We start from the raw sequence: 144,179 nt of genomic DNA on the forward strand, positions 1-144,179 counted from the left end.
AATCCTGGTGTTCAAGGATGCTATGGAGGACAAGATGTTAATTAAACAAATAAAATAGACATATAATATGTTGGATATTTACATAGCAGATGATTCATGAAAGCAAAATACCTTTAAAGAATAGTAGACACTGACAAGCAAAGTGAGGTTTCTAAGGTTAAGAGGAAGAGAGGAGGGAAAAAGTATCATAGGGCTGTAAGGGAAAGTAGGTGGTAAGGAAAAAAATGCTAGCCTGGTATCCAAAAGGCAAAATAAAACAAAACACTGGGATGAGAAGTCTTTGGGAATACTTCTTAATGGGTATTGTAAACCAGAAAATCAATGAAATAACTCCATCTTCACATGGAAAGATGAAATGCTTAATAGAGTACTATCCGTTCATATTCTCTCAAGGTCAACGTATGCTTCTTTCCAGAGAAAGGAAGATTATCTATCTGAAGAGTATAAATACAATGTATTCGCATATACACACAGACTATGCATTCAATGGAACAGTCTTGAGAATTCATAGATAAACCCACCTATATAGGGTCAACTAAAATTTGACAAGGTCCCAAGAGTTCTCAATTGGGGAAGGATAGTTCCATCAATTAATGGTGCTGAGAAAATTGGGTGATCACATACACAAATAATGAAAACTGAATAATGCCTGTCTCATACCACTCACCAAATTTACTCAAAATGCATTAACAAATTACTACCTGAGACCATAAATAAAACTTTCCACTAACTTGAAATGTTAAAAAGATTCTCACGGAGAAGGCAACATATCTGTAAAATCTGGACATTGGACAGGTTTAAGAAGACATTTGAAAGAAGAACCCCCCAGAGCAGAGCAAGGAGAGAAAGGCCTAGAATTAGTGGAATCCTCACCTGTTCCACAAAGAGCAGAGGACAGCTGAGGGGAATGAGAAGAGCTTAGGAGGAGAGATGAGATAAGCATTAAGAACAGATTTGTATGTTCAAAAGCCATTGAAAGGACTTGCTTTTGCTCAAAATGAGTTAAACTTTGGAAAGTTTGCTTGTGAGAGATCAAAGAAACACAGTTTTCTTTACATCAAGGTATGGCACAGTGTTCTATGTGGGACCACCACATTAAATATTAAAATTGAAAACATCTGTTTTTAATTTCAGGCATAAGTTCAAATTTGGTAGTGGAGACATTTATATTAAAAATACAATTGTAAGATTGGTTTTGTGAAAGTATTTTTGGAAACAGTAAAGCTTTAGTGGAGCTTGGTTAAGTAAAAGTCAATATATAGAACACTTTGTAAACAGAGTCTTATTCCCACCTATTTCAAAATAAGAGACAGCTATTATTATTGTGACTATCAGAGTTCTACTCTCTTAATGAGGGATCTATCTTGAGGTCCCAGACATCATTTACACAAAAATAGAGTGTGATTAATAACTAATTGATAATAATGTCCCCTATGACTTTTTTTTGGTAAATTTTAAGTATTTGTATAATTATATTATCTCCCTTCTACCATAAATTGTTACTGAACTGGCACAAGGTATGTTGGAATGAATTGCATGATAACTATTAAAAGTAATGGGGGCCTCCCTGGTCGCCTTGGGGTTAAGTCTCAGTGTTATCACCTCTGTGGCCTCAGTTCAATCCCTGGCCTAGGAGCTAACCCACATGGCTCAGCAGACCTCTCCTGTTTTGCCCATCATTCTCCTTTGCAGTGTATTTCAGTAGATTCACCTGTTCTGCTCCCCACTCTATCTCTGGTTAATCCTCTTACTCCCTGTCCACACCTCTGGCCTATACCCCAGTTGGTCTATGCATAAATAAATAAATCTTTAAAAAAAAGTGGTGTTGGGGATAAACAGATATATTTTCTTATGTCAAGATTTGTGGTGAGGGGTAAAAGTTTATACTCTGAATTCAATATTAAATGTACACAAAGATAAACTAAGCCTAATCCACATAAGCAAGGGGTAGGGGCATTTTCTAAATTTTAATAATCTGGAGAGACTTAGTCTCTGTTTTGTTATTTGCTTGGAACTTGAATCAGACAGGTCTTCTCCCGGCACCCATTGTATAAGACAGGCAACAGAGACTTAACCCTGGGCAACTGAGCCAGACCAACAGTATAACAAAATAGCGACAGATAATGAGAATTCAATGAGCAGATACGAAGCAATATTCTTTAGAGGACACTAAGTCTATTCAAATTAAGTCACTGGGATATTGGGCTCTAGGCAGAGAGCAAAAACAGATAGAAGAATATCACATCACCAGTTTGTTCCAATTCTTTCAGAAGTCTATGCCAGAACTGGAGTCTGTTCCAAAGCAGTCTATTTCCTATAACACAGCTGTGTATTACTGACTCCAGTGATAGATGAGTATAGAAAGACATTGAGTTTGGAGTCTTAAATATCTAGGTTTGAATCCCAGTATAGTTGCTTGTTAAACAAGTGACTGTCAATCTCTACCTGCTCTAGTATATCAGCTGAAGAGAGTAATATATCATAGGATTATATATATATATATATATATATATATATATATATATATATATATATATATTATGGTGCACTGATCATTGTTTCACATATATATTCAATGCACAGATATATATATTCAATGCACTATATATATATTCAATGCACATTTTTGATATATATATATATTCGATGCACAGTTATTCAATGCAGTGCAAATACTAATTTTCATCAGTTTCAGTGAGTTGGGTCCAATGAATATTTGATATCCAGGGCATCTCAATGTTTACAAGCACCATAATTTCATATTCAAATAATTAAGATAAAGGTATAAATAACCCAGAAAATAAACACAATAAAATCACCTATTTAGTAATCAACTATTTATAGTGACAACCTTTCCTTTCATAAATTCTCTGTACTTTGGGGAAAAGGTAAAAGAAAAAACATATAAGTAACACTTACAAATATCATTACTTCCCTGCTCTTAAAATGATTTCTGTACTTATAAGTATACATCAAAAAGGAAACCAATTCTCTCTCTCTCTCTCTCTCTCTGTCTCTCTCTCTCAGCATACAAGGTCATTAATTGCTATTGGGACCTTCATAAACTCTAGTCTGCCGATGGGGTGAGAACTCTATTGTTAAATGTATTATGGCAGGACTGTCTTTAGAGATTGCCTGCTTGATTGCTTTGCAAAGGCCCAATGGCACACAGCAATTAAAATCCATAGACCTCTATAACCCTTCTGATGTTTTATGGGCCTTTTTGTGTCCTTTGGTAGAGTTTACCATTTGTGTATTTCCCACTGGGTCTCTCTTTCAAAACTCTAAGTGGGATTTTTTTCTTTATCCACTGTGATAAAGCTAGTTATACATCATGTGAAAGGTTAATGAATATTTTCAAAAGAAGCATATGTTTTAAGTCAGAAGGTGAAAGTTATAGTTAAGAATGGTTATATAAAAATAATTTTCCCAATGTCATCAGAACTAATTTCTATAAATCTCACCAACACCTAGGATGACTAAAGTAAAGCATAGCTTCTCAAAATGAAATGACCTCAACATTTAAGGAAGTGACTTGAGTTTACACATTAAATCCATTTTTGCAGGATTGTACCGAAACTGTTCTTTCAGTTGGCAGGCTGTATACTTGTGCTGAACAGATATATCCATTTTTTTTTCCTATTCCATTGGAATTAGAAGTTTCATTTTAATAGAAAGCTTTGTAAACAAAGATTCTTACTTTGTGTCCAGATGTAAGAAATTTTATATTGTAATAACTAGAAAAGTCAGAAAAATGACCAGTGGCATTAAGGAATTAAGGATTATAGATCATTTAAAATGCAAAGTGAGAGCATCAGAGAAGTCTATTTCTTTCTGTTACTCAGATCACTTGTAAACTGAATGCTACTCAAGAATAGGTGTTGTCTAATTCATCATTTTTTCACAATAGTTAGGGAAATACAACTCATGGCTGTGAAGTCTCACATTACTAGGGGTCCTTTCACTTTCTGCATCACTATTAGAAACTCCCTAAAAGTGAAGTCATTAGGCAATTCATGATGCTTTTAATCATTTGAAAGATTAATGGCTTTTTTCTTCTATATACCTCCTTTCTATTCCTCCACCCCATTTTCTCACTCATCTTTCTTTTGCTTCCACTGTCACACACTCAAAGGACATTTAGAAATCTTCATTGGAAAAGCGATTTGTACACTTTGCAAGCAAATTATTCAGTCCCTGGAGCTCTTTGGAGAAAAAGCACTATTGAACTTTAGAAACTGAACACTGAGCTTCAGGTTATAGTCTTCATGAAGCTCACATATTCTATAACCTCACAAACTATTACTTAGATATAAATGATTGATCTGAGAAAGGACAAATTCCTTATTGTGAATTTTCTAAGTCATATTTTAAAAGAAAAAACATTTGCGTATTGAGGCTGGGAGAAAAAAAATGATTATCCCATCATGTGTATGTGGAGTGGAAGAAAAGAAGGCTGAAGGTAATGTTAACGTGTTATTATTTAATGGACAGAGGACTAGTTCTTAATCCCCATTACCAGATGGTCACAGATCAACAGGAATAATTCAGTAACTCTTGATCTAGTTCCATGGATCCTTAACTGCTTAAGAACACACATTGTAATGTGCTTTTAAAATATTAACCTACGATTAATATTAAGGGTCAACTGCTTGAATTCTCAATAAACAATTCACTCTAGCTAGCAATGCTTTCTAGAGCTGTATCGGGAATAGTCACTCACAGCACTCTCCTCACATGGTCCTTAAGCACATGAAAGTGTGGAAAAACCTTGTTTGAATGTTAGAATCCCACTATATTTCATTCAATAAGGAATTGGTCTTGAAAATAAATGCTCATTCTAGGAACTATGTAGATGCTTCACAAATAAACAATCACTCATTTAATATTCTCAATATTCTTGCAAAGTTAGTCAAGTTTCCTGTAACTTATAGATAACCCTTAGTGTTCTTCATCCATTTATCATCAAAAAATTTGAATACATAGTGCTTAATAACCACTAGGAAAAAATGATGAATTAGACAACACCTATTCTTGAGTAGCATTCAGTTTACAAGTGATCAGAGTAACAGAAGGAAATAGACTTCTCTGATGCTCTCACTTTGCATTTTAAACAATCTGTAATCCCTAAATGAATATTTACATGAAAAGCATTATATAACTTTCTCTACTTGAATCTTTCATGCTATGAGAATTTATATTAATGAACTCTTAACGCACATGAACTTTTTACCTTTATAATAAATATAAGTAAAATATTTAATATTTCTTTGCACATTAGAATGTTAATAAAAAGCATAGGGACTTTCTAAAGACTGTAAAGATTTCATTATACTGGAAAGATAACTGTGGCAACATTTTGACTGTGTTCACATTATGTCTGCAAAATTGAATAGTTTTATGTTTTTAGGTGAATATTGTAACTCACTAAGGTTAAATTAAAGAATTTATATTTTTTGCACATTTGGCTAATTAGTAAATATTTAGGAGACTCAGTTTCTTCATATGTAAACTGGGCACAATATAATTTCTTTCGAAGTATAGTCCTAAAAATTAAATATGACAACTATGCAGTGTATAAGAGAGGTAAGGTAGTTAAGTGAAACTAAGTCAAATTTGTTATGGTAGCAGTAGCATTAATGACAGAGACAGAACTCTTTTCCCTACTAGAGACTATTCTTCAATTAGTGTGTTTTTTCGCCATGGAGATGTGACTAATTGAGTCTATCTTACCAAAGCATCTTTGCCTGTGGTGTACCTACAGATTCACCCTTGTTATACTGCACTCAATTAACAGACATCTATATTATAATTATCACTGTCAGAAGATAAGATTAGGTTGCATTAAAACTTTATCTCTGCAGTTAAAACTGAATACAATAAGGATGCAAACATATGACATTTTATACTGCCCAAACTTCTGTCCTGATTCACTGTGAAAGTGCTAATAAATCACGGCACTTACACAATGAGCTTGATTTGACCTCAAAATGCTCATCAACACAGGTAGCCATTACCAGTAAATCAGAATTGATAGCCTAATTGAAACTATATTTTTTTCAGCTCAAATAATAATGCCGATATGATCATCATTACTATAATCCAACTCCACATCAGTTTCATTTTTTAATCAGAAAACCATATTGTTCACTTACACTTGAGTATTCTTCTACCTTCTATGAAATACTTATATTTGTTAACCCAGGCAAATCTTCCCAAATGTCAGGTCCCAGGGAAATCAAATGCATAATCAGATTTGAGTTTATAAGTTTAGATCAGAAAACGTAAATAGGACAGTTCCGAAGTCGTCATCTATGATATAGTCCAAGGAATTTTCCATTTTTAGTATTTCATATTTTTTGAAGGATAAATATATTTAAAGGTACTAACTCAAATTTTCCCTTTGTATGTGCCAAATTAAGACTGTACTAGGCTGCAGTATTTTTAAAAACTTTATTAAGCAACGCCTATTCTATTCATATCTGTATTGCGCCATTCACAGGCAACAATTCTTCGTTTTAAAAATTGTTACATAGTCCAAATTTATGGACATTTTTTACTATACAAATATGAAGTTTGATATTTTAAAAATAGAAACATTCATTTAACAAATACAGTTTTCCAAAAGATACTGTCAATGACTTATTTCTGGAAATCTATGTAAGCTTCAGTCCTGACAGTGGTGCCTCTCAGATGCAGTTGTTTTATTCTGTTTTCCTAGATTATAGAAATTATGGAATTTATAGGAATTTCCTAAATTCACTTTAATATGGGTCATATTATCCACTATACTAGTCATATTTAAAACAAAATCTTTTATTTAAGGCCCATATATTGTTTTAAATGAGTTGTATTTTTTCTATTTTACTCAGAATTTCATGTTTTCCTTTAAAAAGAATTTATTGTAAATTAAATGTATTAATATGAGTCATAAAAGTTGATAAAAGTGGACTTAAAAAGTTACTACTAAGTTTAATTAAAGATAGACAGATGTATTTTGATTTGTTTTCTCTAATTTGACTTCCTGTTTTTATAGTAAAAGTTTTAAAAATTTATTTAACTGGCTTAGAAGAATTCTTAGACTTCAAATGACTCTTACAAAATAGCAGGTAATGACTTAAGTCTCAACGATCCCAAGCATGTGGACTAAATACCAAAGAATGAAATGTGACCCTTCAAATTAAAACTCAGAACAAAACATGTTTTAAATTGTAACTGTATTTTAAACAAATAAAATTGGATATTACACTAAGTTATAGGATAGATGAACATAATAAAGTAAAATAATGAAAAACAAATAGCAATTTTCCACTGGCCACAAAGAATTTTAAGAACATAAAATACAACCTCTTTGGTTTTATTTGTGAGTAGGGGAGTAAGGCTTATGCATAAATTACATGGGGGCTTAATGTATATTTCCTTCCAAGAAGAAAAGGCCAATTTGACAGTAATATCTAACAGTTCTTGATTCAAGAGGATCAGAGGCCAGGTTCACTACTGAATTCCAGATGTCTAGAAATGTACCATGAGAAAGAGGATAGATTCAGACAGAAACGATTAAACAAGTACATTGTAAATGGAATAATCGGATGCCTAAGTAATTTCTTGCTATTGTTAAAGTACTAGAGAAGAAAAACAGATGTAAATTTTAGTTTTAACAGTACCAACAAAATAACTATGTGAACTTCCTTATGAGACCTTTTTGAGTCTCAGGTAGTTACTCATGTCTCTAGATTATATATAGAAAGGAAGTGGTGAACCAGTCATTTCCTTTGTGTGTTTGAGTTCTGTATTTTATTTTCTATGATTAGAAGATTATTGAACTGAATGCTATCACTCAATAGTAGCATAAATAAAAAGAACCTTACATGAGTTAAGCTTATAATTAGGCCTGCATGATAATTCCTAATACAACGTTTATCAATTTCACATTACAGAAAATGAATAAACAGCAAACTTTATCAACAGAAAGAAGAGATGATTTATTTTGCCATCAGATATTTTGACCACAAGTCAATCAGTCTACTTATTGCCAAAACCTGGAAAGTATCATCACTGTGGCCTTATGTATACCTAAGAACTTGAAAAGAGAAAAGATTATAAAACCCGAAAGAAATTACAGGTCCTCTACTAACCGCTTTTGGCTCACATATAAAATATTTCAGGATAAGTAGAAATCAATACATAATTATAAATGCTCTATGTGTAATATATAAGGTTTATCTGCACATATATGCAGATATTCATGACACACAATGTATGTTTATATGCACACATGCAATGTTAATCTGTATTATATATGATATGATATAGACACACTTATATACTATATATAATATATATATCATATATATAATAAATACAATAGAATACAATATATAGTGTCACTGCAGTCAAGTTAAAAGTAATGACTTGGGGCACACATTTAATATACTGAATGGGCAAATGAGATATAAAAATCACATGATTACAACATTTTCAATGTCTAGAAAGTTATACATATTTTGTTAAGAAGCATCTATCATTGAGCAGTGGGATAAGAAATAATGTTCTTTTATGATTTTCTGAATTTTTCAGTTACTCTATAATAAATATGTCTTGATCGAGTAATATAAGTCTGTTATCATTAAGGAAATACAATAGCCATTGGTTTTTGCATGGGATAATTTTCAAAATTGCATAAATTGTTTCTTTCCTTGTCACTCTATCCACTATTACTTTCTTTCTCTTTTCAATCATATTGAAATGCATCCTTAATTACTATATACAAATAACGGGTAACAAAGCAAAATGCCAGTGAATATAATTAACACATGAAGAACACCAAATGTAGAGGAAATGGTAAAGAGAGGAAAATAACAATGAGATAACCTACTGAAGAAGGAAAAAATCTATGTCTAAGCACGTTGAGAGAGAGGGAGAGGGAGGGAATGAATGAATAAATGAAACAAAAATAATGAAATAAAAGTAGAAAAAATACACCACTGAACAGTACTCCTGAATATGTTGATTGAGAGAATTCACTCTTTATTAGAGGAAAATATGGAATAGAGATCCACAAATAGACACGTCCTGAAAGAATTTACTAAATTCAGGGAAAAATGAAAACATAGTGCAGGTATACTGGTCTTTAAAAAAAAGTACTAGTTGGGCCTCCCCGGTGGCGCAGCTGTTGAGCGCTGGGTTAGGAAGCTGCTCACGGCCTCTGCAGCGCCAGTTAGATCCCCGGCTGCTCCCCGCCCACCGGAGGAGGGTCCCACATGGTGCGCAGACCCCTCCAGCCCCCTCCTGCCGCCCGCTGCTCCCCTCAGCAGTGTACTTTGTTCCTTCTGCCTGCTCTGCTCCCCACTCTGGCTCTGGTGAATTCTCTCACCCTCCCGTGCTTCTGACTGTACCCAGTGCTTGTATAAATAAAAACAAGCAAACAAACAAATAAATAAATAAATACATGCCTCTTTAAAAAAAATAAAATAAAATAAAATAAATAAAAAAGTACCAGTTGCCAAAATACAATAATCTAATTCTTCTTAGATTTATTCCCATTATTCTTAGATTTATTCCCCATTATGCTACAAACTTTGTTTCACCTGAGACTCTGATATAAGTAAACATTTCACATTCTGTTTTAATGCTATTTAAAAATAAAAATTAGACATAGCTTTTGATTAAATGTAAACATAGCACATCTTTGGTATTTCTCAAAGTGCAGAATTATTAACTTACTCTACTAGATAAAATATAGAAAGACAATTTCTGAAAGAAGAAACACAATAAGCCATTTAACACAGAAAAAAAATAAAAACCTATCTGTCTAATACTAAAATAAGAACATATTCAAATAATATGATGTAAGTTGCCTCTAGTAAAGTTGGCAATAATATGTTCCCTCCATTAATTATAACATGAGATGTTAAAATTGTAGTTATATGAGCTCTAGAGGTTATGATTTGGCATAATCTGTTAGGAAATCATTTTGTATTGTGTAAAAATATCTTTTTTTAAAATTTATTTATTTATTTATACAAGCACTGGGTACAGTCAGAAGCGCGGGAGGTTGAAAGAATTCACCAGAGCCAGAGGCAGAGCGGAGAGCAGAACAGGCAGACTCATGAAGTACACTGCTGAGAGGAGCAGCGGGCGGCAGGAAAGGTCTGCATGCTGTGTGGGACCCTCGCCTGGTGGCCGGCGGCTGGGGATCGAACTGGTGCTGCAGAGGCTGCTGGCAGCTTTGCAACCCAGCGCTTAACCGCTGCGCTACCAGGGAGGCCCATGTGAAAATATCTTCAGAGAGTTTACATCCTTTGAGATAATTAATTATTTCTGTGGACTCTGTCCTAAAGAAATAATTAGAGATATCTGTACACATGCATATACATAAACATTCATCAGATGATTTGTTATCACAAATAAGAAACTCTTTAAATATCTAAAAATATGGGAGTGCTTAGTTGAATATCTTAAAACAATAGGATGAATAATTAGGAAATCATTAAAAACTATATTTATCCATCAATACTTATAAACACTGAAAAAAACTCGTGATCAAATAGTGGGAGCAAAATGATTACATAAGCTTAATAAACAACATAGTAGCAATTAAGTATATAAACACACAGGTAAAAGAAAACAATGATCCTATTAACATTGATTCTCTTTAGATTGTAGGGATGCAAGTATTTTTTTATAATTATTTTTTATTAGTGAAAACCAAAACAAAACATAGGAATATGTTCCAGATGAAATTCCAGAAACAGACAGTGGAATGATTTACTTGATAAAGAGTTTAAAATAACAGTCATGAAGATTCTCACCAAAGTCAGGAGAATATCACATGAATAAAGTGAGAATTAAAGATGCAGCATATATAAGATGCAGAATATATAAGAAAGTACTAAGCAGAAACCACAGAGCTAAAGAATGCAATCAATGAACTAAAATATTCAATACCTGGTCAAGTAACAGACCAGATCAACTAGAAGAAAGGATCGGTAAACTGCAAGACAGGGCAGTGGAATTCAATCATAGCAGCAAAAGGGAAAAAAAAATGAAAAAGAGTGAAGATAGCTTAAGGGATTTATGGGATACCACCAACCTGACTAATATATAGTATAGAGGTTTCAGAAGGAAAAAAAGGGGTACAAAGATTATTCAAAGAAATAATGACTGAATCTTATTTAACGTGATGAAAGAAATACATCCAGCTCCAGAAAGCCCACAACATTCCAAATAATGGAGTCTGAGATATCCATAATTAAATTATCAAAAGTTAAAAGAAATCAGAGCATTTAAGTAAAATAACTGCTTAGTTTAGTGCCTAAAACAAACTAGATGGCAAATTAGTGATAGGTAATTTGTTTTAATTGTGTTTTAAAACTGATTAGATATGTTACTTATTATTTCAAACAGAATTGAGCCAGAAAAATAACTGGCTTTATTATCTCTCATTCAGTTTATTACCTATGATACCATATTGAACTTCTTTTTTATAATTAATTTATAGTCTCAAGGGGAAAATGTGTTTTAAATTACTTAACCAGATAACATAAAACAATCTATTTTTTTAATATTTGCCATGTTATCATTTTTTCTTAAATCATTTTTTCTTACATCTATGCTAAACAACAAAAAGATCACAGAAAGACACTTATACCAACAGGCATTTTAGTTTGGATGGTATATTCCTTATTTAAGATTTGAGTTTTTAATTAATATAGAATGAATAAAATATTTGCAAAATATGATTTTTTATTTATAGAGAAAGAATTTTCTTATTTAGTATCTCCCATTTTTTTTTTCCTTTGTGGGACTCTCGCCGGCGGCCTGGGAACGAACTGGCACTGTAGAGGCTGTGGGCAGCCTCGCAGCCCAGCGCTCAACCACTGCACCATCAGGGGAGGCCCTAGTATCTTCCATTTAATTACACCATACTTAGAAAAACTTAACATTGAAAGAAAATTATTTTAACATGTATGCTAACTGAAAATTACTTATATTTATACACTTTCATTTCAAATGACATTCTCTAAGAATAATATAAAATTGGACTGAAAGTAGGTCATTGCAGTCTTCTTCTTTGATTATGAATCGCTTTGTTCTCTCAGATGACCTACTTGTTTGGATCAAGGATCAACAGATCATAGCCTACAAGTATATCTAGACTGCTGCCTGCTTTTTCCCTCTGTTTTGTTTTGTTTTTAATTTTCTAGTCCTTTTTATACAATAACCATCTCTATCTCAGTTTTTTTTTTTTTTGGTCAAAAGCTTTGGGTATAATTTTGTAGATATACAGCCATGCTTATGTGTTTATGTAGAGTCTTCAACTGCTTTCATAGTCACAGTGTGGCATAGCTGCAACAGAGATCATATGGCTATTGGAGCCCCAAATCTTTACTATCTGGCTCTTTATAGGAAAAAGTTTACTGATTTTTCCCAGGTACAAAAAATGTTCAACCCACTGTGGTAAGTTCAATTTATATGGATTCATTTTATTTTATTTTATATATACTCTGAAGCTTGTTTAATTGTAGAGCAACTTTATCACCCCTCTCTTCTCAGATTTTATTTTACTTATGTTCTCTTAAATTTATTTGTCATCTTTTCAATGTTCATCACTTTTCATTGCATCTTTCCTCATTCTACCCATAAACCTAATTCCATTTTAGGGATATAATGTAAAATAAGATTTTTAGCAAAGGAAAATATTAATCATTTAGAAAAAATACTACTAATACACAGTTTTAGCAAATTCATAAGAGAACACCTGTGAGCATGAGAGCTAATAAACAAAACTGATACAGGAAGAGGATAGATGCCTTTAGCAATTCTACGTAAAGTTTCCTCAACTCTGCCCTACCCTCATATTATGTGATAGAGCATCTCTTCACTGTTGGGAAGCTAAATGAAAAAATGAATATAGAATTTAGCAGAAGGACTTTGTCTTCTATATTAATCAGGTTGTTTTGTTAAATCATATTTTTTATTGATATAATTTTGGTTTGCAATACTGCATATGATTTAGGAGTATAGGTTCACACATCTTTACATGCTACCAAACCACTTTCATCAGCAAAATACTCAGTGTCTCACCATAGTACATTGAACACCCTCCCTTGTTTGCTCCCATTCCCACTATGCCCCGCTGGTAGGTTCAACCCTGCTTCTGGATTTCTAAGGCTTATTTTGGTTTAATTTTGTCTGTTCTTTTGTTTGATTTCTCTATATTTCACATATGAGTGAAATCATATGGTATTTGTCTTCCTCCTTCTGAATTATTTCACTTAGCATAAACCCCAGCCAGATCCACCCACATTGTCACAAATGGTAAGAGTTTATATGTTTTTTTATAGCTGAGAAGTATGCCCTTGCAAATATGGCACATCCTTTTTTTTTTGTTTGTTTGTTTTCTGTTTCAGTTAGGTTTTGGTTTTTGTTTTCAGTGTTTTTTTGTTTGTTTGTTTCCTCTTCCCCAAAGTGGAAATGCAAATGGCCAACAGGCATATGAAAAAATGTTCAACATCCCTTATAATTAGGGAAATGCAAATGAAAACCACAATGAGATACCACCTTACACCAGTAAGAATGTCACATATCAAAAAAAAAAAAAAAAACTAGCAACTACAAATGTTGGCAAGGATATGGTGAAAAAGGAACTCTCCTATGTTGGTGGTTGGAGGGTAAACTGGTCCAACCACTATGGAAAACTGTCTGGAGTTTCCTCAGTCTACTAAGGACACAAAAACATTGATTCAAAAGAGCACATGTACCCCTATGTTTATTGTAGCACTATTTATAATAGGTACAACCTGGAAACAACCCAAATACCCAAAAATAGATGACTGGAACAAGAAGATGTGTGTGTGTGTGTGTGTTTAATATTAAATATTAAATTATATTAATTAAATATTAGACTAATATTAAATATTAAGTATATATACACACAATGGAATACTGTTCAGCAATCAAAAAAGATAAACATGCCATTTGCAGCAGTGTGGATGGAGCTAGAAGGAATTATGCTCAGTGAAATAAGCCTGAAGGAAAAAGAAAAATATCTGATTGTTTCACTTATGGGAGAAATATAGGGGAACCAAATAAGACATCAGTGTAAAAAATAATAACAGTGCAAAACACAACACAACACAACATAACACAACAAAACAAAACAAAACAAAAAAACAATTACAAACCAGAGATATCCTGCAGGGGAAGAGGAGGGACAGGGATCAGAGGGAGGGAGGAAGGAGTATGGGGATTACACCCAAAGGGGAGGGAAACAAACATTGCTTAAAAATGAACAATGATGTAAAAAAATTATGCAAATTAAAAAAAAATTAAAAAATAAAAAGTAACTGAAAAAAAGGTGTGTGTGTATATATATATATATATATATCATTTTTAAGTTAAATTGACAACATTAATGAAACACCTCCTTTATACTAGATACTACACTTAGGTGTTTAACAGTAATGTATTATATATTATATTATATTTTTAATTATTATTTTTATTGAGGCAACATTGGTTTACCAGTGTGGTATATGATTTAGAGGTATAGGATCATGCCATTCAGCACCTCCCTGATGGCACAGGTGGTTGAGCACAGCACTGTGAAGTTGTCCGCAGCCTCTGCAGTGCTGGTTCGATCCCTGCCAGCCTCAGAGCAACCCACATGGCAAGCAGACCTCTCCTGTCTCACCCGTGCTCCCCTCAGCAGTGTATTTCATCAGTCTGCCTGTTCTGTTCCCCACTCTGTCTCTGGTGAATCCTCTCACCCTCCCGTGCATCTGGCCTGTACCCTGGATCTTGTATAAATAAAATAAATCTTTAAAAAAAAAAAAGGATCATGCCATTCAGATGTATGGTCCACACCACATCTATCACCAAGGCACCTTCAGCCTTCCACTATATTCCATTGTGCCCCCTTCCATCTTTCTTTTCCTACTCATTCCACTCTTTGTGGCCTCAATTCCACAGTCAGGTGTAGGGTTTGGTACTGATTTGGTTTTGCTATTTCTTTGTTTTATTTCCTCTGTATTTCACATAAAAGTGAAAATATCTGGTATTTGTCTTTCTCCTTTTGATTCATTTCAATTAGCATTATCCCCTCTAGTTCCACCCATGTTGTCAAAAATGAAAAGAGTTCATCTTTTTCATAGCTGAATAGTGTTCCATTTTGTACTTATACCACATCGTCATAATCCACGCATCTGTCTTTGGGAAATTAGGTTTTTCCATAACTTAATTATTGAATTATACTGCAGTGAACATAGGAGTACAAATCTTTCTTTGAATTAGTGTTTTTGCCTCTTCTGTGTTGATATTAAGGAATGGAATTGCTGGATCATATGGGAGGTTTTTTTTTTTTCTAATAATTTGAGAAACTTTCAAACTATTTTCCATAGGGACTGGACCCATCTACATTACCAAGAGTGAATGAGGTAACCTTCTCCAACTCTGCTATTTCTGGTTTTTTGATATAGGACATTCTCACAGGTATGAGATGGTATTTCATTGTTGTTTATAGTTTTCTTGACTATTTAAGAGATGTAAAAACAAGACACAAACCACTGCAAAATGCTGAGTAAGGAGATGAGCACATATTTAACAGTTAGACCTTGTTAACTATTTTTGAATAATCTAACAAAGATATAACCCTTATCGAATTTTCCTTGTCTAGAACTATCTGAAAATTTATTAGGGACTCAAGATAGCAACAACTGTTTCATTCCTTTAGACAATAATAAAACATGCCTTCATTTATAAAATTTGATGATGTAACTAATAACACATTTCAAGATTTCAGATATTCTGAGTGTCCTAAATGAGACAATGTATATCAGCTTTGGATCCACCATTTCACTTGCCTCTCAAACAATAGACCTATTAGTTATGGAAATCTAACTGTTGACTGCATATTTTTTTATTGGAAAAGCATTTGTAGAGACAGCATTTCATAGGGAAGCTTGAAAGTTACTTGAAATTGTAGAATTTCAGAGGAAATAAGTGAGTCAAAGGTGTAGAGGGCTGAGTGTGTCCTGTGGTTAGGCAGCAGAGATAAAAAGATTTCCTTTGACCCTAGGACAATGGTTATTGATTATCTTGAGATGAAAATGAACAACTGTAATTCCTAGATGCTTTAGATACATACTCTCAAGTCATATTTAGCTTTCACAGGTGTCTGTGTGCATCTGTATGGGCACACCAATTTTACTAATTCCATTAAATCAGGTAACTTAATATTCTATGATTTTTTCACGTTTTATTAAGAATTGATAATGAATACTTATCAAACATTAGTAGTATCAACAATAGTATTGTAAAAATTGGTTGGTGCAGATCTTTCTGCCTTCTTCTGTGAGTGCCAGCAAGCATTTTTTTCTCCTTTTGTTTTCTAATAATCCTGCCCTTTTGGATATTAAAAAATATGGTTAGTTTTTACTTCAGATATAGCCATTACATTCAAAATATTTCAATAAGACCCTAACACCTAAAGATCAACTGTGAAAAAGATTGCTCTTTGGCTATATTCATATTTTTAATCAAGTATACTAACAGTCTTCCAATGCTCCTTCATGCTGGCAGGATTATGAGACAATATCTAACATTCATGAAAATATACATTCTTCAAAATATAAAATGAAGGACAGGCTTAGATTTTGATAATGGAATATCTTCAGTGCACAACTAACTTCAAATCTAAAGACTCCACCATTTTATTTTAACAGAGGATCATTGCTGCTACAAGAGAATGGGTGAATATGTTAGAGGAATTCCTGTTTCCATACAATGGTTTTAAACAGATGATTGGACAGATGATTCCTCAGGCACTTAGATGAAATGTTTTTAGAAATCAATAAACCTTGACTTGCTGACCCTTAGTTTTCTACAGACAAAATGATATCTATAATCAACAGGGGAAAAAAAGTAGCAGTTTTCTCATAGTTCAAACTAGCAAATATTAAAAATATAACCCTGCATTTTACAAACCATTTTTCTATTTATGTGAGTGGATAACGAACTACATATCATTTATATATTAGTGAATATAGGGATTTGTTTTGTATAATTAAGTTGATTATTAAATGGATATATTATTACTCTTAATATACTCATTCAACATAAATGTATTAATCTTTTATATGTATGTACACATATAAGTATTCCATATATGGTTGCATACACACAGAATCTATATGCCAAAGGTGTCCTATGGAAGCATCAATTATACTGTATTCCAAATAATTAGGTAAAATGACATACCTGTGTGAGATGTTGTATATACACTGGTAAATCAAATCAATTTGGTGTAAGTACTCAATAATCTATATTTTACAGGGATAGGGAAGTTACAAATATAAAGATTAAATTATGTGTGATATACCTCAAAGATGATAATATATGAAGTAGTCAAAGGAAACTAAATTATAAAAGTAGCAAGGGAAAACTTCATTAAGGCAGTGAGACCTGAAATTTGAGTAAAAACCAGTCAAATGAAATACCTGGAAACTGAGTATGAAAGGCAGGAGGTAAAACATGTGTTCAGAGAACACTGAAGCAGGAAAGACTTTTTAACATTGAAAATATCAAAGACCAGCACAGCTGGAGAAGAGAATGAGGGAAAAAAAGATCTCAAAATCAGATTGGTGATGTCTCTAATGGCTGGATTGCACAGCTCCTTATAAGGTATATTTAACAGTTTGGATTTTATTCTTAATGGTACCACTGACAGTTTTTAAGTGTAAGAATGGTAGCCTAAATAATTGACTCAGATATTGTATAATGAGAGCCTGAAGCAGGTTGAATATAGAATAAAAGTGGAAATAATAGTTAAGAAACTATGGAATAAAAAAGAAAGAGAAACTATGAAATCAATTCAGGCAAGGGATGACAGGGACTTCATGATAGTGGCAACAGAAACAGAAACAGACATAGTCAAGTAATATTTGAAGACAAAATGCAAGGCACAGGTGATGTATTAGGTAGGTTGTGATAAATGTGTCTTCACAAAAAAAATTCAAGAAAGGAAATGAATTATGGTTCATATTTTTAAAAATCGATTTTATTAAGAGGAAAAATAAATAGCAGTTTATTTAACTCTAAAAGAGAGGTGCTTATCCTGGGATCATGATAGAGATGCAACCAATAATTTTTAACTTTATTTAATGATATTTTGCAAAATAAAAGCACAGGACCAGAAAACAAATGAGTTTCACTAGGGTCTCTGGTTTTGGAATTATTGACTACAAATGAATATGAAAGTATGGGATGATTCTAAGGAGGGTGGCAAGGTTTCATATCACTTATTAGTGGTGATGGTTAAACAATTCTATATATTTGTCTGTACGCACAGAGCTATGCGATAAAATGGGTCATTTAAGTCATATAATTTTTACCTCAAAACCCCAAATTAACAAAAATATCTCTCTGTAAAGAAGGAAAAGAAGGGCACATCAATATCATGACTAAGGACTTCTACAAAAATATTACAGCTATCATAATCATCCTTTAAGAGGTAAGGATATATGTTCTTATTACTTTTATTTTACATTGTTCTGGAGGTACTACTGCAGTTTCAGAGGGAAGAAAGATAAACATATTGCAAAAGAAGAAATAAAACTTGCATTATTTGCATACACTATGATTGTATTTGGATATGTAAGAAACTAACGTGTCCCATATAACATATAGCAGCATAATACATTGCTTACGGATAAATATGAAAAAAGTTTTCCAAGATATATATGCTTAAAAGTACAAAATATTACAGAGGGAAATTAAGGAAGACCTTAATAAATTGAGAGTCAAACCAAGGTCATTGTTTGGAAGACTCAGCAATTTTAAGATGACAAACTAATTTTACATACCCAATATACCCACAATCAAAATCTTACAGGTATTAAAAAAAAAAAAAAAAAACTGACAAGTCAATCTTAAAATTTACTTGGAGAGGCAAAGGATATAGAATTGATGAAACTATTTTGAGAGCCAAGTTGGAGGTTTAAAACATATTACCTAAATGGCCTCCCAGGTGGCGCAGTGGTTGAGCGCTGGGTTGAGAAGCTGCCCACAGTCTCTACAGCACCGGTTCGATCCCCGGCCACCGGGCGAGGGTCCCATATGGTGCAGAGACCTCTCCTGCTCCCCTCAGCAGTGTACTTCCTTGTTCTGTTCCCTGCTCTGGCTCAGTTGAATTCTCTCACCCTCCTGCTCTTCTGACTGTACCCAGTGCTTTTATAAATAAATAAATCTTTCAAAAAAAAAACCAAAACAACATTACCTCAAGACTTACTATAAAGATAAAAATCATTACTGTGCAATATTGGTGTAAGGATGGATATATTAATCAATGTACGGAATTCATATAGAACTATGTTTATAAGTCAATTGATATTCAGTAGATTTGCTAATGTAATGCAATGAGAAATAGCTAGGCTTTTCAACAACGGTGCTAGAACAATTGGATTTGGGTATTAAAAAAAAGTTTGATGTTTTCCTCCTAGATACACATTTTAACTCAAAATGAATCATAGACCTATATGCCTATATGTAAGAAATAAAATTATCAAATCTCTGTGATATTGATTTAGGTAAAATATTTTGTTTAAACAGCACAAAATTGTAAAATATAAAAGACAAATTTGATGAATTGAACTAATCAAGATTATAACCTTTTGATTTTCAAAAGATGCATCTTTTAAAAAAGGCAAGTTACCAGAAGGTGAATATTTTTTACAAAACGATCTTAGTGTCTCTATCTAGACTACATAAAGTATTCTTACAATTTAAACAAGAAAAAAATGGACAAATATTTAAATAAAATATAAAAAATAGATCTAAACATAGGCAATACATATAAAAAGATGCTTAACATCCTAATAATCAGAAAAATACAAATTTAAATCACTAAAACATACCACAGTATAACCAATAGAAGATTTAAGTTTAAAGGGTTAAATATTCCAAGCATTGATGAGGTAATTGTAGAGACTAAGAATCCCACATTATGCTAACAGGAATGCAAAATAGTGGAGTTATTTTTGGGAAGTATGCGTCAATTGAAAGTATCCTATCAATTTCATCATGTATTTACTGACATACCAAACAATTCCACTTTTAATTCCTGGCCGAGGAGAATGAAAACATACATTTATAGGGCCTCCCAGGTGGCGCAGCGGTTGAGCACTGGGTTGTGAAGCTGCCCGCAGCCTCTGCAGCGCCAGTTCGATCCCCGGCTGCTCCCCGGACACAGGGGGAGGGTCCCACATGGCGCGCAGACCTCTCCTGCGGCTCGCTGCTCCCCTCAGCAGTGTACTTTGGTCCTTCTCTCTGCTCTGCTCCCCCACTCTGGCTCTGGTGAATTCTCTCCCCCTCCCGCGCTTCTGACTGTACCCAGTGCTTGTATAAATAAATAAAAATAAATCTTTAAAAAAAAAAAAGTTCTCCTTACATAAAAAAAAAACATACATTTATAAGAAGCTGCAACATGTATGATTGTCCAAAGCAGCAATACTTATAATAATAATAAAACCATGAGCATTCCAAATGTACAACTACAAAACTCTAATACAATGAGGAAATAAGTTAAAAAAGAATTTCAACATTTTTTGGCGATAATTCTGTGGATAATGCTATATTAAGACTTTAGAAATTTGAAAAATGAACAAGGTGTGACTCTTTGCTTAATAGAATGATATATTAAAAATAATTTTAAATTTAAAATTGATCACTGGTGCAAGGACAGAGCAAATATTAGTCAAATAAATTAGCAAGGGTGCTAAGAACTGCCAATTTCATCTCTCAAGCAAGTAAGAATAAGAGCTCTTGAGGTCATGATTATATGATGGAATAATGAGAATGTATGTATATATTCTATCTATTCTACTCTACTTGCTTCTTACTTCAGAAAATCTTCTAATGATCTAGAGTTAGTTGTGGTATGTAATGAAAATAAATTTGAGCAAGTTAGTAATTCAGTAAAGATATATAAGTCATGAAGCCAACCATGAAAGTGTAGATCTAGTGCCAAGTCATTCATGTCATATTGTGATTTAATTTTATTTAAATATGTGTTGGGAAATAAACAATGATCAAGACAATCACTGTAGTTCAATACATTTTGGAGAAAGGGAACAGCACATACTTTCATTGTTATATCTGATTAAGGGGAATTATTAAAAGCTTTGGACTTAAAAAAAAACAAAGATCTTTAAATAAAAATCAAATTCTCACAGTACTTTCTAACAGCTGAATTATTAAGCCCTAAAATAAGAAAATATTAGTGGTACGCAATTAATCTGAACTATAAGGAATTTCTTAGGTGCTATTTAATGCACCATAATCGAAAACACTTTGAGTCATGCTCATATATAAATTCTAAACTGTACATTCTTTTGGATGGTACTCCAAGATTCAATTGGTAAACCAGGAGAATTTCTCAAAGAACCAGAGATCTATACTGTCTTTGTCCTGCAATCATCTCTAAGAACCCCTGAAAAGGAAGATCCACTTCAATTGCAGAAAGCGAATTCTCTGCTAAATAAACAAGTCATTCTTAATGTTTTTGAGGAATAAAAACAGCCACTTCTTGGCAAAGAGATACTTTAGAATGAAAGGAAAATGGAAAACACTTCTAATACAACTGATGGAAGTAGAAGCTCACTAACTGTGCCAAGAAGCTGACTGAATTTTCAGTGTCTTCTGGGATAATATTCCTCTTGAAGAGCATGTTTTAAAAAAGTTTACACTAGGATATCACAGAAAAAAAAGTTTACACTTAGGATATCACAGCTTAAATGAATAATCTTGTGAAAATTGAATTTTTTTTAACAATACAAACTAAATTACAGAGCATCTTTCAAATGTTTGTTATTTACTCTTACAGCATTTAATCCACTCAGATAGTCTAGGATGGAGAAGTATCTATCTTCACCCACTTCTTGATTAGGTTGTTTTGTTGTTGTAAAGTTATATGAATTATTTATATATATATATATTTCAGATATTAACCCCTGTCAGGGTATCATAAGCAAATACATTCCCCTAGTCAACACTTTGTCTTTTCATTTTTGCAGTGGTTTCTTTCATTGTAAAAAAAAAAAAAAAAAAAAAAAAACCTTTTATTTTGATGTAGTCCATTTTATTTATTTATTTATTTTTATTTTGCTTTTTTTTACTTTGCCATTGAAATTGAGTGGCCAAGTGCATCACTGTGGTTGATGTGCAAGAGTTTTCATCCATGTATTTTATGATTTCAGGTTTTATAGTCAAGTCTTTTTTTTATTATTTATACAAGAACCAGGGTACATGCTAGATGCGCAGGAGGGTGAGAGGATTCACCAGAGAAAGAGCGGGGAACAGAACAGGCAGACTGATGAAATACACTGCTGAGGTGAGCAGCACGCGAGACAGGAGAGGTCTGCCGTGCCATGTGGGTTCCCCCTGGCCAGCCGGCATCAAACCCGCGCTGCAGGTGCTGTGGACATCTTCACAGTGTGGCACTCAACCACCTGCGCCACCAGGGAGGCCCTTATAGTCAAGTGTTTAACCCATTTTGAATTTATCTTTGTGCATGGAGTTTAATATTGATCTACTTTTTCTCTTTTCTTTTGATTTTTTCTTTTCATTTTTTTGGCATGTGGCTGGACAAGCTTACCAACATCATTTGTGGAAAAGGCTTTCTTTTCTTCACTATATGATTGTGGCTTCTTTGTCATAAATTAACTGATCATGTATGTGTGGGATTATTTCTGGATTCTCAAATCTAATACAATGGCCTGCTGCCTGTTTCTGTTCCATTTTTAGGCTGTTTTGATTATGATTGCTCTATAGTATAACTTGAAGTCAGAGAGTGAGATATCTCCTTTTTCTTGATTTTTTTCAGGATTGGTTTGGTGGTTATTTGGGGTCTTTTGTGGTTTCATAAAAACTTCTGAATTGTTTATTCTTGCACAGGAATTGCATATTCTTTAAAAATGCCACCGGAACATTTATAGCTGACTATAAATTGCTTAAGGTAATGTCCATTTGAACAATATTCTTCCGATCTATGAATTCAGAATATCTTTTCATTCTTTGTGTTTTTCATTTTTCTCAACAAAAGCTTATGGTTAGAATTTTAAAAAAGCCCAAATTCTAAGTGAACCACTTCTGTGTTAACTAGTATATTTTCTGATCTATATATTGATCTTACAAGCCAGGTTTTCATAAGATGTAAGGGCTTATAGCAAACAATTGATGCTAGTGATCCTTCTACTGCTCTGTCATTATAGTAATTTAGACAAAAATAAATCTTTAAAAAAAAAAAAAAGGGCCTCCCCTGGTGGCACAGGCCATTGAGCACAGTGCTATGGAGCTGCACTGCCGGGCGGTGAGCGGCCCACATGGCGCGCAGACCTCTCCTGTCTTGCCTGCTGCTCCCCTCAGCAGTGTATTTCATCAGTCTGCCTGTTCTGTTCCCCTCTCTGTCTCTGGTGAATCCTCTCACCCTCCAGGGCATCTGGCCTGTACCCCGGTTCTTGTATAAATAAATAAATAAACCTTAAAAAATAAATAATTTAGACATTGTTCTATTTAAATCGATCCCTTTTGTGTTTGGTTAGCTGATTTGGTCCTCTAGAATTTTAATCTTATTTTGGAACTAAAATAGATAAATACATAAACAAGTAAATGAATAAGTAAAAACAGCTTTGAGAGTTACAAGCTGAGCTTGTGCCATAGTACCCTAATAGATTTATAGTGAACTGTTAATGCTCTACTAGGGGACAGATAATCTGGTCATCAAATATCTGATATTCACTCTGTTTTATTGTCTCTTATTCCATATCAAACACAGATGCAATAATAATAAATAATATGTATTGAGCAATTAAATGCCACTGCAGTATTAAATGCAATCCTTTGAAAGAGGCACTCTAAATAAACTCATTTTACACATGTAAAATCTGAGACAGAGTCTAAAACCCCTCACTATATTTACAGAACTTACCATTAAAGATATTAAAGTGATAGAAAAGTAAATTATGCCCTTGAGAAGAACTCTTCATATATGTAAATACCCAGCACACCAAAATATTCTCTTTTAATATCTATTAGATAATAGAAATGTAATTTACATAATTCCATTATAACAGTATAAATATTGGAGATATATATATGTATGTAATTAAACTATAGTATGAAAACACAGAGAATAATAACCAAGTTAATGATAAATACTATTTGAGATTAAATGAGAAGTCTCCCAATTTTCTTTTCTTTTATATCAAAACCAATTGTATTTAAGTTCAAATATTATTTTGTTTTCCATTTATCCCCAAATGAAAGGAACAGAACAACATTGTTCTCTCTTTCTATGTTTATAGAAAAAAAATGAACATGAGCACAACATATGAGTACAACATAGTTACGAGTTATGAACACTGGTGTGTCTTGTTATTACCACTACAAAATGTTCCATGTTGATATCCAAATAGTGGTCATTTATACTACAATTTTAGAACAAATTACAGAGAAGGAATTTGTGCTAAAGACTTGATTTCTGTAACAATGATGAAACAATAAAAACTTCTCACCCTTTTCTTCTATTCCTTTTAATGATACTCACTTAAGAGAATGAGAGCTCCTTACATTTAAACCAGTGGGTGAGGAGACCATAAGGGCTCTTTCAACATATTTTTCTTAAAGAAATGTTTATTTATTTATGCATACAAGAACAGGGGTACAGGCCAGAAGTGTGGTGGGGGAGAGTGAGAGAATTCACCAGAGACAGAGTGGGGAATTGAACAGGTAGACTGACTAAAATACGCTGCTGAGGGGAGCAGCAGGCAAGAAATGAGAGGTCTGCTGTGCCATGTGGGTAGCTCCCTGGCAGGCAGGGAATCAAACACATGCTGCAGATGCTGCAGAGAGCTTCACAGTGGTATGTTTAACCCCTTGTGTCACCAGGGAGGACCTCTTTCAACATCTTAATTATTTAAAGGCACGTCTTTAAAATGTGGAAAGTACTCACTGATTATAAAACACAGGAAGGCAGACCACAATATTCTGGAAACCATAAAATTAAAATAAGGGCATCAGAACTTCATACTTCTCTGCCATTTCAGACACTTGTGATTAAGTAAACTTAGCTTAGAGAGGCAAGCAGTCCATTGCTGTAGGTGTTCAAGTCCTAGCAATACAGAACCAGGAGGGATTACTGTATTATCTACTGACACACACCAAGCACTCATCCCAAAGGAAAACATTAATGCCTTACACCAAATACTTATCCATGTTGATTTACCTTGTGACCTTGAGAGTGGAAGCATAGTTATGAGTACAATACGGACTCTATGATATGGTATGTTCTTCAATCTACCATGACATTTGAGCTTTACTTTGTAATGGCTGTTTTTGGAGCATGCTTCAAGTTGTATAAATAATATGTACCTCATAAAAAGTTAAAGTAAAGCAGTATTACATGCAATGACAGCACTGTAGAACACTGACCTTTTCACATTTATCATGTGCTTGCGATGCCTCTCTAATGGATACCTTGACATTTTCATTTGAAACGATTGTTGTGTTCTCTGACATTTTTGTCTCTGTCATTGAAATCATAAGGGTTAGCAGCAATTGTTTGCAATTACCTAGCATACAAATCATTTGCAGGTCTAAGAAGCATGAAAATATCTTTTAACACAGAATGTTCCAGGATATATCTTAGATCATCAAGATTTTGAATGTCTTTGTCAGAGTTCTACTGATTCACCTGATTTAATATGTTTACAAATATACAAGTTAAGTTAAAAATGCACACAAGTGGCCTCCCTGGTGGTGCAAGGGGTTAAGACAGAACCTATGAAGCAATCCCCAGCCACTGCAGCACAAGCTCTATACCCCAGCCAGCCAGGGAGCAACCCACATGGCGCATCAGACCTCTCCTCACTCGCCTGCCTTTCCCCTCAGCAGTGTATTTCACTCCATCTGCCTGTTCCGTTCCCCACTCCGTCTCTGGTGAATCCTCTCACCATCCACACTTCTGGCCTGTACCCCAGTTCTTGTATGCATAAATAATTCTTTTTAAAAAATAAAATAAAAATGCATGCAAAAAATTCCACATTCTCTTAAGAATTTAAATATTTGTCAAGTTAAAACTGAGTGGAATGCTCATATTGCTAGTTTTGCAAAGATTTGTTTTTTTTTTTAATCTTTCATTTATTTTTTTTTTCAAAGATTTATTTATTTATTTATTTATACAAGCACTGGGTACCGTCAGAAGCGCAGGAGGGTGAGAGAATTCACCAGAGCCAGAGCAGGGAGCAGAGCAGGCAGAAGGACCAAAGTACACTGCTGAGGGGAGCAGCGGGCGGCAGGAGAGATCTACGCGCCATGTGGGACCCTCCCCTGGTGGCCGGGGAGCAGCCAGGGATTGAAACGGCGGCGCTGCAGAGGCTGCGGGGCAGCTTCGCAACCCAGCGCTCAACCGCTGCACCACTGGGGAGGTTCGCAAAGATTTGTTTTTCTAAGATAGTTCATAACACTTTCTATTTCCTATTTTTTAATATAGCATGAAGAATGCAGCTGTGAATTTAAATTACATGTTTGCATGTATATGTTTATTAGCTTGTTTTTTATCTAAGATTTGTCAATGAATGTACTTTTTAATTGAGTAATCATTATTTTCACATTCAACTGAAAAGTCAGATAAACAGTGAAACATCATTCCTGAAAAAAAATTTTCAATTTGTAAATCAAAAGTTTATCAAATAGTTTTTTGTTTTGTTTTGTTATTTTACCCCTCAGGGATACCTGATTTAAGTTTTGAGTTAAATTTATGAAGCAAGGTCTGTAGGGCCTTACTTGACTTTAGGTAACTTCTAGATGCAGTTTGAGAAAAGTCTATCAAAATGGAAACAGTATTTGGCAATAAATAATCTATTATGTTATTCAAATAACTTGTTAAAAATTAAGTTATGGAATATAACTAGAATATAACAATTTAGTTGATAATTATTTCCAATTATCAATTAGACATAATGAAAGAAATGCTATTGGAGAAAATATTGAAAAAATAATCAAGAATTTTTATGTCTAAATATGAGGAATGTCTTGAAGCATAATTATATTCCTGAGAATAACAAACATAAAACTTCTAAAATATTTTTGAAAATCAGGTTGATGAATTATAAAGGAACCAACATTCAAAGGATTTGAAAGACCTATATACTTGAGTCATTGGAAAAGCAATAACGTAATTCTGGTATTCTGCCATATTCTCCCTCAAGACATCTGCTAATTGTCACATTGGTTCAGATTCCAGAGGACAAAAAACTGAACACAGAAGACATACCAGCAGTAAGAAGCCAAGTAGAACATCCGGCAGTTTTACAGTGCTGAGGCGGCAATAAAATGTATTTCAGGAATTGTCAGAGAGAGGTTCGGATAAAACATCCTAGATTTTTCACTTAGAAACCCTGAAGGGCTACAGTGTAGGAGTTGGAAGAAATAAAAATAAAACCATTTCATACAAAGACTGAAATTTTGCCTTGAATTAGCTCAACCCTTTTTTGGTTAAAGGGAGTTTATGTATATTCCAAATGCCTGACTATAGAAAACAGAATTCTCAACTAAAACATATTTACTGATCATTCCAAAAGACAGGGTGAAGGCAGCATCAGACTGTCTTAAAAATGGAAGTGCAGGTGATTAGGATATGGAGAGGAGCAGTGAGGTGTGGGTTTTAAATATACTTTCTAGAAAAAAAAAAAAAAAAAAATATACTTTCTAGAGTTTCAGTTACTCTATAGCATGGCTGCTTAGAAATCCACTTTGTTTGGCTGCTTTGCCTGGAAGACATGGGGTGGAGAGTGAGGAGCCTAAAACTGACATAAGCCTCATCTAGTTTTTTTCTTGAAGTTCTTACTTTTCCTCCAAACTAGTCTGAAATCACAGGTGTTTTTTTCCTTTATAAAGAAGAAAGAATAAAATATTTTGTTTAAACTATAAATTTGACATGTGTGTGTTTTCAGGAAATTCTAAATATGACCATTTTCTCTTTCTCACAGGAAATAGGAGTAAAGAACACAAATACACAATTAGTGAGACTCCAGAGGAATAGGGGTGCATCTGTGATGATCTATATAAGATTTCTCTAAAGAATATCCAGGATTTAGGCCTCCCTGGTGGCGCAAGGAGTTAAGACTCAACCTAGGAAGCTTTCTGCAGCCACTGCAGCATGAGTTTGATCCCTGGCCAGCGAGCAACCTACATGGCACAGCAGACTGCTTCTGACTCACCCACTGCTCCTTTCAGTCAATCTGCCTGTTCTGTTCCCCACTCTCTCTGGTGAATTCTCTCACCCCGGCACCTCTGGCCTGTACCCCAGTTCTTGTATGCATAAATAAAATAAATCTTTAAAAAAAAGAATATCCAGGATTTGCACAGAAGATTGTTTTCTTTTTTTATTTTTAAAATGTAAATTTACCTTTCAAATCATTCCTTGGATTTAGTTATGGTAGATATGATGACTGAAAATAAAAGTATCATTCCTCAAATATCCACTTGAAATTATACGATAAAAACATTAGGGATCTTGTCCATTTGTTTCTTGTCTGTGTACTGCTGTGAAATGGTGACTCTTGGCAACTAAACATTCCCTACTAATTCTTTCCCTACCTGTTTCCCACATGATTGTTAACATGAGCTCAAATCATATTTTGATGTCCAAGACTAGATGGTGGGTGTGGTGGGGTAATATATAGCTGAAGAGGCTGAACTTATACCCCTAAATCTTATAACATACTCTAAGCCTCCCTGATGGTGCAAAGAAATACAAAAAGAAAGACAACAAAGAAATACAAAAAGAAAATAAAAACCATCTATGGCTATTTACATATAAATGATTTCAGATTAAATTAATCCCATGTTCCTGAGAACCACTTTGAATGAATCCTCTTGGAAGGTGAAATAGAAATGACTCAGCCAACACCCTACTATTTAGCAAACATTAACTTTCCTGAGTATTTTGCTTCATCTTTAGAGTGGGTTGACGTTCCTCCTACAATTGTCACAAGGTTGGAAATAATAACACAGCTGGCTCATTCAATGACAAGTGTTTCTACAAAATCAATATTTTAACTCACAAAACACATGATTTCATTTTGAGAAAAAGGTACTGCTTGCTAATGACTCTGTGCCAGGTTATCCTTAGTCTTCTAATAATGTTTAGTCTGATAATTAAATCCAAGCCAATAACTGGAAACTTGAACACTTAACACCCTTCTTTTCCATCCTTTCCTCAAAATAAACATAAATTACCACAAAAGTTATTGACCATTTCAAGTTTACTGTAGCAAATGTTAACACAACAAACAAGGGAAAGTAACTGGAAGAACCATCTATGTCTGTGTTTACGATAACTTACAGAAAACACTCTTAAGTCAACAACACTATCTGTTCTTAAAGGGATCGTCTAGGAATACATTTTAGAAACTTTCTTCAGAGGTGGGATTCAACAGTGCCACCAAGTCCTCACTTTTAGCCTTAGGATCCTTACCTTGTAGATGAAGGGGTCTTAGGGCAATGATGCCTGGATACCCCTCGGCCACAATGACAGAGATTAGCAAGATGGTCATTTCCACTATCAGTCCACATTTATTAGCATCACATATTCATCTTGTCCTCCAAACACTTGTTTCTTGACCATCACAAAATTACAGGGATTTTTTCTAGAATCAGGAAGTATCAAACACTCCCTCGTTTTTTAAATATCTCTCTAAATGAACCAAAAAGGACTGGCTCCCCTTGGGAAAGATGATGCAGCAACCTGAACTCAAATTTCACATCCATTCTGGCACTGAAGTGATAGATGGTATATAACAACTAGGGAACAGCTTCCAAGAATGTAGAACTAAACAAAAATACTGTGATAGTGGGTGTCCAGGGCAAGCTCCAGAGAGCACAATTGTTGCACATCTGTCCCCACATTCTGTCTATGCCAGGAGTAGCCAACAGGGACTATAACACTATACCCCTCTCAGAGTCTTGCAATAACTCTTCTAGAGAGACCTCAATAAATACTAAGGAATATAATACAACAGTCTCATGTATTGAGAACACATTGGGATGTTCAGGGAAAGTAAAGAGTGAGAGAGAAATTGGGAAGTTCTATATACTCTGACATATTTGCAACTTTTGTCATAGTAACTGTATATTGTTATTTTTTATTTTAAAAATAATTTTATCTATATAATATGAAACATGTACCATTCTATCATTTACAGTGTAAACATATAGAAATACAATTATAATTTAGGTCACATTTATACAATACTTAGTGTCAAACATTTTATAGTTATTATTTGATTTAACTGACACAACACTATAAGGAGAGGTGCCATTATTATACCCCAATATATGTGGAGAAGCTTAGAAAGATTAAATAAGGATTTAGTATGTGACTCTTACTAATGATAACATAGTGCTTTCTGCATATCAGCTCTACTGTTGCAGACCAGGAATAATGATGATGTCAAGTCTTTATGTGCCTGGATGCTAGGTTATTGAAAAGCTCCTCTTCACAGGTTATTAACAGTAAAATATAGTGAATATTTTTATCTAGGTGTTCTTATATGTACATTAGGGAATTTATATCATTTTATTCCAAAAAAACTCATAAACTTTCATTAAATGAAATACTATACAACAAGGAGACTGTCCGATCTACAATTTACTTAAAATTATGGATGAATCTTGTAAAATTAATATTGAATAAAACCAGAAATATATGCAGTATTATTTTCCTAAAGTACATAGGGAGAAATAATTTCAGCCAATAAAAGTGAAGGAAATGATTATCTTGGAAGAAGATAATGACTGAAAATGTCCAAAAGGATGTTTGTTAAGATGTTTGGTATCTTCTATGGGTGCTGTGCTCAGTTTGTAAAAAATTCATCAACCTGAAAAAGAATACTGGTTTGATTTTACTGCATATTTAATTTACTTCATTTAAAGTTTAAAACATGCAGGCACAACACATGTCTGCACACATATACACAAACATACACACCCAAAAGCCTTGCAAAAAATTTTATGAACTATACAGATAATTTGGTGCAGAAATGAGTTTAGGTTTGATGTGATTCTTTACTAATTAATAAAATGCAAGCCTATTTTTTTTTGTTTGTTTCTGATACCATCAGAGTGCGTAGACTTGGCTTTTCTCATCTAAAATTATCAGAAATACATATTTTATTATGTGGATGTATATAAAGTTAAAAGGGATTTTCTTATTGAAAAAATCTGGGAATTACTGTCTTAGAACATAAACATGAAAAATCAATTAAATCAATTTTTTATGAACAGTCTTTCAGAACTCTGCTTCTGAAGTCTCCTTACAGCCTGTTCATTACACTGAGGACCAGTGTTATGTCTGAGGATGACTGAAGTTCTGCTCATGTTACTAATTAATACCTCATTCTGTGAGTGGAGCTCTAGTTAAATCACTCTGAAACTAATTTTATAAAAATGTTTGTCCCACCTCAACAGATACTACACCATGTTTATTCTAAACATGTTAGAAGTAGTCAATTTTCAGCTGTCACTACCACAGATGATTTAATTCACTATATACCTTTGTAGCAAATAGATGGAGCTTGTAATTATGCTTTTACTCAGGTGAATTTTTTATACCTAATGTTTATATAGTTGCTAACTTCATGAGGGAAGGAGCTCTATATATTCCCTAATACTAGTGTGTACAAATATCTGGAGAGATAACTAGACCATCATAGATAATGAGTCAGAACTAAAATGTAGGTATCACATTTTTTGTTTTATTTCTATTGAGGTAATGTTGACTGACAATAATGTGTATGATACAGGGGTATGGGTTCATACCTTTTCAGATGAATGCTATCACACCACACCTACCATCAAAGCACCCATAATCCTCTACATAGTCCATTATGTCCCTTCCCCTACTTGCCCCATAATCCCCTCTCCCCCCTCTGCAGGTCTCAATGCTATGGTCCAGTTTCCTGAGTCTGGTTTAGTTGTCTTTTCCTTCATTTAGTTTCTCTATATTCCACATATGAATGAAATCATACACGTCTCTTTCCTTCTGACTTATTTTGCTTAATTTAATAATTTAAGCTCCTCCAGTTCATCTAAGTTGCTGTAAATGGTAGAGCTTAGCTTTTTCTTTACAGCTGAGTAGTATTCTATTGTGTATATACACAACCTCTTCTTAATCCTCTTATTTGTTGATTATTTAGGTTGTTTCCATATGTTGGCTATGATAAATAGTGCTATGATAGAGAAATGAATATAGGAATGTATATATCCCTTTGAACTATTGTTTTTGCATTCTTCAGGTACATAGCAAGGAATAAGATTGATGGATTCTATGATAAAACTATTTTCAATGTTTCGAGAAATCTCCAGCTGTATTCCATAGGGGCTGGACATTCCCACCAACAGTGTATGAGGGCATCTTTCTCTCCATACCTTTGCCAACATGGCTATTTCTGTTCTTTTTGATTTGGGTCATTCTTAAGAGTGTTAGGTGGTAATTTCATTGTGGTTTTGATTTCCATTTCCCTGCTGGTAAGTGATGATGAACATTTTTCACGTGCCTGTTGATCATCTGTATGTCTTTTTTTTAAAGACTTATTTATTTATACATAGGATGGTAATTTCAGTGTTTACAAAGTCAATAGTTACGAGTAGAAACTAGAATAAGGGTGACAATTTAATCCCAAGAGTATGATAAAATCAGAATAATTTACTTGATGTGGAAAAATTTTAACTTTACATTGCCAAATTTCTTCTTTTTATAAGTTGCTTTATAAATGACCAGAAAATAAAACATAATAAATAATCTTGAGCTTAATCCTTCTTAGACAGCTTTAGAGTAATGAGAAAATATCAGACATGGTTCCTACTATAAAGAAGATAATAATTCAATTAAAAAGAAATAGTTCTGGTAAAGATATTTTAAAATAGAAATCATCTACAGAGCACTGATCTGTCAAATTGATAGATTAAATTTTAATCCAACAAGGAATCTAGTAATAAATATATACTTATCACTTAAGATACTTAAGTGATACTTATGTGATCACTTAAGATACTAATGAAATCGTTAAGCAGATAAATCTATATTGGGATTACCTAAAACACAAAAGTTATTGTGAATAATTAGGAGTAATACATATGACACTTTGCTTTTGTTCAAAATTGAAAATGAGATTCTTAATCTTTGCCTAGCAAATATTCACAACACTGATTTTGGAGAATTCCCAAATCTTCATTCAGAGTAATAGGCTTTGCATAGTGTGGGAAATAGAAGTTATAATGCTGATGATGAAGATGAACAAGATGGTAATAAAAATAATTTGCACATGTTCAGAAATGTCACTTTAACAAGTTCAGACAAGAAGAAAGAAATATAGCTAATTTTTTCTCTCACACCAGAATTTTTCTGCTCAGTTCTATAAAATTATTAAAAATTTATTCTGTATTTAATATAAACCAATGTAAATATACTACTTATTTTGTTACCGTCAAAATTTGATAACACCTAACATTTATATCAGATAAAAGTCTACCTAAAACTGTCAAGAGTTTATCTCCTCTATTAGATGAAGTAGTTACGATTCAGTTATGTTTCTCTAAATGTCCCTTTTTATCTACACACACATAGCCAAATTTGAAACTAGTAATAACATTTGTTAATATTATCAATATTGTTCTATTACCCTTTTCCTTCTTGCATTTATGTCACTTTACTAAAGTTGCTTGAAATTCCCTTTCGGGATACTTAAGTTTAGGTTAAATTAAAGTTCTATGCGATAGTTATCAAGTAACTTTTACTGGTAAATATAGATGAAGCTTCAACAAATATGAGCCAGATACAAATCTATTTTTTATTATTCTGTGTGAACAGAATGCTTTTTGGTTTCTCTTAGTAGTGAAGACAGAAAAAAAAAAAGTTACTTGGTTTAAAATCCAAAGAACAATAAAGAGGTATTTCTAAAGATGAAATATATCCTTCCATATCTAAGCAGTCTTCATTTAAAGTATTCCAGACAGATGGGAATCAAACTTCCTATCAAATATCTCCATGGAAAAATAGACTTTGCCATCATTTGCTTTCAACTCTTATGTTTTCCTCAGTGGTTTTCCCACTGAGACACTCTATATGAAGCTGTCTGATTTCTTCTTTCTTGCCAATTTCTCTCCTAGACTTCTGTCTAAGCAGACTGTGTTTTCCAAGATCAGTACTGATTCAGCCTGTTATTTCTGCTTTATGCTTCTGAGCACCAAGGGCTATGATTTTAGCACATGGTGCATTAGTGTTCTAAACACCATTGAGAAGAAAACAAGGCCCCAAAGGGTGAAGGCATTAATGAAAACAATGAGCATTTTAGTAAGAAGCCCAGGACATTTAAATTCAGTGTCTCAGAATGATATATACCTTTGTCTATGCAGCAAGCATTTCAAGGATTTATTATCTCTTATAAGTTGTAAGTACAGGTATCATTGCTATTCATACAAAAATTTTAGAAAGCAAATATATGGAAATGTTTTCTACTAATTTAAATGGTAAAAGAAGAGGAAGGCGAAAGACTGGAATCATTGCCATATTCAGCCCTAAAACAGAAGATCTTCTGTTTGGGCAACAGTGCTGTGGATATAGCCAAGAGACTGTTTTGGCACAAAAAAGAATATATCAGCATTACCAGTGCCAGTTACATTCCAGTGCCTTTAGTTTCCTGGCTGAGTAGATCTGTGTGCCTGGGGGAGGGGAAAAGGCAAAAAGGAGGCAGAATCTGTCAGCCATTTCTTTTCATCTGTACAATGTCCTTTTTAGTATCAAAGTAAGGATATACTGATATTTAATCATCTTTTTGCAGTTCTAATTATTGGAAATACCAATACTGTGGTAGTTACCACATTATTACTGAACATAGCTATCACTCTGCTTATTTAAAGTCAAGGAAATAAAAAAAGTTGATTTAATGAAACTTTAATCACTCTGATGTCAGATTGTTAGTTGAAGTTCTAACTTTCTGTTACTGTTTTATTAAAAAAAACAAAACAGTGAATAAAACTATAGTTTGTTCTCTCAAATAATCCCGTGAGTAGACTCAGCTCACCCAGGCAGTTGTTACCTGTGGTCTCTCTAACAGTGGAAGGAAGATATAAACTGGCCTTGTAGTTATTTTAAGGTCTCACTGAATTGAAAGTCCAGAAAGTCTCCTTTACATATCAGGCAGTTGATATTGGCTTTAGCGAGGCCCTTATTTGGAACTGATAACTGTAGCACCAATACATGGTCTTTCTCCAGCAGACAGCTGTGTTTTGACAGGGAGTGTCCCAAATGTGAGCATACTAAGAGAGTATAAGCTGCAGAGGTCTGGTCTTGAGAACTGGGATAGCACAATTTCTGCTGACTCCATTTGTTCAGAGCTGTCACATGGCTACCAGAATCAAGACAAAATAGAAGGGCAAAGACCACACTTCTGGATGGATAGATAATCAAAGTCTCTGTAGCCATCTTAATCTGCCACACTTCAATTACAACCTTATTTGAGGAGTCTCATTTTAATTAAATGGCCAAAACTGTGTAGATCATTAAGATATTAAGTAAAAAAATCACTGTTTATAATTTGTAGAGTGGTAACTAAGTTCAATGAATTTGCATCTCGCCAGTAGGGAAAGAACATTAACAAAACTAATATATTTTGATTTGTACTCTTATCATCTTTATTTCCAGAGCTAATTTTTGGAACATTGACAGATATTTCAGCAGAAGGCATTCTCTTATTTTTTTTAAGATTTATTTATTCATTTATTTTATTTATTTATACAAGAGCCAAGGTACAGGCCAGAAGCACGGGAGGGTGAGAGGATTCACCAGAAACAGAGCGGGGAGCAGAACAGGCAGACTGATGAAATACACTGCTGAGGGGAGCAGTGGGCGAGACAACAGAGTTCTGCTCGCCAGGTGGGTTGCTCTGAGGCCGGCGGGGATGGAAACCGGCACTGCAGAGGCTGCGGACAGCTTCACAGCACTGGGCTCAACCACCTGTGCCACTGGGGAGGCCCATGCATTCCCTTATTTTTCCCAGAATAAACAAAGACATTTAGTGGTATGTGTAGAGGAGGTGGGAATCCATTAAAGATGTAAGGTTATTAAGTATTTAAATACCATCCTCTTCAGGACATTGTATTTCATATTAACCATTGTTTATAATGGGCACATGGTTCTGTCAGGGTAGATTCCCAATGGTTTATAAATTGAATTTTGTATGTTACTATTACCATTATTTACCTCTATGCCTACAGTGACTAAAATGAATCACAGCCCATGGGAACCCAATTTCTAACTATCTCCTATAAAATGCAGACGAATTCTAGTCTCTTTCCTAGTCTTTTCTTTTCTAAGCAAAATTTCCTTGAACTTTCCCTCATTTTCACAGGCTAGGAAAGTCCAAAACATTTATACAAAGCTCAAACTCTCAAAGTCGAACATTTTCATGGTCAATTGTTCTATAAGCAGTGCTCTAAATCACCCTGTTTTACTTAGGTGACACCTGACACCTTAAGGATGAATACAGCTCACAAGTTTCTATAAGAGAAACAAAGAAACACAAAACAAAACAAAAACAAAGAGACAATTATAAACCAGAGACATCCTGAAGGGGAGGAAGAGGGGGAGGGATCAGAGGGAGGGAGGGAGGAGTACAGGGGACTGTGGTGATGTTGCACGGGTGCATTGGTGAAGGAAACTCTATGGGGACTACACCTGAGGGGGGGGAAGCAAACATTGTTTAAAAATGAACAGTGGGGCCTCCCTGGTGGCGCAGTGGGTTGAGCGCAGTGCTGTGAAGCTGTCTGCAGCCTCTGCAGCATGCTTTCGACGCCTAGCCAGCCAGGGAGATATCCTCATGGTGCAGCAGACCTCTCCTGTTGCACCCACAGCTCCCCTCAGCAGTGTATTTCGTCAGGCTGCCTGTTCTGCTCCCCTCTCTGTCTCTGGTGGATCCTCTCACCCTTCCACCCCTCTGGCCTGTACCACAGTTCTTATATAAAAATAAATAAATCTTAAAAAGAATAAAATTGAACAATGATGTAATATATATATATATTTAAAATAAAAGATTTCTTGAATTATAATCATTTATTAATGAATAAGTTTTATGGACAAGACCACACAGGGCTGGAGATTTACTAGATTAGGTAAGGAACACTGCTTTCAAAAGTATCTGTAATATGGAAGCCTCCTAACCTCACCTCTCCTCTACAAGTCTAATAATCCCTGGGCTACAATAGTGAGATTTAACTTTCTAAACAATAACCTACAAGGGCCTCCCTGGTGGTGCAGGAGGTTGAGCACCACACTGTGAAGCTGTCCACAGCCTCTACAGTGCAGGTTTGATCCTGGCCAGCCAGCGAGAATCTCATATAGCATGGCAGACCTCTCTTGTCCACTCGCTGCTCCCCTCAGCAGTGTGTTTCGTCAGTATGCCTGTTCTGTTCCCCACTCTGGCTCTGGTGAATCTTACCCTCCTGTGCTTCTGACTGTACCAATTGCTTGTATAAATAAATAAATAAATCTTAAAAAAAAAAATATGCTGAGGGGCCTCTCTGGTGGTGCAGTGGGTTGAGTGCAGCACTTCTAAGCTTTCTGCAGCCTTTGCAGCACCGGTTTGATTCTCGGCCAGCCAGGGAGATTCCCACATGGCATGGAAGACCTCTCCTGCCTTGCCCGCCACTCCCTCAGCAGTGCTTTCAGACTGTCTGCCTGTTCTGCTCCCCACTCTGTCTCTGGTGAATCCTCTCACCCTCCTGTGCCTCTGAACTGTACCCCAGTTCTTGTATAAAAATAAATTAATCTTAAAAAAATAAAAATATGCTGATATTCAATGTACATCAAAGGTCAACTATGGGAGCACTAGAGCAAAATAAAGAGATTTCCTCCACCCCATTGGTGGAAGGACAGATAGAAAATCCTTTTTCCTGTTAGTCATGAATACATGCTTTGGATGATGAGTGTTCATGAGACCATATACCTTGCATGTAAGATGTGTTTTCTTAAACCTCTCTATTTTCAGGAAACAGCACTGACCTTGTTTGTCCAGCTTTTGTAAACTTTTAATATTGACTGTTGACTGAATAGTTTTTCCTTAAAGATTTCAATGTATTTTTAAAGTCTACTGAAAGCTAAGTCAATAATTTCTGCAATGTGAACAAAAACAATAACAAAAGAAAAAAACAAACAACAATACCAAAAGCAAACAATAACAACAGAATCATTTTAAAAAAATAATAAACACTACCGACCTGAGTTAAACATGAGATGTAACTATAACTAAAATAGTTAAGTATTTCACACAGTTTTAATAAGATTATTGGAAACCTATGATTTCCTGAAAGGTAAAAATCATAAAACTTACATGACAATGTGTGTACTATATTTCTTTCACTATCATACAAGTTTAATATTGCTTTTGTGATGAGCTATTGGTACATTCAGCCCATTTAATTTTTCCAACAGGATAATTCCATTCATCTGCCTAATAATGACACAGATTTCATTTCATGTGACAACTCTAATCAATTGAGAGTGGCTGCTTGGGGCATTATTTTGTGAACATTTCTGAGGCTATGTCTGGATTTATCAGAACAAAAAGTTCTTTACAATCAAGGGCATAGTACAGGAAGTTGAATTACTAAGTGAAAGGTATCAGTCATCTCTGCATCGCCTGCTAATTACCAAGCACATGGTAATTTAAAATCCCATTTGTAGGTCAGCTAAATGAGAATTCAACAAAAGCACAAATACATGAATTAATAAAAATACCGGATTTTGGTTATTAGAAAAGATGTATGTAACAAATATACATTGGCCTATAAATTCAATGAACAGATGAGGAAAGTTATATTACATATACAAATGTGTCTTTCTTATACTTCAGTAAACAAACACTTAGAATGTGGCAAAAAGATTTAATATTTGCTCTGTGTTGCATAAATCTGGCAGCCCCATATCAAAATATCTATGTTCTTAAGTATCAAAGAGTTCCAATTAAACAATTTCTCCTAAGAAAATAGTGGAATTAGAATTTTAGAAGTGGATGTGAGTCTGAAATTTAAACTTAAACTAGACTGAGTTGTCAGTATTTCAGTGCATGTCTGTCCCCTTGAACCCAAACCTTCATGCTACACTAAACTGTGACTCCAGGGCTGAAAATGAGTTTTATTCAACGTCCTTCCTCACACATAGAAGCCTAGTCACTGAGCTGTAAGGGTATATTCACTTCTTCATCACTTTAATACTCTATAAACTCTTCGAAGTCAGTATAACAATCTTTATTTCCAAATTCTCAGTGCTTCACTTTGATCTCTGCATTCTCAGATTGTTCAACACACAAGAAGGACAGGAGAAAAACTTAGAAGAGATAAGTTGGCCTACTAGCTAAATATAGGAAGCCAGATTTAAGTTTAGAAGTAGTCTTTAGTAATATTTGGGGGGTAAAGAAGAGAGGAAATTTAGCTAATTGAAGTTTAAAATGTGATGAAGAATTAACTCATCCAGGATTTACTGAGTAACTATTACAGCTGCACACTGTTAGCTGACCCAGGGAAAACAATGGGATATAAAGTATCTCTGGGTTATTTTTTTCCATAGTCATTTCTCAACCATTCTGAACAGTTACTTATATGAACTTTAGCCTTAATATGAATTTTAGATAAACATCATATCTCTATATTCATCATCAGCGTCCCACTTCTGTAAATTGAGTGTATTATTCCTATCTTCAGTTGTGGAATCTAGTGACTCAGAATCTCAGTACATTAAATTCTACATTTTTTTAAAGATTTATTTATGCATATAAGAGCTGGGGTACAGAGCAGAGGTTTGGGGGGTGAAAGAGACAAAGTGGGGAACAGAACAGGCAGATTGACCGAAGTACACTGCTGAGGCGAGTAGCCAGACAGGAGAGGTCTGCTGCATCCTGTGGGTTGCTCCTGGCCGGCTGGGGATCAAACTCATGCTGCAGAGGTCATGGATACCTTCATAGGTTTGCATCTTAACCCCTTGCGCCACCAGGGAGGTCCTCAAATTCTATATTTTCACTACACAACAGTTTACTCTCATGAATGTGTAAAGATGAGAGAAAAGAAATTTTAGACTTTTGTATTCTTGTGTGCATTTGTGTGTGTGTGTGTGTCTGTGTGTGTATATGCATTATAGTCCTTCAACTGTCTAATTTTCCACAGCATCAAGTAATAAATTTTACAGTGCAATTAACTGACTACATTAGAACCCATAAAATAATTACATGATGAAATAGCATGTGACCTCTATAGATTTTTTACTAAACATCCATTAGGTAATGTGTAATAAATATTTTAATAAATACAGCCAATTGCTCAGATATGGATAGAACCCTGTGCTTTAACATTAAGTAGATTTCTAGAGGAAAATATCCTATAGTATTGCAATTAGTTTCCTTTGACTTTCAAATGCTAAAGCCATTATTTTAAAGGGAGGTTACAAAAGCAACAAGTGTTGCACTTTTATTACCCACAACAGCAGTGGTGATAGCACAGCATTGTTTACATTCACTTCCCAATAGAATCTGCTTGGTGCTGTCAAGATCAAAGCTGAGCAAAACTCTCCTCTCTCACCACTTTGTCATCCTTACCCTTAAGGCATGAAAATGGAAATTCTTCCCTGTTATGGGAAGATAATGTTGCTATGGTTATAAAGGTAAAGTAGATTTATCAACATAATTGGAAGCATAATTCTCCATTATGGTTACTGAGTACAGGGACAGGTTGACATGCAAACACTAAACTTAATTTTTTTTCTCCTTCCCTCATTATTTCTTCAATTTCTACATAAAGAGATCCATGTTGTACATATTAACAAAAGTCTATCTTCAGAAAAATTAGGCATATCATAATTTAGAAATTTAGGAGTTATACACTGCATTGATTATGTACATACATGGGTCTGTTACTGAATATATGAAAATTTTCCTCTACAGGGTTTCAAATAGGGTAGTTAAAATAGCAAAGAACAGAAATTCATAATGAATCTATCTGCCATTCTCTTTCTTCAGTAACAAAGTATATTTAAATTTTTTTTTAGATTTTTTTTTTTTATTTATGCATGTAAGACTGGGACATAGGACAGAGGTGTGGGGGGTGTGGGGGGTGTGAAAGGATTCACCAGAGACAGAACAGGGAACAGAACAGGCAGATCAACTGAAATACACTGCTGAGGGGAGCAGCGGGCGAGTCAGGAGAGGTCTGCTGTGCCATATGGGTAGTTCCCTGGCTGGGGATAGAACTCATGCTGCAGTGGCTGCAGATTGCTTCATAGGTTGCATCTTAACCCCTTGTCCCACCAGGGAGGCCCATATTTTAAATCTTAAATAATCTAATCACCCCAAATTTTGATATACTATTTAAGAAACTTGATGAGAATATAATTGTTTTCCCAGAATAAGATAACATTAAGCTTTACAGTGGTTTCTTCTCTGTGTTCTGGTGATACTGCATTGTATCACAGTGAACCAGCTCCTTTTTTCTCTGACCAAAGTTAGTGTCCTCTGATGCTCCCAATACACCTTCATTTATTAGAACATAATCCTTTAGGATTACTCTTCTTTTCCCAGGAAAATTTAAAATCCACTTTACCCATTTAATTTGATGTTTTGTATATATTATTTGTCTATTCACAATTACTGTCCTATCAAAGAGTTGTTATTCTATAAAAAATATATTGATATTCTTATTTGAACTAAAAAGTGTTTCTCTAGCATATTTTCAGTTAAAAAGTAAGGTTATGTTGCTCAAAATTCAAATAGTCGCTGATTAAAGATATTACTTAAGAATTGAGAAAGTCTTAAGTACATAATAACACAGATTTATAAGTAATTTATGACATTAAAAATCTGCATGTCCTGAATAATCTGTATTTTTTTTTAATATCTAACTTTTCTCCAAACTCTTATTTGCATGTATTGTCACTGTGCAGAGAGAATCTGGTATAAAAATCACTACTCCCTACCCTTCCACATCCACTCCCCAGAATTTCAGGTTGTCCATTTCCAGGAAACACACAGAATTATGCTTATTCACTACACACCATAATCCCTTCATGAGTCCTTGAGCCCACGTAACTTACTCTAAATAAGGAGATATGAGTAAAAATGATGAGCATTTCCTTTAGTTGAGTACTTATTTGCCTCTGCAAGACATTCTAGAGTTCTGCTTCCATTTGGAAATGTAGCCAGCAGCATTCCAGATAGCCCCTGATTTGTCATCCAGAAAGATTATAACAGGCAGATATTTATACCAACCTACAATGTATGTGAAATATAAGGAGAGAAATAAGCATCTGAAGTTTTAAGTAACTAAAATTTAGGATTGTTTGTTACTGCAGAATAATTAACTAATCCATATTGATGCACAAACAGAAAAAAGTGTAATATTTCAACTAAAAATAGAGAAGATATGATTATACAACTTTTATATGAAATGATTACAAGACAGTCTAATTGATGGCTGATTGATTTTTGCCTTTAAGGATTTTGACAGAGATTGCAGAAGAAAGTTTATGATGACTGTGAGATCTCTTAAAGGCATATCTAAGAGATTGTAAAGGCCATTTCTTTTAAGGAGACGAGATGTCTGATCTGATTAAGTCACCCAAATGCAAGGAGATTATCAGACCATTAGTCAGATTAAAAAACAAGATTAACTGAAATGAATTTATAGTCTACACAACTGAAATGCTGTATATGGATAATTATCAATTCAACAAATTAATTTAATTTTACAATATAGTCTATTAATTTCTGAAACTTATTTTTTTGGCCTTACATTTCTGTGACATCTATGGGATTATATTCAATTATGTCACCACTTCTAAGTTTTCTTTTCTGATGTTATATTCTAAAACTAAATGCAATTTTTCCTGATAGTAAATTAATTCTTTTTATGGACAGTTGATAATAAAATAAATCTTTAATTTTATATCAGTAAGCTTGACCAAGCATCTGGAGTGCAAACTTTTTCACATTTTGTTTTAGAAAAGTGTGACCTAGTATATTCTATAAAATATTTAGCACTTGATTACCATATCTTATACTTGAAGTGCTTTCCAAGTGTTAATCATAAGAATAACTTACTATGTTAACACATAAGAAGGAAAAAAAAATCAAAGTATAATGCTTTATTAAAAAGCATATTTCAAAGTTGTTTCATAGATAAAGACATATTAGTAATAAGTTAATACACTACTTGGTTTGCATCATTTCCATAAAAGGTAGGCTCTACAGTTTAATACCATATATCTTTCTTTTTAATCATACAATAATCTACATATATAAGAGACTATCAAATAAGTAACACGGCTCACTGGAGAAATGGAGTGTTTTCTAACCCCTATCATTTTGAATTGGTTGAATGAAAAGTTATAATTTGAGATTTGGACATATATGGCTACTATAACAAGGAAAGCCCCTTCAGCACTGCCATTCTGCTTCCAGAAGATCAGTTCTAAGAAGGTATATCACCTATTACACATGAACCTTGAATACAATACCAGAAAAACCTAGTTAATGTGACTGTGAAAAGGTAGACAGGGGTGTAATATTTAAAAGTATAAGAATCCTTTTCCTATTTCTGCATTCAAATTGTCTTCTCACAATCATTAATATTCAAATTTGAAAAAGAATTCATATGTAGGCAATTTCATAATGAAATAAATTCCTGATTGTACTATTCTTTAATCCAAAGGTTATTTTCACTTGATTTCATGTGTAAGAATATAAGCTGGAAGGGAAGGTATAATTGGTATTTTTCAGTAACATTTACATGCTGCCAGTGCCACAAGCAAGAGAAAACCTGTAAAAGACAGTGTTTGAACCACATAAATAACTAAGATAAAGAAGTAATGTGAAGGTTTCTTAGGAAAAAAGCAATAGACCTCTAAAAACAATTCATGGTGGAGTAAAGCTATGTGGAGTGTGAATCTCATTGGCTTTCAAAAAAAAAAAAAAAACTATGAAAACACTTGTAAAAACTAAAATTAACTATTTCAGAACTCTGAAAATTAGTTAAAGCCAAAGAGCAAACTCTTCTATTGAAGAGAAAGTAATGAACCTTAGTAACATAGCAGTATCTGTGATCTTTTAACCCTTTCTCTGCCTAGCGTAGTGACACAGTAGTCATAAAAAAGCAGTTGCTTTTCAGTCAATAAAAAAGAATAAATGATTTTGGAATTCTGTTAAATGCAACATCCTCAGAAGCATAGTCAATATTGTGTCCAAATTTGAGTTATCTAAAAAAAAATCTTTGTTTTTCATTAAACTATTAATTGTCTTTCACTAAACTATTAATTATATTTCATTAATAGTTATTCTGGAGTGTTACAGATATTTGATTTGGCTCAGAGTTCAGCAAAGGGAGGAGACATGCAAAGTCCTATCCCCAGGATACTGACAAAACAATAAAAATTTGCTGACAGCATCACAGGTGTTTAGGACTGTGATTTAAGGTGATTAAACATCATCTTTGCCAGGTGTTTAAAAGGAAAAAATGGCTAACTGGGTGACCACATGGAACTTATAAAAAAATTTCCATCTATTCCTCATGATCTAAAATGCTTTGTATATTCATAAGGATATACACACACACATTCATAAGGCTATGTGTGTGTGCGTGTACGCGTGTGTGTATGTTATATCCATAATCTTACTTGTATTTTATTATCATCCAAAAGGACAGAATTTACACCAAACCTGCATATTCCAACAAGGAAGAAATTAATCCCAGGTGAAACATCTAGTAAAGACTGAAAATTGGATTCAAAATAGTTCAGTTAAATCCAAATTCTCAGCTCTTGTAATAATGAGGTACCTGTTGTTGGTTTTTGTTTTTATTTTTTTTTACTGATTTTACTATCATAATACTATATGCTCCTTTTCAGTTTCCTTTTCAATATTTTTATCTACTATCAATCCCCAATTGTTGTAATGTCCCAATCTTGGACTCTTCATCTTTTTTATTTATACTTGCTGTCATAGTTTTAAATAATATCTATATGCTTATGACTCCAAGATTTACATATCCAATTCTAAAATCTCTGCTGACTACAAACTAAAATATTCAACCACCTGTTCAGAACCTCCATGTGATGTCTAATTTAAAGTTTTAAAGTATGCAAAGGAGATCTTCTCTTCCTCTCCCTAACAAAATACACTCATCTATTTCTTTTTTTTTTTAACCATATCACTAAATAGTGTACCATTCACTTGGTGGCTCAAACCAAAACCCAAGCGTGATTCTTGAGTCCCGTCTTTTTTTCATTTACAATCACTAAGTTGTCAGTGACCATTTTTAAATGTATTTTTATTTTTCATGAATTTTTAAAAATTATATTGGGCCTCCGTGGTGGAGCTAGGAGTTAAGTCGCAGCACTATGATCTATCTGCAGCCACTGCAGCAAGAGTTCGATCCCCAGCCAGAGAGCTACCCACATGGCACAGCAGACCTCTCCTGACTCGCCTGCTGCTCCCCTCAGCAGTGTATTTCAGTCAGTCTGCCTGTTCTGCTCCCCACTCTGTCTCTGATGAATCCTCTCACACACACCCCACCTCTGGCCTGTACCCTAGTTCTTGTATGCATAAATAAATAAATCTTTAAAAAAGTAATAATAAAAATTATGTTGCTTTGAGGAAATACTGCTTTACAACACTGTATATAATTTAGGGGTACAGGTCTGTACCTCTGCAGATGTTACCACATCACACCTACCACCAAAACATCTAGAATCCTCAGTCATAGTCCATTGGGTCTTCTTACCACTTTTCTTCCACTCCCCACCCTCACTATGGTAGATCCACTTCTGCAGTCAGATTTCTAGGGTTTGTTTTGTGTAGCTTGGTCTATTCTTAGTTTTGTTAATCTGTATAGCACATATAAATGAAAACATCTGGTACTTGTCTTTCTCCTTCTGACATTTTGTTCACCATAATCCCCACCAATTCTTCCCTTATTTTGGCAGATGGCAATATTTATCTTTTATTTAATAGCTAAGCAGTATTCCGTGTGTGTGTGTGTGTGTGTGTGTGTGTGTGTGTGTGTGAGAGAGAGAGAGAGAGAGAGAGAGAGAGTGTGTGTGCATCATATATTTATCCACTTATCTGTTGTTGGGCACTTATTTTGTTTCCATAACTTGACTATTATAAATAGCTCTATAATGTGCTCATATCCCTTTGAATCCGAGTTTTCATATTTTTCAGATAGATATTTAGGAGTAGAATTGCTGGATCATATGGCAGATGTATTTTTGATATTCTGAAAAAACTTCATACTGATTTCCATAGGGGCTGGACCAGTCTACATTTCCACCAATAGTGTAAAAGTATTCCTTTTTCTCCATATCTTTGCCTTGTCTCACCATTTCTTACATTCTTACAATGTTCTCTGAAGCCACCAAAATATCGTCTCTAGAGCTGGACAAGTTTTCATTACTAGATACTCTTTTTGTGATCTTGCCCCTATTCTGGATTAGCTTTCATTTTCTCTTAGTTCTCTGTCCCCACCATGCTTCTTTCAAGGTTGATGTGAATGACTACATCAACAGGTTCCCTTGCACTCAATACTACACTTGGTTCTGGCCAACGTGTCAGTAAGTGGGGGACCAGTTAGAAATAGGTACAAGGAGAAGTGTGAGGGGAGAAATTAAACCCGACTGCCCATCAGGCTTCTGCATTGGAGGTCTCAATTCTTGTCATTTCTCTTCACTTCTCCTCCATTTCACTAACTACTCCATTCCTCTATGATTTGGGGCCCAGGAATAGAAAAAGCTCCTTGGTATTATTCTTTAATGTACTACAGCTTGCTAATTTGCTAGATCTTTATAAACAATCCTTTTATTAAAGATCTCCACAAAGTAGCCAGTTGGTGTGTGGCACAAGGATTCCAACTAATACACTACCCATGGCTTATTCTATACATATTAAAAATAATTATCTTTTTAAATAATAAGTGAAATTATGAAGTAGTTTATTCTCAGTGTTCTCCACTGACTCTCTAATATGTTTAGGCTAAGATCCAAATCCCTAACCATGGCCTTTGGGATCCTGTAGGAAGTGGCTTGGCCTATGACTTTGGATTCATCTCCCACCCGTTTTTCTCTTGTTTATTCTGTTCTTGCTGTCCTGATTTTCCCCCAAATAATAATATACCATTTGGAACTTGTTCCTATCTCAGAGTCGTTGCACTATCTGTTTTCTCTGCCTGAAACTTTATAGGTGATCCAATGATTGCTTGCTTTTTTTATTTGGGTATCATTTAGAGAGGCCTTCCTAAATACCCTTTCAAAAACAGTATCCTACCTGTTTTCAGCATCTAATTCATTGCCTGACTTAATTTTTCTCCTAAAATTTATCTCCACTCAAGTCTGTATTTATTTATTTATTATACTTTTTCACTTACTAGAATGTAAGCCACAATGTCAAGAATTTATCTTAGTACTGTTATATTCAGAGTAAGAAAGTAATGCCTAGAAAATACTAGTACTATGGGGAAAAAAAGAATTATTTAAGTACATAAATGAATTAAATGAAGTAGCCAAGAAGGTACTATTATAATCACCATTTTACAGGTAAGGAATTGAGAGTTAGAAAAAGGAAGACCTGAAAATTGAACTACATAATAAAGGCAAGAATTATGTCTTATCAAACTTTTTAGTTCTGTTAAACCCCAACAGACTGCCTTACACATAGCAAGTCTTCAATTAATTTGTGTTCACTAATGATGAAAGCTTTTTAAAGAAGAGCAATGTGACAGCAATGTGAAGACTAGATTCTGAAAGGGAAGCTAGTTAGGAATTTATTTAATACTTAATTTCCATATAGTCTCAGATGACATGAATTGATTAGAAAGGGATATTAATGAAGGCACAGATGAATACTAGAGACAAGCATTAGAGATTTACATATGTCTACAGTGATCCCATGGTATTGGCCAGGTTTGGTTTCAGGACCCCTGTGGATACCCAAATCTGTGGCTGATAAATTCTCTTAAAATTACAGGATAGTATTTGTATATAGCTTGTGCCCTTCTCTGGTATACTTTAAGTCATCACTAGATTACTTATAATACTTAATGCAATGTAAATGTTTTTTTTTTTTTTTTTTTTTTTTGTGGGACCCTCACTGGTGGCCGGGGAACGAACCGGCACTGCAGAGGCTGCAGGCAGCCTCGCAGCCCAGCGCTCAACCGCTGAGCCACCAGGGGAGGCCCGCAATGTAAATGTTATATAAGTAGTTACTATACTATATTGCTTAGGGGATAATGACAAGGGAAAAAAAAATGTCTGTATGTTAGCACAGAAGCAACCAACATAAATCTAATAACATTGTATTTTTCAATCCACATTTGGTCGAGTATGTGAATATGGAAACTGTGGTTACAGAGACTGTAGTTTATCTAGTTTGATAGGTGTACAGGCCTTCTTGTTGCTTATCTTCTGGGAGGCATACCTTTTGACATTTCATGATTCATTAATAAAGTCTTTAAATGGTTTGTATAGGAAAAAAGAAATCATCTGCAATTCATATCTGTCATTTAGACGTTTTTATTAGCAAGTGAAAGCATTCTATGCGAATATCCTTGAATTCACAGCTATTTCTTTGAAAACTACACTGAATACATAATTGTTTATAATGTGATATGTAGGGATTGAAAATGTAAATATCAACCCCACTCTGTATTTTTTATTAAGGAGCTAAAGAACTAGACACCCCATAAGCCCACAATGGATGTAAGGGACTAGATTTGCTTACAACCTACAAACTGTCCTACTATGTTTCTCATGAACATTTTTAACAGTTGCATACGTGGCATATATTTACAACAGTAGCATATGTGGCATTTATAGCCACTGTGATGGAATTTTGTTGGTGTAGTTTCTGGCTGCTGCATATTTTTTCCCACAAAATAATCCTTTTGCCATAACATTGTAAAACTAATTAGAACATAGTTTCATGAAATGAAGATACTTCCTAACCACAAATTAAAAGATTCTAGAAATTATACTCTGAGATTAAAGAAAAAAAGAAAAGCACACTGAGATGCCCAAATATAATCGTCAATATTGGGGGGAACCTCTTTTAAAAGAACCTAAGATCTGTATATTTTCCTTTTTTTTTTTTTTTAAGATTTTATTTATTTATTTATGCAAGCACTGGACAGTCAGAAGCACGGGAGGGTGAGAGAATTCACCAGAGCCAGAGCCAGAGCAGGGAGCAGAACAGGCAGGCAGACGGAAGACACTGCTGACGGGAGCAGCGGGCGCAGGAGAAGTCTGTGTGCCACGTGGGACCCTCGCCCGGTGGCCGGGAATCGAACTGGCGCTGCAGAGGCGCCGCAGCCTTGCAGCCCAGCGCTCAACTGCCGCGCCGCCAGGGGAGGCCCCCTACATTTTCCTTTTATTTAAAAGATTAATTTTTATTTATGCATACAAGAGCTGGGGTACAGGCCAGGGGCACCGGGGTTGAGAGGATTCACCAGAGACAGCATGGGGAACAGAACAGGCAGATTGACCTAAGTACACTGCTGAGGGGAGCAGCGGGCAAGTCAGGAGAGGTCTGCTGCACCATGTGGGTTGCTCCCTGGCTGGCCAGGAATTGAACTCATGCTGCAGTGGCTGCAAATAGCTTCATAGGTTGCATCCTAATACTTGCGCCGCCAGGGAGGCCCCTGTATATTTTCCTTTTAAGTTCTATATTCTAACATTTGTTTAATGCAAAAATTTATTATTATGTATATTGAGTTACAGTTGATTTACATCATTCTAGAGCTTCAAACCTATAAGATGTATGTTTTCGGGCCTCCCCTGGTGGTACAGCGGTTGAGCGCTGGGCTGCGAGGCTGCCCGCAGCCTCTGCAGCAGCATCGGTTTGTTCCCTGGCCACTGGCGAGGGTCCCACACACACACACACACACACACACACACACAAAAAGTATGTTTTCACACCATGCCCACAGCCAATGCCCCAATAATTCTCCATTGTGATCCACTGGGTCCTTCATGATACCCCAATCCACCACATCATCCTCCCCTTCTGGTTGCAGTTTTGCAATCATAGGTCAAAGGTTTGTTATTGGTTTGGTTTTGTCTGACTCTTCATTTTTTCTATAGTCCACATATAAGTGACACCATCTGGTATTTGTCTTTATTTTTCTGATTGAGTAAAATTCCACTGTGTGTGTGTGTGAGCGAGTGTGTGTGTATACCACATTTTTCTTATCCGCTCCTCTGTCCTTGGGAACTTAGGCTGTTTCCATAACTTGGATATTGTAAATAGGACTACAATGAACATGGGAGTACATATGTCCCTCTGTATTAGTGTTTTTGTGTCCTTTGAGTAGTTTTATCAGTTTTATTAATTTTTTCAAAGAACTGAATTTTGGTTTTATTCATTTTGGCAATTATTTCCTGCTTTAAATTTCACTGATTTCTTTTCTAATGTTATTACTTTCCATTTTCTGCTTGTTTTAAATATTTGTTCTGTTCTTCATTTTCCAAAGATGGAAATTAAGTGATTAATTTTAGATTAATATTCTTCAGAAAATTTTTGCCTTGCAGTTCTTTCCTTACTCATTCTAGTAATCTGGTTAAATACTAGAGACTTGACAACGTTGTGATAGTGTGGAAGAGAAGAAAACACCAGACTTTTTCTCATGAAGTCTATGTCTATGTGTGCTGGTGTCTCCAGGTGTTTGTCAAAATGTTTCTCTCTTTCTTCTAGAAGTGTGGCTTCTTATAAAACTATTTACTACTCTCTTTCCTGGCTGTACCATTCCTTACCTATGTACTTGAAGCTACTTCTTAGATGAGACAAGAAGGCTGGAGCTGGTGCTGATGGAAAGGAGGTGTCACGAGACCAGAAACCTGACTCACACAATGTCAAGAGCTGGAAGTAGGGGTAGAAGGGATTAACACAGCCATTAATCCAGCTATAGGAACTATGATCCTTAGGCATCAATGTCTAAATCACAAAGCACAAAACCCAAGCAGGTATCAGACTGCTGTAGGGGATGTCAGGAGCACAGACCTGAAGATGAAGATAGGGAGATTGAAGGCCATTGTAGAAATCTACATAGAGTATTCAAAATCACCAACAAGCAAACCATTCCACGAAGGAGTGAGCACCTCCCAAAGAGAAGAAGACTATATCAGTACAATCTCTACACTGACAGGGGGCAGCAGTCCTACTGCCCACCTTTGCCTATACAGGTGCTCTTTTCTGCCCACTCTCTGTCCCTCTGCATGGCAGCAGTCCTCCCGCCTGCCCATGACATGTACCAAGCCCGGGCTTCTCTTCATTGACCTCCCTCAGCAGAGGCAGCTCTGCTCAAGGCGGCCCATCTGCAACCATGCAGGCCTCTCTCTTAGCAAACCTGTCCCTTTCAGGGCAGCTCTTTCTGTCCACTAAGGTCTATGCAAGTGTCCTTTATTCTTTAGTCCCTTTCCCTACCAAGCCTGCTCTTTTAAATATAACTAACTTCTCTGTTTGGTGGAGAAAGTCGCCTGGGAAACTCGCCGTGTGCCACCGAAAGGGAAGCTCTGGTGAAACCTTTCCCAGAGTGAACCCAAGGACCCTGCACTCCAAACTCAACAACTCCAAACAATATCAGTGTCAATTATTTTTTAGAATAGTGCTCTTGGGAATTCTTTTCCCGGACACATTAGGCATTTGCTAGGGGTGAGACTTTGGCTGGATTTCAAGATGGGTGCTCTCCCCAAATTCCAATCAGCAAAATAAGGGAATCTTCTTCAAATTCTAGCCACTAATTATTATTATTATTATTATTATTATTATTATTTTCTTGCTTCCTGGAGCAAATGCCTAGTAAGTGTGTGGGGTCTCTGATAGCATTCCCCAAGAATTTCTCACTTTCAAGAGAGTCTGTACTCACTCTCCAGCAGTTTCTCAAATTTACCACTCCAACCATTAAAGTAGCCTCAAAGTTTCTTCTTCAGGTAAGCAAATCCCCAGAGGTATATCTTTCTGGATGTGACTGTCTCTTTAAATTTTGGGTTTTCATTCGCCTTGCTATCTCTGTTCAAGGATAGGTCAAAAATATTGATTTTTAATTGGTCTGAATGGTTTTTTTAAGTAAGATGTGATCAAAGACTTTCAAACTATTTATATATAATGCTAAAACCCAGACTCTAAAAGTAATTACTTATTCTATGACATACCATGATAGTACAGATTGACAAAATGTAGAATTTCCTAAGCAATAGAACTAATAATTTTACACTAATTATCATGTTTTGAAATCTATTTCTTGAAACATTATAACAAAATTTGCTTTCAAATATATATTGACTATAAAATCTGATCATTTGAAAATGAGACTAAAAACTTTAACAATTTAAAATTTAAAAGGTTACTATAAACTATAGGAATACTATAAACTATATTTTAATGAAAAAAGGAGAAAATACTAAAGTACAGCATGTTTATAAGTAAACATTTTTATAAAACTTCATGTAATTTGTTGACCTTATCATAGCATTAGTACTGGGCTATTCTATTTTATTTTCATTATTTAATAACTTTCTTGTAATGTTAATATTGGCAACATAATGTAAAATTATTGTTTTAGGTTGCTTGGGTGGGACAGATTACTCTGCTCTCCTAGAAGGTGAATGGAATTCTAGACCAAAGTATTCAGGCTAAGTGTATAATTTCGTGGCCCAAACTGGTATTTTACTCAGTAGGCACTCAACTACCAAGTGGTAACATAAAAGGGAGATCATTATTGAAGAGATCTAATTTTAATAAATTTGTATACACAATTTAGGAAAGCTGACTCAAGGAAAGCAATAATAATAGAATGAACAAGACTATCTCAAAGTTAAATACCTAAGACAAAAGGCCCGGACTAAAATATAATATATGGGGTCCATAACAAAGTCTTTCTTGCATACATATTTCTCCTTTGAGAAGTGAAATTTGATCTCATATCTTCATTTCTCATGGTTTATCAAAGATTGTGCCTTATTTTTACAAATGTTTATCAGTAATTGGCCATGAGGAACTCTCTTTAGTTCATGATGCTGGTCTTTCTGTGAATTCAAAACCTCATATTTAAAGGAAAGTTTCTCTTGCTTGTTTCTTGTTTCGAAAGAGCTAATTAGGGTTAATGAACAACAGAATGAAAAATGTCCTCATGCTCACTACTACCTATCTACATTTTGTGTTCCTCATAAGTAAAATTATAGGGTTGGAATAAGTGTTCTGTGCCTCTTACCTTTCAGAGAATAGAGCTGTATTCAATATGTCGAAATAGAAATAAGAACTTCATTCCATCAAATGTCTATTACCAACCTTCAGGTGAAGTAGTGATTACTCATCCTAGATGATACATGGTAAATTTTGGGTCTCTCTCTCTCTCTCTCTCTCTCTCTCTCTCTCTCTCTCTGAGTCCACTGGGCTCTATGCAACCTATCTCTTGTTTTTCCCTGCCAAAAAGCATCCTGAACTCCTGGCAAGCTTTTAGGCCTCAGCTGTTCCACACTGAGCTAAGTGAGCGTGTTAGGCTCTGTATCTGCCACACACAGATTTGGGGGGGGGGGGCATTGCTGGAAGTATCTCTCTTACTCCTCTTTTCATCTCTAGCTATTTCCTTTGAATTTCTCACTAATTAAAGATCTTTGAGTACACTGGAATTTGTTTACTGCTTTGATATACATGAATGACTGAATCCTTTTAGAATGGGTAATATGGGTTTTTCCTCTTAAAAGTTTGGGGTCTCTGGGCACTTCTCAGTTTTGTGTCATTTTAGTTTGTTTCTCTGACTGGGAATGAACTTCCAGCAACAAATTTTAAAGCAGTTTCCCAAATATCATTTAAAAAACTAAGGTTTTACTAAGTTTAATAATGAAAATTTATTGAGCATCTAGCTTATTTTGTATAAAATTATTGAACTTTTAGATTCATGCTTGGTTACTAGGGAATTAAAGAATTTAATGCCCCTGAGTAAAATATGTCATATGGCGCCTATAGGAAATAATTTTTTAAATTTTTGTTTATTTTTTAAAGATTTATTTATTTATTTATTTATTTATTTATTTATTTATTTATTTATACAAGCACTGGGTACAGTCAGAAGTGCAGGAGGGTGAGAGAATTCACCAGAGCCAGAGGGCAAAGCAGAGCAGGCAGACTGAGGAAATACACTGCTGGGGGGAGCAGCGGGCGGCAGGAGAGGTTTGCGCTCCATGTGGGACCCTCGCTGGCGGCTGGGGATCAAGCAGGTGCTGCAGAGGCTGCGGGCAGCTTGGCAAACCAGTGCTCAAGCTGCCCACTGGGGAGGCCCGATATAGGAAAGATTTTGAAGAATGTGCTTTAGAAATTATGAAAACTTAAATAAATCTTTTAATCTAAATGGATGATGATATAAATCTAATTATTACAATTGCTAAAAATCTAGAAATAAGAAAACAGGTGGAATAACAGCATGCAAGTGAAACAAAATGTGTGTGTGTGTTTAAGAAAAGGATGTATGGGATATCTGAGGGTCTAAGATACATTTAGGGTAATGATGAAAGTGATTGCTTTTGGATTGAATTTTTATGTGAACAAGGGATTAAAAATTAAGCTTTAATATCAGTAGTGTACTGATGTGAAAGTCAACTTTAATTTCTTTCATATGTTTGCAGAACAAAGCATTTTTCACTGTTGAATGGTTACGTAATCTATATACTAAAGTTACCTTAAAATATATTGTACTTAAGGCATCTGGATAAAAAGAAGTCTAGCCTTGTCAGCATTGCAGAAACTTGACAGAAATATCTGATCTTAAAACGCTCTGTCACGGGCCTCCCCTGGTGGCGCAGCGGTTAAGCGCTGGGCTGCGAGGCTGCCTGCAGCCTCTGCAGTGCCGGTTCGTTCCCTGGCCACCAGTGAGGGTCCCACCAAAAAAAAAAAAAAAAAAAAAAATCTTTGTCACTATTGGTAATTCATTATTGTTTTAGAAAACGGGTGCAGTATGTTAAGCCTGTGACAAAACTTCCCTGATATCAAAACTCTAAAGTAGTTCAGTCTTTAATTGTAAAGAAAAAAAAAAAATGAGATGCTACATTAATTAAAAAAAAAGAAGAAATAGTGACTTTTGACAAAATGGTTGGATGTGTCAGCTGATTATTAAGTAAAATAAATCCAAAAATGAAAGACAGTTATCAGATGGGTTCACTTATCTGTGGAATATAAGTAACCAAAAAAATACCTGGCAAAAGAGCAATAAGACAAGAGAAAGATATGCAAGGAATCCAGATAGGAAAAGAAGAAGTCAAACTATCACTATTTGCACATGATATGATAATATGCATAGAGAACCCCAAAAACTCCACAGAAAAACTAATTCAACTCATCAATCAGTTCAGTAAAGTGGCAGGATACAAAATCAACACACAAAAGTCAGTAGCCTTCCTATACACAAACAATAAATCTGAAGAAGAAGAAATCAAAAGAACCATCCCTTTTATTATCGAAACAAAAAAAATCAAATACTTGGGAATAACTCTAACAAAAGAGGTAAAGGACCTCTACAAAGAAAACTATAAAACACTGTTAAAAGAAATAGAAGAAGACACAAAGAAATGGAAAGACATCCCCTGCTCATGGATTGGAAGAATAAATATTATTAAAATGGCCATCCTACCAAAAGCAATATACAGATTCAATGCTATTCCGATCAAAATTTCAATGTCATTCTTCAAAAAAATAGAACAATTATTGATGAAATTCCTATGGAATCACCAAAAACCCCAAATAGCCAAAGCTCTCCTGAAAAAAAAAGAAGGAAATGGAGGCATCACATGCCCAGACTTCAAACTATACTACAAAGCCATAATCATCAAAACTGCATGGTATTGGAACAAGAACAGACACACAGACCAATGGAATCAAATAGAAAATCCAGAAATAAATCCACAGATTTATGGTCAACTAATCTTTGACAAAGGAGCAAAGACTATGCATTGGAGCAAAGAAAGTTTGTTCAATAAATGGTGCTGGGAAAACTGGGTCGCTACATGCAAAAGAATGAAGCTTGGCTACTACCTACCACCATGCACAAAAACCACCTCAAAATGGATTAAAGAACTAGACATAAGACCTGAAACCATAAAATACATAGAAGGAAATATAGGCAAAATACTACATGATATGCACATCAAAGACATCTTTACAGACACATCACCCAAAGCAGTGATAGTGAAGGCAAACATAAACAGCTGGGACTACATCAAATTAAAGAGCTTCTGCACAGCAAAAGAGACAATAACAAAAACAAAGAGAAACCCCACAAACTGGGAGAACATTTTTGCACACAACACTAATGATAAAGGACTGATCACAAAAATCTACAAAGAGCTGATGAGACTCAACAAAAACAAAGAAAATAATCCAGTCAAAAAATGGGCAGAAGAGCTAAAAAGAAACTTCTCTGAAGAGGAAATGCAAATGGCCAACAGACATATGAAAAAATGTTCAACATCACTTGTAATCTGGGAAATGCAAATCAAAACTACCATGAGATACCATCTTACACCAGTGAGAATGGCACATATTAAAAAAACTAGCAACAACAAATGTTGGCGAGGTTGTGGAGAAAAAGGAACTCTTCTGCACTGTTGGTGGGAGTGCAAACTGGTCCAACCATTATGGAGAACTGTGTGGAGATTTCTGGACCTACTAAACATAGAGCTTCCATATGATCCAGCAATTCCACTCCTAGGTATTTACCCAAAGGACACAGAAACATCAATTCCAAAGAGCACCTGCACTCTATGTTTATAGCAGCACTGTTTACAATAGCTAAGCTTTGGAAACAACCCAAATGCCCAAAAATAGATAACTGGATCAAGAAGATGTGGTACGTATACACCATGGAATATTACTCAGCATTCAAAAAAGATAAGCACATCCAATTTGTAGCAACATGGATGGAGCTGGAAGGGATCATGCTCAGCGAAATAAGTCAGAAAGAACGAAAAATACCAGATGGTCTCACTCATAGCAGGAATCTAGAAAACTTAAATAAGGGACCAGGAAAAAGAATAACTATAAGAAAGAAAATATCAAAATCAACAAACAACTATGAACCAGAGACACTCTGTGGGGGGTAGAGGGTGGGGAAAGGAGGGCTTGAGATCAAAATAAAGGGGTTGTAATTGTAAGGGGAATATAAAAATAAAATTTAAATTAAAAAAAATACCTGGCAAAACCAGCAAAATCAAATATTGGAGTTGTTTGTGTGTGACAAAGGGGTTGCCCAGAAAACTCAAATCGTTAAGGGGTACACACTAAAAGGGGGATTAGTTATTTGCATGTACAGTGACAAAGGAAGCAGACTCTTAGTATCAAAGATGTTAATAGAAAAGATGTGTGTAGGGAGGGAGTGAGAGAAAAAGGAAAATGAATTTTCAAGTAATAGTTTCTCAGTAAAATTCCAAAAATTACTAATGCCCTTTTGGGCAAATGCTCAGCCAAACAGGCTCAGTCCAAAGCAGGGACTCTGAGGCCTGAATGTTTGGCACAAGTCTAAGGTATCTTCTGGTAGGGGAAGCACAAGAAAGGAGTTCCGCAGATCCCAGAGAGCTGGGACAGTTGAGACTCAAAATTCAAAATGTGATACATAATCCAACATGAGTTCTAGATTATAGCCAGCATTGTCTCTAACAAGGACATGGAGCAGGCTCCCCACATGTCTCAGCCAATGTGTCTCTTCCAAATGCCTCTACATATCTCTCCTTATATGTCTTGCCTCCATGTCTCTACCCTTTCAGCAGTAATGAGGTGTAAGTCAGTGCCAAAAAACCAAAAGATCTTGGGCATGCCTGCTTTCCATTTTTAAGATTCACTTGACTACTAAGCTCCACTCCTAGTTCCCAGAAGTTCCCTGGCTCAAGAACAGTAGTTCATGACATGCTGGGATTATAGTCCAAGGTGAATGCATCTAAGTGGGGCAGGGAAAGTGGCGCTTGTTTAACATTTTTCCCCATTTCACTGAGATGTATCTGTAACAGACTTAGTGAAAAAATTTACTGGATACCAGGGAAGAGTTGATTGAGGAGGGAAATAGAAAGAGCATATGTTGGGGAGATTTGGCGGAAGGCGAGTGAAACAAGCACCTGCAGAGTTAAAATGTAACCCCCAAATTATAATAATAAAAAAATAATAGAAACATATATGGGAGGTCTTGGAAAGACTCCTAGGACATCTCATAAAACTATTGTCCTTGTAAAAAGGGAAATATTAAATAAATTGGGTCAATTTGGATATATTGAAACTTCATGGGAAGTATAATATATAGAGAGATGTCAAATCTTCTTAGCATGTATGCAAATAGAGTATTCTGAAATTATGTGAAAGTTCTTTAAGTGTAATATATTCTGGTGATATATTGTTACTGGTAAATTCTGGTTATTCTAAAATATGTCACAAACTGAGCAAATGTCCTTGTCAATTGTATTGTAATTAGATCTTAATTATGATTAAAGCCTTTTGCTATTTACAGAAGTTACTTATGTTGTTTTGTATTCAGAGAAATTCATAGAAAATGCACTCTTGAAAGATACTCTGGAAATACAGGTTTACCATAAAACCAAGGAAAGAATTGTTGCTTGTGGGGGAAAAAAATAGACTTAAAAATTGCTAACAGACTGAGACTTATTACATAGGACTGCATTAACTGTGAAAGACAAATATAATTTTCAATGACTTTTTGAAATATTAATTTTATATTTTGCTTTCTCCAGAAAATCTTTTTATCCAGTGGAACTATGATCTGCCCCAGTGGTAAATTAAATCTTTTTGCAAGCAGAACTGAAATATTTGCTTTTCTTTGTGACATCACAAAATGTGAACTTTTAGTTGGGATTCTAATTTCTCATAGCAATGTATTTATTAACATAAACCCAATAGGATTCTTTTTTTCTCTTCTCTTTAATAGATCACTGGAAACCATATTTGTATTAAAGGAGCATAGACTGCAACATATCAGAGTGCTTTCAGGAGTGAGTCTAGAGCCTTCCAAGAGAAGACAACCTAGAACCTTGCTTTCATAGTTTCAGGTCTTACAGGAAAAGGTAAGCAAGGTAACCCCTTGGCAGATGCAGAAACCCTAGGACATACTGGGAAACCTCAAGAAGAAAGGAATTTACCCAAGAAAGGTATTGTAGGCAAAGTCTGATGGCAAGACTTTGGCATGGTCTTGAGCCTGCGAGGCCAGTAAGTGTTCAATCTGATTTCTTATGACAAAGAAAAGCAGATTTTAAGAAGGATATGGTTATATTTTGTTCTTATTCTGCTTATAAAAATAACTGGCCAAGTTTATTGAAATGAGATTTAATTTGCAAATGATTATTGTGATTATTTGTTATAACTGGAATTAAGGTGGAGAAAAAATATTTCAGTAATATATCTTTTTTTGAATATCATGTTTTTGTTCCTCTCAACTTTTCCTTCTTTCTTTTTGTACCTGCAAACTGGACTGGATCTTGTGGTTTTCTAATATTTGGTTATGATGTTCCAAACTAACAATTCCAATTTTCTCCCAATCTTTTTCACTTGGCTTGATTGAAACTAACTGCTGTTACTGTTTTCATAATAGCTGATGACATGCAACTGCAAATGAGGAAACCACTGTCTGCCCTCACCCCATCTGGAGATACACTGATCCAGACGTCTAGAAATCTTCTCAACCAGCTGCCCTCTGAACTTTGGGCTGGACTGGGGCTTGCTTCATTCTTTTAAATTTTGTTCTACCCTTAGAAATATCTTTTATGTCAGATATTGGACAAAACTGCTTAACTGGACTCTGAACTCTCTAACACAGGTACAATGAGTAAAAATACCACAACTAACTGAAAGATTAAATTGAAACTTCACCACAAAATGCTTTCATGGAGGCCCAAATGAACCCAAGAGGGCAACAAGGGGTTAAAGATTCAGATCATAATATTTAAGAAGGTAAACAATAGTTGTACAAGCCTTGTTAGTTGAAGAAAAGGTAAAAGGTGCTAGATGTTAGACAGAAACATACAATATTGGTCAAGAATGTAACAAAGATCAGGGCCTCCCCAGTGGCGCAGTGGTTGAGCACTGGATTGCAAAGCTGCCCGCAGCCTCTGCAGCGCCGGTTCGATCCCCGGCTGCTCCCCGGCCCACATGGCGCGCAGACCTCTCCTGCCGCCCGCTGCTCCCCTCAGCAGTGTACTTCGGTCCTTCTGCCTGCTCTGCTCCCTGCTCTGGCTCTGGTGAATTCACTCACCTTCCCACGCTTCTGACTGTACCCAGTACTTGTATAAATAAATAAATAAATAAATAAATAAATCTTAAAAAAGAAAAGAAAAGAAAAGAAATTCAGCTCATGATCTTTAAAAAAAAAAAAAGAAAAGAATGTAACAAAGATCAAATCTGACCAAATGATGGGAGTGTGAATATAATGCAAAATATTCTGGGAACCCTGCCCCTGGTCAAGGTGGCAAACAAAGAACTTTCTTCACAGGCTCCATCGTGTATGCAGAAATCTACTGCCAAAAGGTGGAGAAAGTCAGTCTTTCAGATTAAAAACAAGAAATGTGGGGCCTCCCTGGTGGCACAAGGGGTTAAGATGCAGCCTATGAAGCTATCCGTAGCCACCGCAGCACGAGTTCAATCGCCTGCTAGGGAGGTAACCCACATGGTGCAGCAGACCTCTCTTGTCTCGCCCACTGCTTGTCTCAGCAGTGTGTTTCGTCAGTCTGCCTGTTCTGTTCCCAGCTCTGTCTCTGATGGATCCTCTCACCCCCAACACCTCTGGCCTATATCCCAGTTCTTGTATGCATAAATAAATAAATCTTTTAAAAAATGTGTGCATAGCCTTTGCATTTCTAAGGCATTCTTAGAAAGGAAGAGATTAAATCCTGCATTGCCCTCCTCTAGCATTATCATATGTTTATATCAGGACAAATAGAACCAGATTCCCTCCTATCAAGAATAATTTCATTGTTAATGTTAGTGACTCACTGTGTCTAGCTATATAAACAAAATCCAAACTTATGTTTATGTAGCACAGTTCTCACAGAGTAATATCTGTCGGGCTGCCTTTGGGTTTAAATCCTTACTTTGACTATTTAATAAACCTTTTGTTTAACTATCCTTGAGACTTTATTGTTCAGTAACAATCTTGGGTGGATAAAATGTCAGCAAAAATATTTCAACAATATTAGAATATATCACTATAACCTTATTTTTTAAACAAATATGACTTAAATATGTTCTAATTAAAAACTTAATAAGTTTTAGCACCATAAAAACCTTTCAATTTATAAAGTTAGAATTCAATCTAAACAGCTACCAATCACTAAATCCTGAAATATATTTACAACAGAGGATAATATTACATACACATTTAGTATAGTTAAAATTTTGCCTAATTATCTAGCTGAGTTTTAAAATCAAAACAGTTGGCAGTTTCTTTAAGATCGTAGCCATTTCTTTTAATCTTCAAGTGCAAAAATCTAAATTGCTTATGGAAAAACAGTAGCTACTATAGAAATCATCAGGATCTGTAGCATGATTTCCATTCATTTTGTCTTTCTCCAGTTTCTTCCCTTTCTACTTTTTGGGAAATAAATGCCTAAACAAAGTACCTAGTTAATTTCCTTCTGAAAACTCTATTCTTTAGAATTAATTATTTTTTTTCATTCTATGCTTTTCTCAGGAAATAATTTGTATAAATGCTTTCAATGAGGTTGTTTAGTTTAATTCATTATAATTGATATTTTAACTCTGAGTTTGCACTGAGGCAATTTCATAAGGAAAATACATTTTAAAAATGAACTAAATCAATAGCATATAGGATAAAATTTTCAATTTTTTATGATAAATGTTCCTTGCAGCCTCAAGGCTCAAATATGAAAAATTTTATACTAGAATATGAGGTAGTAGTCACAAAATAATGACTGGAATGATTCAAACTTACCAGCTCTTAAACAAGTGAAAAGTAAGTTAGGGACAGCACACCACTTCTGTTGAATGTGTGTCTAAACGTCAGCATTTTGTAGTCTCAAAAACAAATCAATTATTTCAAATAAAGCCTTTCTCTTCAAAAGAATTTGAAGGAAATAAAAATAATTTTTCAATCATTTGAGAAGAAAATGAGTCCATTGGGGGAACTTTGCATGGGAGTTTGATGGGGGATAAAGAGACAACCAGAGCCCAAAGCAGACTTCTTAAACTTATTTAGAATATTTCTTTTTGCATTTTATTCTGTTAAAGCTTTCAAGTTTTAATCATTACCATATGGGATTTAGAAAGAAATTGTTAAAAATAATTGCTCACAATAATCATAAGTAGTCTGAATTAAATTAGAGCAGAGAGTGAGAGATGATGTGGTGACAATAAATTTGCTTTTAAAGACAAATGTTTAATGGAAAGGCTCATTTAATATTGTATATAAAATTATTTGTTAGTGGCAAAAAATCCTAAGCATTTTTAAGTCAAATAAATAATGTTACAATTTAGATTTAGTTATCACTCATAAATATATCTTATTTTTTCTTTAATACTATTAGTCAATTCACAACATATTAGGGAAGATATTTCCTTAAGTGTACCATCTTTCTAAAGGAACATCTAAAAACTTTGTGTAAATTGTGTTGGATTAGTCTCATGAGAATATTTAATGCATTTTTAAAGGAAAAGTAAAAGGCCCCAAGAGACCAAAAATCTGCTTATATATAGACTTGATAAAAATGATAAATTCTGCTGTAAAAAATGCAAATTTAAGCCTCAATGAGATATCATTTGCGACATACCAGTGTGGCAAAAATTAAACTTGAGGTTGGAGGGATTTTTTCACACACTGATGGTAAGAGTTCAGATGGTGCAACCTCTAAAGAAAGAAGTTTGACATTAAAAGAAAAAAGTCATGTGTTTGTTCTTTGATCCTGTAATCACACTTCTTGGAATTTATCCTCTACAAATAGAACAATATTGTGCATCGCTTTTCATTGTGACATTATTTGTTATAGCAAAGTATTTAAAACAATCTAGGTATTCACCTTCATAGAATACTTATAAAATGGCATACCAGCAACCTAAGAAAGATCAGTCAACATGGAAAGAATTTCAGGCTCTCCTAAGTCAAAAATAAAAAGAAAAGAATAAATGAATGTATATTATATGCTACTTTTTTGTGGATGAGAGACAAAGAAAAAAGCATACAAACAAAAAAGAAGAATAAATAAATCTTTAGCTATATTTAGAAAACTTTCTAGTATTGTTTTAATAGAGAAACTATTTTGGGCTAATTGCAGAATAGAGCAAATGAGTGAATATCTTAATATTGTTTGGAAACTATGGAAAAAATGATACTGATTAATATATATACGGAAAATGAGGATAAATAGAAGAATCCAGTAATGTTAAACTTGATCTGAAAGAATCATATGAACTTTTATGTGTGTATAAATATTCTATGTGCATACAAACACACACTACATATACAGACATTTTCTTGTCCTATATACTAAAACTAAAAAGAAACACTGACATTCCAAAAGCAAAGAATGTACTAAATCTTGAGTGAAATAACATTTCTCTCTAAAAAGAAATCAGGACTTATGGAGTGTTAACTGAAAATTATGTCAGTGACAGACAAAGAATTTAATAGATAATCAAAGTGATGATTGAAACCCAATGTAAGTTTGACTTTAGCTTAAATAGATAGGAAAAAATGAGTCATTAATATTACCAATCTAATTATTGAAGAACAGCTAAATACGTTGATGTTAGAGGAAGGAAATGCAGGATCTAATTATCATTGGTTGACTATCCATATATTTATTGGTGTATTTTGGGGGGCTGTCGATTCTATTCCACTGGTCTGTGTGTCTGCTTTTATTCCAACACCATATTGTTTTGATTTCTATTATGTATTGACTTTCTATTATGTTTCATTGATTCATGTGTCTGTTTTGACGCTAGTACTGTACTCTTAAATTACTACAGATTTTTTATATAATTTGAAGCCAAGAAGTGTGATGATTCAAGTTTATTTCCTCTTTCTCAAGATTGTTTTGGCTATCCAAGGCTATGTGCAGTTCCACAGAAATTTTAGGATTTTTTTTCTATTTTTTTGTGAAAAATATGCCATTAGAATTTTAATAATCAATGCATTTTTGGTAGTAAGAATATTTTAAGATATTTTAAAAGACATTTATACAAGAACTGGGGTACAGGTCAGAGGTACGCAGAAGGGTAAGAAAATTCACCAGAGACAGAGCGGGGAGCAGAACAGGCAGACAGACCGAAGACAATGCTGAGGGGAGCAGCATGCAAGGCAGGAGAGGTCTGCTGAGACATGGGGGTTTCTCCCTGGCCGGCGGGGAATCAAACCTGCACTACAGAGGCTGCAGACAGCTTCACAGTACTGCGCTCAACGTGCTGCGCCACCGGGGAGGCCCTGTTTTAAGAATTTTAATTGTCCCAATTTAATTCTAATACATTCTCCAGTATGGCACCTGACTGTCCCTCCAAAAGGTAAAATATGGGCATGCTGCACTCCCATTTTCCCTTTCCATGACTCCCCATTGTGGTCAGGATAAACATCTACCCCATTTCTGATTATGCCTCTGTTGAACCCTTTCCTTCTTATCTATTATGGCACAATTGGGAATTAAACTTTGGAACACTCCTAAAACAAGCATACTTAAAGCATGATCTTTAAGCAATGTTCCAAGTAGTGTTTTACATAACTTTTGACTCCCAACAAATAACACTAGCTTCAATTTCCTCTGTATCCACATGCAAGGTATACAATTCAACTGCAGATTAAGAAGCATGGAATGCCTTCATAGTTATGTAATTGGCTGATTACATGGTTCAATTAGAGCTTTCATCAATTTGGATTTTAGCTTTTGTTCCACAAGGTTTCATTCCCTGGAATCAGGGAAAGAACAGTTCTTCCAGAGATTATTCAGGATCTTTCTTGGGGATTACCTTCACAGCAGAATTAATATTATACTACAATAATGTTCTATTTTAATGTTCCTCTTAAAAATTACAAAGTTCATAAAACATCCTTTTACTTTTTCTTTTTTGTTCATGTAATACATCTGTAATGCTTACCACCTGGGAGGCACTAAACTGAATGTTGAGATTCAAAGATATTCAACAACATACTGTAAATCTAACCATAGAAAGAAAGCCATTGTATATAATTTCTCAATATTAAGGAGGATAAATTATTATCTTTTTATTTTGCTAACATTTCTAGCTTGGGAAAAATAGTATGTAAAAGGAAAATTCCCTTAAAAATTATTTATTTATAAAAAAAGTCTTTGGGCCTGCCTGGTGGCGCAGGCGGTTGAGCGCAGCGCTGTGAAGCTGTCCGCAGCCTCTGCAGTGCGGGTTCGATCCCTGCTGGCCTTGGAGCAACCCACATGGTGAGCAGACCTTTCCTGTCACGCCTGCTGCTCCCCTCAGCAGTGTATTTCATCAGTCTGCCTGCTCTGTTACCCGCTCTGTCTCTGGTGAATCCTCTCACCCTCCCGCACCTCTGGCCTGTACCCCAGCTCTTGTATAAATAAAGTGAATCTTTAAAAAAAAAAGTCTTTGAATTTTGTACCAGATACTGTGTAACGAAGTAGGGGGAAAGAGGTATACAAACACCAAAATAACACCCTGGTTGTCTTTAAAGAATGATCAGTTTAATGGAAGATGATGTTACTGAAATTATCACTTGATTCAGTGAAAAAGTGTAGCTATCTATGTTAAACACTTTAATGTGGAAACTCATGATGCTGTAAGAAATTTAAACAGTGGGATTTGACCTCACTGGATTTAGCCAGGAAACCTTATCTGAGCTGTGGTGATGAAGTTTATATCTGTAGAATTAAGTTTAGGGGCTTGTTAGTTAGAAAGGAAGTAAAGAGTGTACTCCTGGCAAAGGGGACAGCTTGCATAACAGTCTGGTGAAAGGAGGCAACATAAAAAGACTAAAGTCTTGAGAAAGCATTCTAGTAGTTGAGGAGGCAGGCTGATGGATTTTAAGCAGGGATAGAATAAATATGGAGAGTGGGGCTGAACATAACAGAATGGAGTTGAGTGCTTGAAAGTTCTATGCAGGAGGCCAGAATGCAAAAGCCCACTAGGAAGCCCACCTAGGGGCAGGAATGCAGAAGCCTGCATAGAAAATTCAGACAATGAACCCCTCCCTGCCCTAGAATCTTTCCCCGCCTTGCAAACCCAGTCTCCCACCTGACCTCTCCTCACCCTATAAAAGCCTGCCTCCCCCAGCAATGTGTGAGACTTCACCGACCCACATCTTGGGTCAGTGAATTCCGCCCAAGGGTGCAATAAATTTTCCCTTCCTTTGAGAAAGCTTGGCCTGTCTCTTCTTTTCTTTACCAAGCGGAACCTTTCAGTGCTATAAACAGATACATCCTATAAAGATAACTGGCCATTCCGAAGAAATGTTTGGAAAGGGCAACAGTGACTGTAGGAAGACCTTCAAGAAGCTATTACATTGGTCCAATTATAAGATGATGGTATTGGTGAAAATGAAGAGAAGTTGGAATTAGGATAATAATTAGGATGTAAAATTAGTAGAAATTGTTGGTAGATACCTTATAGTGAGGAAAAAGTAAATATCTTATTTTCTCATTTAGTATGTGAGATAGCACTCTATGTAGAAAATAAAACTTTTTAATTATCTGTCACCACCTTTTTGTTGTTCTTGTTTCATATGTAAAATGGCAAATACAATCAAATCTGGATTTGCAAATATTAAATTCAATGTTAATCTAATTTTATTCCTCTAATTTTTATTGTAAGAAATTGTATCGCTCAGCTCTGTAATACCCAAAAGCACCTACTATATCACATTTGCATGGAGGGTAATCTGCAAGTAGTTTACCAGTTGGTATCTGAGCAAAATCATAATCCCATCAGCAGTTCACTGGTTAGATATGATCCAAATACAAACCAGCAAGATGATGCTAGAGATTTGAATGTTAAACTTAGGGTTCTTAAACAGCACTGACAAGTTAGAGTCATTGTTTTGTCTAAAGGTTTGTATTCTACGAGTTAGAAGAAAGAGTTGAAAGTTGAATTAATTAATAAGTCAGCTCTTATTAGGGCAGTCTAAACCTCTGAAGCGATGGTGGTTTTAAGAGACACATTTTGTTTCTAGCAAATTCTCATTTGTGTTAATAAAGAAATGAGTTACAATGAATGATCCCCACTTCCCCATTTTTAAAACCATATAATCAGTTTAGAGTACAGATTTAATTCCTAAATTCAAAGGCAAGGGCATCATCTAACAAATTAACTCATTGCTAAAGATTTTGTAAAATATATTATTTTTATATCATTTTGAAAAACAGTTCAAGTTTTGATAGCAAATTACTCTTTTTTTGTAAAGCAGCTGAAAATAGTAATTATTTGAAACTAATTTCTGATTTTGGAAGAAGGAATAATGTAGACAAAAATGTGGGAAATAAATGGAATGATGACATTAATGCTGACAATAAAAATGAACAATAATAGGAAACTTACTAGATGCAAGAATATTACATATAAGTTGGCTCATTAATTCTTCTAAGAATTTTATCGGGAGATACTATTATTCCCATTTACAGGTAAGAAAACTGAGACTAGAAACATGCAATTTGCCATAGGTCAGGCAGCTGGTATGGCTAAGATCTTAAACCTAAATGGTCTTATTTAAGAATCTGATTTCACCCAGGATGAATAAAGCTACTTTTTAGTAGTAACTTTGTTTCACAATGACTAAACTCCTCTGGTGTTAGTATATGTTAGACGTTTTAAATAGAAATGAGAAGAGGGGCAAACATACTTTTCTCTCAAGTGGCACACTGTGCAAAAGCCAAAAAAAAAAAAAAAACAGTAAACAAGAAATATTATATTAATGTAAGCTTGAGGTGAATTTGCCCCCTGGGGTAAAAAGCTTCTCTATAATTCACTACTAGGTAGGGATTCTAGTAGAATTCAGAACAGATATATTTAAATACAATCATTGAAAATTTAGAGTTGACTCTTTATCTCTGTGGTACACTGTGCACTGTGAACTCAAAAGTCAAAAGCATGCTGAGAAGAAGAATTTACAAATGGCTTTTTCTCTGGAAAAAAATAGGGGGAGAGAAAATGCAAATTGTTATGGGATCCTAAATGTAACATAGAATTCCCAAAGGTGACTTTGGGCTGTTTCTCTTTACACTGCTCACCTGAGCTCATTAATTAGCTGTTTAGTATTTTTGTTGTTATTCCTAGGGAAATAGGGATGCAATGTGATGTTGTGGGGGATGTTTGCTTCTAGCCTAAGACAAGATAGGCAACTTGGTTCTATCACTTAGTTGCTAACTACATAACTTGAGCAAGTTAAGGTAAAGCCTCTATTTGCTGTCCTTATGTGTGAAATAGAGATTTTAATTGTGACAATACTCATGCATAGTTGTGAAGATTGTATTACATATATTAGATGATACATAATTATATTTAAATACATGCATCATATGCATGTAATATGTATATACTTAAATATAGATGAGTCTGATGCATAATAAATGTCCAGGAGATGCTCATAATTACTATAACCATCTGATCTTAAAGTAGTAGATTGTTAGTGTCTGCAAATAAGAACCAAGGCATTTTTTTTTAATTTATTTGTTTATACAAGAACTGGGGTACAGGCCGGAAGTGCGAAAGGGTGATAGAATTCACCAGAGACAGAGAGGGGAGCAGAACAGGTAGACAGATGGAAGACACTGCTGAGGGGAGCAGCTGGCGAGGTAGGAGAGGTCTGCTGCACCATGTGGGTATCTCCCTGGCCAGCGGGGAATTGAACCAGCACTGAGGAGGCTGCGGACAGCTTCGCAGCAGGGTGCTCAACCCGCTACACCACTGGGGAGTCCCCTAAGGCATTATTAATGCATCCTGAATTTGAAGATAATAGAAATCTTTCATATTTTCAGACATTTAAAGAAAGCATTTTATTTATTTATTTTAATTTTTTTTTAAAAGATTTATTGATTGATTGATTGATATATACATACATACAAGCACTGGGTACAGTCAGAAGCGCGGGAGGGTGAGAGAATTCACCAGAGCCAGAGCGGGGAGCAGAGCAGGCAGAAGGACCAAAGCACACTGCTGAGGAGAGCAGCGGGCGGCAGGAGAGATCTGCGCGCCATGTGGGACCCTCCTCTGGTGGCCGGGGAGCAGCCGGGGATCGAACTGGTGCTGTAGAGGCTGTGAGCAGCTTCGCAACCCAGCGCTCAACCGTTGTGCCACCGGGGAGGCCCCCAAAGAAAGCATTTTAGGTATAACAAAAAAGGTCTAAAATGATTTAAATTTAATTATTTCATTTTTTAATTTAAAATCGCTCACAGGTTATATTGACTGCAAACAGGGGAGAGAAAACCACTTTTCAGACAGCGGCCTGGAGGCGAATGCAGAGTGGGTACCAGTGATCCCAGGCTGTGCACTAATGCTCTGACTGTGTCACAGAAAAAAGAGTAATTGACATGCTAGTAAACACAGACTGAAAATTGACCTTGATTTTCACTTTGTTCCTGACTCAGCAGGATAGTTGATTGTACTACTCTTACTTGTTTGAATAAAAACCATAAAACACTATTCTAAATCAAAAAACAACAGAATCCTCATGGATAAACAATGAGAAAGTAGTTCATGTATGTATGTTACTGTTTATTTCAGTGTTCTAATATAAGTCTTGGATAATCAGACATGAATGCAGTTCCTCAGAAACTGTTTAAAATACTTTATATATAGGTAGGTAGATAGGTAGACAGATACACAGATACATAGATAGAACATATATGTATATAGGTAGTAAAAAGAACGTAAGCTCAAAAGTTACTATTATAATATACACTCTTCTATCCTAACCACGATATAAAAATTCTGTGACCTGATCTTTTAGTTAAAATAGATGCTTTCTTTGCTGTTATTATACTTAATTAATGATTTTAATATTTTTCCCCTTCTATTAACAAAATTCTATACTTTTCTTATTGGCTTACATATCATGGGAAATAATTCTTAGAGGTAACATTAAAATAGCATTCTTCCTGGCGGAGTTTTACAAAGCTGAAAATTCATTCATGTTTCTTTTTGCAAAAAGCACATAAGCCAAACAAATTTGGGATGTATTTTTATATTCTCTTCGGCATCATCTTGTCTACATTGTCACTGGATTCAGTTGCTAAAGGCAACAGCTGATAAATTTCTGGTTAGCAATCTTTCTTGTGCAGGAACATTGCTGGGTATCAGATTTAGATAGAAAGATCATTTATCAATAGTAAATACTTTCTCAGATGACATTAACAATATTGTCATTGCATTTGAAATTCAATTGGAATATAACGAAAATGATCATGCCTTAAAATACTAGTAAATTTGAGACTCAAAGTAATATAAATTTTTCACTTAATTTTTTGTCATGGCATCTATTATGAACTTCAGTACTAATTTTTTTTATTCTTGCTTGAATAGCAAAAATAGAGCATTAAAATGATAACTTTAATATTTTTCCTGGAATTTAATAACTAAACTTTAAAGTAGCATCTGAGTGTAGAGTTATTAGGCACAGACCGTTCACAGAAACTTCAGACAGCATTTATCAAATGAAGCTAATTTAGGAGGTAGAGGGCCTAGGAAAATGGCAAAAGTGTTTAACTCTGGCTTTACTAAGCTGTGTGACATATATAACACCTGTCTATACTACAGTATGTTCACCACCAGAATTCTTTGTACTATTGATACTTGTGCAATCTTTTGTAAACTTGCAATGATTTTAAAAAGTGAAAATATAAAAAGTTGAGAAAAAATAAATTATATATAATAAATAAATAAAATAACCTGTGAAATAGAAACCATGGAAAACAGGAGAGCTGTGTCCCTTTTGAAGCAACAACTTCTAATTAATTGTTGCCATACAGAAATGCAACAGTGAGACCAGCTCATCCAATTCTTTGAAAGAAACCAGGAAGTTTGATTTTGTGTGAAATAACTCACATTTTGAAAACTGATAATTAATTAGAAAGTTAAACATGTGAACACTAAATAAACAAAGCAAAACAAAATTAAAATGCCCATGGGTATGATAATATTTATAGATTGCCAGTTAGTTAATGCTTTTTTAGAACAACATTTTAATATTAGAAATGAGGTTACTGATGCCCAAAGAAATGTAGTACCTAGTCAAAATAAATAAGATATATCATAGTAACCCAGGTTATTATGGGCAACTACCTTAATCTCATATGACTTAATTATTCTTGTCTTTATTCTGAATATTGCATCTCAAATCATTACATTTTTTTTTTCAGTAATTGATGCCAGGATGACTAATAGTAGTTGAAAAATAATAAAATTACATCTGTGCCTCACACTGCATAGAAAAATAAGCTCCAAATGATTTGTCTTAAATGTAAAATGAAAACCACAAATACAAGAAGAAGAAAACATGAACTAATAAAATGGATGTAGGGGCCTCCCCTGGTGGCGCAGGTGGTTAAGTGCCACGCTGTGAAGCTCTCCGCAGCCTCTGCAGCGCTGGTTTGATCCCTGCCAGCTGGTGAGGTTCCCACACGGCGCAGCAGACCTCTCCTGTCTTGCCCACTGCTCCCCTCAGCAGTGTATTTCGTCAGTCTGCCTGTTCTGTTCCCAGCTCTGTGTCTGGTGAATCCTGTCACTCTCCCGCGAATCTGGCCTATACCCCGGTTCTTGTATAAATAAATAAATAAATCTTTAAAAAAAATAAAATGGATGTAGAAAAAGGTCTTAACTATGACTACACATCAGAGTAACAAAAAAATGTTCAACTTGACTACATAAAAATTTATTTTTTAAAAATGCATTACCAATAGCATCATAAGTAAAGTCAAAAAATAAAAGACAGTCTAGGAAAATGTATTTGCATTATATCACATAAAAGGCTGATATTTGTAAAACATAGAATTTTTTTTAAATCAAGGCAAAAATGGCAGAAAAATAGGAAAAAGAATAAACTATTAACAAAGATATAAGAATAGACTTAAAATATGAAAAGATATTTAACTACAATAACAAGAGATGCAAATCAAAACTACATTTAGAGAAGTATTAGTAATGTAGTGATAGAAAGTGGGAATGTAAATCCTTTCACAACTATTTGAACACGTGAATATTATTAAAAATCAACTCATGTATATACTACATTGAGTTCACCACTGAAAGTCTGATTCTATTCTTCCTACAGTTGACCTCTTTTACCAATTTTAATGATGCACACCTGCAACTTACAATGTCAATATGCAATTCTACTTCAATAAAAAATTAATAAAAAATTGAAAGTGAAAAAAATTATGCTTGCCTTATCATTTCATGATATAATTAATAAGAGATTACAGCTATAGTCAAAGTGAATTATATAATTCATTGTGTGTGTGATACACAAGTGTGTGTCAGAGAAGCATCTACATCTAACTGTGCTGAGTTCTTGACAGTACCTCATTTAATTCTTGCAGTGTTTTTGTAAGAAGAAAATATGAAACTAAATCCTGTATACTATGAAACAAAAATGAATAAGCAAGAGCACTAGGTATTACCAATATAGAATTTGGCCATTATCATAGAATTAACTTATAAAAAGTTACTGTTTCCTATTTCAAACTGTCTTTATGTCCACTATCTTATTTGCTTTGATGATTAAGAGATGACCAAACTGAGAAACTTATGTTTTTCCTTATATAAGTACAACTTAGACACTGAAACTTTATTCACATATTCTTTCCTTACTGTCCTTCCTACTTGTCCCCATCATTTGTGTGCTTCTTATTAAAAGTTACTTTTCTCATCATTTAGACAATTCCTGAATTGTTCAGTAAATTTTCTATACTGCATTATATCAACTCATAAATATATTAATTTCATTTTAAAAATCAAATTATTTTTAACTAATGGGAAAAATGGAGAAATATTGAAAATAAAACAAGAGTACATGATGTTAAGAAATGACATTAACATATGCTGTTAATAAACACTCATATTATGACACATTTGCTCAAAATAATGTTCAGGGTCTTCTGATTATAGAATCATTTATTATTCATGAAAATATTATGATTCAAAATTACTGCATTCAATATTCAAAAATGTCATATGCTCCTTCATAGGTGTTCATGGACATGTAAAATAAATCGTTTCTTTCCTTTCTTTTATGATAATGTAATGAAAAATACATTAGCATTAACAGAGTATGTATCAATTCACTGGTAGAAAGGGGCAAATACCATTCTACAGCATCTGGAATATTAAAGAGTTATTTTAATTCATGAAACTGTTAATATGGTGATTTGGGTGAGAGGAAACCTATACACCTTTATCATCATGACTCATTTCCATTGATATGGTCTACCTATCAATAAAATTGCTTAAAATTTTCAAAACATATCTCAGAAACATAAATTTGAAGTATTTTAGTTCAGTTTCTGAAAATAGACAGCTAATGTCTTCAAATCTCCTTTGAATCTCAATGAAGCATACACAAAGGTTTGCTGAGCTTTCTATGGCCATTCTCCCAAATGTCAAACCAAAAATTTGCAGCCCTGAGCTAATTGCTTTGTTTTCCAAAATCTCACCATGAAGTTTAATAAAGAGCACTTGTCTTATATTACCCCATCACACATCATAGGATATGTATACCTGTTTTGCATTTAGCACCTCACTTTTAAATGGAGAGTGTAGGGCAGATTAGTTGCATGATCTTGCTGCCTCAGCATTTTCCAAAGTATTTCCATCCTCCACCCTCAAGATCTACCTTTCTTTTAAAATAACCCTTATTGCTCCCTGGCTTTATTTCTAAGTGCATCCTTCTCCTTTGACAAGGGTTTCATTAAGGTCAGTGATCCTTAGTAATTATATTGTCTGCTCAGGCATTTGTGTGCTAGTGAATATAGTAAATTTTCAGTGGCCTGAAGACCAAATGGGATAAAGATACTCTAAAATATTAACTATTAAGAATAATGAACAAGCTGGAATCAGAATAATTTTCTTTCAATACCATAAGATCCAAAGCATAATGATTTCTAACATGACTAAAATAGAAGCTTAACTTTCTTCAGTGTCCTAGGCTTATATGCATGTTTAGAAGCATTCACCTGTTGTTAGATTTCCAATATCTAATTTGAAATAGGGTGGGAATTTTCATACACTTAACCTTGAAATACATTTATGTGCATTGATTTCCAAAATCAAGGTATTAAGATGCACCACTGTTGTTAGAAATTGTGTGTAGTTGAGAAATTATACATGACCTTATGAATGGAACCACAGTATTTAGTAAAGATACAAAATGATTCTCATTCTTTCCAAAGTATATACCAGAATCTACAGGATTCTTTGTGTGACATTTTACTAAATACCTTAAAATATAAATTTAACTTTTATATATCAGAAAGAAATATAATTCAAATTTATTTGTAATAAATATCAAACAATGAAATAATTACAGCATTCATAGCTCTTTGGGTGACCTACAACTTGTTTTTCTGCTTTATATTATTGAGAAATTCTCCTACATGTGATCAAAGAGCTCTGTTATTCTATAAAGATGATACCTGAAAAATAATTTTAATAATAAATTTTCATCATTAGGTAAATGTATGAATAAAATTTTGTATTTCTAAAATTGAATATTATATGGTGAATAAAAGTGATCAATTGAATTTATATATTATGTAATATTACAAATAAGTGTGGTATGATAGATTAAGGTTGGAGCTATTTATGTAAAATGAACATGAAAACACACTAAAATTATTTTGAACTACATGCATGCATACTGGATATGCTGGTAAAATACATATGTAATACTTAAAAATTAATTGGAAGGTTTTAAGTTACACTCATGTTAAGGATTCTTTGGAAGGGGAGTGTTTGAATTTAGGATGGCAATAAAAGGGGATAACAGATGTGTTTATATCAATGCATCTAGGTATGTATCTATTTTAAAAGACTAGAAACAAATAAGTATGAAAATTAATTCTTGGTCATATGGATGTGTCTGTAATAGAATTCTCTGGAGAATTTCTAATTCTAAAAAAATTATAAATTTTAGAGTAGTGCTAGTCTATGAAAAATATTATTTTAATACATTTATTAAAAATTACCAACACTAGAAAGACTCAACAACAGGTTAGTCACATCATGAATGTACTGTCTTTACCAATCTGTGTCTAGAAAGGCTTCTCTAATATAAAATTTTGTCTTACGTTAGTAAAGGTGGTAGATAAAAGTATATCAGTGTTTAGAACATTTTTCTAACTGACATAACAAACAGGTACTTACACCCTCATTCCAGGACTCCTCTCTACTAAGGGAGATGTGACTGGTCACAGATGGATCTCTAAAGCAATTCTCCAACCTGCGTGATTCTTATTTTCTGTAAGACTCAGTAGTGTCTCTGGTAGATCACATTTTACTCATGTCCAGGTTTAGAGGCTTCCCTATAAATCTCCCTAGAATTTTGTGGGAAGAGGAGAAGATGAGAACTAATATAGTCTAAGCAACAACTGTGGACTGAAATTTTGTACATACTATTTATGCAGGTATTAAAAGATTTCTAAAACAGGTTCCTAAACTGTTTTCTCCATTATTGAAATAAAGAATTGGGGTCCATAGAGCTCAAATCATGATTAGAAATAAGACTTGTTTAACTCCCAATTTTATAGTCAAGGAAATCTTTCAGAGCCCCCTTCACAAAACTGGTCATGTGGATTTTTAGAGTTATGTAAAGTGATACAGTGGTTACCTTCTGACCCCTTATAATAACTGCCTAAAAAACAAGGGTGACATTTAAGTATAAAGCTAAAGGGAAAAGTATATTTAGTATGAAAAAATATTTAGGTGTTTTTGATAGATTCACTTTACCTCTACCATGTTGACAAATTCTGATGGAAAGTAAAAGGTTAGAGGCATTGTTCTTTAAACACATTATCATCATCTAGTAACTCTGGAAATAGGTAAATGACAAGGTAACTGAGCAAATGCAAGACCTCCCAGTTCACTGAAAGCTGATAGCTATTTTGCATACTTTTGCCCACCATTTGCCCAAGCCAAGGGAGCAATTGATGTTGTAAGTATTGTCTGCTTGGGTACCAAACCACACACATACCTATTCCTCCTGTTGAGTATAATTGAACCTCATTTGATGGGCAAAGTGGGGAAACAGTTCAGTAAACCCTCAGGGACTCATCTCTACAATTAACTTCAAAGATAACTTTACATGGGGAAAGGTAAAATTATGGCAAGAGAATTGGGTCAGTTCAAGTAGGTAGTTTTCAGAGCAGGTAAAGTACTTAAGGAAACAAAATAAAATCATAATTTAACCATATCTTTGAAAGGCACTATTTGGGAAGCCTGAATTTGATGTCTACATAAATTTCTTACAATATATTTAAAAATCTCAAATGTGATATTTTTAATTATATATAAAAGAGCTACATGTGTTTTTTTTTTTTTTTAGCAATTCACATATTTAGCTAAATAACAAGATTGAGACCTATATTTTAAACTGTTCACATTTGTTGAATCATGTTGTGAGTTTCCCAATCCTATGTGAATTTAAGTTTTCTTTATTATTCTTTTTCTTTTTTATATTGAAATATGAGTCATTAAAAGTAGCTATTTGCCAATGACCAACCTGGCATGCACAACTTATTTGTTTTGGCAAGCTCCTAATTCAATTTAAGAATCTCTGGGGAAAGGACTAAAGCAATTGGTCTTTACAAATCATACCAGCTGAAATGAAGCCAACATTGAGAATCACTGATATATTTATCATTGCTCTGAACATTTGAAGTTTGTCATCTTGCTAGAGTTTACAATGCATTTATTCTCTCCACAAGCACCTGCAAACAGCTGAATGTTTTATTGAAAATATAAGGAAGAGTCACTAAACCTTTTTGAGAGCACTGAGCTATAACTGTTGTGGAAGGATAAACCTAAGAAGAGATGGATGAGTCCCAAAGAAGAAATATTATTTATTTTTAATCTATCTTCTAATAGCATATTTTACAAGTGAGATATTTTAATACATTATTTAATGAGCCAATATTTTACAGTTAAAAAAATTATAAGTTTTATATAAGAAGACATTGTCACATAGGTGATTGTTTGTAGACACAGTAGACACATTAATCCTATCCTTCAAATGCACTCTTTTAAATGACCTACCAATACTACCTGTAAGGTATTATAATTTATTATTTTTCCAAAATGACTCTCACTGCAATTTGTAAGAAATATAGATACACATAAAATATGTTACTCTGTGTGCGCTATTCGTAAGTTGTAATTTTCAGTTTCTGTGCCACTACTTCAAGCATCTTTGACAACTTAAATATTATGCTGATACTATATTACCATTTTAATCAAATTCATAATTAATATTACAATTAAAATTATAAACCTAGTCAAAAAAATCTCAAAAGTGAATGATCAGCATATTTATACCATGCTTTCAGAGGTACAAATGTTGCAGGCACACACACACACACACAAAGACATCCGTTCAATACAGAAAGTGAAGACAATAATTATTAAAGGGCAGGTTGAGAAGAGGTATTTTTGAGATAGAGAAGTCGTGGGGAGAACATCATAATTACTGTGCCCTAAAATATTGCCAAGGTGGAAATATAGAAATATCATTTTCTTTGCACATATACTTGTTTTCTTTGTGTCCCCTTTACCTGCTACAGACAAAATTGATGTTTTGGTTAAGTCAAATTAAAGTATGTGTCTTTACACATCACCCAAAGCAGTGATAGTGAAGGCAAAGATAAACAGCTGGGACTACATCAAATTAAAGAGCTTCTGCACAGCAAAAGAGACAATAACAAAAACAAAGAGAAACCCCACCAACTGGGAGAACATTTTTGCACACAACACTAATGATAAAGGATTGATCACAAAAATCTACAAAGAACTGATGAGACTCAACAACAACAAAGAAAATAATCCAGTCAAAAAATGGGCAGAAGAGCTAAAAAGGAACTTCCCCAAAGAGGAAATGCAAATGGCCAACAGGCATATGAAAAAATGTTCAACATCACTTGTAATCAGGGAAATGCAAATCAAAACTACCATGAGATACCATCTTACACCAGTGAGAATGGCACATATTAAAAAAACTAGCAACAACAAATGTTGGCGAGGTTGTGGAGAAAAAGGAACTCTTCTGCACTGTTGGTGGGAGTGCAAACTGGTCCAACCACTATGGAGAGCTGTGTGGAGATTTCTGGACCTACTAAACATAGAGCTTCCATATGATCCAGCAATTCCACTCCTAGGTATTTACCCAAAGGACACAGAAACATCAATTCCAAAGAACACCTGCACCCCTATGTTTATAGCAGCACTATTTACAATAGCTAAGCTTTGGAAACAGCCCAAATGCCCCAAAATAGATGACTGGATCAAGAAGATGTGGTACATATATACCATGGAATATTACTCAGCATTCAAAAAAGATAAACACATGCAATTTGCAGCAACATGGATGGCGCTGGAAGGGATTATGCTCAGCGAAATAAGCCAGAGAGAGAAAGAAAAATACCGGATGGTCTCACTCATAGCAGGAATCTAGAAAACTTAAATAAGGGACCAGGAAAATGAATAACTATAAGAAAGTAAAAATCAAAATCAACAAAACTCTATGAACCAGAGACACTTTTGGGGGGGTGGGTGGAGGGAGGGGAGGGATTGGGGTCAAAATGGGGGGGTTGAAATTGTATGGGGAATATAAAAATAAAATTTATTATAAAAATATATATATATATCAGATAAAAAAAATAAATAAAGTATGTGTCTTTAAAGGAGATTACCAAAACTCAATGTAAGCTTCCCTATTCTTTTGAGGTCTGTCTATATTTACATGATGCCAAACATCTGGAGATTAGCTAAAAGTGTATTATCAACATCATCACCATCACACATGTTAGCAATATTATGAAAAAACTTAAGTGGTAGTATTGTCTAGAGAATGGATTGTGCAATTTATGACTTTGATTTGGATTGGCTTACCACTTACTGGTAATACATTTAGAGTCAGAGAAAAGAAATTTGTTAAATTCTAAGCATTCTACTTTATTTTTGCCACCAATGTTTAGTATAAATTTAGGTCGGCTGTCCTTAAGTGTAAGGAGTCACATGGGTGACCCAAATCACAATGGTGTCTAACCTGTCTAATTTTTCTACAATGATGTTTGTCACCAGATTATAAATCCATATAGTTTTTATCAGTCCAAAGATGTCTAGGGTTACTTCCTAAATTCCTACCTTTAATTTATCTTACACAAGTCCTCACGTGTGATTGCTAGGAATCATTTTTAATCCACAGATGTCTTTGTGATATGTCTATATATCACTATTTTAATTTCAACTAAGTTAATTTACCCATGAAAATTCACTTTGCAGAGAGCACATTTTCTCTCTATGGGAATGGATTGTGAATTATGGATGGATTATAGCAGGGAATTATTCATCAAACACTAACAAATGTAGTTACTATTGCTTGGTATCCAAGCACTACTGACCTAACTATCCCAAAATGATTATTGATTTAAAAATTCTTTTGAAGTAACATTGAATTATAACACTATATAAATTTCATATGTTAATCACTGAAAAACAACATGTATGTACTATATTAAGGTCACCATACCTATGGTGGTCTATATACCACCATACCATTATCCCCATTGTCCTGATTTTTCCACCCTTTCCTCCTTTTCCTTCTGATAAACACTAATTGGTCTTATAGTCCAAAAATTTATTTTTATTTGTTATATCTTTTTCAGTTTTCTCTACCACACATGAGTGAAATCACTTGGTGTTTGATTTTCTCTGTCTAAATTATTTTACTAAACATAATTCCCTATAGGTCAATGATGTTGCAAAAGGAGTTGAAAGCGCTCTTCTGCTATCCCAAAGAGCATGCTTATTACTCTCACTTTTCCTGGCTTTTTGCTCCCTTGAAGAGATAATTGTGAAATTCTTTCTTTCAAATATTCATGTGATGCACTCTAGTTCACCTTCATATAATTTCATGTGGAAAATCACAAAAGTCAATTGTCCAGGGGAAGTAGAAATGGATAGTCTGACATGGTTCACTTTTATGGGGTGGGAGGTGAGAGGACATCCTGATAAAGACACACTGGCTAATCCTATATGTCTAGGAACTGTACTATTTCTCTTACTATAGCTGAATTAACTATCTCTTAACTTTCAGTTACTGCCCAGTTTTCAGTCTTATATAATCCCTACAAATAGTGACCATCACATGACCCTTGTTACGGCCTCCATTGTTTCCCCCCACCCCACTCCAGTTCATGTGTAGAAACCCTAATCCCCAGTGAGACTATGTTTGGAATTTGGACCTGTAAAAAGAAGTAAGTCTAAATGAAAACATAAGTTAGGGCCCTAACTCTTATAAAGAACAGTGTCCTTATAAAAAGAGGAATGATACCAGGAATGTATTTACAGAGAGAAAAAGGCAGGTGAGGCCACAGAGAGAAGATGACCATCTAGAAGTCAAGGAGGCAGATCTCAAAAGAAACCAAACATATTGACACCTTGATCTTACACATGAAGCTTCCAAATCTGCAAGAATTAGATTTCTGTTGTTTGAGACACTCAGTCTTGGTATTTTGTGATGGTCATTTTGGTGGACTAAGAGCCTACTACATTCATAGTGGCTTGAAAAAATGTCTTTTAATATTTCATATTGCCCTCTGAAAAAAAACTATGAAAATACCAATTATTCTATTATTTGTATCTTTAAGAAAACTTGATATATCATAAATAAATAATATTCAAAGATTATACAGGTTTAATAAGTATATTATATTGGGTAGAAATGAGTGTTTTTAAAAAAGAATAAAATTTAAATGAGTAATTATTAAAAAGAAAAATTTTAAGCAATAAAATATGGCCAAATATTTTATTTTATTTTATTTATTCATTTATACAAGCACTGGGTACAGTCAGAAGCACGGGAGGGTGAGAGAATTCACCAGAGCCAGAACAGAGAGCAGAACAGGCAGACCGACGAAGTACACTGCTGAGGGGAGCAGTGGGCGGCAGGAGAGGTCTGCGCGCCATGTGGGACCCTCGCCCAGTGGTCAGGGATCAAGGCGGTGCTGCAGAGGCTGTGGGCGGCTTCGCAACCCAGCGCTCAACCGCTGCGCCACGGGGGAGGCCCCAGCCAAAGATTTTAAATGACAATGTAAGATTTGTTTCAAATGAGACCAAATGTTCAATATAAGCATGTAAGTTTTTCCTATTATATTTTTTTAAGCATTTTTCCAATTTCCATTATTTTTCTCTCAGATGGTTTCCATTTAGTCAATTTAGTTAAGTTTCTAAATCCATAGTTTCAAATGTAAATTATTTTTAATGAAGCCACTTCAGAGCTTTGTTTTTGGCATGTTGAAGGTATCATTATTATTTAAACCGGTATTGTTCTTGGAGATTTTCTAGTCATTCTCATACAATCTCAAATTTCAAATAGCACTGCACAAACATAGATGGAGTGCTTTCTACTCATTAACTTGTCCCTATTCATTTTGGCCAACTTATTATATTAGGCAAAGTTTATGGGGTTGTGATGTGACTTTGCCAAAATGTTTCACTGATCTCCCATTTAATTTCTGTTGTTCTACAAATACCCAAGCACTTTTTCATTAAACTCAGTAAGATGAAAGTAATCATGGTTGAGTTCAGATGTTATATTCTGATCTGCTATTAGCGCTTTTCAAAGGCATCTGGCAATTTTGGTTTCCATCAGGCTTCATAGTCCACTGTAATTCCTATGCAAAGTTTCTGGCAGTGCTTGACTTTTATAAAAACAATTTAAAAGGAGCATTGCCATTGCTTAGTCCGTACCAAAGCAGTAGCTCGGGGTGGAGTCCACTTCAGATATAAGTCTCAAACACGATCAAAATAATTTGCCTTGTTAAAAGTCAATTATAGATGTCCCAGAGGTACTCTTATTCTTGTGAGGACAACATGGGGCCCAAATAATGAAATTTTTATGTTTCGTCTCATCTCATGACTGGTTATGTAACTCACTATAAATTAATTGGACTAAGTCCTTAAATTTGATCTTCTCTGTCTCTTTTTGCGGCCTTTTAAACAGCAAAGTAAAACATGTTTAGTGACTTTAATACAGTTCCCTTTGCCTAATCTGGGATATTGCTTTAGCAATACACTTTATTTAAAACTGACATTTTCCTCTCCTTCTTTTTCAATATTAACACATTCAAGTCACCTATTATCATTTTAAAACAATTTTCCCTCAGCCTGTATCTTGTCTCTAGATAGATCTCTTTACCCAGATAAGCTTCTATAATATTTCCCACCACCATTCTTCCACTAACACTAGCTTTTATTTTTTTGACTTTCAGTTAAAAAAATTTACATACCATGAAATATTACCTGCACAATTGTATGTGCTTTCACAAATGTATACAACACTATAACCCACACTGCTGTCATAATACAATTTTGATATAAGTTTTATCCCCAGAAATTTTCCATGTATCTTTTTTAAGTCAATCTTTACTGTCTTAGAAGCAAACATTGTTCTTATTTTGATCACTATTATTTAGTTTTGTTTGTTTTAAAACTTCACATAAATGAGATCATATGATAGCTTATCTTTTGTCTTGACTGCTTTTCACTCAGTATGTTTCTGAGATGGAGCCATGTTGTTGCATGTTTCTTTCTATCTCTGTGTGCTGTACTATTATTGTGTACATGAACCACAGTCTATCCATTCTCCGGTGACAGGCACCTGGGTTGTTGCCACTTTTACCTATTATGAATAAGGCCACCATGACTGTTAGTGATCAGGGCTTAGTGTTTTGATTTTATTTAGGTAAATACCAAGGAGTGAAACTACTGAGTGATAGGGTAGAGGTAGATGTTAAATTTCATAAATCAGAAACTTCCATAAGCATTAACTTTTATGGGTTTTATAATCCACATAATCCTTTCCATTGAAATTTATTAGACAAGATATTTAGAAAAAGTTAAATACACTCTCCAAGACATCTTCAAATAGCTTCTCTATACTCCTCCTCTTCAGATTTCATATTTAATAAAGAACTCATCTTTTAATTTCATGTGGTACTATGCAAACAATCATTCATCTCTTCAAATATTTTTAGGCTTTTGGCTCACCTTTTCTCTACTCCTCCTTCAGTCACCTCAAAGTTGTTCTTACTCTTTTACATATTTTTTATATATTCCACACTCACCACCTAGGCACTGAGCGTCCCCCACAATAACCCTTTGGACACCTCCCCCTTCGATCGCCGTGTGCCCTGTTCCACTCTGGTATTCTCAATGTTACAGTTATATTTCTAGGATTTGTTTTTGGTCTGGTTTTGTCTGACCCTTTCTTTATTTCTCCAAATTGAGCACATGAGTAAAACCATCCAGTATTTTTCTTCTCCTTCTGGCTTATTTCCATTTAGCATAACCCCCCTCTAGTTCCATCCATGTTGTTGCAAATGGCAAGAGTTCACCTTTGTTTTTGTTTTTATTTTCTCTTTTTAAGCTGAGGAGCATTCCATTGTGGGTATCTACCACATCTTAATCCACTCATCTGCCCTTGGGCATTTAGTTTGTTTCCACTGACTTCACTATTGTAAATAGTGCTGCAAAGAGCAAAAGTGTACATATATCCCTTCAGGTTACTATTTTTTTGTGTTCTAGTATCATTTTGGATGGGGATGGAGCCATTCTTACATTAACTGTTTCATTAGCAAAGATAAACTAAAGAAGTTTATAAATAGAAGTTTTTAGAAAGGAAGATGACATGTATGTGAGACTGTATATGTGTGATACCATGTATTTGTGCCATCTTGAAGCAGATCTTACATATTATTTCAGTGAAAACCCTATTAATACACTTGTATAAGCTAGGATGCTGGATTAATTTTTCATTCTTTTCCTTCATATCACCTAGTTGCTTTCCTTATCTGATGAGTCAGGTTTTTTTGTTTTTTTTTTTTTTTTTGCTGTAAATCTCTGTTGGACAGAAGCTATTTGAAGATGTCTTGGAGAGTGTATTTAACTTTTTCTAAATAAATCTCTCTTTGTTGTAAATCTCTCTCTCTTTTGTTTGAATCTCTCTTGGACACTTTGGTTCCATTCCTTAATCTTCATGTGTGTGTATGTGTGTGTGTGCATGCATATATGTATGCATGTATACGGATTATGTATGTATACAGACATGTTATATATATATTTCTTTTCTATGATATAAAAACAGATTCTTCATGAATCCAAGTATCATGTTCTGCAGCCCATGACATATATTATTTACAGGGTAAACTATTTTTTAACATAATCTTATTAAGTTAGTAAAACTGTCATTATCATTTTTTTCTAATCATAGAAGGGCAGTGACATCAAAGAGGGAAACGATAGTATAACACATCAAATTAATTTCATTTTGTAATACATAACTATACCAGTTAAGGTACACATAGATTTTTGTTTTCATTCCTCATAGGCTCATATTTAGCTGCAAACATACTTTTTAAGGACATGGGAGGCAAAGATGATGTAGGTGGTTGGGAGGACACACAGAAACATTTTGCAAATGATGGAGAGGGTATTAAAACAGAAACCTTAAGCTCAGTCAAAAGGATGCATCACTACTTACATCCAAAGATTTTTCCCACATTGGAGATGTCCAGATATTCCTTCTAGGTGGAGAAAGTTATGTATCTAGGCCCTCCTCTAAACCACAAAAAACACAAGAGACTCTATATCTAGTAGAGGTAGAGTCCAGTAGTAGACTATCTCTATCTAGTAGGCCTGTTTGGATTCTAGAGAAATGTGTTCCTCATTTGAGTATGTTACTCTGGCCCACTTATCAGTGACATGAAAAACTGCCAGTTTTGGGTGAGACCCAGAAAGTAGAAGGTTCTGCAATGGGTCCAAATAGTTGTACAAACTGCTTTGCCATTTGGGCATATGACTGAGCAAATCTAGTGGTGCCTGAAATGTCTGTGACAGACAGGAAGCTGAGCTTTAGGCATGCCCCTTTAGGTGAATGAAGCACAAGCCCTTATGTCCTGCGATTAAAGTTAATGGGAAACTGCAAATACTCAGTTCAGGCATGAATACTATTGACCCAGATCCTTCAGGTTCAGATCATTCCACCACTAGGCAAAGGATGAAAACCAGTTTAGGTTCTCATTGAAATCAAGGGGAATACAGAATGGATAGTATAAGAAGGAAACTATGAATATCAGCTATAATCACACAAATAGTTAGAGAAACAAGAATTGTAATTGGTATGAGTAGCCCCCCTATTTTATTATGAACATGTTTGTATATATAAATATATCACTTACATGTGATTAGTCATATATATTAATATAATAAAAATAAAATGTAGTACAATATAATACATAGTATTTCTTTAAAAGAAGAATAATGCCAGGGAGGGAGATAGCTCCATTATATTAAGAAGAAAAATGTGACAACTCCAAGATTTCAACCCATAATATTTTTCTCCTTTTTCTTTTTTGAGGTAACATTGGTTTTCAACCCATGATTTTGATATTCAATGATATTTGTGGTCCTTGGTGGATTAAGGACACATCCTCAACTTTGAGCAACAGCTAAAGGATAAACTCAGAAGCAGAGTAGGGTGTGTTCCCTTCCTCACTTTTTAAACTCTGCTTGGGGAAACTATCCTTAAAAACAAAAGGGAAAATGGAGCTTTGTTTTAAACAGGAATTTCTTTTGTCTTTGAGATGGTTCACTCATAATATGTAATAATTTCACATTATATATAATTTTTCTCTATGTTGGATCATAATCAGGGTTAAGTGATAAAACAGAAAAAGAACTTTGAATTTGAACCATTCTGATGCTTTGGAAATTACAATGATGAGATAAATGGTTATATGATATATCATATTAGTCCAAATTCACAATCCTGTTGCCTTAAAAATATTACAATATATATTATAATTAATTCAAACAACTGAAAAGTCATACACTCCAGTGCAGACTTATGAATTTTATAACCCCAAATAAGTCTTCCCAAGCATTGAAAATATTTCAAATTTGACATTTTACTTCTGGCATTTGTTGGTAAAATTACTAAGTTACAGTATGAAAAAAATTAACATATTAGATGTGTTTTCTCTATCAAAACAATAGCTAATGCTGTCAGTAAAGGTACTTCAAATTTTTGGAGGATTAGTCTTCTAAGAAGAGGTAGGTAGAATGATTTGGCCAAAGTATCATAGAATATATCCTTTTTTTCCTTTATCTACAATTATTTTACTCCTAAAGGAAATGTTTTTCAAATAAAGCAGGATTACTTCTTTGATTCCAAGCATGAAAAAAGTATTCACATCAAAAATATGCTTGGAGTGGAACAAAAATAACATTTCAGAAATCTCCCCTCTTTGCCTGCTTATCTCTGTCTTCCTGCCAAGTTGTTAGTCCATAAAGATGAACAGAAAATAAGTTGGTAAACTGCAAGCTAGAAGACATACTAAGGAAGCAAAGATAAGAAATGGTACCAAGACAGGTTTGTAAAGCACCCAGAAAACATGCAAGAGAACTGGAGTTAAGAAGAAAATAGTTGTACTGTTCTTTTTTTTTTTTTTTCTCTTAAACTTGAGTTGCCTGGGATTCAAATAAAAAACTTGAAGGAAAGTTGAATTTTAAATTAATGGCACTGGGCCTCCCCTGGTGGCACAGTGGTTGAGAGCTGGGCTGCGAAGCTGCCCGCAGCCTCTGCAGTGCCGGTTTGATCCCCGGCCACCGGCGAGGGTCCGACATGTTGCCACAGACCTCTCCTGTCTTGCCCGCTGCTCCCCTCAGCAGTGTTTTGTCCATCTGCCTGTTCTGTTCTCTCCTCTGGCTCTGGTAAATTCTCTCACCCTCCCGCACTTCTGACTGTACCCAGTGCTTGTATAAATAAATAAATAAATCTTTAAGAAAATTTAAAAATAAAAAATAAATTAATGACACTGTTTTGAAAATGCACGTACTTTTCATTCTTTTTATTGATACTCTTTCAAACATATGTACATACAAACTATGTACCAATAAACGCATTCAGTTTCTATCTACCGTTCACCCAGCCATCCATTCAGTATTGGCTTAGTAAATTACAAACTTCATTTTCAATTCAAAGTTTAATCAAAATCTGGGAGACATATTTTAAAACTTAAAGAATTATTTAAAGGAACATATGCCAGAGAACAAGCCTATAGCCATATATCTGCCATGAAACTTTGGTCAGTTTCTCTCTTTAATATCATTCTATTAACATCACAAAGTATATTAAAGTATACTGAGAATAGTATAAGCTCTGATATTTTAAATGAGACTTGTTGATGTTTACTGAGCATAGTCAATTTTCTAATTAAAAATCCAGTTTATTTTGCAGAGAAAGAAAATGCCAATGGTGGGGTAATTAAAAAAAAAATGCATGAATGACTGATGTAAAAGTAAGTTCGTTATCCAACTCTCTGTGGGTTTATGGGATTAATGATCACTCTACCTATTACCAAGTTGTGCTGGCATTTTTTTTCTTTTGACTTCCTACATTTTATGCTCATTGCAACTATTTCTGTAATATCTAAGAAGTAATATTTTGTAGTTGTCCATTTGGCAACTGTATGACAAACTAACCCAGGAAAACATGTCTTTTTTTTTTTTCTGTTTGCTTTTTTGTATGTTAGATTTTTTGAATTTAAAGGGATTGTGTGGCTAATGTGATTATCACACTAATTTTATAGATGATCAAAGTAAGCTCCTTAAAAAAAATCAATAGGTCACTGACAGGTTTACAGGCAGAACCAAGGCTAACCAACTCTTTTCAAAACAATCTATCATACTTTTAGTTTTCTGTAGAACATTTAATCCTCTTCAAAGAAAAATAAGGCAGAAGTTTAAAGTTCCCTCTCCCCAATTCTGGTTTGTGGTTTTGTTTATGGTTTATGCCTATTTAGTTATTTTGTTTAATTGATTTTTATTTTTTTTCTTGGAAGGTTTAGTTTGATTTTCTACCAAAGTTCTTATAAATGAGGCACAACTAGGAAACTTTCTGACAAAGTGCCTTTGTCAAAACTGATTTCAATTGGGAAAGTTACAAAATAGGTTAGTGGCAAAACCCCCAATTGGTGGGTTAGGGAAACAGTTCCTATGTTTACATTTTCACTATCAATGGGACTTGTGGGTGTGGCTTTCCCAACTAAATTGGATATTGTAATAGCACACACACACACACACATTATATGACTCTTACAGGTCATAATTCTCTGATTCTATGAAAATAAGACATAAACATGAGCCACTGCCCTTGAAGCATAACCTTTTACAAACAAGACTAAGCTCTCCATTAAAAAAACAAAAAAACAAAAAATATGTTTTTCTAAATTACCAAAATGAAGAAAAATGAAGTTGAGAAATGGTTACTATTAGTAGCTTACTCATTTATTGCTTATATTTATACTTTGCACATAAAGATTTTTTCACCATTCATAGCTTACTCATAAAGATCTGTCACATCTGAGAATGAATTTTCTTATTATGTTTTAAATTCACAATGTAAAGAAAGGGTCTATATACCAATATTATTCCTTGTTTCACTAAAAAAATACTCTTAAAATGGATAGCAAAGAATAAACAAAGGACTCATAACCTACAGAACCTAATAAATAACCCAATCAAAAATAGGCAGAACTAAACAAACACTTCGGCAAAGAAGGCATACAGACTGCAGACTGCATGTGAAAAATGTTCACTATAGTGATACTCATTAGGGAAATGCAAATTAAGACCATAATGAGATACCACCTGTGAGAATAGCTGACACTGAAAAGACCAGAAACAACAAGTGCTAGCGAGAATTTAGAGAAAAGTGAACCCTCCTACATTGGTAGTGGGGATGCAAACTGGCCCAGGCTTATGGAAAGCAGTATGCAGATGTCTTAAGACATTAAAAATGGGTCTGTCATATAACTGATTAATTCCTGTTTTAGGCATCTACCCCAACATTTCAAAAACAGTAACTTAAAAGGAAACTTACACTCCCATGTTCACCAAAGCACTATTTAGCATAGCTAAGTTATGGAAACAATCTAAGTGCCCCAACATAGATGAGTGGATGAAAAATAAGTGAAAAAAAAAAGTGATATAAATATATACACAATGGAATATTACTCAGCAATCCAAAAAGATAAACTTTCGCCGTTTATGGTAATATAGGTACTAAAAGGGATAGTGCTAAGTGAAGTAAGTAAGAAGGAGAAAGATAAATACCAGATGGTGTCACTAATATGTAGAATATAGAGTAACTAAACTAAGGAACAGATAAAGACAAGTTTAAAAACTAACCCTTGAACGCTGACTACAGAAAGGAAGCATGCAGAGGAGGTAAAGGTTAGGGGAGGGGTAAAAGCAAAGAGGGAAGGAAGTACAACTCATTATGGTGGGAGACTATGGGTGGTTTGTTGTTGGGTGCACTATGGTGGCAATACCTGATGGGGCATTGAAATGTTACCTCAATTAAAAAATTTTAAAACCTTGAAATCTGACCACAGAACTGAAATATTCATAGAGGGAGAGGGCTGGGAAATGGGGAGAATAAAGTAGGGAGGGAGTACAATGGCCTATGGTGGTAGATTATGGGTGCTTTGGTGGTGGGTACATTATGGTAGCTATACCTGAAGGCTGCAAAATCCTACACTTTCAAATACTAAAAATGATACATCATAACCAACAACACCTCAATAACTACAATTCCAATAACTACAAAAATTGCAAATAACTACAAAAAATGCAATTAAAATGTGAATAGTTTTGTTTTTGTTTTTTAAAGATTTGTTTATTTTTATACAAGAACCGGGGTACAGGCCAGATGCATGGGGGGAGGGTGAGAGGATTCACCCGAGACAGAGTGGGGAACAACTTCTACTAAACTCACTAAGAAAAACAGGAGGAACTCTAATAAATACAATCAGAAACAAAATTTGGCAAGTTACAAGAGACAGCTTAGAAATAGAGAGGTTCATATGATACTACTATGAGTATCTTCATACCAATAATGTGAATTGCTCTGTAGAAATGATATATTTTTAGAAGCATAAAACCTTCTGAGACTGAATGTGGAAGAAATAGAAACTTGAACTTAACAATTATAAGCAAGGAACTTACAACAGTAATTAAAAGTTCCCCAAATTGAAAAAAACCCAGAAACAAATGGTTTCACTAGTGAGTTCTACTAAACCTTTGAAGACAAATTAATACTACCTTTCTCAAACTCTTCTCAAAAATTGAGAAAGAGAAAATGCTTCCAAACACAATTTGTGAAGTCAACATTACTCTGATACTAAAAGTAGCAAGGACATCACAAAAAAAAAAAAGAGAGAGAGAAAATAAAATAAAATAAAATTATAGACCAATATACCCATGATATACAGGCAAAAATCCTTAATAAAATCTAATCAACAATACATGAAATGAATCATTCATCATGACCAAACGGGATTAATTCCAGGGATGTAAGGATGGTCATATATACATAAATCAATTAATATAATTTACCACAAAATAGAAGGATAAAAAATATCATATGATCATATAAATAGATCCAGAAAAATCATTTGACAAGAGTCATGCATTTATAAGCATCCATTTATGGAAAAAACTCTCAGTATAAGGGGGATATAAAAAATATATTTTGACATAATAAAGGATTATTTAACAAAATCTCAGTTAACATCATAATGGTGAAAAACTGAAATATTTTCTTCTACAATCAAGTACAAAATAAGCATGTTCACTAAGTAAGAGAAATAAAATTAATCCAAATTGGAAAAAAAGAAAACTTTCATCATTTGCCAATCACTTGATAATAACCACAGAAAACCATAAAGACTCTACTTAAAAATGGTGAGAAACAATAAATCAGTACAGCAAAGTGGCAGGCTAAAAGCAAAGATATAAAAGAGATATTTGAATTATTCTTCTTTTGAATTATCAACTAACTGTTTCCATACTAATCATTCTGTAATGGTATTAGTAAAGAAAATTTAATTTTTTTTAAATTATGAGTTTGTGAAAAGTATTCTTAACAACAATCTTTGAAATATTTTGGGGTATGCTATATTGTATTTGAGAAAAATTAGAGTAATCATATCTACACCTAGTCACTGACAAACTTATCTGTTAAAAATGGGCCTCCCTGGTGGCGCAGCGGTTGAGCACTGGGTTGCAAAGCTGCCCGCAGCCTCTGCAGCGGCAGTTCGATCCCCGGCTGCTCCACAGCCACCAGAGGAGGGTCCCACATGGCGCGCAGGCCTCTCCTGCCGCCCACTGCTCCCCTCAGCAGTGTACTTTGGTCCTTCTGCCTGCTCTGCTCCCTGCTCTGGCTCTGGTGAAATCTCTGACCCTCCCGCGCTTCTGACTGAACCCAGTGCTTGTATAAATAAATAAATAAATCTTAAAAAAAAAAAAAATTAAAAATAAATAAATAAATAAATAAATAAAAATGTTTCAAAGATTATCTAATACAATGCTTTGGTATTTTTGGCTTTTTCGGTTATTTTTGCACCTTTTTTTGTTAATTGAAAATGAACAGGGTTTAGCTCATTCTTGACCACCCAGGTTATAAAATTGTATCACAGATAGCTGCATAAATTCTTAAAAATTAAGATAGTTATCTGTTCTGAACAGTACAATCCCAAGAAAAAAACACTGGATCTCGTAAGTTTCTTCCAGTTTCATTATTTTTGTTAGGAAATTTTAGAAAGATACTGCATGTTGACAGTTAAGATCAAAATATTATAAATTTGCAATTATATATTCACTGTAATGTTTCCTCACTGTGAGTGGAATAAAGTGACAGAAATACAGGAATGCTTGTAGTCTTTATTTTCTCTATCTAGAGGGCAATCACTGTACACATAATCTCATTTATATCTATATTTCAAAAAGACATCTTTAGGAGTTGAAACAAAAGAAATAAATTTATTTTATGATTCTCTCTGTCTTTTGTATAATGGTTTACTTTATATGCAGAAAAAAATAAAAAAAAGAAATCTCAGCTGAGACATTTATGACATTCTTGGGGTAGAAAGTGGAAATAGGGGTAGAAAATTAAATTGCATAATGTAAGTTTCCATTTTGTCTTGTTTGCCAAAACCAATGTCCAATTTTAGTCATTCTAAATACTTATCAGCATCTACACATACTGTTTCTAATTGTATTTTAAAGTAGAATCATTATATAAATATAATAATCAAATTGCCTATTTTTTTAATTCTATGTAAATTAAGATGAGGAATTATTAGAAGGGATTACCTCTGGATTTGAATTTGAGCCAGAGCATGGCAAGTAGAATCCTTTGGGGTCTAATGAAGAAGAGGCTCATAAAAAAAGTTGAAAGACATATCCTAGGGGCAGATTAAAGTACAAGACTAAATGATTTAACCATTACTAGTTAAGGGGTAGAAACCACACATCATTACATGAAATGGGAGAAGTTAACAAAGGGAAGTTATCATGCCCTGGCATCAAAGGGAAGTATCAGCAAGTTATAATTCAACCTGCCTGTACTAATAAGGAACTCTATGGTCTTCCCCAGGGGAAGAAGCGAGCTCTCTGATGAGTTCATACAGATATGGAGCTACCCCCACTCCAACTACAAAATAGAACTTATATTGTTACCTACTTCTCTTTAAGTCACCCTTCATACGTCTCTAAAATATAAATGTTCCTATGTATGTAGCACAGTCTGAATGGTTTTTGATGATATCTTTACTATGAGATAGGAGGTTGTGTCATTAAGTAAATGTGAACTCCAGAACATTTGACAGGGTGTTGAAGAAAGGTTGAGGTTAGAGGGAAAAGAAAAGAAAAAAGGGAATGCAAAAGAAAAGAAAGGTAGTGTTTATATAGGGCATGCAGTATATTGAGAAGAGCATCAGTGTTATATTCTTGGAAACTGTACATGTGTTTAACTAAATCAATCAGTTAAAGCTTGCCTACCTGTGATAAAACTTACCTCATCATCATACAATATTTTCACCACTTAGGATCTTAGTAATTATATATGTAGTTGATATTGACTCCAATTTTCTTTTTTTCCTATTATTTGTGGTCAGTTAAATCATCATATTATTTTTAGTATTACAGGATGAGTTTGCAAGATTACTATTTCATTAAAGAGCCTATATAAGACAATTTATCTGTTCCTTTAAGTTTTGATACAATTCAGGTGCATAACCTTCTGGATCTAATTAAAAACTAAAGAAAAACTTTTCAGTTTCACCACTTACCAGAGACATGTTCTCAATGTAATTTGTTTGTAGGTCCATTCATTCTATGATATTTAGTCAGTCACTAAAAAAAAAAAAATGAAGAAAGGTCACATAACCTTGAGATTAAGAAATGTGATAAATTGGTTAATCATGCTTTCTATTTTACATATATTATTGGAATTTATGAATTACTTAACCGAATATATAAACATTGCTTCTTGATATTTCATCACTTCACTTGAAATATGACCTATTGGAGAAATTTAGTTCTCATCAAAATTGTGATTTTTGAAGTTTGCTAAGAGTTTACCACATGAAATCTTCATTTAATCTAAGGCATCAAAATGCAGCAAATGTTTTAAGTTAAATCTTTGTTTTAAAATTTTCTTTTATTCATTACCTTTATTAAGTTGAAATGCTTTTTCCAAATGGAACTAATTTTATTCATATTTCTTAAATAGCTTTTCTTTTTTAAAATAAGGCATATTTCTTTTTATAGAGAAGGGAAGAAATGGAAGATCTTTCCTTAACTCATTTTATTTTTTTAATTTTTTTTTAAAGATTTATTTATTTATACAAGCATTGGGTACAGTCATTAGTGCGGGAGGGGGAGAGAATTCACCAGAGCCAGAACGGGGAGCAGAACAGGCAGAAGGACCGAAGTACACTTCTGAGGGAAGCAGTGGGCGGCAGGAGAGGTTTGCGCGCCATGTAGGACCCTCCTCCGGTGGCCGGGGAGCAGCCGGGGATCGAACCAGCACTGCAGAGGCTGTGGGCAGCTTCGCAACCCAGTGCTCAACTGCTGCGCCACCGGGGAGGCCCTCCTTAACTCATTTTAGATAGGAGAGTTTGTATTGAAGAACATTAAAGAGTGTAAAGATTTCTAGTGATCTTGTTGATTGGAAATATTTAATACAATAAACATTTTCACACTATCAAAAAAACAAATAACACCAAATAATGACCAAAGGAAACTCTGAAAAAGCATGATGGCATTCCTTATAAATTTGTGCTTTTTTAATGAATGTGTTTGATCACTACAAAATTCTAAGCAGTTACCGTTTATAGTTCAAGCATTAGGAAACACTTAAATGTTTGGAAGCATTTGCTCTTTGCATGTCAAGTTGGAACTAAGGTTTGATCACTGTATGACTTCTATAGAAGCACAAATATGTAGAACTTATAATCTAAGTTACCATTTTAATAGCATTTTAGAGTACATAAGTACTTTCACTTTGTTTAATTTGATCCTCTCTAGTATACTTGGAATAAGTTATATGTGACTGTAAGTTACATTAAGTGCTAGTAATGACATTTAATAAATGAAGAAAGTGAGGTTGAGAAAAGTTAAATCACATGCTGAATGGCAAAGTTGAAATCAGAATAAACATTTAAATTCATTATCTTCAAAGAACTGTAGTAGCAAACAGAGCCAGAAAGGAAAACATGACAGTAATAACAGGAAAAGAAATTAGTAAAGTTAGTGTTCTGTCTTTTACATACATATCTCATTTCATGTTAATAACAACTTTGTGAGAGAAAAACTTATTACCAATGATTAGATGCTAACTCTAAAATGTTAATTTTCCCAAAGTTGTAAAGCCAATCATTTTGGTTGTATATATTATTTTTAACTCTGAAACAGTCAAAATAAAGACCACTTAAGATTTAACAGGAAATGCTGTTAAAAGCTACAAGTTTCAAATATTAGCATATGGCAGTTCACTTGAGATTTGAAACTTCTTCATTTTATATAGATAATTGAATCTACAAAAGAGTTTCCATATACTTGATAGTTGTACATTTTTTGACAGTACAGGAAATAAAGTGAAAAAGATTACAACATTTCAGAAGTTAAGAAACACATCAGGATCAGCTCTCTCTCAGTTTTTCCTAGCCAATTCATATGTAAATTAGTTCCATTTTCCTGATTAGAAGTTACTTCCTGACCCACCAACCACTCACATCTATTACTTTGTCCTATAAAATTAGAGAACAGAACAAAAAGAAAGGAGAAAGTTAATATATCCTGTGATATGAGATAGTGTTGCTTTGAACATTTTAAGACAGAATTTATGTGGAACCAGATTAATTTTAAGGAACTCCCTGTGGGTTCTGTTTGTTGTTTTGAATTGCTTTAATAGTAAACTTGCATTATTTATGTTTATTAATATTTAGAATGCACTCTGCAAGGATGATTTTCATCTGAGTTATAATTAGTCTCAGCTGATGAATGCAATAAAATGATTATAAACAACTTTGTGAGATCATTATCACTGTCGTGGGAGAAAATGTTAAAACACTGCTCCAACATTTTACCTTCACTGAAATGAGCTTCACCCATTTAAAATCTTACATAGATCACATTAAATTTATAAGCTTCCGCTTAAAGTTACTGACTGCTTCCCTGTTCCAAAAGCCACATCACATTTTTTCTGTCAAAAGTCATTAGGCATTGTTACTCATCTCTGAATTTAAAGATGTGAAATACTAAAAAACAGAGTGATAAAAAGAACTACATAAATATCACATATAAACTTATCATACAGAGAAAATTGTTTTGGGCATGCGTTTTCATTGGGCACTATGATGATCTACATGCTGCTGTGTAAATGCATGGTATGTGTTCTTCACACAATATGGTGAGTTATTTACACACAACTAATTAATACTATAAACTCAATACTATGCTTATTGCAGTTTATTTCTTAAACAGTTTTTTAGAACTTTATAAAATTAAAAGACAAAGCCATATCATAATAAATATGGTAACTTTAAGTGGTATTTTTAATTTACCATTGTGAAAAATAGTAGCATTAAATAATAACATTAATAATAAGAGACTTGCTGGGTATTTTCTCTACCTAGAAAAATGATGTTTGAATCAAAGTTTATCATATATATAACTTTTAGAATTTGTTATATGCATGGTAAAGTATATAGTCTAGAAAGCCAGTATTTACGAGTAATTGTCATAAGAACATTAAACACTACTAATAAGAATATTTGCATATTTTAAATGTTAGTTTTCTATTTCACAGTTAATGTGTTTTCGTCAGGTATCTATTTTTCATATTTAAAGAGATTTACAAGTCTTTCCAAATATTTAAAAGGTATATTAATTATATTTTTTTTCAATTTTCTACGAATAGATTTCCAAAATTTTCCCTAATGTATTTTTGGTGCTGATATATTTGCTTCTATCCAAAATTATTCTGCCTAGTCTTTTATTATCAACTTTTTTTATTAGTTTTTAATTTCAACCTCATTTTGTTTTAGTTAAATATTGCAATCGGCTTGTAATTAGATTTTGTTTTGTAAGACAATTGGCATAATTTCTGCTTTAGTGGAAAACTTTAAACGTTTTATGTTTATTATCACAATTGACAACTTCCATCATATCTTACCATGCTTTCTTAACGATTTCTTTGTTTTTTCCTTGATTACCTTACTAATTCAAAGATATGGCTTCTAATTTAACATGTGTTTGTGTTATCCATTATTGTGCATATGGTTCTATGATTTATACATCGTTATATTATTACACATAAATATCCATAGCTTATAGATTAAGTGTAATTTATAGGATATATGAAGATTCCACAATGTTTTCTTTATTGTGACACATTCAGGAAATCCAGTTGTTCTTAGTGAAATCTGCAATTCTAGAGGTGCTCTTTTTACTCTTTTTAAAATTTTATATGTTTCAGTAATTATTGCTCATTTATGTTCATTGTTTTTTATTATTATTTCATATTTCATTAATATGTAACTCTTTTTTTACTTCACTTTATACCAGTTTAAAAGTTTAGTATTTTAAGTCCTCACCCATTCTATATTTCTCTTTCGAATATGTAATTCTGATATATACTTAAAATAATTAAATATTGATAGTAAAAGTATTGATAAATTTTTATATAAATATTTAATTTAAAATGCAAAGCTACAACTTGAACCTACAACAACATTATGAGGGATGTTTGAATATTTAATGCAGTCTACAATCATTGGTTTGAGGAAGGAAATTAAAATGTTTATTTTCTAAAATGGTTAAAGCTTTATCTTTTGTGATGATGGTTATGATAGAGTGCAAGTTATTTTTTTATGTAACTGATGTAAGAACCAAAGTTCATTTTTTTCCTTGTTTCTCCTGTTGTTCCAGTATCCATTCTGGAAAAGTCTGTCCTTTTTTCATAAAATTACTTTGGTACCTTTGTCTAAAATCAGTTGTACACACATGCGTGGGAATACCTCAACACTCTGTTTGATTTTATTGAGAATATGCACTTTTTAAATTAGTGCTCAAGTTTATTTTTTATTCTAGGAAATTCTGGAAAATTCTATCATAGTATTTTAAATATTTCTCTTCCATCATTATCTACATTCTTTTCTTTTGGAACTCAAACTTATTTTGTGCATTTTAAAACCTCTCTATTTTTTCTCCCTAAATATTTTTCATATGTTGTATCTCTTGTTTCTTTATGTGTCATTATATTGAATTTTCTCCAATTTCTAAATTTGTCTTCTTGAATAACAATATCACTCCCTTAACAGTCTTTTTACCAATGTCTTTATCTTCTGCCACTCCTACTTTTCCAGCTTTCTGGAATGAACTCACCTACTAGCTCTATACTGAAGTAACCCAGAAGAGAAGCAATCTGGTTGGCAAATTATTTCCTGTATGTGGAGTAGTATTAAGTAATTCATTATTTCTAAGATCCATAGCTTTCTGTTAAACTATACCACTGGGTAGCTGTGAAACAGGCTATTTTTAACTTATTTACTTGAATAGAAAAGTCCTATTCTCGTTCCAAACTCCAAGCAGCAGAGATGACTATTTCCTCCCATTTCCTGTGAAGTATTATCTCTGTTACACTATAGGAACCCTTTTCTCAGTCTGTTCCTGCCAGATCAAGAATCTAGCTAGTGTATAGTTTCAACTATAAGCAATGAAGTGCATGTAAATATCTTTATGATTATGTTTTTGATACCAGTGTGTATTGTGATTTCACTTTTTTTTTTACTTTTTCAGAATGCTTCGTGTGAATTCAAGATTGCTCTATTTTATAAATTTTGTCAATCAACTTAGACATATATGTTCATATGTAATATTTCCATGTATTCTAGTAAACACTGTTTTGAGTAAACTTAGTAACAGAGATTTGGGAACAACTTCTGGATTCTAACAATTAATACTTTTCTAATATTGATGTATTGTGATGATCTTTTTTTAATTTTGATTTCACTTTTTGATCCCTGTCTCCATCAGTTAATAACCTAAAATTAAAATTTAAATCAAGGTGGCTGAAAACATCAGTTAGATGTTGACAGGAAAATAGATGATTTTTCTGGTAAAAGGGAGATGGAGAAAAATATGTGAATTTCAAAATATTAAAACCAACATTCAAGGTTTATACTTGACATATTAACTTTTGCTGTATTTCAGTACCTAATTTTGCTGTATTTCAGTACCTAATTTTAAAAGTGATTCAACATTTAGAAAGTGGGCATGTCTATTTTTATGTTTCGCTTGTGATCACTCTTAGAATTTTGTACTCTGAAGACAGATGTACCACCTTTGGTGGCCAAAGAAAATTTCTAACAGAACTCATCTATGAATTGAATATCATTGATTTGCAGGTCCATGTACTTTATTCCACGCAATTTACTATGTGCAATCTCTTGGCTACTTAATACCATGTATTCCCATGCAGTTTGACTGTTCACACATTGAAAATACTATAGTATGTCAGTATATACCTAAGCAGGAAAAAAAAAAAGAAAGAAAGAAAATACCTTTTTTTCCCCCAGATCAGAAAGTATTGAACCATTTTGGCAAGAAAGATATGCTCACTGTGAAAATGTAAATTTAGTCTAGGCTAAATTTATGATTGTGACACTGAAAGCATAGAAAGTGAGGAACTTGTGGTTTAATTGTAGAATAAGAGATTTTAATAGGAGCTAGAAATGACACTATAAATACAGGATGTCAGCATGGATTTGAAACTAAGAAATTCCATTTGAAAAATCTGTTCTATGTATGATTAGCATATATCAAGGTAATTCAAAGAAGGGAAAATACATCCAAGATCATGGCAGAGACTGTACAGACTCCACAGAGTAGTAAGTGAACATGGCCATCCTCTTGCAGTAGTCAGAAGAGATGAATCAACTGATCCTGTCAGTATAAGATCAAAACAAGAGTCTAGTGGATGTAAGAACTGACTCATCGATTTCATTTTTCCTTTAGTGATTTACTGCTTGCTATGCCCTTTTTTTCTGTTAAGCTTCATAATGATGGTACCACTTGTGAATGCTAGATACTATGCACAAGAGGAAAGATTTATCTGATTGAGTGATGTGTACAATTCCAGTGCATCAGACACCACACAATCAATCCTGTATTTATGAGGATCATAATCGGGGTGCTTCATTGTAACCTGAAAGGATTGGTGCAGTAAAGAGAAGGAGAGCCAGGCCAAGTTTCTTACAGGCAGGAAACTTTATTGCGCCCCTGGGTGAGGTTCACCAAACCCCATGGGGGGTCGGAGAAGTCTTGCCTGTTGTGGGGGAGAGATGTCCTTTTATAGGGTGAGGAGCAGTCAGGTGGGAAACTGGGTTTGCAGGGTGGGAAAAGGTTTGCAGGGCGGGGAAAGGTTTATTGTCTGATTTTTTCTATGTGGGCTTCTGCATTCCTGCCCCCTGGTAGGCTTCCGCATTCCTGCCCCCTGCATAGACCTTTCATAACCATAGTTAACAGGAAAGTTACACACTCAATTGATTCTGAGTTTTATAACTTCCAAAATATTGTAAACTTATAAAAGACTTGGAATATGAGTTGCTTTAAAAAATAAACATGATTTAAGTATTATACCCAGAAAATGATTAATTATATCCCAAGTACCTTAAAAAAAAAGGATGATTTTACTGGAGGGGATAATGCTAAGTGAAATAAATTAGGAGAAAGACAAATACCAGAAAAATTTTGAATTTAGTTTTAAATTGAGATTTATATAAATAACATTTCAATTTAAAGCCTAGAATTTTCTGTCTAGAATACACATCTTGAATTATAGAGGGTGAAATATAGCTTTGTACTCAAAGTATTGGCTAACTAGATCTCTCATTTGTAAGTGAGCAGGATTAACAAAAGGGCTAGAAGCCTCATTTCCTTTAACAAACAGATCTATTAAGTCAATTAACTTCTTAATTCTCTTCCTGCAGATATGCACCTCAGTCCTTTAGTGGAGTAAAGTGTCAGTTCAGTAAAACCAGGAAAGAATATTCTCTCAAACTGAACTCATGCTCCCTGAATTTGACAAGTTTTGAATAGAGAAAGTAAACTCTAGGATAGACTCTAGAATTGTTATAGGGCAACCGAATAGGAAATGGGTTGCCTGACTGTGGGTCCTCACTTAAAAGGGACTTATAATTATAGTCAACTGCAGGCACACACCAAAAGGTTGATAAAGGATTTATTTACAAAAAGAAGGGGAAATGAAGAAATGAATAATTCAGGGAGAATTTGTACTGCTCGGTGTCCTGGCTATCTTTGGTCTGGGGTGGGGGTGGAGTCCATGAAACCTATTTGTGGATTTTGTTCAGGACATCCTTTATCCCTAACGGAATGACTATGTAGGGGGAGAATCCTATTGCAATCACTCCTAATCCAAATTGTGACAAACATACTGTAGCCATCCAGCTTTCCCCTTACCCTTTAGATTTCTTGCTCACATATTTTTTTAAAAAAACACATATACACATTTTTCTTGATTTCCATGAGCATCTATGATATAGATTGACCTCTTCTAAGACCTTGTGAAATTCTTAGCTATAAATATGAACCCTTAGAATAGCATTTCTCAACACCCTCTTATACTTATTTCCATATGATTAAGTTATGGCCAGCAAAATGTATTCTAAACATATTATTGAAAATGTTCCCAAATGTAAGAGCTGGGAGGAGAGTTGTGATACCTTTGGTTGTCTTCATACTGACCAAATTACTGCCATCCTGGCTGAGCTTTTGCCAGGAGTCACATGCTAAAAATTATAGAGCAGCAAGACAGAAGACATTGAAATTTTTTACATGAGATAGAAGTAAACATTTATCTTGTTTAGTTATTCTAATGTTGCATGTTTCTAGAATTCATATCCAAATTTCACCTAAATGATATACCTCTGTGTTCCCAGTACCAACATATACTAATTATTAAATAAACACTTTTAAAGTAATAATGATAAAGTAATTCATTGGGTTACTGAATTGCGTTCTAGTGCCTAGGGAGATGTTGATTGAAAATTCTTTGTTATTTCACTCTTTCTTTTTTCCTCTGATTTATTTGTGTATATTTGAAAAGGTAATCTATCTCAGAAGAATAGTTCATAATTATAAATCCTTTTATTTTTACCTAAAACTGATTGTCATAGGCTAAAAAGATGCCCAGGTATTAAGAAGACATTTATAACAACAAAGTTAGAATCTAGGATTACACATTTTCAGTTCATTGTTATTCCTACAACTTATCATTAGAACTATTCCCAGGAGTTCCAGTGTTCTTATGGCACTAAAATTAGGGGCTCCCAGAATACATGTATTTCAGCTATTCTTGGTTGGGAGTAGGTACACGTTAAGTCACATTGAAGGAATGACCCTATGAATCTACGGAACATCCAATCTCCATGGTTTGTATATAAACCCAGAAGAAACTCTATCAACCTCCTCCAATATTAGCATCAACCATCTGCCCTTCAAATAATGCTTCAGCACTAGTACTGGGAAAACTGAGAACCACTCCTTCTTAGTCTTTAAAGGTATTAATGAAAAACATCAATCTAAGATGGGAAAGCATCTCAAATATATTATGCATTTTGAATGCAGGATTTAAAGCAAGTCTTAAGGACCTTCCTTTGCATAAATTACAGAGATAACATTGTAAATGAAAGAAATACATGAGTTTAGATGAATTTAGCTATCCAAGCCAAGTTTAAAAAGGCACAAAGTGAGAAGTCAATACCAACACAAAAATCTCCTAGAATTTTGTTTTCTACTATGTTAAGACAGAGTTGTTTATTTTTTTTTAAAGAAGAGATAAAGTATCATAAAGTAAAAACAAGCACAGTGTCCTGAACAATTAAACAAAAATGACCTCAGATATATAAGAGAATGTGCAACTACTAAAATAAAAGGCCTCCCAAGTTTTGGCCTCTAATAAGGGAATGTTCTTGGCTGTTTTGAGATATCATTTTTGACTATTTTTGTTTGTTTTTCCTCTGCTTCTTCAGCATCATGTAAGTTCCTTCACATCTGGCAAGCAGGCTCCTTGAACAGCTTTATCTGGATTTAGTTCACTTCATGAATTGGTCAATGGTTGTATCCATACACAATTCCAAAGTGCCATCAGAATAACCCAGTATTTCCTTGTAAATGTCAAGAAAATTGTGCTTGCCAATATTTAGTTTCAGGAACCCCTGATTATGTCCCTAGTGGTTAGAAAAAAAAATGAATATATTTAAAAATAGAGATTCTACAAATATTTCATATATCAAAACTTATAATTTCATGTCCAATGTTTAGTAATTGTCCCCTACTTTGGGAAGATGTTAATATTTAGGCCTTGTTTCTTTTACATGCAAAAATCATACTTCATCTAAGCTAAAGCCATTATAAAGTGAAGCTAATACTAAAAAAAATACAAAAATATCAAAGAAATATATTAATTCTGATAGATGTAATTATTTGGATCAAAATCAATAATGAGCTGACAGCTTAATAAATTCTGTCCCTGGCCTCCAAAGAAAGAAGAAAGAAGAATCAACAGACAACCTTTGAAGAAAGAAGAAGCATCCAGCAGCCAAACTCCAATGAAAGAAGAGAAGCCAAAGACTTCACAAAGACCTGGCTGCTGCACCTTTTTGGGCTCTGCCTCTGACACTGCCTGAAAAGAGCACCACAGGTCTGGTGTTTCAAAGAGGTGTTTGTAGTTGCTATAGGTCAACAACTTATAAAGAGCTGTCAACACTAGTGTCTCTGACACCACCTCCTGGTGACCAGTGGTGAATGTCACTCTGTGTCCAGGTCACCTCTTAGAGCTGTCCACCATTTCTGTTTGTCTGGCACTCGGTGCTGTTGCCACCATTACTGCTGGTCCAGCATCTGGTACTCTCTAGCTTGGCCTTTGGACTGTTGCTGTGGGCTGCTGCAGTGTCATCTCAGTGGTTCCACCTGTGACCACCTCCAGGTGGCATTGTGAGGTGGATCCTGACCCACTTGTGTTAGTGTACAACAAGTTCCAGATCTTTTTTTATGGGGCAGCACCATCTGGAATGAGTGGCCTTTTGTTTGGGACTTTTGGACATTGTGGACACTTTATGGAGAGAGACAGTTGGTCACTCATGGCCTTAGAAACTCTTTGTTTCCTCTGTGTGTTAAATAAACCCCATGGGCATTGTTCCATGAGCCTGAGTTGTCATGCAGTTGTGTGCATGGGACAGAATCCATAGATAATGACCTGTCCTCTACCTGAGCACTGTCTTTGGACCACAATAACACCTGCTATAGTCCTGTTTTAGCACTGTTTCAAAATGAGAGCTAGAAAGGGGACAGGGGTAGAAAATGTTACAAAACTTGAAGAATTCACTTGGTGATATTATGTGGGTCTGTTGATCTAGAGACTTGTATTAGTTTTCTATTGCTGCCCTAACAAATCACCACAAATTTAGTGGATTAAAAAGAAAGTTTGTGTTATAGCCCTGTAGGTCTGAAATTTGATATGACTTTCATCACAGCAGATTGACTAAAGTTAATATATCAACAATTACTTTAGGTAGACTCTTAGGGAAAACTTCTGATACGGTGGCATTTTAAAAAGACCCGAAGGATGTCAAGGATTAAAACATGTTGGTACCTTGGTAAGAACATTTTGACAAGAGGAACAAACAAGAACATGTTCATCAGGTTTGTGGGATATTGGTGAGGCCAGCATGTAGCAAGAGCAAAATGAGTACAGAAGAGCCTTGTGGGAAATGAGTGGGGAACAGATGAGGGGAAAAGTATATGCCAGCAAAGAATTTATGACCTCATTTTGGGGTCTCATTTAGGATGCCATTGGAAGATAGGCATATTAGAAAGATTTTAACAAAGGAATACCATTACAAAATATCATATTCCTATAGGAAAATAAGAATTTCTTGTAAAAGGCACAAAATGAAATATGAGTAGTTGAGAAATTATTCAAGAAATATCTTACAGATTTCTAAGTAGCCTCCTGTTAGACATCAGGAGACTGTTTCTTAATTGAATTTTGCAACTATTACTTTATAAGTCATTGGACTTTATGTAATGAATAGGCTATGTTTATGCAATAAGAAATAAGATTTTACCAAAGATGTTATAAAAGAAAGTCAGTTCCCTTTGGGGACACTGACATCTTTTTTGTATTTTCTAGCTTATTTTAAAATTAATTCAAATGTATCTGTATTTGTAACTTAGTGTCTCTTTCCTATAGCACTTCATACAAATCAGCAGATAACTTTTGCAAATGAGTACAATGATTTCTAAAGCACTCCTTCATTTTCTTGACACAAATAACCTTCCTACTGAACTAAATCACAGTAACTTTCCAGTGAGAGTAAAGACCCAAAATTCTTAGCCATTTATAACTCTATAATTATCTGTTATATAAATAATTATCTATGTACATAAAATATTTTTAGCTACTTTAACAATAGTACATTTTTCTTTTTTCAATCAGAGATTTTGAGGAAATTTAAAAAAACTCCTAAGCCATTTTTATAAATATCTTATATTTCATCCACAGTTATTATTTACTGACCTCGGCTGAAAAATTGATAAAAGTTTCTAGCTCATGTTATAATAGATGTATATTTTAAAACTGTATACTTACAATAAGACTATTACTTTAACAAACTAACCAGATATTAAACATGCATAGTGTAGTGACAATTTCAAGTTCTTCAATTTCAGAAGATATCTATAATTGCAGTGTTGATACTATTCACTATATAAAACACCCTAAAATCACTTCATTCATCACTGATATCCTTTTACTTATAGGACCATCCTGATTTTACAGTGTAACTAAAAACACAAAGTGTGCCACGATGTTTCATAAATAGTAAGAATATAAGGTAAAAAGAATGTATTTAAGCAATTCCTTAGTATCAGTAACTTTTCTGGGTGCTGATATAGTCTTCCAATTTCAAAATATATAAGGGAAACAATAGTAACTGTTATTTCTTATTATGTTTGTCAGGACTGAGCCTTATATCTTGAATATAGTACTTAGTGATATAGCATATATATGTGGATACAGCATTTAATAACCCTAGCAGTTCAAAATTAACAGATAACAATAGAGCTGATTTCTCTATAAATAGTGAGCAGATATGTTTTACTTTTACTTATTTTACATTTAAAAATTATTTTTATTGAGGTAATGTTAGTTTATAATACCATATAGGATTTAAGTATATAGTTGAAAACTTTTCAGATGCATTTTGGCAGACCACACCCCGATTAAAACAGAAATTACCCTCTACCATAGTCCTTCAGGCTGCCTACCCCCATTATTTTCTACTCTCTACAATCCTGCTCTGGTAGAATTTTCAATTTTCCAGTCAGATTTCAAGGTATTTTAGGTATTTCTAGGTATTTCTAGGTATTTTAGTATAGTTTATCTTTCTATTGTTTTGTTTCTCGGTATTCCACATGAGTGAAATCATCCACTATTGTCTTTCTAGTTCTGACATATTCATTATTCCCTCCATTTCCATCCATGTTGAGACAAATGTCTTGACTTCACCTTTTTATTTAGCCGAATAGTATTCCATATGTATTTATACAATCTCTTAATCCACTTATTTGTCCTTGGGCATTTAGGTGGTTTCCATAGCTTGGCTATTGTAAATAGAGCTGCAGTGAACACAGGAGTGCATATATCCCTTTGAATTAGTGTTTTTGTATTCAGAAGATATCTAGGAGTGGAATTTTTGAGTCATGGGGTAAATTCATTTTTAACATTTTTAGAAACCTATGTTTTCATAGGACCTGGAACAGTCCACATTCCCACCAATAGTGTACAGGTTTGTCCTTTTTCTCCACACCCTCACCAACATTTGTCATTTCTGGTATTTTTGATGTGGCCTATTCTCATAGGTGTAAGATGACATATCATTGTTTTTGATTTGCATTTCCCTCATCATAAATGATGATGACCATTTTTTTTTTTTATGTGCCTGTTAGCCATTTGCATGTCTTCATTGAAGATGTATCTATTTAGCTCTTCTTATTTTTTGATTGGATTTTGTTGTTGTTGAATTATATGCTTTCTTTGTAGATCTTGAATAGTTGCCCCTTATCAGATGTATGATATGTAAATATGTTCTATTCAGTAGCTTCTTTGACTACTGAAAGTTTTCATTGACTTTTTTTAGTTGCATTTGCTTATCTTTGCTTTTGTTTTCCCTGCCATTATATTTATGTCACCAAAGACATTACTAAAGCCAATGTTGAAGTGTTTGTTTTTTTATGTATTTTATGGTTTCTGGTCTTACATCTAAGTCTTTAATCCCTTTTCAGTGAATTTTACATATGGTTTGAGGTAGTGGCCTTATTTCATTCTTTTGCATCTCCTAACACCCGTTGTTGAAGAGATTTTCCATTCTCTTTTCCCTTTTTTGGCTCCTTTGGCATAAATTAACTGTCTGTACAAGTGTGGTTTTATTTCTGGATTTTCATTTTTATTGCATTAATCCATGTATCTATTTTTATTACAATACCATACTGTTCTCATTACTATTACCTGATAGTACAGTTTGACATCTTCAAGTATAATACATTCACTCTATATTTTTTTTTTTAGAATTGCTTTGGCTATTTGAGGTCTTTCCTGGTTCCATATAAATTTTACTAATGTTTTCTCTATTTCGTTGAAGAACAGCATTGCATCTTTGAAAGGGATTTCACTGAATCTTTATATTATTTTGAATAGAAGGTCATTTTGGAGGGGGAATTGCTTTTTTTTTTCTTACATCATTGTCCATTTTTGTACAATATTTCATTTGTCCGCCCAGGTGTAGTCCCCATAATTCTCCCACCACTGTAGCACCTGTGACCATCACCATAGTCCCTTGTGCTCTTCCTTCTCCTCCCTTCTTCCTCCACTGTTGTATACCTCAGTTCTATGGTTTGCTGCATGTTTTGTCTTGCTCCTGATCCTTAGTTCGGTTTTAGTATTTTAAGGATTCTCCACATCTTTCCATAGTGGCTGGACTAGTTTTCATTCCCACCAACACTGTAAGAGGGCTCCTTTTTCCCAACATCCTCCCTAGCATTTGTTGTTGCCAGGTTGTTTTTTTGTTTTTGTTTTTTTTTTTTTTTTAATATGGGGTATTTTCACTGGTGTGAGGTGTTTCAAGATGGCCATTTTAGCAATATTAATTTTTACAATTCATGAACATGGCATATTTTTCCATTCCTTTTGTCATTTTTTTAAATAATGACTTAAAGTTTCCTGACAGAGTTTCCAAGTCTTTCACCTCCTTTGTAAAGTTTCTTCCTAGGTACTCAATTCTTTTTGATGTTATTATAAATGTGATTGTTATCTTGTTTTTTCCCCCTCTCTAGTTCATTATTGAGTACAGGAACATAATAGTACTCTGTATATTGGTTTTGTAGCCTTCCATATCAGCATAATGATTTATTGTATCTAATAAAATTTTAGTGGATTCCTTAGGTTTTTCTATGTATAGTATCCTGTGTTCTAAAGAGAGTGATAATTTTTCCTCTTCTTTTCCAGTGTGGATTACTTATATGTCTTTCTCTTGTCTAATTAATGAGCAGATATGTTTAAAGAACCCATGTATACTATTTTAGAAAGACAGAATCTTGTGAAATTTTCCTAACTGAATCTCTTTTAGCTGTGTTATTACATAACCTTTGATAAAGTTGCTATTTTGGGAACTTTGGATAACCTACTATAGCCATTAAGTTCTTTATATTGACATGTTTCAGGAACTCCATTAAAAAGAAATATGAATGAAGCCATATTTACAGCACTATTTATATTATGTCATCACTCCAAAGGATAGTCATATATTCTCTTGTTATTGACCAAAGTAAAAAAGTAGAGTATAACTTTAGTAATATTCTAACTTTAGTAATATTCTAATACCTTAGTGTCAATGTTTCCTTTGCTTCATTTTTATCTAGTATATAATTACACCTATTGGACCCTGAATTTCCAACCATGCTGCTTATTAATGCACCAGTAAATTAAAATCATTTCCTAAAACTTTCATATATATTTAATGGTTGTGGCCAATGAGAGTATTACATAAAAATAACACCCTAGAATTATTTGTATCTGTATGTTCAACTGGTTAAAAATAAAACTGTGAACACTCATAGTGTTGAGATTTTTGATATGTGAATGAAGTGCTTGTTACTTCACAGTATTCAGGAATAGTAGGTTGAATTTTATGATAAATATGTTTATATCATAAGAAACTCAATAACATTTTCCAGAGTTATTGTATAGTCAAAATAGATCTGTTCTTCAGGATTACCTTTTTTTTTTTTTTAATTATTGTGGCAAGACACTGAATTTTCTTTTTATGCCCACTTGACATTTCTGGATGTAAGACTGCCGCAGGACTCAGATCTGGACATATATATCCTCATTTGGGTACTCATTGATGGGACATCCATAGTCAGTTTACCCTCTCCTCTCCATCTTTTAGAGTGTTCTGATGGTTTCTTTATGTGTGGTGTTCAAATGGAGCTCTAGTTGTAATTAGTGGGAGAGAACTAGTGCAATGTGATTATTTTGACTAGCACTGAAATCATAAGCCAAGACCATTTATGTTTAATTTCTATGCGTCATGAGAAAACTCATGTATTTTAGAAAGTCTTGCCATCATGTTAAAGAAAATTTGTTTTAGCTACTCCCTACCTCAGCTTCTGAAGAGGCATGTTTCTACATGAACATATGTGTCCCAACACTTCACATTACAGGAAGATTCTACATTAGTGGCTCCAAGCACTGCATAAGTGTATCAAGGGCAGAGCAGGATTCACTTTAAGAATGAAAACAAACTTCCACATGGCTGTCTTTTTTCAGCTCTGTGCAAATTCACTATTTAAAATTTCATTTAATTGAACTGATAAAGTGCCAGCCTTCCCACCCACATGCCCAAAAGCCATTCTGCTCACACTTTCTTGTTTGGAGCACTATACTTTTATCCCCTGCTTTAAAGGAACTCACAGGACATCTGTCAAATAACCCCACAGAAGCTTTACACCACGGTGTTGAAAATAATCTTTACAAAAAATCTGTTCCAAAGCCACAACATTTTAAAATTAGCACCAGTAACTCACAATACATTGCCATTAATATCTATTAATAGAGTTTAATTTGTAAAGTTTTCACATTGCACCTAACGACAATATATTGTTTAGAAACTAGTAATACAGGCATAACTGAAATACAGTAAACAGATCTCATTTATAACTATAATTTCTCCACTATTTGCTTGCACTAAGATAATTATTCGATAATTATGCATATACATATTATGTGTGTATATACAACAATATATGTGTGTGTATAATATACACACATCCACACTGCTATTTATTTTTCTTACTACTTGAGAAATGAAAGAATGTTTAGGATTCCTAAAAGACATTTGGATTATTTAAAGAAGGAATCTTTCTAAATAAAATGCAATGTTTTATCTTTATAAAATACAGACAAATTTCTGTAATATCATATATAAATGTCTATTTATATGTCTTTATCTTACTCAGTCACATATCATCATCAAATGCTAAAGTAACAAGAAGGACAAAGGATGGCTTAGATTTCCAAGTGCTAAGACATACTTCCTTAGAGACAAGAGAGAACAGTAATAATTGAAGAACCAGTTATTTAAATGATATTCTTTTCTTGAGGTTTATTCTAATGTAGCTTTATGGCTTATAGAGAGGTAAGCAAAGATACTCAAGATCACATACATTACTGTTCCAAAATTGTCAGTTTACTAACATGCAATTTCTGTTTGCTTGTTCAAAGTCAAAATTATGCCAACTTGTATTTGGAAATGTATGTTGTGCAGAAGACCACGGTTTCATTTTATGTAAGAATTCGATACTATGTCAAACTTATTTTCCAGCTAGTGCTGTTCCATGGGTGAAGACCTCTCTGACATAGCAAAGCAAAAAATAAATGATTTTATCTAGAGAATAAGGAACTCATCCACAATGTCCCAATTTTTTACAATGGATAATCGGCAAGAAAACCTCTGTACATGACTTTAAAAGTTTTCCTTCTTTCTAGAAAAGCAGAAATTTTCACAGATGTGAGATCATATCTCATTTTGTTTTTGATTTGTAGCTCCTGGATGATAAGAGATGATGAGTATATTTTCAGGTGCCTGTTGATTATTTATCTTTTTTGGAGAATTGTCAATACAGCTTTTCTGCCTTTTTTTGTTATTGTCATTGAGGTGTATGTATTCTTTGAGATTGGCCCATATTAAAATGACTATAAACAACAAGTGTTGGAGAATTCTCATACACTGTTGGTGGGAATATAAATTGCTAGTGTCGGGCCTCCCCGGTGGCGCAGCGGTTGAGCGCTGGGTTGAGAAGCTGCCCGCGGCCTCTGTGGCGCCGGTTCAATCCCCGGCTGCTCCCCGGCCACCGGAGGAGGGTCCCACATGGCGTGCAGACCTCTCCTGCTGCCCGCTGCTCCCCTCAGCAGTGTGCTTTGGTCCTTCTGCCTGCTCTGCTCCCCGCTCTGGCTCTGGTGAATTCTCTCACCCTCCCGCGCTTCTGACTGTACCCAGTGCATGTATAAACAAAACAAACAAACAAACCAGCAAACAAATAAATAAAGCATGCCTCTATAAAAAAAAAAAAAAAAAAAAAAAAAAAATTGCTAGTGTCCTTATGACAAATAGTATGAGGTTTCTCAAAACATTAAAATTAGATCTACTATATAATCTAGCAATTCTACCTAAAGAATTCATAGATATCTACCAAAAAAATGCAAGAACAATCTGAAGAGATATATGCAGAGTTCATTGTAACACTATATACAGTAGCCAAGCTATGGAATCAATCTAAGTGCCCAATAACAGAAGAGTGGATTAACATGTGGTATACACACACATGGAATACCACTTAGCTATAAAAAAGGTGAATTCTTGCCATTTGCAACAACATGAATGGGATTGGAAGGGGTTATGTTTAGCAAAATATTCCAGAAGGAGAAAAGCAAATACCAGAAGATTACCAAGTAACAAATTCAAGAGAGAGCAATATAGAAGACTCAGTGTGTCTTATTACCTAACTTTGGAAGACACACTGCCTTTTCTTCCAAATTCCAGTTGTTGTATAGGTCATCTCTTTTATTATGAGAGGGGAGGGTCATAATTACTTTGAAAATGCTGTCATAAATTCAAGTGTTGTAGATTTATACACACACACACACATATCTTCCATGTTTCCTTTCTCACCAAAATTTTAAGTGGTTTAGGTCTTCTGAACCATCACACAGAAGTTTTAATGTAAGAAACTATATGTTTTAGTTTTTAATCCCATGTCAAATCAAATTTATGTATTCATATTTTGCTTTAACAAATGACACATCTGAAAGTTAGGAGCTCACAGTCTTTATTTGGTACCAGATTAAACTTGAATATTGTCAAAAGATTCGTTTAGGTGCAATTTATCAAAATCACTGCTTTAAAGAAAGGAGGAAATGACAGTGCTGATTTTCAGAAACGCCAATTTTTTAGCACTAACTCATTAAAATAGCACAGATAATGAAGGGGGTCAAAAGGTAGACTTTGCTACTTTCTTACAAACTAAAAATTTTGAAAATAAAGCAATCTCATAGCTGTCACTTTATAGATTTTTTTTCTATCTCTATAGTTTTGGTTCCGTTCCCAAGCATAACTATTTCCTACATCCTTTTTTTTTTTCCTGGCCCTTTGCTTTTATTGGTCCCTAGTTCAATCAAATGAACTGCTGAAAATGAAACTCTTGAACTAGCTCATCTGCTGAACAATGAACTCAAAACAAGCCTAGGGCAGCAAACAGGATTTTAATTGCTTACTTCTATTTCTCCAGTGCCTTGCTCTCTAGGTGATTGTGTGACAAGAGGCTTCACTGAATTCAGAATTGCGGGACAAAATGCCTAAGCACAAATGGTACCATCCATGACCTTGATCTTCTCACTAGCAAGTCCTTCCTTAGCCCAGGTAAAGCTACTTAACACAGTCACCTGGATGTATTAGAGATTATAGACTGCCCCCACTTCAGAGAGCTCTTGAAAGGGCAGAGGGGGAAAATAATCACATTATCCTTGCCATTATTAAGTACTTATTGAATGCCACCAGAGAGCTAGACATTACACAGAGAGTATTTATTTTGTACACATTAGGAAATGCATATGCCTTTTGCTTTTGAAACATATTAATGCCATTGCTCTTTCTGTCACTTTTACTTTCATTTCCTATAAAATCTTTTGGGACGTCTTAGGTAGTAAGAACTCATTTGGATTGTTTTTCTTTTTTTCTTTTTTTTCTAAAATGACCTTTCATCCTCCTTGTCAGTTTATCCCAGCTGGGAAATATGTCTATTCCCAGAAATGATTTCCCTTCTCAGCCATTTCTATATTGTAGGAAGGGCAAGGATTCAATTCATCCCCATACAGTTTAATGGAAAGAGTAAAAAGTGACAGAGAAGGATAACTGTTCACGGCCTTTGCTTATGCTTGGCAACAAAAGCTGTTAATATTTCAAGAGACATCATAGATTCTGCAGTATTTCAGGCACTTTTATAGAAAGTACTTATTTAACCTATATAATGCTCAATTAGGTAGGAAAATATCCCTATGTTGCAAATTTGAACCAAACATGCAGAGAAATTTAGAAATTTTCCCAATGCTATATCAACAATAAATAATGGAGGTAGATTTGAACCTCATACTGGCTCAGATATAGGTTATTTTCATTTTGCCATCATTGATAGCAATATAGAAAAAGGGAAAAATACAGCAACTAATTAAAGAGTTTTCCACATACAATCTTAGTATTACAGACAACTAGGGTATGGACGTGATTCTGAGTTTGTAAGAGCTAAAACTGGTTGTGTTCATTTCTTAAAGATATTGTAATTGTGACGACTTCACTGTAAGAGACTACAGTGTTTATTATACCAGAATTCTAACCATATATACAAAAAGCTTAATCACTGCAAAAATTATATACTTTTTAAACTATAAAGAATGGCTTCAATTATTTCTGAATTCTTTGTTCAAAAGTTTACAATTTAAAATCATTTAAAAGACAAAAAATAATCTTCTTAACATGATAATCATGCTTGCCTTTACATGTCTACTTATAGTAGTTCTCCCAGATTTTCACAGTGAGTCTACATTTTCATTCTGTTTTATTTATATTATACTATATTAAATTATATTTCAAACATACACTTACTACTTTTTAAAATAATTTACTTATGTGGTTGCATAATATATAATTGAACATCTTAGTAAAACTGATTCACCATTATTGATTTTGTATTTAAATGTATTATGCTTTGCAGTTATAGATATTGTTGGATACCTACTGGCATAAAATAATTTTCTTCCTTTTAAATTGTTTCCTTAGGGTATATTTCAAGAACTAAATAAGTGATAACATTTGCTATTTAATATGTATTGGTTTTTCAAATAATGGACATGGAAGGAGACACTTGAAAAAGACATGGGTGAGAGATCCATAGGGAGGCTGACAATGGTTCTTGATTTTTATTTTTTCTTTCCTTCTAGACTTGCCTGCCCCCTGCAGTCACTTTCTTATGGGCCCCTACCAGAAGGTGCCTTAGAATTGTAGAAAGCTTTTGGGCCTCAGCTGCCCTGCTTTGGGCCAACCCTGTTTGGGTATTTGCTCACGAGAGAATGGTTAATTTTAAGTGCTTCATTTGGAAACGGTACTCTTTCTCCTTTTCTTCTCTCAATTGCACATGAAATGCATTAAATTTCTTTTCTATTTAAGGTCTTACACACTGGAGCATGTTTTGTCTTTATGTGGCAGATGGCAAAACCCATTTAGAGCAGGCAGATTTGAGGGACCTGCAGTGCCCCTCAGTTTGCCCTGTAACAGTACCTTCTCTAACATTATCTCAATAAAAAAAAGATAATATTTACTCCTTTGTTAGTAGAAATTTGAAGGCTTTATTATTTTCTCATAGAATATCCATTTGAAAATAGTCGTAGATGCCAGGCATATTTTCTGTGTTCTGTACATTCTTTTGACACTCATACAAAATGAAAAATAAAAGAATAAAAATGTAAAAAATGACTTTTCAGAGAAAATTAGATATCAGAAGCTTTTTCTAACATGTAATTTGGATAAATAAAAGATACCTATATGCACTAGTAGCAATTACCACATGTCAGAAAAAGTCCTAAGATTAACATATGTAATCATCACAATGAATTTATGAGGTAGGGACTATACCAAAATTTTTGGATAACACCAAGATACTGAGAAAACAAATATAACTTGCCACACCACCGAGTTAGCAAATGGTGAAGTTAGGATGCATACCTCTCTTATCTAAGCAATCCAAATTTCTGAAGAGACAGGTTGCTATTGAATAACTGTATGCCGCCAAATTTGGTGTTTGAGATGTGAGAGCCTTCACTATACATATTTCTGATTGACAGAAAGGACTAGAAACTAGATAAAAGCTTGAATGCAAAATAGCCAACTTGTTCATCAGCATTTATATAAAATCTCACTGTTGTCACGGAGAGAGAGAGTAAAGCACAAGATTGGTGTATTTATGCTGTTTCTAGCAGGAATACATCAAGAGTTTTCCCTGATTACATAAATAAATGGAGTAATTGAGCCCATGCCTCCTGTGGAAACTCATGCTCCTAGCAATTATTACTCCTTAGGAAGATAAGTTTATTTATCAATGTCTACTTGCTACAGAGTTCAAATAAATCTTTTTCTAAGTGAAGCATCTGACTTGCAGTCCATGACTATCTGGAAAACATGACCATTCAAGCCAGTCTAAGATTTACACCTTAGTTTAAAACACGTGCAAGTGCAATATGCAGCATCAAGTCCTGGCTGACAAAATGTTGATCTTTATTTGACATTAAAATCAATTATTGGGAAAAGGGGAAGTAATAGTCCCATTAAAGAAATTGCTGCTGATTTTATATCCTGTCACAACAAAGTAAACTAGAGATTAATATTCTCATATTTTATTGTTAACAAATTTTAATTTAAGTATGGATTTCAAGTTTTGAATTGTTGATGAGAACCCAGTTAAGAAGTTCCATTCTGCATCAAAAGCTATATTGTGTGACTCCTACCTGTCTGCAGGTCCTTTACCCCTTGAAGGTGTTCAACTGCCAAAATTCTTTGATGTTGGGATCTAACTAAAGAATTAATGATGCAGAAAATATGTAATATGGATAAGACTTACTTAAAAATCTCTCCAGGTTTTCTACTCATTTACTCTTTCAACAAATATCTACTGTGGTAGTAAAAATGATAACATAATAAATATTGAAGTCAGACACATCTTAGTTATGAAAACTTCTAACCAAGTGACAACCGCATCTTCATGGGTAGAATGAAAACACTGTATAAGGATACGATAATGTGTTTGGAAAGTGTCTAGTGCTGTGACTGTCTTTACTACGATTGGTGTTCTCCAAGTAGTAACTTTAAAAATGAGAAGACCTGAAGAGCAAAGAGAAAATGAATACGCTTTAGGTAAAGAAATTTAGTGTGTCTGTTTTAGTCGTGAGCCATGATAATTTGGTAAAATCATCTCTCAAGGTTATTTTTAAAAGCCCTTGATGATAATATATATCTCAACAGATTTTGTGATATTTAAGTGAGATAAAGTCAGGTAAATCGCCTAGCACATTTCTCAACACAAAGTAAGTATATAGACACCTATACATGTTATTACATGATTGTCATTTACAAAAGAATATTATGTTGACTATGTAAGCATGCATAAATATGGCATAAGGCCCAAAACAAAGGTATAACAAAGAGCTATGAAAGCACCTCACTCTATTGGAAATATGAAAATGATCGTAACGAGTAGAGATTGATTATAGCAGAGTGACCTTGAGGCTCTGAGGTACAGAGAAACTTGTTCTCAAACTCTGGAGGGCATGGATTGCAAGATCCATTTCAGTGCAATAAATGTTCACTTTCTGGGGTACAGCCATTATGCTAGGTGCTGGGAATATAAACATGAATGCAACCAACTTTCTAAAATTATGCTTGCGTGCTTGCTGATAAGAGTTATTAATTCTGGTGAAATGGAGACTGGGAGGAACGTAAACAATACAGAGAACATTGGATTTGGGGATCAGAAGAATAGGCATGTAGAAGTTGGACAAGGAAAGAAAAGATACTTAGTGTAAAGAGAAAAAAAGTGAAAACATATATTGGCGATTCATTGTGCCTTCAGGTTACAGTTAAGATCTGACTGTAGAGCTGAGGCTATCAGAGTGGAAGGAGGAGTGGGAAGGGTGGGGAGCAAAATGTAGAGGGGGCCCATTGTTTATCACCTTGTGTTTTTAACATAATTTATTTGAAGAGTATCTTCAAACATTTTTTAAAGAGCTACATAATGTTCTATTTTACGCATACATCATAAATATAACTGCTAAGTTATATTTAGGTACTGCAGTTGGAAAAAATATTTGAAAGCATTGTCAACTCCTTTTTGGGTCCTAAGCTGACAGATGGTAATTGAGATGATAATTCTCTATCTTCTGAACACTGTCAAATGGACAAGCAGTTATGCAGGTTTTAGGTAGTTGCAGTTTGGAGAAAATCAGGTTGCTGTCAAATTCCAACATACTCCAAACAGAATACGTTAAAATATCAACAGATTTGTCTATGGCTTTATACAAAGGTATTTATTCCCCAGAATAACCACAAGGGGACATTTAGTTTTATAACATTATGCACAAATGACCAAAAATAGAAAGTTACTGAATGTAACTTATATCTGATTTGTTTTTAGTCATACTCTTCTCAATATGCAATGTGTTTTTATTATTGTGTATATTTAAGGTTTGTGTTCCTGTGTTTCTGTTTAAAAGGTTACAATCTAAAACTAAAATTAGTCTCTCTTTATCAGAGACACATAACAAAACTATGTATTTTCACAAGAAGCATTTAATTTAACTTTAAAGCATATGCACTTTCCTTTATCTTCTTTTGGCTACTTTTTTTCAAGGTTAATATTAAACTGGGTATATTAAGGCTTTTGGAAATCTCTAAACTGACAAACTCCACATAGTTTTGATACTGCTAAATATAATACCCATTTTATAGCTCCTAATTTTCTGGGTCTCACAAAATGATAACTTTTTCATTAATTATTTGTCTCTAGCTTATCTTCAACTGTAATTCTATTTTACTTAACTATATTTAAAAGAATCATATTAGGGTAAATCACACAAACCAAATAATTTTCAATGAGGCTTTCTTAAAAAAAATAAGGTTCAAGTGGCTTTAATTTATTAACTACCTTAAGTTAGAAATTATTTGAATAAATAAAAGGCTTTTCTTCTCAGTCAATATTCACAAGTATGCATTTGTTTTGTCAATACCAAATTGACTAGATATAGGTGGGTGAGAGTTATCTCATTTAGTTGAGCCATTTTCACAAGGGATCATCAATATGAACAAGTTAAAACAATTTTCCTAGGTGAACTGGGGAAAATAGATTAATTTTTCTTAATCTGTTCACCATCAACACCCCTTACCAACACACCCACTCAGTGTCAAAACACATGTGCACACATACACACACACAAAAACAGACACAGACACACACACATACACACACGCCTGAACAAAGTTTTACCAGTAGACAGTTGCCAATAATAAATAGGGCAAAGAGAAGAGGCAAATAGAAGATACCTTCAGATAAATTATATTTGAATAAAAAATAGGTAAATTTGATAGCCCTTTTCTTTGTCTTGTAAACATTCATCCCAGTACACCCATGGAAAGAAGTGATATGGAAAAGTAAATTAGATTGAGTAGTTGAGTAAAAACCTTGGAGATTTACAAAACAAACAAACAAACAGTGAAGAGATTAATGTATTTTGCATTTACACAGGGAGAATTCAAGAACTTCATTTATCAGGAAAAAGGTGCTGTGAGATAATTTCAATTAGTTTTCCAAATATAGATATTAACTCCAGCAAGCCTGAACAGGTACCTTGGTTAGAGAAAGTGGACTAGACACAAGATCAGAAGGTCAAATTTCAACATTGATGTTAGCACTCAAATCTCATCTGAATCTATTAACTATTTTGATCTGTGGTTTTCTTACCAGTAAGAGAAGGAACAAATTAGTGGTTTTCAAACAGGCCAAGAATTCTGCTCAGCAGCTAGGTGTTGATTTATCACTTCCACAACAAACGATATATATTTGTCTTTAAGACAAATATATACACTTTAATATATTTGTCTTTAAGATTTCACTTGAGTATATTATTTAGCCCAGTGAATTTAAAAATCACTAGAGTAGAAAAATCCTCCTTCACTCACAGATCTAAATATTTTGTAGTTTTCTAATAAGGCAAATTTACAGTTATGAACAAAACATTTAAATTTGCAAATAGGAAAAGGGTGAACTAAAGAATGAAGCTGAGGCCAAGGAACATGGGAACATTAGCCAAATTCTTGATATTTTCTCTATCCCCTACTTTGTTTCTTAATGGGGTTAGTAAAATATAATTTTTTTTTTTATAAAATGCAGACCAAATTCTTTTTTACAATCCTTTAATGGTGACTCATGGGGAAAATTTAAAACTCATAGTTTAGTAAAAACACAATTTGTGAGTTGGATCCTGAGGCTGCCTCTCTAGCCTTAAAATCCAATACAAGGGCCCCACATACAGATCTTCTCAAACTACAGTGGAGACAACACAGTTCCAGGAATTCATCATGCCTCTTACTCATCTCATGCCACTGTAGTTACTACATGCTCAAAGATGCCTCGGATTCTTCCAAAACAACCTACCTTTCTCACTCCATTTTTTGTTTGTTTGTTTAATTAGGAAAGTTTTATCCTGACTCAGCTAACCTTTTCCTGCTTTCAGGAATCATCCTCTGCCTCTGAGTCTTCTCCATGGACTAAATTAGGTGCCACTTAAAGTAGTGACCATAAAACCCTGGCTTACTTCTGGTAAAGTGTTCATCCTTCTAATTTGTGATTTTGATAAGACTATCTTTGTCACTGTGCTGGGAGGTCTTTAAAGAAAGAGATAAGACTTGTATTTCTTTTAGTGTCTCCCAGAGAACACAGTAAGGGATCATTAATATTAACTGCCAGAAAAAACTGAATGAAGAAATAGTTAATGATTATATCTTATGAGTATATCTTCTGAAGATATCAAGATCAGCTGGCCCAAAGTAAATGCATCGTGAGGTTTTACCACTTGCACCTCAAAGTAACTGCAGCAATTCCAGCTGAGATATAACTACACACCCATCAGCTCTAAGATTCAGATATTTTTAACCTTTTAATATCTGAATGCAATATACCATTGAGAGTATTGATTGTCATTGCTTATCCTTCAATAAAAATAAAAATGCTCACATTAAGACTTACAGAAATATTGTCAGTGACTTGGAAGAAAATCTCAGAGACAATTATGAATTATTATTCTATCCCCTAAAAGACAGAGAGTTGCAGGAAAGGGCTGGGGGTTGGGAAGTCAGAGTTTCTCATTATTGCTGAAGAAGGAGTTAAAAATATCCCAGTTGCATATAACTACAAAGTTGACTTAAGAGTTTGCCTTAATGGCACTTAGTTCTTGTTGAAATATTTCAAGAAATGTCCCTGATAAGACAGATGACTATATTGTATAAGAAAAAGTGGACAACAATATTCTCAATTAGAAAAGATTCTAAATTTGTGTAAATTCAATGTCTTTATTAATTTTTACCTACTTTGTTACATAGTCTTAAAAATAACTACATGTAATTGAAGATAAATGAATGTTTCAATAAATATAAAGTAAAAACTAAGTTATAAGAAAACACTATATCAAATCTAATAATCTAATTAGTAGCACTTGCTCTGTTAGTGTTATATGAAATAATTGTGGGAGATTCAATCAGTGGTATTTTAGAAATAATTTTGTGGAGTAAAATATGGGACCAGGCAATGAGTCAAAATCTACAATTTGGGCACTTCTTCAATGTAAGGAATTTAGTTCACAGTTTGAGTTTATTTAAAGTTGTCCTATACTTTGTTAAATTAATTAATTTCCCAGTTCCTCATATTTAAACCTAATTACCAGTGAGACAGGATGGCTCATATGTTTTTGCCACTTAAAAGAGATTGCAGAGATAACATGTTGTATTTTTACCAAAACTTTAAGTTGTAGTGTAAGAATAAATATGCTAAAGTGTAGGGTTTGCTAGGCACAGGAAAAAGAACACTTGCCTTTTAGTTATTAATATTCCTAATCAATATACTTACCTTTCTATCAAATTCACTTTACTTATCCACATCTGCTTTTATTTCCTCACCACCAATTCACAAAAATCCATTTTCTGTAGCCTTTCAATGCCTTGATGTGGTTGTCTTTCAGCATGGGGTAATTCACTGGCAGTGAATAGCTGGGACAGAAATCATGGTGTGTTTCTTCTAAGCATATGCTGTGTGTGGTACAGAACTTCATATTGTGAAGGGAGATATATTAAATGGATGATTCATGCCATATTTTTCTTTTTTAATAAAAAAGAAATAGCTTTCTTTCAGGCATAAAAGATTTATAATGAAATTTTAAAGAAACATAAATACCTGCAAACTCACTTGATGAGTATGTTTTTAACATGCATATCACAGTTATCTCAGTCTCTTCATCTTTAGAGCTATGCGGTCAATAATTGAAACTTTGCATTAGGATTAATGCTATTGGAGATTAGCATTAATCTTATTTCTAAATAAAGATAGTCTACACAAAGATATTAAAGTTCCAAAATATTAGCATAGTTTATTATCAGAAGGTATGCTAAATAAAATAATTTCATATAGAATAGCAAAAAAATCATTCATATGAGAATGTATGAACTTGCTACCCTAAATCATATACAGTATTATAAACCAATGTTGCCTCAAAAAAAAAAAAAAAAAAAGCAGATCATCTAAGGGTGTGTGTGTGTGTGTGTGTGTGTGTATGCATGTGTGACTTTAAAAGAAGAAAAATAATCCATCTTCAGTGGGAACCTAATTACCCAGAACTGGTTCTTTGGTGGGGTCAATCTTGAACTCCTTTTCCTGCCAGGAAGCAGCCTTTTTTATTGGAGATTCTAACTTTTCTTCCCTCACTACTCTCTCCTTGTAACAATAATAACATTCTTCATGTCACCCATTTATCCCAAATATCATATTTAAACATCGTACAAAGGATTTGATTAAGTTTAAGAACTGAATTCTCCTCATTTTTACTGCATTTGACATCCTGTATTTTACATCCACTATCACATTTTATTGCTAAAATGTTGGTGTTTGTCATGGGTTCGTTACATGCTGTTTTTTATTAATATAAGACATCACTTGGATTTTTATGAGGACAAAAATGTCTCCTAATGCTACTTTTTAGAAAACACACACACACACACACATGCACACACACACAGAGACTTTATGAAGTGCCTTAAAAGCATATTATAGATTTTTTGAATGAAAAAAGAAACAGTAAATCAAAGGTGCATAAATTCTACTATCTGGGTTTCACACTGCAAAATAAATTCTCCAAGGATAAAGCCCTTTACTCAAGTTGTATAATCTAAATTAATATTTATTTAGCATTTACTAAATACCAGATATTATAGAAATTATTTTGAATCCTTTATATATTAAATTATTTAATATTAACAGCATATCTATTTTACATTCAAGTAAACTAAGATAGTGGAAGCATATAGTTAATAAATAAAAATTCTGGGATTTGTACACATCTAGTCTGATGAAAAGCCCTTGCATTTATGTATTTATTCATTTTTAACATCTTACAATTTTTTTAAATGTTACACTACTCTTTATTGAGGCCCATTGGCTTACCCCACTACATGATTCAGTAGTATTCACAGCTCTTCAAGTGTATGTTGCCACATCACAACCACCAGACAGGCACCAGTAATCCTCTACCACTGGCACCCCTTTGCTACCACCCCCATGCTTTTCTCACTTCAGTATCCTCACTTCAGTAATTAGATTTCTAGAGTTCATTTTGGTGTAGTTTTGTCATCTCTCTGCTTTGTTTCTTTATATTCCATATATTAATGAAAATATACAGGATTAGTATTTCTACTTCTGACTTATTTCATTTTTCTGCTTCTGATTTCTTTTATTTAACATAATCCAGCCAAGATTCATCCACATTGTTATATATGTAAAAATAATCATCTTTTTTAATATAACTGAATAGTATTGCACTGTGTATGTATACCACTTGTACATACTGTACTCAGCTGTTGTTTCATAGGTTTTTTCTATAACTTGTCTATTATAAATACTGCTACAACAAACACAAGTGTGGATATATTCCTTCAGATTAGTGTTTCTGTATTGTCTGGAGAGATACCTAGGAATAGGTTTGCTGGATCACGTCGTATGTCTATTTTTAATAATTGAGAAACCTGCATACTGTTTTTTATAGTGAGTGATCCAGTCTATATTCTAGCATCAGTGTACAAGAGTTACCTTTCCTCCACATCTTGCCAATACTTGTCGTATTCAGTATTTTTGATATGGGCCATTCTTACACATGTGCAGTAACTTCTCATTATAGCATTGTTTGCAAAAAGACACCCTATAAAATGGGAGAACACCTTTGCACATAGTATATCTGAGGAAGGGCTAATATCCAAGACTAAAAAAAGAAAAGAAGAAGAAAAAAAAAAAAAACCTCAGGCAACTCAACAATAGGGTAACAAACTGATCAAGAACTAATCAGACATTCCTCCAAAGATACACAGCTGGCCAATAGGCACATGGAAAAATGTTCATCATCACTTATCACTGAGTCCTTGCTTTTACCTACTTTACTATATCATACCTTCACTATTCTAGTCTGTTACTGAATCTCAACTTGTTTGGTTTTTAGTCAGTAACTAAAAATCGGTTCCATGTTTTCACATCTGAAAGTATGAAAATTAAATTAAAAACTTTCTATTTTTTAAAGATTTATTTATTTATTTATACAAGCACTGGGTACAGTCAGAAGCACGGGAGGGTGAGAGAATTCACCAGAGTCAGAGTGGAGAGCAAAGCAGGCAGACTGACGAAGTACACTGCTGAGGGGAGCAGCGGGTGGCAGGAGAGGTCTGCGCACCATGTGGGATCAAACCAGCGCTGCAGAGGCTGTGGGCAGCTTTGTAAACCAGTGCTCAACCGTTGTGCCACTGGGGAGGCCCTAAATTTAAAACTTTCTAAGAGCCTATCTGCCTTTCAGTTTTACAGCCACATGTTTCAGAAGTTGAGGCAGTAGAACCAGCAAAAAAATTGAGTGTTCAGACTCCAGGAGAGAAAACATTCATAAAGGTAAGTCAAAGGAAAAGTTTCTGATCCTACCATAGGATTTTAAGAGAGGTATTGATCAACTGAATAATTATATATTGATTGACTTCTAAGGTACTGACCTGAAATAGATGAAGAGGAAGATTATAGCTTTTCAATAACTAAGAAAGTTATTGTATACATTGTATACAGTATTAGTTGGTTTCATTCTAGGTAGTATGGTCTATGTGACCATACTCTTGCCTTAATTTTTGTGCACATTTAAATAAATAAGATACAACCTAACAGAGTAATCTGAAACTTTATTTCATGGTCTAAGAAGAAATGAATTAGAAAGGAATAGGAAAGAAATGAGGACAATATTTCTGTTAAAATGTCACATTTTTTTTACTGGAAAAGCCAACAGTTCTTATGTTTCAAATGTAGACTTAATTCATTACAGTTATTACTGTGATAATATAAAAAATCTTGGATCTCATGTATATGTTTGAAAGTAACATAATTATAGTTTAAAAAATACAAAGTTTTAAAAATCCTATTATACTTAGCTTTTGATATTGATGTAAATTCTCTAAAATAGGCAATATTAAGAATTTGAGGTGTGTATTAACAACACCCCTTTTCATACCTTCATTATGTACCAATTCACAAACACAATAGGGCCCAAGAACATGAGCAGGTTGGGGCCTCCCTGGTGGCCTAAGGGTTAAGTATCAGCACTATCACTATGACAGCCAAAGTTTGATCCCCTGGCCAGGGAGCTAACCCACATATGGTGCAGCAGACCTCTCCTCTTTCACCTGCTGCTCCCTTTTGCAGTGTATTTCACTAAATCCACATGTTCTGCTCTGTTGCTGGTGAATTCTCTCACCTCCTGTACCTCTGTCCTACACCCCAGTTCTAATATGCAAAACTAAAATAAGCCTTAAAAATAAATAAAATAGAAAAAAAAAAACATGAGAAGCAAAATGTCAGCATTCATATTGATGAAGAAGCTGGATAATACTCTTTATCTGGATAGGAATATGAGCTATGTGATTACTTTCAGAAATATTGAAGAATTCAAGTGTCAGATGAGAACAGAGACAAGACAACTTTAATATTTTACCCAACCAAGTTCAATATATTCACTGGATTATTTGGTAGGTAGAATTTTATCTATAATTTTTAAGCATAAACATAATCCTTACCATAAATAAGTTTTCAACATGCAATTGAAACTATTAGCTTCAATCCAATATACTGTCTTGAGGGAGAAGATAATATCAGTGAAGAGAGAAATTATGTTGGACTGCAGTAAAGGGAGAAGTTTCACACTGGAAAACAGTTTTGATATAAAGGACAGAAATGAGAGAGGAAAAGAATACATAATAGAATAAGAAAACAAGGACACAGACACACATACACACACATACACACACACATACACACTTAGTGTATAATACTTGCTGAAAGAGTTATGTTACACTTGCAAAAGAGACAGAATAATTTAGGCTGGAATAGAACACCCACAATGAAGACAAAGAGAAGTAGCCCAAACAATGTAAGGTGAAAACAAATTTACATATGCTTCAACAGTAAAAAGAAAAAAAAAAAAATAGCCACCTTGTGTCCCTGAATGGGATCTTACATAAAGAGGTTATTTTAACAACATCGTCCCAGAGGGCAGAAACTAGAGATGAAAAACAAAACAAAACTGTAATAAGAACACAGTTATGAAATAATAAGGACCTAAATTAGAGGGGCAGAGCACGGCTTGAAAGAAAAGGGTGAATCAGAGCGATACTTATAGGGCCAACAGACTCTATAGAGGGTCTAGAGGCCTATGCTTGCTCAATAAGCTTTAACTGGAATGTTGCCTTTAAGGCCTGAGTTCAAAGCTCTCAGGAAAACAGGTAATTTATGAATTTTTATGAAAACTAGATTCTTTCTGGATATTATTCTAAGCTGAAAAATATGAAATCTTGCTTGAAGAAAGAATTCTATGACCCAGAAATATATTTACTTTTTGAGTTCTTCTGTGCTCACAACTAGTTTTGTTATAGGACAGGGGGCTGACTAACCACGGATGGCTCTGTCCTAAATCACGTTGGGCGCCAAATCTGTTATAGGACAGTGAGAGGGGCATTTCAAACCCCGCAAACCTGCCTATTTTAAATGGGTTCTGCCATCCGCCGCATCAACACAAAACATATGAGACTTTAATGGGAAGGAACTTTAATACAACTAGGAAAACAATACAGGAAAGGCAAAGAGTCTAGTTTCTAAATGAAGCACCCAAAGTTACCCGTCCCCTCGTGGGTAAAACTCCATCCATATGGGATCGGCCCAGAACAAGGCCCCAAAGCCTGCCACAAGTCTAAAGCATCTTCCAGTGGGGACCCACAGAAAAGGGTCAGAAACAACCAGACAAGCCTGGAAGGAAAAGAGCAAAATCACATCAAGATAAAAGCTGCCATTGTCACCTCCCCGTGGGTCTCACCCACATCTGTGTCACCCAGTCCACAACCAAAAGACAAGCGCAGTTTCTTCACGTGTCTCTAGGCTCCATGCACCTCCTCCAGGTCTCCTGGCTCCATTCTGCTTCCTTCCTCAGTCTCTTCTGCCGCTTCTCTCCCTGCTCAGCTCTATCCTCCCTTGGGTGGGGCAGGGAACCTGGAACCTCCCCCTTTCCTGGGGACCACCCTGTTACAATTTCAGTAATATGAATGTAGCCAAACAGGCAAAGAGAGACCTGCCCTGTGCCCACATAGATTGAAAAAGGGTATGAGGTGCTGCGATTAACAGAAAGTAATAATTCTTCACCCAGATGAGAAACTGAGGCACATTTCCTTCATAAACTGCAGTTTCTATAATTCTTCAAAAGATGGATAAAATCCTCATTGGAGAAAAATAAACTGCTTTTTCATAATAACTTAAATGAAGCAAATATAAATGGTTCCTGATTATTTATAATTCTTGGTAAGCACCTCCTTCACACAATACTACTTTTCTCGTTACATTCACAACTCACCTATGTTACCATCATGTGTTACTGTTCAAAATATTCACATTGGATTAATATTTTTTAAGCCTACCAAAATATAAGTTACTTTCTCTTTTACAAAACAATTTGGTCATTATGCAAAGGAAAGATTCTATCTAATTCTTGAGTAATCTTCACAAATATCTCACAATTTATCGTAACTCTCAGAGACATTGAGAGTGCATTTGCAGAATTATCAGCTTTAAAAACAAAAGAAATAATACTGGTGTTCAGCCCTATGGAATTTGTGAGAACTATGTCACAAATCTGATTAATCTAGCTTGAAACCATTCATTCATCACACATTCATTCACAAAAGTTTCTAACTTTTTAAAATATGACATAGAAAGTCAAATATGACTGAGATTTTAATATTCTTAATTTTCATTAACAAAGTTTAAAACTAAAGAAAAGGATTTTCAGTGCATATTTCCTCCCATTGTTACACATGCCAAATTACTAAATTATGCTAATGAGACAGCAGCTCCTATGAAACCAGTGCTGGGTATCATTTCGCAGTAAATGGAAACAAAAGTTATCAATTTAGTATTTGTCAATTTGTGTTCTCATAAACAACACAACAAGAAGAAGTAGGCAGAATAAACGTGAAGAATGTACAATTTCAAAACTGTCTTAGGCGGGATCCCATTTTGGAGCTCATTGGTAAGGTCAGCTGATGCAGGATTTCAAAGGCAATTAGGGAAAATCAAACTACAGCACATCCCCATGGGCTAGTTTGAAGACACCTTAGAAAGATGCTCTTTTTCCCCCTAACCCTGGTTTCTGCCACATCTAGCAGCTGCTTTCTTTTTGACAATTTGTCACTCCTGAAAAATGTTTGCAAGCAGTTTGGATAATTTCCAATTCATTCTTGCAGGAAATGAGGATTTGCTTCCTCACTTGGGATACCTGCTGCTAGGTTTATTCACTAATAAGCATGATAAATGTTTTAGCCTTTGATCAGTGCTAATTTAACAAGTAAGCTCCCCAGAAAAAAAGTCTTTGAGGCTCAGGGGCTCAAGACAGCACATGAGTTGGAAATATGATTGATTGTGTTGCTGTGAGAAATTTCCATAAAAAACTTTTATCACACTGCTATGTTCTGAACAATTAAATCAAAAATGAAAGATAGCTACCCTCCAAAGAAGGACAGAGGCAGCCTGGCAAACTTCACAAGAATTTTTTTTCCTAATCAGATGAAACTGATTTTCCAGAGAAATATCACTCTAATTTTTTCAAATCAAATTTTGTCACATTAATTTATTCATTTCTTTTTTCCTCCTCATGACCCAACAACTTTACACACGATTTTTTTCTGCCCTCCCCTTTGTCAGACTATAATTAATGCATTACATAAAGTTTAACATGAAATACACTGAGAATTGAATAAATTAAATGCGGGAGAAATGGGTGTCTGGGAGTTGTGTGTTTAAAATCTACTCTATCTGAAAAGACTCACATAAATCTAAGGTCTGAAAAATGGACATTGTTGCCATTTGTTAATTGAAGAGTAGCCTACAAATCCATTCATCAAGGGAGACACCAATAGTGAATAAACACAAATAATGCCAGGTTTCTTTGGTTCCATACCAAAGTTTGAATTCTTCCCAGCATGAGACTGTACAGTTTTTTTTTTCCCTCCACAGTACAAAGAAATTATGTTTGCAGGTTACCATGAAAAAAATAACACTGAACTGCCTACCAGAAATCAGTTCTTAAGTGCAACAAAGACTGTATTATAAACCGTACTTCCAAATGACATTTCAAAATATCGAACTTTTGTAAAATCAAAAATACACATCAAATGAGTCATTCCCTAGCCATTCAATATATTCACAAAAAGCTCTCCAGTTATTTTGTTGGGAGAAACAGGCATACAGATATAGATGTGGGTAAAATCCAGTCAAAAGTAATAATTATTTCCTGTTCTGAAGATTTATAGTACAAGTTGACAAGTTTGAGAAGTAATTCTGTTTTAAAAGAAGTATCAGAAAAGTAAAGATGAGAAGGAGTATCTGCTATCATAATCCAATGATAGGTAGTTAGAAAGAGTAGTTAACTACTATAATAGTAGTTAAAAATACTAAAACAATACAGGTATTGTTTATTATTTATGGACAGAAGCCTATGTGGTAGTTTAACAACACAGAAGAGCAGTGTTTATGTTATGTAATTAAGTAGCAAAGAAGGCAAATGGCATGAGGGCAGGGCTACAAAGGGGGCACCCCTTATATCTGTGTTAATTGTCACAAAAACAATAAAGACATTTTATATTTGCTAAATCTTGATAGCAACTACAAAATTCTTTTTTCTGAATTTTTCTTTATATTTGAAATATTTCATAATAAAATATGCCAAATATTAAATTCATTATGGTTCATAAAAATAATTACTCTAAGCTGAAAAATGATGGCAGACTATTAGATTAGAAAAATGCTCTAAATTTATCTCATATCCTTGATTGATTTGACAATATTTAATTTTTTTTCCTGGGGGTAAGATAGAATAATGGTGTTGAAAATTTTATAAAAAGTCAAAAATAGGGCCTCCCCGGTGGCGCAGTGGTTGAGCGCTGGGTTGCGAAGCTGCCTGCAGCCTCCACAGCGCAGGTTCGATCCCCGGCTGCTCCCCAGCCACCGGAGGAGGGTCCCACATGGCACGCAGACCTCTCCTGCCACCCACTGCTCCCCTCAGCAGTGTACTTCGGTCCTTCTGCCTGCTCTGCTCCCTCCTTTGGCTCTGGTGAATTCTCTCACCCTCCCGCACTTCTGACTATACCCAGTGCTTGTATAAACAAACAAACAAACAAATAAATAAATAAACAAATTTAAAAAAAAAGTCAAAAATATCTGTACTTTTTCAATGATCAGTTTGCCCTGATTTATAAACTCTGTCAAAGTGATATAGAGAAATTTTCTAAATTAATATGGGAATTCTGCTATTATATTATGATATATTAAATGTTTAAGAAACTACACATATGTAACGTGAATTAGAATATGTAGTTTTAGGGGGTTATCACTTCTTCTTTTTACTGAATGATAGCTTAACCTTTTATATTTGTAGTTCATTACTCTATGTAAAAAATGGTTGAGGCTCACAAATGAGTTTGCAAGTCCAAGGATCTTATCTTTCTAACTCCAGAGCTATATCTTCATTATTTCCTATTTTCTATATCTGAAGTACTAGAATATCTCTCTTTCCTTGTCCCATTGACCCATTCTATCTTGTTATATTTTTAGCACTCATTCTCACAACTCAAACAACTAATACTTAAGTGCAAGTCCTTTTTACCTTATAACTTCTTTTAACTAATTTCCATGATCCTATTTCTGTCTTCATTCTAATTAGAAAAAAATTCTCTATTCAAATCATAGGCTTCCGTCACAATAATATTACTGAAGAATATTTCTGAGCATATTAATTCTGTTGAAAAGAAATATATAATGTACCTTCTCTGCAGCAAGAATTACAAAAGTCTTTGAACTGGTCATTAAGTCCTTCAATGACATTGGCCCCAGACACTTTGTCAAACTCATATTTTTATGGTTCCCTAATGATTTTCATTTTGTTTTCACTCCTTATGTCTTCTTTTCATGTCATCTCTTTCTTTCCCCACATTATTATGTGATTCAAATCCAAAGCAAATGTCTTTTTAGTAAAAAAGTTTCCTTAGAGTTGTCACATGGAATTAACTTCTCTATCCCGTGAGACTCCATTTAAACTGCATATATACAAAAATTCTAAAATGGCAATAGAGGAGGTCCCTTGCTTCAACCACAGATACCTAAAGGGACACTACACCAAGAGACTCCCTTGGCTTGGGGTGTAGCTAAAACAAATTTTGGACATCAGAGACCTACACAGACTAGACTAAGGGAAATATGAAGAGATTTCAAGTTTCACTGAAAAGGGAGTAGATGGAGAAAAATGCCTGCAAGCTGTAGTCGAGAGCAGGTGACACAAAAAGGAGGGCTGCTGGTTCAGCCAGAGACCATGTGGAAGGGAGAGCATAAACACTATGAGATATTCACCAATCAAAAGCAGAGAGTAGCAGTTGAATCAGAAAGTAAAACCCAACTTTTTGCCCCTTGTGGACAATAATCTGAGCTTCAAAGATAAACAGCGGTTCAGAGTAAATTGGAAAACAAACCCACAAGAAAATGGTCGTTAAAAAAGAGGGAGAGCAACGATTTATTGGATAAAATAGGCTTCCACATATAAAATGGTAACAAGAGATAGGGAAGGACATTACATAAAAAATGGGTCAGTAAATCAGAAGAACAAATCTTCAACATATATGCAACAAATGAAGGAGCATCAAAATATGTAAAGCAAATATTATCAAACCTAAACAGAAATTGACAGCAATACAATAGTAGTGCAGTATTTCAACACTCCACATCAATAGAAAGATCAACGAGAGAGAAAATCAGCAAAAAACAATAATGATAAACAAGGGATTAGTTCAGATGGGAGTAATAAACATTCAAAAGTTACAGTATTCCCCATGAAACTGAGCATGCAGTCTAGTAATACACGAGATAGTTTCAGGTTACAGCACATGTTGTATCACAAAACAGATGTCAATAAACTTATTAAATTAAATAATATAAAATCTCATCTCTGATCACAAGGTTATCAAACTAGAAATTAACCACAAAAAGAAAGCTGGGAAAACTTCAAATATGTGAAGCCTAAATAATATATTACTGAGTAATTATTGAATTAAGTAGGAAAACAAAGGACAAATTAAAAAATACCTGAAGATGAAGAAAAATGAAGACACAATTCACCAGAACCTTGGGGATGCAGTAAGAGCAATACTAAGAAGGAGGCAATAGCAATACAGAACACAGGCCTATATCAAGAAACAAGGAAAATTTTAAATAATAATATAACCTTACACCTTAAGTAACTGGAAAAAGAACAAAAAACAACCACCAAAAATCCAGTAGACACAGGAAATAAAAACTAGAGTAGAAATGAATGAAAGAGAAGTAAAAAGACAGCCCAAAAATAAATGAAATAAAAATCTTGTTCTTTAAAAAGAAACATAACAGAAAAACTTGTAGTTAGGGTCACTGTGAAAATAAAGGAGAAATTTACAGTAAATAGAAATAGAAATGAAAATGAAAATTTAAAAGAGACATCTTAGAAATAGAGAGGATAGTAAGAGACTACTATGAACATCTTTTGGCAATAAATTGGACAACCTAGAAGAAATGTACAAAAATTTAGAAGTGTACAACCTTCCAATTCTAAATTAGTAATAAATAGAAAACCTGAATTGACCAACTACAAGGAAGGACATTGAAAAGTAATCAAGTCTCCAAAAGAAGAAAAGAAGAAAGTTGCAGGACCACATAGTTTAAAGATCTACTAAACCTTAAATGATGAACTAATATTTATCTTGAAGTCTTACAAAAAATTGAAAAATGGTATGCTTTTAAACACATTTTCTGAGGCCAACATTAGTTTGCTATCAAAGCAGATAAGGACATCAGCATTCAAGTAACTACTGACCAATAATCCTACACAGCACTGATCCCCAAATCCTCAATAAAATTGAAGAAAATCAAATTTGACAGCACATAAAAATACTCATGTCCATCCTCACCAAGTAGGATTTATTCTATGGAGCAAGTGACTCAAAATGGATAAATCAAGGCATATAACAGCACATTTTAAAAAAAGGTAAAAACCATGTTAACATATCAATAGATGCAGGAAAGCATTTGTTAAGACTCAATGTTTACATAGTAAAAATTCTCAATAAATAGAAGGCAGCTATGCTCACCACTAAACCACCAACACCTCTAATTCTCAATTAAATGGAGACAGAAATATACCTCAAAATATAAAGTACATATATGACTTTATACATGCCAAACATCATGTTCAATGGTGAAAAAGTGAAAAATTTTCCTCTGAAAGCAAGTACAAGCCAAGGATGTACATTTTTACAACTATTCCACATAGTATTAGAAGTTCTAGCTAGAATAATTAGGCAAGAGATAAAAATAAAAGTAATCCAAATTGGAAAACAATATGTAAAACTATCATTATTTGCAGATGATATGATAATATACTGAGAAAACCCCAAAGACACAACTGAAAATCTAAGAGAAACAATAAATCATACATCATCATGGAAGGCTACAAAAACAATGTGTATGAATTTGTTGCATTCCTATTTGAAAAAACAAATAATTACAAATAAATCAATAATCTGATTTATAATTACATCAAAACCAATTAAATATTTACAATTACATCAAAATCAATTAAATTACATCAAAACCAATTAAATAATGACCTAAAAAAAAACAGGTAAAACACATGTAGAGCAAAAATATAATACAGTATTAATAAGAATAGAAGCCATACAAAGAAACAGAAAGATCCCATTTCTTCATTAGTAGAACTAGCATTGCGTTAAGATGGCTATCTTACTAAAACAAATATACAGATTCAATGCAATGTTTCAATGGCATTTCTCAAACAAATAGAGATAACATTACAAAATTTATATGGGCCCACAAAAGACTCTGAATCACCAAAGTTATCCTGAGAAATGGAGGTATCACATGCCCAGATATCAAAGTATATTACAAACCTATAGTAATCAACACCATACAGAATTGGGATAAAAACAAACACATGGGCCAACTGAATAAAACTGAGAGCCTAGAAATAATCCCACAATTACATGGACAGTAACCTAAAACAAAGTTGCCAAGGATATACAATGGAGAAACATCTTTTCAACTGTCTAGCTAGACAGTCACATGTAAAAGAATGAAACAAGATCACTATCTCTCCCACAATATGGTTTAAAAAATTGGAAATAAGACCCAACACTACAAAATACAGAGAAGAAAATATATGCAGAACACTCTATGACATTGGCTTCAGTGATTTTTTTGGGGGGACTTGAGTCTCATGCAAGGGAAACAAATGCAAAAGTAACCAAAAAGGACTATATCAATCTAAAAACCTTCTGCACTGTGAAGGAAACTATCATTAAAACTAGTAGAGTGCTGGGCCTCCCCGGTGGCGCAGCGGTAGAGCGCTGGGTTGCGAAGCTGCCCGCGGCCTCTGCGGCGCCGGTTCAATCCCCGGCTGCTCCCCGGCCACCGGAGGAGGGTCCCACATGGCGCGCAGACCTCTCCTGCCGCCCGCTGCTCCCCTCAGCAGTGTACTTCGGTCCTTCTGCCTGCTCTGCTCCCCGCTCTGGCTCTGGTGAATTCTCTCACCCTCCCGAGCTTCGGACTGTACCCAGTGCATGTATAAACAAAAAACAAACAAACAAGCAAACAAATAAATAAAGAAAAACATGCCTCTATAAAAAAAAAAAAAAAAAAAAAAAAAAAAACTAGTAGAGTGCTTACTGAATATACCTAATGAGGGGCTAGTATCCAAAATCTACAAAGAATTCTACAACAACAAGAAAACAAATAACCCAATCAAAAAATGGCAAGAAGATCTAAATATACACTTTTCAAAAGAAGACATACAGATGGCCAACAGGCATGAAAAAATGTTCATCATCACTAATCATCAAAGAAATGCACATCATAAGTACAATGAAATACCATCTTATACCTAGGAAATATTCCATATCAAAGAGGCCAGAACAACAAATATTGGAGGCAATGCAGAGAAAAAAGGACCCACATACAGGGTTGGTGTAGACTGCCCAGACCCTATGGAAAACAATAGAGGGCTCTCAAATTATTCAAAATACATATATTACATGATCCAGCATTTCCAATCATAAGTAATCTTAAGTAATTCCCAGGAAAACATACACATTGCAGCATTATTTACAATAGTCAATTATAGAAACAATCTATGTGCCAAAGAATTTATGATTAGATAAAGAAGACGTGGTATATATTCCACAGTTAGATTTCTAGGAACTATTTTGTTTGTTCTTTTGATTTGTTTATCTTCCACACTGAGTGAAACCATCTTTTATTTGTCCTTCTCCTTCTGACTTATTTTATTTAACTGAGCAGTATTCAATTGTATGTGTGTGTGGCGGGGGCATACATAGTATAGTTCAGGAGATTATATACATATATACATGTATATGTATACACATATACAATATTTATGTGTATATGATATACTACACACATGCATGTTATGTATACATGTATATTGGAGTATATATGTATGTATATTGGAGTATATATGTGTGTATGTGTACTACATATATATATGAGTATATGTATACATTATATATAGATGTGTGTATTTATAGAACTTGTAGTGTACATGTGTGGTTGTGTGTATACCCATATCAAAAAGACCAGAAACAAGTTTTGGAGAGGAGAAAAAGAACTCTTTTACAATGTTGGGTGTTTTATATAAATAAATATATATATATATATATATATATATATATATACCCACACACACACACACACACACACACCTATATACACACACACACACAAATACTCTGAGAGTATGAATATATATATATTCATAAATAGTTAAATCACATAGTAGCTTGCAATATTCGACTAGAAAAGTCCTTGGTCTGAGTCTTATTTCTGAAGTTATAAAATCTCTGCACTGAGTAAATGCTTGATAAATATTTGTTTCTTAGGTTACAATGTTAAAAAAATGAATAAAATACTAGCCAGACTAGGTATTTAGAGATCAAGGTATTTGTTATACAGTAATTTTCATTTTAAAATGAAGAGATTTGACTTTTCCTACATGTAAGTATTATTACAATTTTATCTCTGAATTCTAATAGCTTTCCAATTGGCTGTAACTTATGAAATTTATTTAACCTAACAGACCCCTCAGTGTTAGCTTTCCACACTTCCAGGGAGCAGACATAAAAGGCACTAGAGATCCATTCCATGAACACTTTCATATGTGTCCTGGGGTCCTCCTGTGAAGCTCAGCAGCAAGGTGGCTAATCCTGTGGTTAGCTCACTGACGCCAGATGCTGCGATTGAGATATTTCCAAAGGTTAATGAATTATACACATAACTATAAATAGCAGCATGTTTTCCTTCAGTGCCAGTTTTCCTTAGTAGAGAGACTTCAGATCTGTACTTTCTAGTCTAGTGTGTTACCCCTGTGAAGGAATTTTCCCTGAGAGAAACAGACTTTTCAGTCAAGGAGCATTAGATGTAAAGTGAAAGCACTGTAATAACTGTACATTACTGGTGGTGACAATGGAAAAAATTCCTATCGAAATATCTTTATTCACCCTGAAACTACTTAGGGATTTACCTTACAAAATTTAAGTCTTTTGAGTGTGCCTTTACCATTTGTCAGTTTATTCCATGTTGAATATAGAGTGTAATTTGGTGATTCTCAATCTTCAGATAGCATCTGTCACTTGGAAGGCCTATTCAAATACTGCCTGTTCAAGGGAGAGAGTGAGATGGGGAGATACTCCAAGAGTTTTTGATCCACTGGGTCTTCTTTAGGGTACAAGAACTTGTAGTCGGTAAGCTTCAGTAATTTGCATTTCTAGAATGCCCTTTGATGATATTGTTGCTGCTGGCCTCGGACCACATGTAGAGAATGACTGCTACAGTTTCCTGATCCTCAAAGTTGGATACACATTGAAACTCTGAGAAACCTTTAACATTACTACCTCTACTTCCTCCTCCCAAAACACCTTAAACCTGTCATGATTCTTAATGATGTAGGATGTAGCCTGGTCACAGGGAAATTTAATGCTGATGACTCATAGTTGTAGTTGTGATCTACTGCACTAGTTTCTGAAGGGTTATTTTAGATAAATATTAGAAAGTCAACCTATAGAGGTGAACAACAGGAACAGGATATGACTCAAAGAAATTACAAGAATGGTACAATGGCAAATATTGCACACCAGGAAAGCCAAGTCCTTATCAAGTGGAATGGCTACTGTTAATGTTTTGATTTTTTTCATCTTTACAGCATATATAAAAATCAAACACATTGTCATCATAGGAATAGGACAGTAATTTAGGGTAGTACTACTTTAGGGCACTACTTCTTTCATCTGGAATGTTTTCTTAAAATATAATGTGCTGCTACTATCACCAGACTTCCTGGGGGTGGGACTCATGAATGGTATATATATTTCTAAGAAGTTTCCAGATGATATTGATGTTGCTGGTTAAGAAACATACTCTGAAGGAATTACTATGGAAATGAGAAGTCAGCAAGAACTGACATAAAGATACTTTCAAACATGTCAAAGAACCAGAAAAGTTATAATGGAGCTCTCATCCAAATAGCTTTTATATCTGCTATATGTTATATACCAGATAAGATAAAGTCATTATATACTAAGGAATTCTATAAACATTTAAGATGAGCATATTAAAAGCCTAGTGGTAAATGTTACATACAAAAGTTTTCTTTCACTTACTTAGTACAAAATGGGTGCCAAACATAACACACATATATTGAGTGATTTGATTAATTCTTATTTAGTCCAGATCCCTTTCTTCTGCTTCAGAAATTATCCAAATCCCTAGACAAAAGAAGAAAAGGTACCTAGAGCTGATTCATGTCACCAAAACATTAGTATATCTCTTTGGATAACAATTATTAAAAAAAAATGTTGAAATATTAGAGAAGACCCATGTTTGAGAAAGTTCTAAGTACCTCAATTAACTACCATTAGTCAATAAAACCAGACATTCTGCTATATAGGGGTGACAGAATAATCATTCTGATAATGATAAAATAATAATTCTAAAATATGACGTAGTATGTTAAGAATAAAAGACATTATGCCTGTCTTCAAGAAAGTAAAAAAGGAAAATAGGTATTAATCAACTAATTCGCTAACCCATATTATTATAAACCATGTTAATGCAATGAGGAAGGTTTAATATAATATACAAATTATGGGGAGTTTTGAATAGTTTGTGTTATCATACCTAGAGACCATTAAGGAGGTAACAAAGACACTAAGAGGCACACTTTCTGGCTGGCTGCCTGACATACAAGAATTTTAGAATCTGTGACTCAACAAAATGATAAATCAAGGTATGTGATTACTTTCTGGGAATAGACCCTAGTGATTTTTAACTATGAATTTTCAAGCCATATTTACCAAAGGTCTACTGTGCTTGCCCAAGCATGTTTTTGAAGAGATATTTGAAATATTGGTTAAAAATTTTAACACCTCAGTTCTTTCAGATAAAAACCAATACATGTGATAGTAATATTTTAAATTAAGTATGAACCCAATAGTTTATACATATCTTAATGCTCTATGGTCAGAGATTCCAAGAAATATGTTATCAAGTCATCCATTATTTCATATATGATGATTTATGGATAGGTAATGTGTAGTAAGACAGTTCAACAATTTTATATTTTTAATTCTCCTTTCCCCATACTACATATTTTGTGAAGTTTTCTTTGACTTCATTTCATTGACTTTCATTGATGGATTGAGTGAGGATAGCACAAAACTTTTGAGTACAGATAAATGAATTTTTATAAAATAAATATAGTCATTTAAAGATTGTTAAAAGATAGTTCCAAAGTCTTTCCATTTACTTGTACTAATCAACACTCCAAACAACAGCTAAGTATCTCAGTGTCTTCGTAATTTGTTAATTCTCAATATTTTCTTGCATTTTAGCCATTCTGGTGAGATAAATGGGCATCAAATTGTGGCTTTAATTTTATATTCGCATTTGGACATTCTCTTTTTTATAGCTCCATTAGATTACAATAAAAATGAATTTTTAACTAGGATAATTCTCTTTTTTTTGAGTCCTGTGTTTCTGTTTTGTCTTTTACTTCTTGATTGATAGGAGTTTAATAAGTAGTTTGGCACAGTTTGTCATCTGCATGTATAACAAATAATTTCTGGGCCTCGCTGGTGGTGCAGGAAGTTGAGCTCAGTACTGTGAAGCTGTCCGCAGCCTCTGCAGTGCTGGTTCAATCCCTGCCAGGTGCGGAGCAACCCATATGGTGTGGCAGACCTCTCATGTCTTGCCTGCTGCTCCCCTCAGCAGTGTATTTCAGTTGGTCTGCCTGTTCTGTCCCCCATTCTGTCTCTGGTGAATCCTCTCACTTTCCTGCACATCTGGCCTATACCCCGGTTCTGCCATTCAAATATTTATTGCTAAGCCTTCTCATTTCTCACCTTAAGTGCTTTTACTTAAAGGAGTTTTACCAAATATGTATATTTGGGGTCAAATTTCCATTAACTATTAGCAGGTATTTGTTTTCTTAATTCAGAATATGTATCCATTGGAGTCAGTGTTAGGGGAAAAAAATAGTCATTCTTCTGAATCTTCTGCCCTCAAAACAGAGTAATTCTGGAATAATTTTTCTCCTCAGGAGAGAATAAAAAGTTTAGAGAGCTACTTGCATTATTTTTTCACATCTGTCTTTTTTTCAAGTCCCAGTCAGGCCCCTAAACTAAAATCCAGAAATACATCAAGACAGGTAGATCTGATGTTGGGAGTAGGAAGTTCTAAATCCTTATATCTACCTTCATCTCAAATTATGCTAAATTTCCTTTATCACTTGGCTTCTTTGCTCACTTGAAGAATTTGGCTTCCGTCTGAAGAATGAATGATGGAGAAGAACTTGAGAAAACTTTACGCAGAAATGAAGCCCAGCCTGTATCATCTGAAGTACCACATTGGAAACAAAAGCACTTTATTTGGAACTTCCAGGCATTTCTAATATTTTTCTCAAAGCAGCAAATTAGGGAGAGCTGTCATGTTTTCTGATGGTGTTTTATTTTGGTTTTTCAATTTCTATATTTATTTTAAAATTTTCCACAGGCAATCTTGGAATCAGTAGATTGAAACTTCATTTATGTGAACCATATCATCATGGGAGTTGAAATGACTTGTCAAATAATTTCTTCGTTTCTCAATATTTCTTTTACTTTTTTTTTTTGGCGTCCCATTTCCTAACAGCCCAGAATTTTGTTGCAAAGCTTCTCATAGTGCATTTCCACATCTTAAGTTTCTGCTGATTAGTTTTGCTTTAAGCTTCAGTCTTGAATCTTTATTCCAGAACTATATGCATGTCTTACTTTCTTTCTTCAGTAAAGAACTAATGCTTGAATTTTTATATATGTATTATTGAGCTTTAATGAAGCAATTTTCAAGATTGAGGGTGCCAGGCTTTTGGTCAGAATTTGAGGGAGATCATGCAGAATTCACATTAACCTCTGTATTTCTTTTTGATCAAGATTAAACTCTGTAAGTTGATGGTCCCTCAAAATGGGTATAGTGGGGAAAAATCAAATACTTAATGTGAAACAGTTAAGGGTACTAGAATGTTGAACCTATGAAGAATATTCAAGAGCAGATTGTAATAATACTGATATTCCACCTACGTCCTCTGGCTTATTTTTATGTCTTTTTGGTGCAGTCCTACCCCTCATCTTTTGTATGCTTTAGCAGCTAATGCTGTGGTTTTATTTTCAAGAGCTGGTTATTAAGCTACTAAAGCCACGTTGCCCATTGCTTTTTGAGAGGGATCGGAATGCCTCGGATCTGTCTCCTGGGTGCACTGTTCCTTAAACAGTGACACATGCAGTGTCACAAAGCTCAGTTCTCTTGCTCCTGTGTGCACAACTCTTACCATATCTCACATGTAAAACACCTGTAGTGTCAGGCTGAATCTCCTCCTTCTAGAAGACTTTGCCTGTGATCTCATCTTTAATTCGCTTCCTACCAGACTTGTTCAACTTCCCTCACTCTTTAATGATTTTTTTTCCTGCATCATTCCTTAAATAATCACTTGCAAACTCATCTTCATTTCAGGGACTGATTACTGTACCTATGACATAGGACAAGATACTCTAAAATATTATGGCATTCGCACAAATTCACTCAACAAATATTTATTGAAAGCTCTCTCTGTACCAGGAACTGTGCTAATGCCCATAAAAGTGGTAGGGAAAGGAAACAACAAAAAGAAACTGGAGGAGAGGGATATCAAGTCAATAGCTTCAAATATAATTAATTAGTTGCTAATTATATAAAGTCCTATGAAAGAGAAAACATGTAGCTTTGTAAACAGCATTCATTAGAGAGAAATGATTTTCATCTATTCTCAGAAACTTTAGTGGGCAGATCTGGGAAAAAAGGAGGAAAGCTACAGGAAGATAGATTTCAACTGAATATATAGAAGAAAATTTTAGCAATCAGCCCTATACTGTGATGGGAAGGTGCACATAACAGAAATAAGAACTGGGCCTCCCCTAGCGGCGCAGCAGTTGAGTGCTGGGCTACGAAGCTGCCCGCAGCCTCTGCAGCACTGGTTCAATCCCCGGCCCCTGCAAGGGTCCCACATGGCGCACAGACCTATCCTGCAGTACCCGCTGCTCCCCTCAGCAGTATATTTTGTCAGTCTGCCTGTTCTGTTCCCCGCTCTGGCTCTGGTGAATTCTCTCACCCTCCCGCACTTCTGACTGTACCCAGTGCTTGTATAAATAAATAAACAAATCTTTAAAAAAAGAGAGAGAGAAATAAGAACCACTTATAAATAGAAGCATATATATAGTTAAACCTCCATTTTTATGTTCACAATATTGTTTCTGTTGAACTAGATGAAGTAGCTGAAGTCTTAGAACCTATGACTGTACTCGCTGTAGTAATGGTAGGTAGTTTATTAGAAGGAAGCGAGAACAGCTTAGCAGATACTGAAGGATTTCAGTTCACTGTCTAAAAGGAAATGTCAGGATGAAGTTAGTAAAAGAGCTGGTTGTCATGAAAAATTAATTAAACATGTCATGTAATCGTTGCCAGATTCAAAAATAACTTTCTGCCATAATCATAGATAGATTAATAAAATAAAAATGAAGTCTGTATTTCTTTGAAGAGTTTTTCCCCAACATTCAAAATCTATATGTATGTGACACTAGCTTATAAATCCTAATAAAAAGGGAAAACTGAAATATAAGGGGGCATTATTACTGTTATTTTATAAATCCACTCCATATACTCCACTGTCTTCAGTTAGACATTCCTAATACATGAACATTAATGTATATATGTACATATTTATGATATTTTACAAGAGCTATGGGGCAGAAGACCACTCTTTATGATCAATCAATGAGCATACGTAAATTAGACATAACACAATATGCATAACAAGTATAAAAATAATAATTAACTATATAACATAATATATAATTTATAAATGATGAATTTTAAAATGTTCTCATTAGCATCTGTTTCTTCAAGAAGAAACCATGTCTATATTGTTTTTTACTTTATTTCTGCTATATCAACTAGGGTCAAGCACAAAATAAGTGAACAATAATTATTTAGGAGCTAATGCAAGATAAAAATTATGAATAAATGTGATACACGTGTAAATACTTAAACATAAAAAGACACTTTTGCAAGCAGCATCTCTTAATCATGCCTTAGTTTTATTTATTTTTGAATAATTGTTTCTTCTAAATTAGCTAGGAATTTTCTAGGCTAGAAAATAAATGTCAGTTTCTTATGATTGATCATTGATATTTCACTTGTGGCTAAAATCACAGGAAGAAATGATCTAATGTCACACTGTCCTATATTTCACAAATACTTTATTTGAACAATGTTTTAGATACTATAAGAAATAACAGAGAAAAACTCTCTTGAATTAAATAATTGAAAATTTCCAGACAAATAGTTACTCTGTGAGAAAGTTCATAACGAGATCATTTCTACATAATGAAATTTAGGTGTGCTTTATAACTTTGCCCCCCAACCTGCTAAGTATCTTTCCACCCAACCCTTTGTCACCTCTTCTATTGCCAACACGATTTACTCTAATATAAATCATCCTCATTAGGTGAACTAGATTATGTTGATGAGTACAGCTTGAAATAGATTTACGAAGTGACACAAAGTTTGAAATCTCAATTTATTCCAGTGCTATGTATCATTGTCTAGAAGCAGTTTTATGATGTGGTAATTGGGCAATAGTTCAGCATTCTGATAGCCCCGGGAGATTCGATCTCACTATAATAAAGGACATTTAAAAAGTCATTTTATTAAAGAGTGTCCTGAATATCAATGGACTTATTTTAGTTTTTTTAAATTCGAGAAATGCTTCAATACCTATTTTTTTTTTTATCTTTTTATTCAATATTGTTCAAGCTTGGAGCACTGACTCACCAAAGGATGCTCTAGAAGGCGTCAAGCTCCACTGGGCTAGATAAGTTCTGTACATCACTGATTACTACCCTGATGACTTCTTTATTCAGGCCCGGAAGTCAAATTTGCTTCTTTGTAAAGAAACTACAGGGCCGACAGCACACAATGAATCATGCCTAACAACATGCTGACAAGCTGGCAAGAGACAGCCTGTACAGTGACAAATACAGCTGACAACAAGTGTACACATCTGTTTGGTAGGATTTATGAGAAAGGAATACAAACAAGTAAGAGATGGGTTCTTTGGTTTTATAAGAGAATTTAGAGGCTCTTTTCCTTCTATCCAAATAACAGCAACATAAGGAATACATATTAGCTCTCAAGATTTATTTATTACAAGCACAACCAGATTACAAATGGTCTGTGCAGATTAGCATTTTGATTATCAAACTGCTGTTCCAGATATCTGATGAACAGATATTAGAATAGTTCTTAAACATACTGATTAAACACACATTGATGCTGCTATTTTTAACACTTGCTTATATTCAGGTGTAAATCAGTTTCTGTACCTTTCCTTAAAACTTAAAGGGAAAATATAAAATATCTATAACCCTACCAGACTTTTCTCAAGGAGAGAAGGACTTAAACCATCATTTTTGGTTCAGTTTGGGGGATTAAATAAGTAACTTTTAAGAGGTCAACAGATTCAAATGCTAATAATTAGGTATTCAAATAGCTTATGTAGTAATCAAGGTGCTCTCACAAAATTTATCACTTCACAACCAGTCTGCTATGCACCACATTTGAATTTCTCTATAACATAAATATGCTGCCATCAACACAATTAGTCCAAAGCACCATGATTTTCTCAGCTCTAGAACAAGTCCATACATAAAAACTTTGTATACTAATGATAATGAT

The sequence above is a fragment of the Talpa occidentalis genome, unplaced genomic scaffold (genome assembly GCF_014898055.3).
Source record: "Talpa occidentalis isolate TD23 unplaced genomic scaffold, MPIMG_talOcc4v2.1 talOcc4.7, whole genome shotgun sequence".
In the NCBI taxonomy this organism is placed as follows: domain Eukaryota; kingdom Metazoa; phylum Chordata; class Mammalia; order Eulipotyphla; family Talpidae; genus Talpa; species Talpa occidentalis.